General features: G+C 40.8%; 2 protein-coding genes across 2 annotated transcripts; both read left to right on the forward strand.

The window, feature by feature from the left end:
* Nucleotides 1-16,768: 16,768 nt before the first annotated feature.
* On the forward strand, nt 16,769-66,619 carry col8a2 (collagen, type VIII, alpha 2). Its single transcript, XM_006787582.3, has 3 exons — nt 16,769-17,614; nt 55,819-56,010; nt 61,559-66,619. The coding sequence occupies exons 2-3, from the start codon at nt 55,848-55,850 to the stop codon at nt 63,460-63,462; spliced, it is 2,067 nt and encodes a 688-aa protein (XP_006787645.2). The 5' UTR covers nt 16,769-17,614; nt 55,819-55,847; the 3' UTR covers nt 63,463-66,619.
* A 1,105-nt stretch (nt 66,620-67,724) lies between these two features.
* ptp4a2b (protein tyrosine phosphatase 4A2b) lies at nt 67,725-89,441 on the forward strand. The gene is made up of 7 exons (XM_087834581.1): nt 67,725-67,870; nt 84,571-84,864; nt 85,247-85,355; nt 85,437-85,529; nt 85,625-85,755; nt 87,180-87,254; nt 88,170-89,441. The coding sequence occupies exons 2-7, from the start codon at nt 84,860-84,862 to the stop codon at nt 88,279-88,281; spliced, it is 525 nt and encodes a 174-aa protein (XP_087690707.1). The 5' UTR covers nt 67,725-67,870; nt 84,571-84,859; the 3' UTR covers nt 88,282-89,441.
* The last annotated feature ends 54,738 nt before the right edge of the window (nt 89,442-144,179 follow it).

Raw genomic sequence — 144,179 nt, forward strand, 5'->3', positions numbered from 1 at the left:
GACAGAGGCAATCCTCTGCCGCCCCGTTTCTCATTGCCTCTCTCCAAGAGGAAGAACTAGGGCCAAGTGCAGCAGTGGAGAAACAGGAGGAGGAAACACAGGCAGAGACATCTGTAGGTTCCCCAAACTGAGCCAGAAAGACTGACGAAGACTTGTTGGAGCTTATTAGGGAGGGCACACAGTTCCAAGAAGACAGAGGAAGAGTGAGAAGAGCAGGGCAGAGATCAACTACTCATTTATCCTTTTTGGAAGAAATATAGATTTGTGCTTATTAGTTATACAAACTTGTGAGGAGAGAATTGATTTGTTACAATAAACAATAAAAAGCAGTATTTACAGCCACATCTTTATTTCATCATCAGTCATGCATTAGTGAATGTGGCTATGTTAAAAAGGCTTAACTGAGTTGGAACTCAAGTCAAGTAGTTTTTTTCTTTACTGACTTTGTTTATATTTGGAAAATATCTGGCTTTGGAGACCCCCAGTGGTAATACCCAAAATGATACTGTAATGCCAATGCTAACAATACCCCATGTTAAAATGGCCTGTATTTGTATAGCGCTTTACTTAGTCCCTATGGACCCCAAAGCGCTTTACACTACATTCAGTCATCCACCCATTCACACACTGGTAATGGCAAGCTACATTGTAGCCACAGCTGCCCTGGGGCGCACTGACAGAGGCGAGGCTGCCAGACACTGGTGCCACCGGGCCCTCTGACCACCACCAGTAGGCAACAGGTAAAGTGTCTTGCCCAAAGACACAACGACCGAGACTGTCCGAGCCTGGGCTCGAACCGGCAACCTTCCAATTACAAGTCAAACTGCCAGCTCTTGAGCCACGATCGCCCCAGTGCACATAGAGCACTGTGCAAAAGTCCCAAGCCACCATTCAGTTTTTTTAGATTTTGCTAAAATGCGAAAGAGGTGCAGTAGTTTATTGAAAAAGGTGTAAACAGACACAGAATTACAGTACAGCAGGCGAAAAAAGAGTTCGTCAACATAGCCTGAAATGTTTGGTAAAATCTTCAAGTAGTCTTCGGGAATAGTTCTCCAAGCGTCTTGAATGGCATTCAAAGCTTGTTTTTGGATTTTAACTGCCTTTTGTTCTTCTCTCTCCCAAGATGATCCTTCACTGCTTCAGTAATGTTTGAAGTCTGAGCAATGGGGAAGTGAATCCATGACTAATAATGTTCCAGTATGTGTATTTCTATCAAGCTATGCTTTTACTCCAATGGAAGTGTGTGGAGATATTACCCATCAGTTTCTTTCTAGTTGGTATTACATGGGAGATCAACACAGATCACTTTTCTGTGTTCTTAATTCCACCAATTTTATGGAAATGCAATCCTAAACTATGACAAAGCCGCCACGGTGTTTTACAGACAGCTGTAGACGCTCTCTATTGTATCTCTCTCCTAATCTCTTCCTCGCTAATGATTTCAAACAAAGATTTTATATTTGGATCCATCACTCCATGACACCTGTTGGTACCAATTTTCAGTCCAGCCTTTCTCATCCCTTTCTCCTCACATGTAAAGAATGACTTCTTAAGCCATTGAGACCATTTGATGAGGCATCAGTAAATAGAGCCATGTACGTCCTGTGTCTTTCAGGTCTTTTAATTTTTCCCTATTTCTTTAAAACATGACTTTCAGATACTGTCCATCTGCTGTATATAGTTTTTTAGGCTATGTCTCTTTAATTTCTTCAGTTTTTGTCTAATAGCTCTTTGGGAATCACATTTTCCATGCCAAAACACTATCTTATACCTGTGAAACTGTGTTATTTTTGGTATATTTTTTTAACTAATTTGAACTAAAGAAATGGGGAAAAATGTTCGTGTTACAGGCAACTGGTAACAAAGCTTACTCCTGGTATCTTTTTCATGTTTGGACAGGCCAAGAGGTGGACTTGAACTTGTGAAAAAAACACCACATACACCACCACAAAGTAAAACATTGAAAGACTTTCAGAAAACACGGAGAACTATTTCTCAAGACCGCTTTCACAATAACAGGAAAGTCTCATTCCTTGGAAGTGAAATGCAAAGAAATGAGGGTTGGCTCAAGACTTCTGCACAACACTCTATTTTCACTGGGTTTGTACTTGTAAGATGCTTTATATTGAGTTTAACAATGTTTCACAAGCACTTACTTGGAGCACACCAAACCTGATCCCACTATTCACATTATCTTTATGAGCCATTTTTCTATAAATGGTGTAGATGAGACCAAAATTGTTCTGATACCTTTGCTCCCGGCTTGATCCTTGCATGCCACAGTGTAATTAGTCTCCAGTTTCGAATGTGGTTTCATTGCATTACACAAAAAGAAACCTCAGCAACAGGTTAAATATACCATGGAACGAAGAAACTTTAAAGGAAGAATTCATGATGATGGAGAGGATGAGCGGTACAGGTTCAGGGAATGAGCAACAAACAAAGTTGAATAATGTAGAAAATAAACAGGGAACAAGAAATTAATAACCAGGAGATTAGTGATGGTGGTAAATTTGATCAGCTGGCGTGACACTCTGCTGTAAATGGTTGTTATGGTGCTAGACATTGTTGGGAATGCGCCACTGCACTGGGTTATTATCCTGTCTGCTGCATCTGACAGATCAGTGCCAAAAACTAAGGCTTGTTGATCACTTGAGTCTGGCTTCCAAAGTGAGTCAGTCCCAACAGACCTTCGTGTTAAAATGCCCGACTTTATAGTAGAAATAAACATGTTTACAGCCTGGTGCAAAAGCGGTTTTGGTTTGTATGGGAAATTTCTTTCTGCATGACAACTTTACCAGGTGATGTTTTCATAACTCACTACTCATTACGCTCTGAAGTTGGGTAAGGCCTAAAGTAAGACCTCCCAATTGTTTTGGAGCCTTTTTGACCATTTTATTCCAGATGATGAGAAACAGTAACTTGCATGACTAGCTAATTGTACCAACAGCCCATACAAGAGGTTTGTACTGTGTACTGTGTTTTTTTCTTTGTCTGTGAAATTCTAGTACAGTTTTCTTTAATGTTAGCAGTAATTAGCAAATATTTATATCTGTGCAGATCACCCACATGATCTTTGAATCCATTTTGCTAGCAAAGCTAGCTAGCATTGGACAATAATTAAACAATCCACCACAAATAGTTTTTTCCTTCTATCATTTTTTTCTTTGTATTGCTTTATTTACCCAAATACAAAATTCATCTTTCATGACTGGATACAACACATCAGATAAGTAGGAACATTTGCCAACCACCAGATTCAGATCACTATCCACAATTGATTTACACTCTTAGATTGCTAGGGAAAGGAAAAGATAGACTCAGCTAACGCTCCTGGTCTCCCAATCCAGTTCTTAATAACCACTCAGAGACGACGAGAGGAAGATGAAGGAGGAAAAGGGAGCTCAGAGAGGGTGAGAGTGCCACGGGATGTGATTAGGCTGGACCTCCCGTTTATGATTTCTGTATTACAGGCGCTTGGTGCCAGACATTCTCTCCATGGAAGGAATGTCTTCTTAACCAGTTCCATGTGAATGGTTTAGGAGGGAACCGCAACCCACTGGTTGGGTTGAAGGCTTTATAATAAACACACCAAAGGAAGAAATATGTAAAGGATGGAGGGCAAGAGGCTGCAACAAAGAGAACAAGAGCATTAGAAGGAGAAAGACGATGAACAAAAGATCAGAAGTAAGCCAAAGACTTTTCAAGTACAGCGCTGTATGTATAGGGTTTAATCCACTTGGAACCTATCATTTGTTTTCCCTACTACAACCCATGCCAGCTCTTAGTGAATTGCAGAATATTATGTTGAAGTGGTTATTCAAATACAGTTAGTGGCTTTCGGTTTCATATAAAACACAGACAAATATCTTTTCCAGGATAGCATGACTTAATCTCTATAAGGCAATAAGAGAGGAAGAAAGATCAACCTCATGCAAGAAAACAAATATTTATGTAAGACATAAGATGTAGGTTGGCTTTATGTGGATGAAATGATCTATATATATGTGTGTTAGCATAATATTGGTTGAGATGTATATAAATCAGATCCAGAGTTCATGAGGTACATGTGGAAATATCATTGCCATGTAGATATATATATTTTATACAGCTTTCTATCATGCCCCCAAATCCAGTACAAACACTTAAAACATACTCAGACATTAAACAACATCATAAAAGCCTTGCATGCTGTGTTAAAATTTGAGACTTCATGAATTACACCAACTGTGTTAGCAGCAATTTCACGCAATTTAACTGTAATTGCAACGCTAACAACCATTAATATGCTTTTGTTCAAAATGTTCTTATTCTATTCGGCTTCTCTTCCCACGAGAAATTGGCCGGGAGCGTGCGCAGGCTCAGCTCCGTCCTTTCGCAAGTTATTTGTATTTTACCATTCGAGAATAGCACGATATTGGATGCTGAGTGTAAACTTTTTTTTCCCCCCTGGAATTTCTTCTGGACTTGATTGTGCTGGATTTTAGCCACATTAACAACACGATAACTATGGTTTTGTTGAAAATGGCTGCAGTCTCTACTCATGCTGTGCATTAAAAGGTTGCAATTAGAAGCCCATTCAAACTGTTGTCAAGATTATTGATTGAATAAACAATTATCTACCGTTCGAATAACTCCTAATTCACAGCTTCACAGCCTCGCAGGTGCTTAAATGACTATATTTAATGCCTGTTTTTGGAATGTTTATCCCCTGTTGCTTATTTTCATTCTTCTATTTTCTGTTCTTTCCTGAGCACACACATGCACAGCTGACAAAAGTCACAACCTAGTTATTATACAAGCTGCTGGCCTTAGCTCCAACAATAATGTTTATTCATCTGTCTCAGGAAAGAAAAGACACGCCTGCCGGTAGCAGCTAGTCAAAGCAGGAAATCTATGAGAGAAAATGTAGATATCCTGCACATTTTCAAGCCAACAGCTGTCACCCATAAACACTTCTAGATGTGCAGACAGACAAGACACAAGCCTGAGGAGAGATAAGCTATATCCCTGAGTCTGCAATGAGCAGCGGTAACTAGAGAAGATTTTCTGTGACATTCTTGGCCCTGAGAATATGAAAGCATGTTATTAGACAAACTACATTCTGTTACAATCTTAGCGTTTTGTTTTCAGCACTCGGTGCCATTGTTTTACAGATTCTTTCTTCCTCTGCAAGATCAGGACGTAGAAAACATGGAGAAATTTAGGACATGATTGTGTTCCTGGCAGGTAACCTCTGGTTCTCCTTAAGAGGTAAATAAAACTGACCTCTTTAGACTGTCATCTTTCCAGTGTGTACTTATTACTGGTGGTTGCTAGGTGGCTAGATTCAGGCTACCTACACATGCATGAGGTATTTCTTATAAACATTATATGTATGTAATTGAGTGGTACTGTAATATTATAAGATAACATTTATAAGATAACCTTTATTAGTCCCACATGTGGGAAATTTGTTAAACTCTGTTATATTACCCAATGTCATCCTGTAATTGTTTAGTCCCATAACACCACATTACTGCTGAAATCCCAACATTTCCTAAGGCTACAGCATATACCTAGTAACACATTGTCTACTTTTGTGTAAAGCATACAAATCAAAAAGAATACACAGTACATGCAAAAGTCTTGAGCCACTCCTGATCTGCTCCAAAAGAGCCAGATTTGTATTGTATCATGTATGTTTTTTAAAGTGCTCTTGAGAAACAAGCTTTCTGAAGACCTTTCAAGGTTTTCTTTGGACGCTGGCTGCTTTTTCAATTAGTCCAGTCCTTGTACCTGACCGTTTTTAGAAATTTTGTTTGTCAAGCCACTTAACACTGATCTGCGACTCTTTCAAGCATGAAAAAGGAACCTAATTCAAGACATGGACACGACTTGAAGCCAGTGATTGAGCTCATAAACTCTGAGTGTTTGAGAATGTTTACTGACATCATGGCTCAAGAGAACCAGATGGTCCTTGTTTTGAAACCAAAGGAGTCACCCACTGCTGGCCATTAGAAAAATACAGGTATAAGCCATTTCCACATTGGCCTTACTTCAGATCTTTTACATCTAATCAATGACTTTGAACTCTTTTATCCATAATCTCCTGCTTATATTGAGATAACCAGGACATGTGGGGGTCCATGTGAAGAAGTATCTCCTTCAATAAAGACTCTTCTCGATGAATTTTAAGAGAACACTGGACTAAACTAAACTTCTTCAATGTCTCTGACAATATGCAGTTATACTGTTTGCAATTATACTGGATAGAGTATAATTGCTGGACACCCTCACACCCTTATTTTATGCATCACTACATAGTGGCACATTACTTTCAGTAGTTTCACTGAACGTTGACTATAAATTGTGAGGTGGAGAATACCCAAGGTTAACATAATTCCTGGAGATGCTGAACTGCATTATGGCAAAGCCACATGTCCATTTACTCCCCTCTCTGTGTTCCTCTTTATTACTGCAACTGTTTTGTGGCACATCTGTGTCTGCCTCTTTACCCATCCATGCATGTCATACTCTTTATCTAGTAGCACCCACATCCAAGAAACTGATTTAGGCCTTAGTGGCTCACTTGCCACCTTCATGGGTGGTCCTTGCTGCAGTTTTTCTACTGTGGTGTTTGTGCACTTCACGGGTCTTTTGTTTTTCTGGCGTGTCTTACCATGCTAACCAAAGCCGGAGGCACCGCTGCCTGTTTTCTTTTGCGTATCTACACATCTGCAGGCTTTCGAGGAGAAAGTGGGCAAAAGAGTGGAGAACAAAAGTAGGGCGGAGGATCAGTAAGGCAGAATAACAGAAATGCTTTGCATTTAAAGCTAACTTGCCACATTCTCCAGTAGGTGTGTATGTGAGAGTTACTGTAAGCCTTGTTCTTCTGACATAAACTGTGGTTTGCAGGCAAAGACCTGGCACTAATGTTGACAGCTTCATTATTTATCCTTCATTTTGACTGCTTGTTTTGTGTAATATACACACACATATTTCCATCCTTGCTCCGCCCTGTCTTCTCTGTTTCTCAGGAATAAGTCAACATTATGAATTTTGCGTGAAAAAAAGGGTCTCCCCAAAGAGTGCATTTCGCATGAAACAGTCACTCAGTCACTGGTGCTTTACAGCTAATTCACCCTGATCTGAACAAGGTCATATTGTTCGCTGTTTATTCTCCCACAATGATCAAAGTTGAAAAACAATCCCTTCCGACAGTTAATATTTCTTAATGTCCCACTGAGAACCAATTTTGTGTTATTCAAACTGCTTTCCCAGATGCATTTCTCGGGACATATCACCCACTCCGAATGCGAAATTCATGATGTGATATCCACAGACTGTGTGGGAATTGACCCGTGAGGCTGTAGTGCAATTTCTCTGTTTCCTTGTGTATATACGACATTGGGTGTTGGGACAGCTGTTTAGGGAGGAGGTTCCTGTAAGCGCCAAGGTCAGGACGCACTCACAAAGCCAGACAGGACGCCAGGTGAGACGGGGCACCAGCATACAGCCCATGAGCGTGAGCAAGTGTGCATGTGCAGATGAAAACTTATTTGGCTTCTCAGGCACTGAAACACAAAACAAACAACACTAGAAGCTCATCCAGGGTCAGCAAGTGGTCAAGTGAATAAATTAGTTTGTTATAATAGGACTAAACTTACAACAGCTTGTTTGAGGGGGCTGAGGAGACCTAAGGCATTTGCAGCAGGAGCACAGAATCTGCTTAGTGTGAGTACAGAGGCCAAAGGTCAGGGAAAAGGATTGCTGCCACTCAAGAGGTCACAACCCAGGGTGTTGTAATGCTTGGGAAAGCAACACTTGCAAACACAGTACTGGCTGTCAGCATTGTTGTCTTATCGCTGTATAAAGTTAATGTTTCTAGGTTTCTATTAGCTTCTATTTAAACAATTCTGCTAATCCAGTAGGGATGGGAGTTGATAAGAAGCTAGCAATTCTGAGTCCATTATCGATATCACCTATCGGTTTGATTCCTTATCGATTCTCTTATTGATTTTAATTGGGTTCTCACTGCTCCACATGTTTGTGCTTGTTGGAGTCATTACTCAAAAAAAGTAATGGGTTACACATATTACACAGAACACTTGTCCTAAAAGTAATGCAGTACATTACTTCACTACTGGGGAGATCGTGGCTCAAGAGTTGGGAGTTCGCCTTATAATCGGAAGGTTGCCGGTTCGAGCCCCGGCTCGGTCGTTGTGTCCTTGGGCAATCCCGTTGCCTACTGGTGGTGGTCAGTAGGCAGCCTCGCCTCTGTCAGTGGCGTCTCAGTCAGGTCCTTAGGGACAAGTAAAGCGCTATACAAATACAGGCCATTTTACTCTCAGGAGAGAGTAATTCTTTATACTACTCCTTATATCGGTTTAGTGTTTTCTGTAAAATGAGCTCAAATGCATTTTCTCACAATTACCATTTAACAATATACACTGATAGTCCACAGTCGCACACACCAACACAAATCCTTATCCTAATAAGAACACATGCATGATTTTTCTCAAAGTACTTGGGTACAAACACAAAGCCAGCAACGCAAAGTAAAGATGGATACTAGCACAAAGCAATCACCACAGTGATTCTACTTCAGATACATGAACGTGCACAGCATGACTGCTCCTCACTGCTTTTGTTACCTGTCAAGGTTCAGGCTGTGGGTAGACGATAAAACTCAGTTTTATCATCATTCTGGTTTCTTGACTAGCTTAGCATTAGCATGTTGTCTATGCAGGTGCTTGTAAAGAGCTGAAGTTGAATTAGTTAGATAATGCAGATGTTTCTGTTCTGGATGAACTTTACCATTGCACTCTTGTCCCTTTGCTCAGTAAAAATAAAAGTAATGTCGATATCCACCCTGTAGGCTGCACAACTATTTTCCTCTTCCCGCACACAAACTGAAATCAACTAATTGTTACGCAAGAGTAGGCGGAACCAATAAACACAATTGATCGGTAGGCAGATGATCAATTCAAAGGAATTGAACTACCAGGAACTGGTTCTCTACAAGAACTGGTTCTCGATTCCCATCACTAATATCCAGTATGGCTAAGAAGGGAGAGATAAAGATTTCAGCTCAATTTTCACCCTACAGGTACAGTGTACCAGTGAATCCCAGTTTTTAATCCCTAGTTTCCTTCGGGATTAATAAAGTATTCTGATTCTGATTCTGATTAATATACTGTTGTGTGAAAAAATAAGTACATCAAACACCTTATCAGACTTTCACATCATTGTGGATGAACTTTGACCCACGTGTCTTTACGACTTGGTCAAAAGGCTTTGAGTCCCTTGAGGTTTATTTTCATTCACTTATGCACAGTTCTCTTGAAGATCCACCACAGGTTTGAGTTAGGCTGAGGTCTGAACTTTGATCAGGCCAATGCGACATTTTGATTGTTGTTTTTTTAGCCATTTTGTTGTAAATGTTCTTGCTGAACTTGCTGATCATTGTCTACTCATGTTTGACAGCAAAAATGCAAAAAATGCAAATGCAAAGTGCCCTCCACCACCGTGCGTGACAGATGGTATCATGTGTTTGTGCTAAAATGCAATGTTTGGGTTTCACTAAACATGGTTCTGCACATTATGTTCAAACATCTTTCTTGTTCCAATCTTTGTTCAGTGGTTTGTTCAGAAGCAACTCTCTAAAGCTTTGTCGCGCTATTATGGTCATTTTATATAGTAGAGGCTTTCTACACTTTCAAACCAGCCATGCTTGTTCAGTCCTTTTCAAACTCCACTGTTATGGAGTTTAACACTTAACAAGCCAACTTAGCTACTACTTATCTTCTCAATCCTATGGAAACGGCAAGAATAGGCTTAGTTCTTCATAGGACTGCATAGAGACATTTTCTTTTTCGCATGACTACACATTTAGGTGAGGTGAAATGAGTATCTGAATTGATGAGTAATTTTGATAACTGAATAAGTTAGTTCAATATCTTTGCATTGCTGCTCAGACAAGTAGGCTCATAGACCAAGAAGTGTTACATAGACAGTGTTGGGGAGTAACGGAATACATGTACCGCCGTTACGTATTTAAAATACAAAATATGAGTAACTGTATTCTGTTACAGTTACCGTTTAAAAAGGTGGTATTTAGAATACAGTTACTTTGTTGAAATAAATGGATTACACTGCGGTACTTCCCTGTTTCATATTGTCGCGGGTCAGGACTGTTTGGGTTTTGTTTGATAGCTGTGTTCTGTTGTTCCAGGCGGCAGCGTTATGGTTGCCATGGTTGCAGGGTGACGCTCTCTCTCTGCGTGTTTCCTGGGTGAGAGAGCGCCTGTTGTTGTTGTGCTAAGCTAATAGGCAGAATGCTACAAGTATAGCTCTAAAGAATGTAGCCTCATGGGCAGTGTAGTCCGTGCTGCAGGGAGAATGGACTGCCATACCCGTTATGTGTCTGTGAGCGAGGGAGGGAGAAAAAGGAAAAGTACGAGCTGTCATCGAGCAAAAACGGGAGCTGGAAACATGTAAATATAATAATAACCACGTGCAGCCAAGAAGAGTGCCTGACAAGCCCACTTGTAAGTAAGCTGTTAAGACTCGACTGTACACCGTGTTCGTGTTTTCCTCCAAAAACAATAAGTTCTGTTGGAGCAGCCTTTCAAGGCCTCTCTCTGTCTCTCGCTAGCAAAGTTGACCCAGACAACAAAGTAAAGCTAGTTTTCGGCTACAAGCCCGACACAGAACCCACCGTATTAGTCAGAGGTCCGTTTACTACGGTTCGGAGCCGCAGACCTGCAGTAACAGTAATAAATCACAGCAATAGTACATTCACATAGTTGTAAACAGCATGATAATATATTAAGTAATCCAAAGTATTCAGAATACGTTACTCATATTGAGTAACGTAACGGAATACGTTACAGAATACATTTTGGGGCATGTATTCTGTAATCTGTAGTGGAATACATTTTAAAAGTAACCTTCCCAACACTGTACATAGACCAGTATTACAGCAGTTTTCACTGAACTGTATATTGTGTGACAGACCAAGAGCAACACTTCATCCGGGTTAAACTCTAACCCGTCTCACTGGGCCAATCCTGTTTTAGTTTTCAAAGCAGGAATTCTGTAATGGTTACTTATCATATTTGTTTAGCCTGTTATCGCAAGATCACAGCTTTTCTTCCATATTTTTCTGGCAAATTACTTATCTAATTATCTAGAAATAACAACTATGCATTGTGTCTTGCCAGTTATCCTGAGAAAGCAGTTTAGGTTGCTATCTTGACATATCAAACACATTTTTTCTTGTAATTACAGTCTGAGTGTATCATTATGTCAAAATAAACCGTTTATCGCACCAATAAATGGGCTCTGTGGACCCGACCCATTGGATATGGACAGTGGAAGAAGAGCAGCCGTGATTACTCAGTAACTACCAGGGCTGCCGAGCAGAAAATAACCAGACGGTACGTTCATTGTTTTGAAGTGTTTTCAATAAAGTCAAAACAAAAACATGCTCGAGTCAGATTGAATTATTTAAGTGATCACGAGAATACGTCTAGTCAGTGTGTTTGATACTGTGATTAAAATCATGTGTGCAAACGAATGCGATTAAGAGATGCAACAACTGGCGCCGCACAAGTGAAATCTTATATAACTACATAAAAAGATAATTTAGTCACAGCTGCGAAACAGCTTAATCAGAGACCGATTCAGATAATTCTGTTATTCTAGGAGGAAGAGGGATAACACATTCAGATTCAGCTGCCGCTTCCTCCAGTGGAAATCCTGTTTACACAGAAGACATTTGATTTTTTTTCTTATACAAATCAATCATACTTAGGATACCCTTCAGTGAACTTGGATGCTCATCCTTGACCCACAGCATTAGCGCCACATATCTAACTCGGGTGGAGTCTTTGGATGTTCTGCTGAAATCTCCAAACTCCGGCAGTCAGATTTATTTATTGTAACCTGATTGTTTGGGTTTCGTGATTCTGTTGCTCCCGCTGTAAAAAGGAAATAGCTGTCTTGCCCGATGGTTCAGAAACGGAACATGGGTTTAAAAAATGTAATAAAACAAAAGCTAAACAGTTCTGTCTCTGTTTGATCTCAGTTCCCTCTGCCCTCTCAGGGCCGGCTAGCTGAAACGAGGGGCTGTCAACAAGCGGTAGAAAGAAAATGGCATTCGAACAGCCGACTAGCTGATAGAGTGATGACCTTATCAGTCAAGCGCAGATCTCTGGGCGTCTTGTTTTTGCTGTTTGTGTGCAAGTATGTTGACAAAAAAGTTAGTGGGTAGGGAAATTGCCGTTTCAGAGTGTGTTTGTCTTTGGATGAACCTTTGAGATCAGTCAGTAAAAGACAAAGAATAATAATAAAGTTGGATTCTTGGACGTACAATAGCCCGATGATCTGGTCGGCTGGCTTTAACTCAAAGGGCTGCTCCTTTTGGGGGCATGCACGTATCCCATGACCCTAATGTGTGATGGATGGTGGATGTGTACAACAGCTCAGTGCGAGTTTTTTGAGATATAGCAGCACTGTTGCACTCTGGAAACAATTACCAGGCAATAATCTTCACATTCTTTCATCTCACCACCAGCTCAGCTGATTAGGATATCCACTGGTTTGCGAGGCAAACCTCAAACATGCACGTACACACTTGCTGTTTTTTTCTGCCTACCCTTCCTGCTCATACAGCACAGTACAGTACAGTACAGTACAGTAAATGGGCTCGCTCTTCTTTGGTTACTGACCAACTCTCTTTCCTTTCTCCCGCACACACTCACACACCTGACATCTGATTCCTGACTGATGATTAATGACCCCAGAAGTCTTTCAGCGGGGACCACCCAGGGTCAAAATAACCTGCCATAAATACAGAAGCAGTAAAATACCATTCAGTCGCCACTCTTCTATTTGCGCATGCTGCAGCATCGTGTGTGTGTGTGTTTGTGTGTGTATACGTGTGCATGTGCACATAGGTGTGCCAAAGCTAGAAATCTGGACTCGTGACTGTGGAAACACTTAAAAATGTGCACACACCTCTCTACCTCCAAACACCCCCTGCCTCTCCTCTTTCTGTCTCCAGTCATTTCAGTGCATGTGTGGCGCGTGTGAAGAAAGTGAGGGGAATTACTCCAACAACACCTTCCAAAATGCAGAACAATTCCTGCTATTCTCTCCTGAAACTCTTCTTGAATTTTTTTGTTCACTCTCTTCTCTTCTTTTCCCCCGGTCTTCCCTTTCCGCAGTCCAACAGACGGAAGAATTACCCCAGCTGTCCTCTAATCTCCATAGAGAGCTTTTTCCCAGGGTGGAAACACTGTCATCCTTTTTCTCTCCACTCTCTCCCCTTCCCCCTTTTTATCAGTGTCAAATGATTACCCCAGGGGGAAACTGAGCTCGGCAACAATATGCGTCAGGTGAGCCAAGAGGAGTCTAGCCACAAAAAAAAATAATTCTCCTCCTCTACCCGCTCTATCCATCCACCTATCCATTCTTCTCGCTTCTCTACTCTCTTGTGCCCTCCCATAACCCCACCCACACTCTCCACCCTCATGCCAACTAAGGGCAGAGCCCCAAGCCCATCTCAGAGGAATTTCCTTGTTGAAATTCACATAAATTTCAGAGGCTTCAAGTTTTATCCACAGTGTGTGAAACTACTGAACCTCCAATAACTCTAGCATTCACTTTCCATTCCTCCCTTGCTTCTGTATGGCACCTTCTTTAAAAGTTTCCGTCTTTTCCTTTTTGGTTATCCTCTTCGCGTCAGCTTTTTAATGTTTTTTGCATCTCTGTTGTGCTGCTTTATTATTTCCTTCTTGAAATTTCCTTTTCTTATGCCTTATCCCTTCCCTTCCTCCCTCACCAGCTTTTTTCACTCATCTTAAACTGCCTTGTGCAGGCACAGCCTGGTGAATGCCAGGCATTCCTTTGTAAGGTTAGAACAGACAAAGGTGGACCACATCACCTGAGAGAAAACGGCCCTTTTGAATTGTCGCACAAGGGAAAGAGAGGCTGATAGTGAATAAAAGAGGGACTATAGAAGCACAGGAGAAAAGAGCAGGATGGAAGAGAGGGACACCTGTCCTCTGCTGTCCTTGTGTGAACCTTCAACTCTGACCTTCGCTAATGGATATCAATGGCTTCTTTGAATAAAAGGGGCTTAGCTGAAGGAAAGTGCATTAGGTGTAGGTGCTCCTAGTCCTGCTATGAAAAGTGAATGAACGCTGTGAATCAGAATAATGTCTCCAAACACTCTTAACCGTTACCCATGTTAGCTTATGCTATCAACCCAGTCACTGCCATACAATACTTCACTCAGAGAGTGACCACTGAATCGAATAAACAAGGTCATATTACAACCCCAAACTTAATTTCAATCAAGCTCACAAGCAACTCCACCCTATAACACACTCCAGCCATTCACAGGACCCACACAAGGAACACACATGCTCAGTGCACCCCCAGACAAACTCCCTCCACCCTTAACACACCACCTTTGAGAACAGACCCCCATACGTTAGCACATAGGGAGTCTATGTTTGTGCACACTAGGTGTGGTGTAGGGCGTAGTTTATCTGTGACGCCAACCTGTCCCTGATGTCTTATTTTGGGGGTTTCTGACCAACATCAAGAGCAAAGCGGGTCCGTGTGATGCAATGCAACAATTTTCCAGCCACTGTTTGTTTTTGTTCTTACTAATGGAATGGAGTGGAGGGGAAAAAGTGGAGTGAAAAAAGGCAAACTTATGACGACCAGGTGTTTTTTCCCTCTCCTCGGGAATGTTTCACCTTGTAAAAGCAAAGCGAGTGGGAGGGGGCTTTCGTACCACGCTATAGTGGTGAGTGGTGTGGGGACTTTTCAGGGGGTTAGTGTAGGCTGACCAAATGAGTGAACATAAGCGTTTGTTTTGTGTCTGTGTGAGAGTATTAGAAGTTTAGCTGAGATTTGTTGATGAGCCCGAGGTGGAATTTTTCAGTGCAACTGTAGCATGGCCATAACTGGAAGAGGCGGAGGCTTTCTTGTGGTTGTGTGCGAGCCTCCGCCGACTGATTTTTTTTTGCCCCATTGAGCTACAAACAGTGATCACTTGTGCGGCGGGGCGTGATCAACAAGCATGCACGCAGAAACACACACACCTGGGGCGGGAGATGAATGGCAGGCCTAACTACTACACAGGGTTCCTATTGATGACATCATTACTGGGCATATGGTTACTCCACCCTTTATATGTTCAGAGGACCATTCAACTTGCACCATGGCTCTTTCACAGGAATGACGCCTGTTGCTTTTTTTTTTTTTTAATTATTCAATTTGGTCGGCTCCAGTCGTGAACGGGATACTTATTTTAGCTGATCACGATGGCACTTATGGCAGTTATCAGCAGTCACATCTATGACCATCCATCACTACAGATGTCTCCTTTTCAGCCCTCTCGTGCACGTCTAATCACTTTGCTATCTTGATATTTGCTCAAAAGAGTGCAAATAAAATGCCTAAAACCCCATCTGCACTATAAATTTTGCCATAATGGCACCCTTCAAAAAGCAGATCCCCATTAAATATTATAATAATGATCCAAATATGCCCTTTTGAGACGCTCTCATGCAAGGAAAAGCTGACTTCAGCCCGACTTTGCTTCTAAAAGTTGGTCGATTACACAGTCTGGGGACGTTTATTACTCCTCATGTGCAAAACATGAATGAGAGAAAGTGCCGTGGGGCTGCCAACTTTTGACAACTCTCTGTTACTTGCAGAGTGACTGAAGCAATGAATCAGTGGATGCTGCCGAAATGACGGAGCCTTAAATAAACCAGTAACTGGCACAACGTCATAATGAGGGGAAGAACTTGGGCAACTCTAAAATCCTCTTTATTGTTTCTCTCTCTCTCTCTTTCCTCTTGCTGCGGATCTGTTTGGAATCCCAGTCTCTATCTGATCTTTAAATCAGCCAATGGCTCTGTCCCAGTAGGTCTTTCAGGAAAAGGCTAGGCCAGCTTTCCTTCCAGTGCATCCAATCAGAAGCGTGGAACAGCATGCTCGTCAAGGTCCACTACCATAGCAAAGAGCCAGCTAGCACACTGCCAGTTAAATACTGAATGCTAAGTCTGTTTTGATCCTACTAAGTTGCTGCTGTGTGGGAAGTAACCTGTACTAAATGATAAGGGATGACTGTGGCTCGTCCAGGTTGTCAGCAAACATCCAAAACATTACCAGTTTTCATGAGAATTTGCTTATTTTCCCGGCAATCACCTGGCACGCTTCAAAGACGAGGAATAGTTGATACTTGTAATACGTGCCACGAATAGATGAGGCGGACTAAAGAAATGTAAAAAGATGCGATTAACCACACTATGGTGATCAAAACAAAGAAAGTGGCACCATGTGACAACTGCACACGACCTACAGCAGGTTTTAGGTGACGGTGCAATGCCCCTTTGAGCCTTACCGTTGTCCACTGTCATGTCATCCACAGACTTTATCAATAAAGCTGCAAAAGAAATAAAGCATAAGCTGGATCTCATTTGCAAGACTGATTTGTGATCATGTTTCAAAACAGTAAACAGGCTAAAAAGGCAGCGTGATTTCCTGGAGGTGAGTTTGGGAAGGCGAGGAGAACAGTGAGAAGCAGAACATGAGACGCCTCCGAATTCCCCTCTTCTCGTCTTTTTTTGTTCCCCTTCCCTCCTCTTCATCCTACCCCACCCCTCTCTGCGCGGCTGCTACCCCACCCCATCCTGCTCACTCCCCTCCTTCTTCACTGCAGCCAGCCACAGACACTTGCTTTTTGTATCAAGGGGGCTAACCCAATGAACAATCCTGTCTGTCTTTCCCAAAATAAGCTGGTGGGAGAGGGATCGCGTAGTAAGCCAGAGAGATTGGAGCAGCGAGGTGCACAGCCCCCCCCGCCCCACCTCGGGTTATAAGTCCTTGGAGTGGGAGCACAACCTGCTTGGACCCAGATACACTGCCTCGCTGCCTGCCTGCCTGACTGACCTGAGTGACTAACTGACTGAGTTCCACTTCACTGCTACTCACTCTCTCTCCCTCTGTGTCCTGCTCCCTTGCTCCTTCCCTCCTACTTTCCACCCTGGAGAGCAAGAGCGCACAGATTGGGAAGGTGTTCCTCAGACCTGCGTCTGGACAGCTCGAAGACGACACAGAGAGGACGTTTCCCCATTCTCACCCTTTCATCACCTCTGTCACTTTTGCCACCTCTTCCCCCCCAAAAAGTACATGGATAGAACTTTTTTTTTTTCTCCCTTCCTTCCTTTTTGTTTGTTTTTGTTTTTGCTGGAAGCAGAAAATTAAAAGTTTTGCAGACGGTTATCTCAACCTGCAGTTGAAGATTTTCAGTTTTTAACTTTTGCATTTTTTTTTTCTTTTCTTTTCCTTTTTATTGTTTGCTTGTTATTCTTGCACCTGCGAGCAGCTCTGGACCAATTCCGAGTGCCAGATCTTTGCCCAGGAGGACCCTACTTGTTCACTGAAAACCTGATGCCATCCCATCCCATGGGAGACACGAGTGGCTGAAGGAGGGAGGTAGAAGAGACCCTGAACCACCTGACGCACACACCTAACGCTGCCCTTGCCCAGCGATCCTCCCCCCACCCCTGCTCTCCTCCACCGAGTCTCTGAGGAAAGAAAGGTAAGCAGGTTTCCTCTGAATCCATTAGCATCCTCGTGGCCTGTCATCTCTTTTCTTTTTTGTGCCTGAGGTGGCTAAAAGCAATTAAGAGAGAGAGCGGGAAAGGAGGAAAAACAGATTCCATTTGTTAGTCATGGGACTTGCATAATTCTCCTCAGTCCTAAGCCAGCGCACAGAGTAACAACTTGCAGACTAAAAAGAACTGAGCACACCAAAAGCACACTCAAGTGTTCCACTCACACTGTGTGGACGCTGATTTTTATATAAAATTTGTAGCTGCGCACCGTCTGTTGATCTTTGAGTGTCCCGTGAGAGCGATGATCTGGACTGTTGCTTTGTGTATGCGAGTTTGAGATCTGGGCTAAGACACTGTTGATGCATCCATGCCCATACATCTGGGACTTTAGTTGATGATGTTGAAGGGGGCGTGGTGTGCATTGCAAGTGTGTATCGGGGGCTCGGCTGTGCAGCAGGATATGTTCAAGGTTACAGATGTAACAAGGGTGTCCTCCATGTGGATGGATCTGTGTTTTCTGTGTAATGCAATAGCTGCTCTTAATCATATAATGATTGGTATGTGCAAGTGCAAAGGAAGATTGCAAACGCACACAAAACGCACACATGCTCTTCTCTTCTCTGCTCTGTCCATCCACTGTGATACCTCTGGCAGGCGACACTGCATTCCTTTGTAACGGCATCCTTCCATCACAAACAGAGAGAGGACAGACAGTTGTGACTCCGAGCCTGTGACTCTTGGGTGTACTGCACGACAAACTAGCAGGGATAGATAGAGAAAAAATGCAAGCTCTGCTGAGGAGATACATTTTTGATCACATGTGTTTTAGTGCAGCAGCAGCGGCGGCAGTGGCTTGTGGTGGCAGCAGTAGTTTCTTTGCAAAGGAAGGAGGGGAGGTAGAAAAATATACAGAGTAAGAGAGGTGTAGAGAGAGAGTAAGAGACAAAAAAGTGGAGGGGGGGGGGGGGGGGGGGAGTCTGGAAAAGACAGCGGTCAGGAGATCTGAAATCCAAAAACATTTGGCACCATCCCTCTACTTCGCTGGCCTACGGCAAGAAAAGTCTACTAAACGTGTACCTGTGTGTATGTGTGAGTGTGTGTGCTGGTATGTGTGCACACATGCTTGCCCTTATGTGACTGGATCTCCACTAGAGTGTGTAAACAATCGTATGGGACACACACTGGAGTGTGAGCGCTCTTCTTTGTTGGTGAGCAACAACAGGAGTGTGCAGAGCTGCTGGTGTGCAGCAGTGAGCCAGCTTCCAGTCAGCTTTCCACACGTGCATGGCTTTGTTTCGATTAAAGAATTGATAGATTAAAAGATTTACATTCCTCTCAACTTCTTCAAGAATTAACGGTCTGTTTTGTGTTCTGCGCTTGACAAAACCTGGGCTAAATGACTTTCACCGATTTGCACCCTCCAGTGGGCGGCGACTGGTCAGTTAGTGGCTGACTTGTGGTTACAAGCAGCTCAAGTGTGTGTTTTGTGTGTAGTGCATTATATAACCACAGTTACCAGACTCCAACCAGCTGCCCATGCAGGCCTTTGATACAGAGTGCCAAAAGTGTGACCAAGCATACACAAGCAACAGTCACGCTGGATACACAGCGGCACACACGGCACACTTTATGCCCCGTGTAAAGCAAACACCTCCATGTGGATTTACACCTCAAACACACACACACACACACACACGTTTCCAACAGATGAACATACTCGACTGTCAGCGCTGCTGCCAGACTGCCTGCTCATATACTGCTGAGCTTCTCATCCCCCACTGCATTCAGTTTATAGGCTGTAACATGTGACGTTTTTACACTCCAAACTCAACACCAGCTCTTAATTTTTTTCCCCTCAGTAGTTTAAAGGGAATTTATTAATTTTCTTCCTTAAATGTTGCAGTAAAAGGATAAAGGACATCTTTGTGGATCTGTAAACTCTTGGGCGAGCTTTCATAGCCATTACAGCGGCGCAGACCAGAGACGGCCAGCAGAAAACCTGTACTCGGATGTCTCCCTCGTTACAAATACCCATCTGTTTTGCTAATGTCCTGTATTTGTGTGATCGAAGAGCAAAACAGAAGGATAAAAAAAATAGAAATGTTGCTGTGCTGATGAACTGTGTCACCCCCTTGTAAAACAGTCCAAAGCGTGTGACCACAAGGGGGCAGAATAGGAGGCAGTTTCAAAGACACCTGGCACTGTGTAATTAAAAGCATACCTATTGTTCTCTTTGCTAATTTTCAAATGAATCTTTATTGAAAGATTTTTAAGTAATCTTAAAAATATGATTCTTTTTATAAATTGCCTCACAACTCTGATAACATTCAAAGAGGTGTCCTAATTCTCTGTTACAGTACAGCTGATCATAATTCATTTTCGCTGACTTAGAGGAGGGGATATCTGCAGTCCATCACATCACTTACCAACTGTACTCAGTTTTCAGCCTCCCCTCTTGTGCTGTTAAATGATGCCAAACCACTTTTAGCAGACTGTATCAGTTTCATGTGCTAGATTGTGCTTCCTCGCAGTCCCTTTGTAGCCGTGGCTGTGTAAGCTTTTGCATGTGTGTTTGTGTTTGAGAGCGGGCAAGCACTTGTGGCTCTATTACTTTCAGCGCTAGCAGGAAATGAAGGAGAATGCCACTCATTTTCCAGCAAAAGTAAACACCCACCTTATTCCTACACACACACATACACAAAATAACATGAATGGACACACATACAAGTTCTCCCTGAGCCTTTTGAGTTGTGGTCTTTTTGTTTGTCAGTGGTTTTATTATATAATCCTTATTTTTACTTTGTTCTTATGTTACTGGGGATTTTTCTTCTTTCATATTTGTTCCTTCTGTGTTCCTAACATTTTTGTTTGTTTGTTTGTTTGTTTTTTACAAGTACTTCCTATTTTATTTTGAAACTTCTTCTACAATTTTAGTTTGCTCAAGTGGTGTGGAATACTGCAAATTCTGGTACTGCAGATACCAATACCAATGCCGATACTTTTATCTTATCTAGGCAGCTGATGCAGGGTAGAGCAATGTGTAATAACTTAAGAGATAATCATCAAGAGACCTGGAATGTAAGGTCTCTAAAGCACTTCGAGTCAGCTTCTGTTGTTTAAACGTGCTATAGGCTATAAATAAAACAGACGTGACAGTCAACACAAAAAGGTTCAGACATTTTCATAGTTTGAGATATTTTTTCATTTCCAAAAGAAAAATAAATTATTTAACACAAATCAGCGGGCTGCATACTGATCTCAGAGGATATTAGGCTACTATCAACTCTGATATCAATACTTAGATATTCGGATCCATCTGCCCACCTCTACTTGCCTCCTATCTTCCTGTTTCTGCCCTTGTTACTGTGTTGTTTGGGTTCACCTACGCCATATTATGCTTTTCTAACAGATGTGTGTATTTGTTAGGTTGTCTGCTTCCTTGCTCCCCTTCTGTTATTTTGTTGTCTCGTAAAGGTTAAAGATTTCCCTGCACCCTTGTGAGTTGGATTAAAGTTCTTTTGTTCAGTATGCCAGCTGTTAAGTCAGCCTTAAGAACTTTCCTCCATGATTTTCCTAACATGACTCTGTGGTACACAAACAGACACAAATACTGTGTGGCACCCATTATGGGGAATGCTAACTGGTGCTGCTGATATACTGAATGAAGAATTGCAGTGAAGGATGGGGGAAACACTATACAGGTCCTGGTCTTGATCAGAGCCAGGCCCATAACATTAAAGATTAATGGGCTGGATTTGTTTTTCAGCTAAAAGGGGAATTAGAAAAAGACACAGTGAAAGGCATGAAGTTGTTTCCCCGTGCCGACGCATGGAGATTTGCATCCTGCCTCCTTTTGCTTCCTTTGACCTCGTGTGTTTATACTGTCTAAGCTTATTTGAACATCAACAGTAGCCATCTTGGCCCGCACATGCGAGCTGATATATGTGGAAGTCAGTTAGCTAAATGGCAGATAGTGAATCTGCGCAAACATACGGCCCTCCAGAGTGGATGGAACAGCATGTTATTAATCAGGCCCTTGTTTTGAAGGACATTGTTTTGGCTCTCAGCTCAGAGCTAGAGGACAGAAAGACGAGGAGAGGGGGGAAAATGCAGTTTTCTCTCATTTGAGCTCTGTTTCATGTGGATTAGAATTTTGACAGCTTTGCTTATTTAGTTTTCTATTTGAATTATTCTCTGATTCATTTACCTGTTTCCCTTTATCTGTGTTTACCGATCTCCCACTCCTATTCCCTCATAACTGTGTCTGGACCAGAGGAAGTTTTCCACTGTGCTGGCAGCAACAAGGGGATGGAGAAAGAGAGACGGGGGGAGAGCAAGCAGTGGGGAGGCTTGGCAAATGTGTTATTTTCCCTCCGCCTCCCATTGACTCTGTCAGCAGTGGTTCAATCTTTTAAAAAAAGAAAGCGTGCAAGCTGAAAGTAGCTTGACAACATACCCTTTTCGGCTATCAGAAGAAACTTATCAGTCATACAGCAGCAGGAGGAAACTGGCGGTGGCATTACTACCCCACCCCCCAACAGCCCCCTTTCTCCTTGACTTTTATCCAGTTGTTTTAGCATCTCTCTGTTTTCCCCATTTCTTTCCATCTTATTTTACTGGTTTAGTCTACAAATCCTTTTGGACTGAACCCCAACTCTTTACTGGGCTCAAACTAAAACCCCTGTGGTAAAGCAGTGTTCTTCCCCAATGCCAAACATTGCTTTTAGTCAGTGAGGCCTGAACAAAGCGCAGTAAGGAAGCAAGCCGCGGACGGAATACGTATTGAGCAACAGCTTCCCGGAGTCACATCTATGTTTTTCCCGCCTGCCTCTGAGTTTTGTGGGATGACAGCTTGTGTTTCCAAAGGGAACCCAACAGGATCAAACAGGAATGAGAGCGTCGGTGCTCATCCAGCAACAGAGCTGTTTCTAGTTAATGAGATGTGACATCTGCTGTTCTGCTGATGAGGCTGAGTTTTCCTTGGTTTTAACTCTGGATGCAAGGATGCAAAAGATTCCCAGCATCTCCAGGGGATGTGTGGAGCGATGTCGCTGCTCAAAAGTCTCATAACACCGAGAGAAGCCAAAAGAAGACTGTTTGATGTTTGGGCGGCCGCGTAGCCCACGTGTTTGTACGTTCAGATAGTTAGTGAAAATCAACATGTGCGCGCAGTGCATGTGGGCAAGTCTATTTGTCTTACCTCTCATTCATTTCCCCCCTCTTGCCCCTCCAACCCCCCCACCCTTAACGTCTGGCGAGGGTTTTGTTTGGGGCTTCCAAAAGCAGGACTTTTGGCCAACTCTTAACAGGGGTCAGCTCCTCAGTATAAAACTTACATTATCCCTCTTTTCATCTTGTTTCAGACGTACTTCCCAGGCCAGCAGTTTATTTTTATTATTTCACTTCAGATGCGGGATGGATATATCTCTCTCTGACGGGTCAATAGTGAGTAAGGGTTTGGAAACAGCTCTTCTGAGACTATTTGAAAAGCTCCACTTTGTTTTTGTTCAGTCTGTGCTTGATTTAGATTTGTGCGTAGGTGTTTGTAAAAAAAGGAGAAAAGAGACTAGGGTTATTGTGGTGTTATGATCCCCTTGGAGCCGGATAATAAAAAGTATTTCAGAAAGCCAGATTCTCTGGAGTAGAAATGGGGATGCTTACTAAGTGACACATGTATCACATGCTAACACAGAGCAGAGTTTTCCCAGTGACCACTTGTAGACAACAACAACGTCTGCTATCAACAAACAACCACACTGCTAAATTTGGAGCTTCTAATTTCTTTATACCACAGAAATGTGTATTAACCACACCCCTGGAGCAACAAAAGTGTCATCTATTTGACCTACGCCATCTAGTGGTCACAGGTATAGTGGCCTCAAACACACCGCAACTTAAGAAAACACCAGAAAATAGAAAAATGGTGCAACAACAGGACAAAAAGCACCAAAAGCTCACCAAAACCCCTCACAAAACACAACAGAAGTATTTTTGGGACGGCAATAACGTGACGGAACAGCAGCGGAAGTGACAAGCTAACAGTAAATGGCTAGCAGCAAACATGTATGTGCAGTATTATACGAGTCATGTGATTAAAACACACATTACCTGCATCTTTTCCTCCCTCACAACACAAAGAATCCTCCATGTCTTTTGTCTCAGAGCGACCCTTCACATGTTTTGGTTTCTGTCACTTCCAGAACTGGTCGGTCACAGTAACGTCTCCGCATAAACACTTCCATTATGTTTTCTGAGATTTTGCTTTTCTGTACTTTCATTGTGTTCCATACACGTTCCAATATATTTCCATATTTGTACTTGCTAGTGTTTTCTTAAGTTGCAGTGCATTTAACCTTCAGGACCAACATACATAGAACTTACAGGTAATGAGGAAGAAAAGGAAGAACTCAAAATTTTATGTTTGTCTCTCTTCGTGTAGGTTCTTGTATATAAAGAGCCTACCTGTGCATGTACATGGAGTTCACTGGGAGATTTTTAAAAAATGTTTAAAAGAATTTAAAAAAAAAAATACACAAAAGCACAAGCTGTGCAAGAAACACATTTTATTGTTCTTAACTCTCAGTTTATTTTAGCTCTTTGTATTGTTACATTAGCTTTGCTTACTTTTCTGCAGCACGCTGAAGGACCAACAACAGCACAAGAAAGAGTACTTCACAGACTGGTTGTTTGTGACACTGCCCCCTGGTGCCATTAAACAGCTACAACATGTAGATGACAGTCTGCAAAGCTGTGTGTGAGCAAATGCAGACAAGAATGCAATATCAAAAAAGTCACCTTTGTGCTACTGAGAGTGATTGCTGGCATGATTAAGCTGCGCTTGTCCACTGTGAGGGAAGGGTTGCTGCAAGTCGGTATAAAGTTGTTATCAGATTTCTATCCTGATGGGAGCAGGATCCTCCAGGATGACAATGCCCCAGTCCATATGGTTTGAGATGTCACTGAGTGGTGTGATGAGTATAAAAACCATGGACTTTCACATGGACCAGTTTTAAACTCAATTGAACTCGCGTTTGAAAGTGTTCTCAGTCTTCACAAAAATGTCAATACTTCTTAGAGGAATGGTGCTTTGTCTCTCCAGAAGATCTCAACAACCTTGGAAAATTAAAATCAGGGCATATTGGAGACATACTGGAGTCTCTGATGACAAAACGCCTCACTAAGACATTTATGTTGATTTTTCATTTCATTTCTCACCTGTCTGTTAGGACTCAAGAGCTAAAGCTGAAATATTGTTGCTTTATTACTCTGTTCATACAAAGAAAGAAATCTGAAGAACTTTAAGTCAGTGTCTAGATGGCAGTGGTTGCGATACCTATATGGGCCAATCGTACATTGGGTTCACAACTTCTTTCCCTATTTCTAAATAACAATGGCTCCTTCTTGTATCCATACCAGATTTCTAACCTATATAGCAATTATAACTACACTTTATAGTAATTTTATCCCAAACCACAATGTTTACCTAACCATAATGAGGTACTAGTTTTAAAATAAACCAAGATTTCTCTGGAACCTTTGTGTATCCAGATTTTAGCATTAAGTTCGTCAGTATCTCTAAAGCCAATCATTTCATCTGCAGCACTTGTTGGTCTTAAATGCTTTCAAAATATTATATTTTTTATGCTCATAAGATGGGGGAGATTTATTAACTTAAGTAACTATATTGCAATGATGATCTGCTGCTCAGCATGATATAAAATGAAAACACATTAGACTGTCAGTATTCCTTATGTCCTTCCACTTACAGGTGACCGCAGGTACTCACCACATGGCCACAAACATATGTAACCCATCTTTTATCCAACCTTAAAAAAACTAGCAGGGTTTGCCAGTTTCTGCCCAGATAAACACCTGAAATTTAACTTGGCTCGCAGTGTTTCTTGAGGAAGTGGGTTTAAAACAACTTATCCCTGCAGCGGACCACCCCCTCGCTTTTGAGCTGTGTCTTTTGAAAATGCTCTTATACCATACTATATTGGCATCTCAGTAGCACGGATTACACCTCTGATGGTTCATACTGTCTTTGTGTACACTTATTTATATTTACCATGGCTCCATTCCCATATGAAGTGAAAAAAATAGAAGAAAAAGAAGAAAAACAAAGCTCTTACATTATTCCCTGATTGTTCAGTGCAGGGTGCTTTTTCTCTCAGACTTTATGTTTAAATGGCTTTGGCTTAGAGACCTAATCCTTTCTGTAAAGACTTTGAGGCCATTGAGCAACATGTGTTTCATAATGCAAATGCTCAAAGGCTTTAGGCAGCATACAACACAACCAGTCCTTCAAGGCTTTTGTCTTGATCATTTCCTGTAATCAGCAGCAAAGTAGTAAAACGACAAAATGAAAAAAAAAAAAGCTTTGTGCTCATTCCAGCTTGTCTGAGGTGCATGCAGTGCAAGCTTTGCTCTACTGTTCTTGTGTGTGTGTGTGTGCATGGTCCTAACTGCAGTTCTTTTGTGTTTATCCAAAAAATATATGTAATGCTTTCTGGAGTCAGACAGCAGAGGCGATGCTGTTTGGCAGGGCTTCTAAGTCCCTAAAGAAGCTGTTGTGGGAGAATTATTGTGTTTCATGCTCACAGGAAAGGTTCTGCCTATAGAAAACAATTTAGGACGGATACATGTGGAGTTGCATTTCATGGAAAACATTTGCGATGCTCCGCAGTGAAAACCAAGATAAACACCAGACTGACTGCACGACAGCCTTATCGGCTGCCTTTCCACTTTGCATACATTTACAATATGGAACTGCTGTTGGCTCTAAAGCAACGCAGACATGAACTATTTTATTAAAAACTGAGGAAGGTCAAAGATTTACATGATCTGATTAAAATCTGGATATTTTGCAGGTGATATATTACAGAATAAGCGAACGGAAATAAAACATGCCTAACCAGACATTAACCATGCAAGTCTGTGATTGTTTGGACAGTGAATGCTACAGAAGTACAACCACTTCTGGGAAGATGTTCTTTGGCCAACCAACATAATTCTTAATTAGGGAGGGCATTGAATCAATTGCCACTCACCTTCATGTGGTTTACAGATGGCTGTGCACTCTCTCTCTACACTTTTCCATCTATTTCATCTGCAGGCCCTTAGTTAAAAAAAAGCACCCAAAAAAAGAAAGAAAAAGAAAAAAAGACGTTGCCTCATTGCTAATTTGAACCAGAGGAGTGGTCATTTCCTAACAGTGGGCCCCGGCTGAACCGACAACCAGCCCAATGAGCCTCAGCTGGATTGCTCCCAAAACTGGGCAGAAACCACACAAACCCTAGTCTTCCTGACATGTGGTGAAAGTGTGATAGGGATATGGGAAACATCAGCACGAGTTAGGAAAGAGAGATGGAAACACATCTATTTGGAAGACTGAAGTTGGACAGAGTAAAACTGGGGAAGGAGAAAAGTTGAAGGGCCTGCTTTTGGAAGGAGGAGGTAGGAAGAGATGAAAGCACATGGACAGATGAAGGTAAAGAACATAATACTGAGAAAATAAGCTCGGTACGAGGGCACGTCACTTTGTAGCAACCATGTGCCGTCTTTGATCTGGTTGAGGTTTTGAATGAGGGTCAGCAGAAACATGCAGGGTCACCTGTTTACTCCCAGATGCACATTATTTCCTTTGAATTACTAAATATGAAGTTACCTTTTTTCTATTCCAACATGTGTTCACCCACTATGCCCATTCTTCAAATTTACAATCAACATGTCATCAGTCTCTATCAGTCTGAGTGTTTCTTTTAAGATTTAAAAGCCACAATTGATGAATCACAGTGCTGCCTTTACATTGTATTAGTATTTAATTTAGCAACATGGTCTCATTGTGTCCTGTCATACAGGATTGTTCTACTCCAATCACTGTAACTGGATATTCTGTATCTGTCATTGTCTGGAAGGAAGAGGCATGGATAACAAGGAGGAGGAGGAAGACGAGGATCCAGACATGTCTGCCAGATCAATATTGTGAGACAACGTGTCCTGAATGCTGCGTCCCTGCCATATGACAGCCCGCTGATTCAAACCTTATGCTGGAAGAAGAGAGACAATGAGCAGACTCCAGTGTTAGAGGCTTGTTCACGGTTAAATTGCAAAGAAAAATTTGAGGAGGGCTTTCGCTTGTACTGAAGCCTTGTTTTTCTGAACTTTTCGGTGTTACAGTCTGGAATTTGCAAAGGGCCACTTACATATAGGGACGGTGTTACAGTGAATTATTGCAGATACCCCTGGCATTGTGGACTTTTCTTTTAAGCATTGTTGGTTTTAACAACAAGGCTAACTCTTATCAGTGGTGTTATTAGGTGCTGCAGAAGATTCAAGCACAAAATCAGCTAAACTAATCACGCATATTTAGTCCAGCACCTTACAGTTGGCTCATAGAGTCAGGAGAAGACAACTGGTTTGAAAGAGAAGTGAACGAGTGAAAGAGCCAGCTCTTTTTCCTAATGCCACAACCCAGTGCGTCACGCAGTACTGCTAAAGAACACTTTGTGGGTAACTGACACACACTAGCAGTTTTGACAAGAACTGCATTATCTGACACACCAGAAATAGAAGTATAAAGTAGCATGGAAACCACACAAATCTAGAAGTGCATGGTTAATTTAACCTGGCAGAAAGCATCTTACCCCCATTTCCTTTTATTAAAACCAGTTTCTAATTGGTGTTGCCTCTTGCCGGGGTCACTGAGCTGCCGCAATGATGTAGGTTTGACGCAAATATTTTTTGGTTTCTTTTGGTCTAGAGACTGAACAGCAACACCTGGCAACCTCTGGTTGTGAGGGAAAAATCTGTATTCCCAGACTGGTTGCAGATGGGTGAAACTGGTCACCAGGAGAAAGCAGATGCTGCACAAAAATTCTTCTTGTGATTGCTTTGTTCACTACTTCACTAGCAGATTGCTGCAGTTGCTCATAGTTTGCATGGTGGACACAAACTACAGAAGACTTGTCTGCAGCCACTCACTATTTACTCTTTGAGATGTTGTGACACTTGAAAAATGTGACGCAAACAGGAAACAGAGAATGTTTGCTTTCAAAGTAAAAGTTTGACTTTTAATAAGCCACAGCTTTTAATTTTAAATGAATTTAAATGAATGTTTCGTGTTTCCAGTTTGTGTTGCATTTTTCACAGTTTCACTACAGCTTGGTCAGTATTGTTCATGGATAAGTCGGTGCAAACCACTGGTGACTACATCAACAGGTGACCAAAGGAATCGCAAGGAGGTTCTTGGGGCAGCATCGTCTACTTTTCTGCGACCAGTTACACGTAGCGACAACAGACGACTTGCAAACCAGTTAGGGAATACACATTTTCCTTAGCAGTGACTGCTGACAACATCGAGCAACCACTTGCCAACCAATCCCTGAATACACAGTTTTCACTACTCACTGCTAGTGACCACTGACTGGTCTCTATTCCTGCATGAATGGATTTTTAGCAATGGAGTTCACACCAACTGCCAGCAATCTTCAGCAGCCACACGCAGCCTGCGTATTCTTTGCGTGGTAGTCAAGTAGCCACAGACAAGTCTCTAGGCTAGTGTGACCGAGGCCTTAATGGTATGTTACACATTTCCTTGCTCTGATTGCTAATTCATTCTTGATTTTCATACCTCTGCAGGTGCGTCTGAGACATTCTAGACTAATAGATTTGCTCTTACTCGTTTATCTTTCAATTCCAGGCTTCTACACGAGTGACAAAACTCAAGACCTTTTAAAAAAGTCTTTTAGACATTGCCACAGGATAACAATTCCGTTAATTTGAATATAATATAACAATATGAAATAATAGGAGAATGTACAGTCCACTATATTGGTTGGTTTTTCTATCATTAGTTCTTCATGCTGAAACCATACCCAGGCTGCAAACATTTTCACTTGTTACAAAATATACATATTTCTGCCAGAATCTGTGTTTTAGCTTTGTCTTTTTTGTTTGCAGTCTGATGTCTTGTCTTGAGGTATGCTTAGGAAGCTTAGCTATGACAGACCAGGCCATTAGCTCTCACGTGGAGACAATGATAAATCCAGACCATGTCAACACTTGTTGGAAATATGCAGATGCCCTGTCAAAGGCAGGACAGTACACTCTTATAGTCCCCTAATGAATTGTAGGGGTTTCCTTTGGGGGTCTTTATATGGGTGCATGTGATCCAAAAAACAGCTTCTCTGACCTTTCTCTCTGTCTTGTGTCTCGTTTTGTTTCTGTGTATAATTCTGTTGATTGCAAATGTCTTGCTGTTTTCCCCAGAGTTTTGGTTGTTGAAAGGCGATCTCCCAGTGTGCACAAAGTGATGATGAGATTCAAATTCTTCCAGACTTCTTTCCTAAGGCAAATAATGCTTCTGTTGCAGAACACATTCTTGCTGCTATCTTCTTGCTGCTGTTAGTCACAATAATTTCACAGGTTTTTTCCACGATTCAGATGGGGATTTTTTGCTGGCATTTAAAGCTTTTGACTTGTGAAATTCAAAATGTATTAGTACATTGTGATAAGAACGTAAAAAATGCATAAGCTATGATTTGCGCCAATACTAGGGTGTTACATCATGTTTCGTTATTGAGTCTATCACTTTGGAGCAGCACTCAAACCCAATACAAAGCAAAATTTCATCTCACGTTACTTGTGTGAATGCAGTGGCATTGAAAGTACACACAAACACCCAGCTGCCTTCAAACGGCATGAGTAAGGATGTTATCAGTGTCTGATCATCAGGAGCATCAGGTGAGAAGAGCTGATGTGTCTTTGCAATCCAGTGTAAAGCAACTTTCTGCATAAGTTTAAACATTTTTAGTTGTGCAAATGCAGATTCCCCTGTCTTCCCATCACTTGTGCATTGCATAAACTTTGTATGTAACTCCTAAGGAAGAGGTGTAGGTTCAGTGTACTGAGGTGGATGGTAACTTCATGGAGGCTGAGGTGGAAGATGGGTGTGTAGCATTTAAATTTAAATTTGAATTAAACTTATACTAATGAGTGCATTTGCAGGTTTTTATGTAACAATAACATTGTTACTGTACAGAATCTGGCCTCTGTTAATATTCTTCTGTTGTCAAAAAAATTCATTGGCTGCCCTCTACCTGAAGGCCATCGCCAGATCCTCCTGTCTCAGGAAAACCCGTGCCATCACAGGTGTGCACCCCGCCCACCACCAGTTTGAGCAGCTGCCCCACACCCCACCCCTGCCCACTCACCTCACCAATCTGAGCCATGGTCTGAGTAACCCTCATCACTCAGGCCACTCAAATACAGACTCTGTACTCATGCTACATCTGTACTGAACTCAAACTCCTACACATACCACTACAGGCTAATTTTGCTTGTTTATTCACGAACTGGTGTGAAAGCTAAGGTAGTTAGAGCTCCACCAAGCAGAGGTTGGCATCAGTGGTTTTCTTACTGCTGCTATACTTCTTGACCAGTGACAAATATCAAACAAATGGTAGAAGACTCCACTGAGTCTGCGTCTGTTCATCTGCTAATCTACTCCACGTGACAAAATTCTCCTGTCTTTATCCCTATACATTAAACTGCTCGCAATACAGTTATTCAGAAGGGGGGGGGGGGGGGGGGGTATCTGTAAGCCAGTGTTCGAAATTGTCCAAATAGTTCTTAGGCCTGCCAGACACAACAGCATATTCACAGTTGCACATTTGTTGAGTCTTTTAGCAAAATTGGCATTTTGCTTTGCTTTCCATTTTTTGACACTTCCTACATATCTTGCTTGTCTATTGTCAGGAGACGCCACGGTGGCACCGTTGTCCTTGTCCATTTTCTGCAAAGTGCATGTGAGCAAGTTTCGGGTGCTCCTGAACACGTTCAGGTAAACGTCAGAGACGATATATGGCTGATCTGTAACCTTAGATCTGCTGCATCCTATGTACTCCCTGCAGCTTCTCTGTGTTTTCCCACTGGTGCATCACTCACTCCATAGAGGGCGTCTGGAATGCGTCTGCAACCACTTTCGTTGCATTTTTCAGATTCAAGAAGAGAATTCAGACAGTAACACAAAGCATCTCTGATGGGTGGGAGCATAGATACAGAGGATACAAAGTAATGGATCGTGTTGTTTGTTAGCTGAGAAAATGGTCTGATCCCCAGATATTGAAATTGAGACCGTCTAGAGCTTAACTGTTTGAAAAGTGTGTTAGAACAAAGAAACATCTTTGCTTTGCTTTCTTATAATTCTTTGGGAAACCCAGTTTTAAACGCACATGTTAAGGTTTTGTCTCCGCTATCAGTCTAGACTCCATTTATTTACACATCTGTGCTTGTACGATAAGCAAATTGTAGCCATTACCGTATGAGTGTGAGAAGGCAATTGTGTTTCTTTTTTTTTCGCCTCACAGTGGGGATAAATAAGCAGAGGCAGAACGGGTGTGGGGTGGGGGATGTGGGTCAGAAAAAAGTAAAAGTAAAAAACGTGCACAAACAAAAATGAGTGTGACCACTGTGGGAGATGTGGTGAACATCAAGATGGGGGGAGTGGGGTTGGGATGGGAGGGTGGGTGGTTGGGTGAAAGAAATTTGGCATCTTGGATGGAAACGAAGGCCTGGAGCCGGCACGCACTCGCACATAAACACGTGCGCACATACGCACACCAAGACAGTCCAGACACCGGCACTCATCATTCAAACGGCTTTTTAAGAGCCATTTAAGTAATTCCAATAAAAACCGCAGCCGTTATAATACCTTGTCCATGGGAGACAGAAAGAGACTAAGTTATGGCATGGGCAGGGGTAGGGGGTGAGAGGTGGTAGAAAGAAAATGCAGGAAAAGTAAGTCAGACAATGTTTGTTTTCAAGTCTGCACTTTGAATCCTTTTTTTTTTTCACGACATTCTTACTCTCTGCTTTTCTCTGCAAGCACGAGGAAAGTTTGGCAGTCTGGAAAAATAATTTGGAGATAGCAATAAGGTGCAAAGTTTTGGTATAACCGCCATGCTTATCAGCAATCATTTTAATACCTCCCTTAGACAACAGTGTGATTTTTCCCACCTGGTTTTCTTTGTGTTCTTGTAGGCAATTTCAAGTACTGATCCCATGTTGGCAACTTGTTGCTGGGAAACATTTGACCCTGTTGCGTTTTGCTTCCGTTTGCTACCTTTCTTATATCCCCTAATGTGTGACCCATGTGTCACCCGTGTGCTACTGTTTTTTTTTTTTATGACTGAGTCATCCCCATCTCTCTCACTGAGACCCAAGAGGACTCTCTGACAACAACCGCCTCAAATGTGAGACCAGATCAGCATGTAACAGGAAAGTAGGGGGAGTTTATCTGTCTGCTTCATGACCTTAAATCTCCATCCAAGGCCAACAACCACATATGCATCATTGCATTCCGACGACTGTTATTTTGGCATTACGTCTATTTGCACTGTTCTCAACTGAGGAGCTGTGAAAAGCCGTCTAAACACAGCTCCCTCATACCATACAAGTCTGGCCAGCGTTAGGAAAGCCGCGTGAGTGCAAATATGGTCCAGGGAAATGGAGATGTTGGATAAGCAATGCTCTGCAACTTCATGCCTTTAGCTCTTGGGTGTCTTGAACTTTTTTTTTTTTGCTCTACTTTTTCACTCTACTCCAGTCACATTCTGAGGCATGTCTATCTCTGTGAAATCTGTAAAAGCTCGTTTAACCCAAATTACGAAACATATTTTCTCAGGCAGATTTTTTTTTTTACTTGTCCATAATGTTTGTCTGGGTTTTCTGAAGTAAATGAAATTCCATAAATAGTGTTTAAAAAAGCACTTCATTACAAAGGATGTGCAATTTTGACTCTAGCCAAACTTTCCAAATTACAGACAGTTTTTAGTGCTTTGAAGTAATAATTTTAACTTACACAGTTAGTTATGTTACTTTTTATAATATCCCAATACTTAAGAAGATTACCGCCACACCTGGAAAGCATCCTTCATTTTCTTATGATTGTCCAATTCAGGGCTTTTGGCGGGTGCTGGAGCCTATCCTAGCTGCAATGGGGCAAGAGGTACACTTTGTACAATCAATTGCATGGCTAACATAGAAGGACAGACAACCATTCATGCTCATATTCCACCAATCACCACTGAACCCAACAACATGTCTTTGGACTGGAGGAGGCCAGGGTATATAGCATGTACCCTGGCATTCCCCAGGGTACATAGCTTTCATTGCATGTATTCATTGGTTGAAGTTATTTCAACCAATGAATGCTCATTGTTTGAAGTAACTTTGAGTTACCATTGATACGTTGATTATATTGTACAGAATGTATGTTTCCTGTTGTGTAGTTACCTCTAAACATACTGACTCAGGCTCATTTTAATGGCAATATTGCTAGCATGTCCTCCAACAAACAACAAGGTCATTAGTTTCCTTCAGAGTGACCGCTTTGTCAAAATTAATAGCTAGCTGATATTCTTATTGCACCTGTAGCTCCATTGTCACGCTCCTCTGTGGGCCACCAGGTGTTACGGTCCATGTTTAGTTAGCATGTGCTTTTTAAAATTAGCATTAGCATTTCACTTTGACTATGTTTTTGTACTTTTCTACCACGAATTAAAAATAACATAAAGTAAAGGCTTTCCTTGCTGCCATTTTGGTAGCTGAGCAAGACATGTGCACAGACACTCCTCCTCGACAGCGCCTTAGCTTCTTGACAGCAGAAGATAAAAATCAGAAACAAATCCACCTCAAATTTACAGGACATTACAAAAAGTACTGAGTACTCTGATGAGTGACTTTTTAATTGTAATGCAATCACTTCAACACTGTATAGTATACTATATAAAGAACCAATTATCAATGCAGGAAAACTCCTAGCATGCCTAGCCTTATGCTAACATGGTTGTGCTTTGCCTACCCACTGCTACCAATTTGCTTAATTAATAACAGACACTTAAGCCACCTAATCAAACAGCTGCAAAATTACGAAATGAATTTTTAGAGCTCAAAGTGGGAAGCAATATATGCTTGATTGATAATTCTAGCTAGCTGACTCCATAGTTAGAACTTGATCAGTATAAGATTTTTAAGACCGATACCATTACGAATATTTAGTGACTTAAAATTCTGACATATTGGCCTATATTTGTTTTCTTTCAAAAACATGAAATATAAATAGATTTCTTTACCAGCTGTTATTTGTATTTTTTGACTCCTTATTAAGATTATATTTTGTTTCCATTGAAAAAGTTTCATTTTTAAATTTATTTATTTTTATTCGTTTTTTTATTTATCACAACAAACCTTGGATTACTCATTTCTGGATTGTCACGACAACCACCTGACCCACAGCTGGTTGTCATGTTCAGAGTGCCCTCTTGTGGACAAACTATGCATTAACATGGTCATAACAAGGTTAAAGGGTACTTCTATCTCTCCTTTAAACTCTTTACATTTTAATTTATCAACCATTATACCAATATATTGACAAATAGCTATAAATCAGCTCCTCGGATAGACTGATACATCATTCAGACTATCCGTATACTAAGTAAACACTGATTTTCCGCCAAGACTAGCCAACCAATATTAGGTAACACCTGTGATTGGCAGTTGGTTTGCACTAATAGAATCTGAGTGACACTGCTATCTGAGAGTACAGGCATACATCATAGGAATCGTCATGGTCCACTGTTTACCAAATTCTGGTTTCTATTGCTGAAAAATTCCAAGACAAAATAATTAAAATCTAATACACATAAAACCAAAGCCAGCTATGTACAAACCACTATATGTAATTGAGGAAATATGTTTGTGTGTAATTTTGCTAAACAGACATATTCCAGCCTTGCCCACTTCCTAATTCTGGTCTTCTCTCCCATTACTTCCATTATAACGTCACATCGACGTTATAATGGAAATAATGGCGTGTGGCATGTGTATTGCTATACATATACACATACACATGAAACTGCTTTCCATGCACACCAACATAAAACATTTTCTAAAGCTCATTCCTAATAACACTTTTACAGACTGTTCAAAAACAATTACCAAGATCTACTGTACAGAGCTTGCTCTATCGACCAAGACAAACCGCACCCTGGAGATACATCACCTGTCACCTTCAGCCCACCTGATGTTCTCACAAACTTGAACATAGTCAGTGTCTCTTGTCCCTATCTCATGTTGTTATTGATAGAAATAAACACACACACACACACACACACACACATGCACACACACAAAGTGTTGCGGTTTTCACTCCTAACACTCCAAACCTAAGTAAACATGCTGGTTTCCAAACCATACACAGTTGCGCTAAAGAGACGCGTCAGATGGGGCCTGGGGTTATGCTTTCTCAGCAACAGATGAGTGATTGAAAGGAAGAAAGGGGATTTGTGGGCAATTTACATATACGAGACTTTGAGTCACTTTGGGGTCGATTGCGAGGCGCAAGCAGCCTTTTCTCTACCTCTGGATCGGCTATCATATCTCTGTTTGATCTCATTTTTTTTTCACTATTTTGCTCCCAAAAAGCTCTCGTCATGATGGAGAGTGAGATTTGGGATGAAAGGGGGGGAAGGGGGGGGGGGGGGGTTACAGTAAATGGGCAGACAGAGGGAAGATTTTTAGATTTGGTTGATGATGCGCATATCCACCTCCTTTGCCTCTTTGTTGCCTGCTAGTACAGTATTGCTCAACCGAAAAACAATAGCAGACGTTCTCCATCTGGTTGCAGTTTGGATCCTGTGCCAGTTTGAGTAGGAGTGATACAGAGACCTCCAAGAGGCTTAAAATAACAACAGCTCACAGTCAAGGGGACTGGTTGCATATTTCTAGCTACTGGAGCAATAAACATACTCTCTCTCAGATGCGCACAGACACATGTTCAAGCACATAAATCCATGGGTTCAACTCTTAAATTGATATAATTCGGAAGTCTGCTGAATTATTACATTCTGGAGAATCTCAAAATAAACAGCTATTCCGATGGCAATAAAATTAAGAATTGTGTGATGTGACAGGATGAGTATGATTGATAGAAAGTATAATATGTACCAAGCCTGTGGCAAGCTCAGTGGTAGAATGTCCGTAAGTGTGAGTTTGCATCTCCACACCTGTGGAACCAATAGTGAGCTACTGAAGTCAGATGTTCTGTGAAAATATTTGGTGGAATAAGTGAGGGATGGGGGGTGGGGGATCTGTTTGGAGGTTCATACCTAAAGACAGGCGTGTACTTTGGCTAAGGCGTAGGATTTCCATTAAACGTCAGGTTTGAGGAACAAGATAATATCTTCTCCAGAGTCTCTAGAAGCCCATCTTCACTTGTGTCCCTGTTACTCATAGACACACTCTGAACCGTGTGCTGGCAAATCTATCAGAAGGAAAAAGAAAAAGCATACGGTCATTCTCGCAGGATGTATGTTTGTGGAAACTGCGTCACTTGCTATTGAGAGCCATGGCCATCTGCATATTTTAAACAAAATGAAAAGTATAAATCTCTTTGTGGATTGAGAAACACATGTCTTCATTGCTTATGAAACCTGTTTTTTGTGGCAAATTGAATTGCTTAAAAAATGCTTGGCTTTCTCGCTAAAAGCAACTTTTTTTCTACTTTTTGCTTTTGCCCAACAACTGTGATATGCTTAAAGGTTTTATAAGGTCAGAGAGGATAAGCAGCCAGAATGTGGTATGGAAATGGGCCTGGTAGCATTAGGGGATTGGTTGAGGCTTTCCACTGATGAAAACACTCTCTCAGTTGCTCCCCACTTCTTTCTTTGAAGTCAGTGATGGTAACAGTTAACACAAATGATGATGTCCCCTTTGCCTTTGCAAGTATGGAGTAAATTGTAATGTTAAGGCTGTGAAGGTCTTTTGCAGTGCTAAGTTTGCACGTAAGCCATTAAAGTCAAATATTTCAGCAACAGTTGGATGGGTTGCATTGACATTTGGTCAAAGATTTCATTTATGCTTGAAAGATCCCCTCATCTACAGTTGCACAATAAAAGAAATGGAGCTGTTGAGATTTTCCTGTATATTTTTGCATATAAATATCATCAGATTTTTACACTAGTCCTGAAACTAGATAAAGAGAACCAAAACAAACAACCAAAACAAAGATACTTTGTCATCTATTTAAAGTCAAATTTGAAGTCATTTTACTATGAGAAAGATTATTCACAAGTGGAAAACACTGAAAGACTGAAAAAGTGTGGTTTGTTTGGAAAGATTGCCAAGAGAAAGTGCTTCTCTCTAAAAGAACATGGCAGCACAGCTTAGGTTTGCAAAGCTACTTCTGAACAAAAACCAAGAACAATGTTCTTTGTGGACATGTTTGGCCATAATGCATAATGCATGACTCACAGCACCACAAGACAGAATATCAGCACAAACACCTTATGCCAACTGTGAAGCACGGTGGTGGAGGTGTGATGATTTTGGCTTGTTTTGAAGCCATTGAGACCATCATGAAATCCTCTGTATACCAAAGTATTCTAGTCAAATGTGAGGGCATTTGTCTGACAGCTAAAACTTGGCTGAAAGTGGCTTGTGAAACAGGACAAAAATCCCAAGCACAGTAGGGTGGCAGAAAAATAAAAGAATCAAGGTGTTGCGATGGCCCAGTCAAAGTTCAGACCTCAACTAAACAGCTAAACTTGATTCTTCAAGCTATTGAATCTTGGAATGTATGGCTTTTTTTCTTCGTCTACACTTCTTCTACATCTTCTGCTTTTTTCATTAAATAAATAATGACACAGTGTGGCATGTTTTGTTGTTGTTCATCGAAGTTGCATTTACCTTAGTTTAAGACCTGTCAAGGAACAGATCATTTCTTGTTACGCCTTGAAAGCCTCAGAACCCAGTAGGGGTGAACTTTCTTTTTACCAAGACTTTATTTCTGTCAGAGATAAAAGTATTTGAACCTTAAGTATTAACATGTAATTGAAAGGTAAAATTAGAATCCAGTGCTTTTCATCAATGAGATGACAGATGTGAGTGTGCAGCCTTTATTATTTAAAGCACTGGCGGTTTATCAGTGCCTTGTTTACAACACACTAAGGAATTTCATCATGCCACAAGCAAAATTCTGACTGACTTCAGGAAAAGGGTTGTTGACGCTCATTAGACTGAAAAAGGTTACAAAACAATCTCTAAAGTATTTGTTCTGCATTAATCCACTGTGAGACTGTACTGTACATATAAAGAAGAAAATCCAAGACCAGTGTTACCCTCCCCAGGAGTGGTCAACCAACAAAGAGGCTAGCCTGGATTCCTGGTCACAAAGGAATCCAGGGTAACTAGCAGTGAAATTCCTCTCTCAAGTTGGCTAATTTTAAGGGTCATGAATCCGTCATCAGCAGTAAAACAAAAATGGGTGTGCATGGCAGGACAACAGCTACTGCTCTCCAGAATCAACACTGTTGACGGACGTCTACAGTTTGCTCAAGGTCCTGTAAACAAGCCTTTTTCTTGCAACTCTATGCAGACACTCATGTTTCCCAGACAGCGTGTCCTGAAATGTTTGATCCTCAGACTTTCTGTTGATCATCCACCTGAGGTTGATGTTTTTGTTCGTGACAAATGGCTCAGCTTTGGTGATATCACCACATGATCTGATTTACATTTGTTTAGTACTGTGCTTTTTTTTGTGATCAACATTTTATTGATTTACAACAGGGTTGTGGGAAGGGGGTTAGTTCCGTGCTTTATGGCTAAATGCTACTAATAGATAATATTATTCACACAAAGCTAATTAGAGTAACACTGTGCCTAAAAAAGTGTAAAATGCCAGCCAGAGGTGTGAGGCATATCTATTTGTCTTGTGGCTTGCAACTCGTCATTTCACACTGCATTCATTCAGCCTACCTGGGGCTTTTATTTCTTCTGAAAACTTGTATGTGGATCCACAAAGACTGTTTATTTTTTCTGTCTTAGCTGGAATGAGTCATACTTTTTGGACTGCTATAAAAACTGAAGATTTATTCAGTGTATCAGTAAATAAGACAGAAATATAACAGTCAACCACTAATGTTTAAGGTGATTTTAAGGAGTGATGCTATGCCTTCAAAAATACAAAATACATTAAAAGCACAACATACATGAAAATTTACACATTTACATTACATCAGTCACTTACATGTGTGTGCAAAGAGAAATTCCATTCTGCCTAAAGGGGGGTGTCTACAAAGTTTAGCTAAGTGACAAGGGTAACAAATGCGATCTGTAAAAGTTGCTGGCAGTGGCATGAGATTTGACCTTCTGAAGTGCTTCATAATTGGTTACATTTCCCAGGTCACGGTGGGTCACAGGGTACGCACAGTTGGAAGTGAGGAGGCAGTGATGGTCTGGTGGCTTTTGACTGACAGGTGCTTAGCTGGTGGGCAGATGGCGGCTGATAAATGTCAAGATGGAGAATGGTCTGAAGGTTCAAAGAGAAGCTTCGACTTTGCCTCCTTTTAGAATGCTAAAGCATGACATACTCCTCTCTGACGTAGACTTTTAAAGTCTTCCAGAGAAGTTAGAGCAGAAGGTATGAACAGAAAACGGCTACATCTCGACTACAACGCTAATGCTGAGCTGTCAATTCACGTTTAATGTGTCAGGCTCGGATTAGAGGTAACAAAAGCCCCTCTTTATTTCCCTGCCGTCTTCAGTCACTAGCACGGAGCCACCAGTGGGCAGAAAGAGGGCGAATAACTCAGTGGATCAAACCCCCGTCTAAAATTGTGGCAAAGTGCCGGGCTGCCCCATACCACATAACTCTTCCCCTCACCCAGACTTTAATCTTTATTTCACTTTGATACCAAAGACAGAATCGCTAATGTGGGAGGAATGGAAGAGGAAAGGGAAGGAGGTGGAAAGAGAGGGGGAAGGGGCAGTAATGGGGGAATAATTGAGTAATATGGTTTCCAAAGCTGTATTATTTTTTCATGAAGCTGAGAAACGTATTCAAGTCTGCAGATCAAAGGAAGTGAAGCTTTTTATGTTCTCAGACCACAGTGAACGAAGGAGCTGAGGTTTCCTGCAGCGGCCTGCTCTCTGTCATCCAAAGAACTAGAGCAGCTTTTCCCCGTCTGCCTCTCTTCTTTCTCCACTGTCTGTTCAGTCCTCGCGTTTAAGCCACTGTGTCAGTTGCTGGAAGTGGTTTCTTGGCGTGGCAGAAAGCAGTTAAAGTCCTCTAATCAGCACGTAGATGATATCTTGTGTTCTGACAGTTAAAATGGCACACTGTTAAACCTGTCAGCCCTGCAGACCTGCACTACTATCTTTTATTTCCACATGAGAAAGAATAACAAGACCGTCTTGAGAAAAGCTCCAAATAAATCACGGAAGAACTGACTCGCTCTCTTTCTGTGGCTGTTTAAGTGTCAGGTGTTTAACAGAACATAACTTCTGCTGTGTGTAAAATTTGACAGATCATTAACACGGGTGTATCCCAGAGGAAATGACACATTTTCTCATCTATGATCTCACTCACACACTTGCGCACATCAGATTTGAGGCATCTGCCCAGGCAGGGCAAGATCACCCTAATCTGACTCACAGAACAACGCTTGGCCACTTGGACCCTACTTCACTTTGCGTGTGTTTGCAAACCGACAACTTGTAAACAAACTGGGTTTAAGAGGGTTTTCAACATCCACTTCTTCCCTCAAATCCTCTTCTTGTCCTGCCGGTTCCTTATTTTGGCAGGTCGGTCATTTAGGTTTGTTTGGAGTGAAAACATTGCATCGAGAGGTTTGGTCCACTGGAAGCACTGAACATGACTTCATGAAGGTATACCTTTCACTCTCCTTGCTTTATTAATGTTCCACATTGCGTAGAATGTGTCATACTGAACAGAAGACTCTTTGTGTTGGAATGAATGTGTGGTAATGAACCTTTCTGGAACTTCTTTAACTATTTTTATCCACTTGAGGTCAGCAATCAAAGTTGTAAACACAATGCTGACACTTTTTTGCCTCTTTTGTATAGCTTACAGTTTAGAAAATTCCTTTTTTAAAGATTTTTTGGGGGGTTTAGCCTTTATAGTAGCATAACGATGAAGTCTGAACAGGAAGTCTAGGAAAAATTGTAGCGGAAGACACGCAGTACCAGAGTCAGATTCAAACATCAGCCTCTGCTTAGCAAAATTCCTGCCTATTCATGCATTATTTGAACCTTTCTTCCCCAAAGCAAGTCTCTGATTTTTCAGTTTAGTCGATAACTTTATGTGACTGCTGTTCGGCGCTGGCATGACAGTATGCAGGTAGCATTTTTAGAGCTATTTTCTGCAATGATCTGCTGACAGAACAACATGTTCATCATCCAAATACTTCAAAGGTATTTTCTCAAGACGTGCACCTTGCGCTGCCTGTAAAGCCCACAGCCCCAATCTCTGTCTGTTTTGATTTATTTGGTCTGGACAGGGTCTGTTTTAGGAGCCTGGCCTCCGCCGCCTCGCTGCATCGGGCTGTCCTCCCCCGCTGCTACTCTAGTATCCAAGGATGTGTCTCATTCTCATGTCTGTGGTGTAAGTTTTATTCCTCTCTAATTCTCATATTCCTCCCACCAATCCTCCCGTCCCCTCCAGCTGCCAAGTGCAGACAAAGAAGCTGCTTCAGCCCTCTTTTGGTCTGGTGATTATCTAACTGAGGGCCCATCAATCTAAACTAACTCCAGACTCGAAAGAATGTCCCCTTCTTCTTGCTGCCAGGTCTGAGATAAACACATATCTGATCTTGAGAATCAGCCCTTAATGAACCATTAATGCATGCGGGCCTTCGCCTGCCTTATCATAACCTTCCAAAACGGAGCTCCATTATTCCTCGATGCACTGATACAATCTGATTAAAAGCAGCAAGCACAGATCCTACTATTCAAAACCAGAGAAAACATGTGCCGAGTGTTGCTTTATTTCCTCCTAATTTCCAACCATTTGCTACACAATGCAAAACGAGACGGTTATTATTGCGTCTAGCCTCACGGTGGTTGAATGTGCTGTTTTATTGAGTCTTGGCAGCGCTGCAGGAATTCTATGAGGCAGGTGAACAAGGAAATGGAGCTCATTCAACACCACGCAATTATCTGAATGTTTGTTGTCAAATGCTTTCCCCCCCCCTTTCTTCCTGATGGGCAGTGCTCGAGATTGATTCTTGGGCTCAGACCAGGCACTTCATAGTCCATGTAACCATACATTTTTTGTGCTTGCAGCAGTAACAGATCCCTAAATTAAATCAAAGTTTGCACATACCACGGCTTTAACAGAGATATATAAAAGATTTTTTTTATCCATTCCCCTGAACTGGCTCTGACTGACAACGCCGTCTTTGATCTGCTCATTATATCTTGTCTCATCTGGAACATTCCTCTCTCCATGTGTCTGATCACCTCCTGATGATTAAGACTATGAGATAAGAGAGAAAGAATGAGGAAGGCTTGGTTTTAATATAAAAAGAAGCCCCAATGTAATCAATTGCAGGAAAGAGAACTAAACAGGGAGTCACCCTCATTGAGTTATCTGCCAAGAGAGTGGAGGGTTGTTGACAGAGCAAGGAGAAGCAGAGTACCAGAGTGAGTCTGAGTGATAAAGAGAGAGCCCGCCATCTTTTTCTCTTTTTAGGGAGGAAATATTGAGTTAACCCCTGTATACTTGAGACATGTTTTCCCCTGTCCTCCTTCAAGCTTGAGTTGATTTATTTCACCTCATCCCCCCGGTCTCACACTCCATCGTCCAGCATCTCCACGTTTTATTCTGTCCCTTGTTCACCTCAGTTCAGCTCAACAGACAGGAAAATGCACAAGACATGACAGATGTTAGAGAGCACGCCAGGAGAGTTTAACTGCAACTTTTGTTGAACGCAATCGGAGCAATCTGGTGCAGTAAAGGCAAGCGAGCAAGCTGCCATTTTCAGAGGAAGTTCATTTTCCCCCAAATGTTTGCCAGGGCGAGCTGAAATGCTGCCTTGTATCTTTTTTGTTTTTCGTCTTGGCCTGGCTGCGGATCTGCGCCACATGATTATTGAAGCAAGATGCGGTTCCGCTGCCAAACTGGCGTATCTCCGTCTGTTCTCAGGTCCTTGATATTTAACAAACGCATCTGCAGAGCTGCGCTTGATCACGAGGAAATTAGCAAGCAGCTCGTCTGAGCTATCTTCAGTGTGAAATCCACTATATGTCAGCTATATATAATCCAAAAATGATTTGAGATAAATAAAGGCGTTGGCTTTTTCTTTTCTTTTGGAAGTTTGTTGCCACAACATTGCCAGGTTTACATGTCGGGATATTTTGGATTGACTGAACTGGAGAGCAGTGCACATGTTCTCAGGGGAACGTCTTTAGTGTTCAAGTATGATTGAATCCGAGCCACACATCTCAAAATGCTGTATTATTTCTTTATTTAAATAAATGTATTACTGACATTTAAAAGGTGGCACACGAATATTAAAGGCTATTTTCCCAAATAAATTACATAAAACAGGAGAGAAAAGATCAAGGATGTAACATTTACTTTACATTGTGGGATATAGCCCACTTTGGTCTTAGGTGGGCTGGACCAGTGGAACTCCCCTTTCTTTTCCCATTCTCCTTCTTATTTCTTTTATACATGATAAAGAAATGCCAGCATGGTAAATGAAAAAAAAAGTGTCAGCATGACTTAAAGTCTAAGAAATAAATGTGTAAAAGTATAGAAAAAGAAAAAGATTAAGTTTCAGTTAACTGACAGAAACTTTATAGAGACTTTATACCCATCATAAAAAAATCTAAATAAAACAGAAATTTCTGTAGGAGATTGTAAAAAAAAACAGGATTTTTTCTGTCCTTTAATTGTTTATATATTACTTGATTACTTTGGTGTCACATGAACGGCCATGGGGGAAAAGCTGCAAAACATATTAAAACACAATTTAAAGTCCAAAATGTTTTGCCTCCCTTTTTTTTCCAAAGGCATCCAGTGGGACTGATCGGACTCTTTGCTGGGCCAATTCTGACCCCCAGGCCTTATGTTTGAAACCCCTGGAATAGATGATAATAAAAGCTGATCTATAGTAAAGTATGTATTGCATAGTATGTCTTTTCCCGTGCATTAAACGTGGCTTTCACTGTAAATTCACCAGAATGCCAGAACGTATTTGACGCTTTTTGTGGGACGACCAGACTTGGTTTAATGTGGACCCCCATTGTTCAAACTAAACACAGCTTTATGTATGTGTCGAGTACACAATGTAAAGTTTGTAGGCACCTCGAGGCTTTATCTCAGTGTGAAATCACAAACTAAAACAGACATCTAGTAATACGCAGTGGTGTGAAATAGGACTGGGCACAAACCCAGCTCTGCACTCTACTTGTCATCGTCTGACACTTCCCAGAGCTCCTAAAGCCGTCTAGTCTGACCCGGGCTTCTCCTGTGGCTCTTATAGCCTTCATAGGAGCTGGTGTGGGCCCACTGTACAATTACTCAAACGGGACATATCACTTGGTTTTCTTACAATTTTTACACGGCCCAGCGTGTGAGTTTCAGCGGCCAAATAACTCATTTTATGTCTTTCATACTCAAGAAGCACACTGATTATGACTGCACAGATGTAGCCGCACTAAAAATCCCACTTATCACATGCTTGCTCCGCTGACACTGATCACTCGAGTTAGAGACTGGCTGGAAAGTCTAAATTCTAGAGTGAAATGGGAATTATGGCAGGATTCTAAAGTCTTTCTTGCATCCCACCCTTTTAAATTTCTTTCAATTGAACTTTAATGTCATCTTTACAACGACATACATACTCCACCCACACAAACACAGATGTTTGAGCACACAAAGCTTTGTTTATACAATCCAGCAGTAGATTCGGGGAGGTGTGAGGCCAGAACTGGCAGGATCTTCTTACATAGCCAACAGTTATAGCCAGCAGCTAATAAAGACTTGCATTGATCCTGATGGGTGGGGTGGGCTTCAGCAAGGACCACAGTCAGAGGGGGCTCTGTGCTGTATGCTGGTGGTCTGGTTCATATGCATGTGTGTGTCTGGTGTGCTTTGTGGGCTCTTTTTAGCTGGTTATGTCTGAAGCCTGAAAGAACCAGCTGGAGTCAGCGGTGTTTAAAGTGAGTGATCAATCAAACGAGGGCCAGTGAATTGTTAATGGTCCTCAACTGGGATTCAAACCGTCTAATGAATATCGATTTAAAACATGTGGGTGGCTGAACGAACAAGTGATTCTGCACAGAGGGGGATTTAACAGATTTCTCTCTGCCCTTACATGTTTAGAGAAAAAAATGGAGGAAAAAAAAGAACCAATTTGGTTCCAGGCAGCAAAACTTTCATCTTTAGCATCTATCTATCCATCCATTTCTACTTATCTATTTAGTGCCGTGGTTGAGCTGGAGCCTATTGCAGCTGGCAAAGTACATGCTGGACAAGTCTCTAACACAGACAGCCAGAGAGCCATTCATACTCACATTCACACCTACAGCCAATTTACCAGTTAACCTAATGTGTTTAGATGTGTTTAGATCTCTGGACTGTGGGGGGAAACTGGAGTACCAAGAGAAAACCCACTCAGGCATGGGGAGAACATCTAAATTCATCCATCGATCCATTTTCTTCCGCTTATCTGCCGCTTGTTCGTGGGGGCGGCAGGCTAGGCAAGGATCTCCTGACCTCCCTCTCCCTAGCCACCTCCTTCAACTTAGGGGAAGGGTGAGGGGAAAACCAAGGTGTTTCAGATGAGATGCAATCTCTCCAGCGTGTCCACACCCACTGGGAATGAGTCCGACTTATTGCTGGCTATGCTTACCAGGCTCCTGCAATGGTTGTAAAGGGATTAAATGACTTGTAGCAACAGGTCAGATTGTTGTCACATGTAGATTTGTTGGGCAAACTTCCAGACACCCTCAAAATTCAGTTCAATTCAATTCATTTAAATTGATATTGCCAAATCACGAAACCTTTGCGACACCAGGAAGCAAAAAACTTCCTTTTAGCAGGAAGAAACTTCAGGCAGAACTAAGTTCACAGGAGAAACAGGAGGAAGAGTTTAATAATGCAAAGTGGTGTAAAAACAGCCCGAGTGTGAAAACAGGTAAAGAAAGATAAAAAGTCACAAGAGAAACTGTCAGTCAGGGATCTAAACCCACAATGACTCAATAATGCAGTTTGGGTTACACGTACATTCTGTCATGTTATAGACAAGAATTTACAAAGTACTTTGTGTTGTATCGTGAGAGTTTCACTTATATTAAGTTACTTCAAGATCACCTCTAAATAAAAGTGTTAACACCACTATCATGCTAACAGCATCAATGCTACGGTGAACAACAATTCCTTTAAGAGTTTACCGAGATATCACCTATTCCCATCATCTAACACCTCCTCACAGTGTGTTACACCTTTAGGAAAATGCAACAGTTTACTTTAAAGGTTATTTCCTGTTTTTCTGTTGACTATCAAGAGGAGTTTATGTCATTGTAATCTAGGCTTCAGTCTTCAGTTTAGTCCAGGAACGTCTAGGGAGCCTGCAGTTACTCAAATGCATGTAGTCGTTTTCTTTTTTCATTTAACTTAGGGTCCTGGGCTGCATTTATTTATTTAGTTAGTTAGTTGGTTAGGTTATGGTGCTATGTAGTATTGGCTTAGATTAGCAGAGCGGGAAAAGTTAAACTTGAGTACCAACCAACACTGAAAAATTCCAGTAGTTACAATCAACTACTGGTCTTGTTTACATGCATTTACATATACTTTACATATATTCAGGTCCTAAATAAATAAGAAATGATGAAGTTCATGCGGGCATGTGTATTTACAAACTGCAGATTCATTCTTCTATTTCTGTGTGACGCCAAACAGCAGAATTTCTTTCTCCCTGTCTATTGTCTGCTTTTCGGCTGTCTGTCCGCCTGCCTGCAGAGAAGCCCATTCAGATGGAGCTCAGTCAGTCTGTAGAGCAGTAGCCTCCAGCTTAGAGGCATTTCAACTCCTTCAGGGGGATTTGACCAAGATTTCCTGCCCCTTATTAAATTATAATCTCCCTTCTGCCTCCGTTTCTCTCTCTCCCTTGCTCCATTTTCCTCCATTTTGGACAGAAAAATAGGTCTCCCTCTTTGTTTCGCTGCCAACTGATTTGTGTATTTGTGTGCGCTTGACACGTGCGCGTACGTGTGAATCTGTTTCAGATGCAAGCAGAAGCAGTGTGCATCTGAAGTCGCTCAACAGGGAGCTCAAGAGCCAAACCTCTTCTTTTTTATTTCTCTTCTGCAGCTCCCTGTTTTTCAATCCGCCCCTCGTTTCTTAATGACTTCACGTCTCCTTCGCAGCTTCTTGTTTTCTTCTCCCCGTCTGTTGCTTGTATCTTGTTTACAGTCGAAAGACATATTACTCTTTTTCCTCGTCCCTCGACACAACCACAAGTTGTAGTCTTTAACAGTGTGATCTGTTATTGCTCTCTGTTTTCGTGGAGTGTCAACCTGTGGAATCCTTTGATAGAGACAGACTACCAGAGGATTTTTCTGGGCTTTTCCTTCCTGGAAGTTAGCCCCAGCTACGTGCAGCTTGGGATTTTTTCCAGTCTTGGCAAAAAAGAATGGAACAATTGATGGTTTGTGATTGTTACAGGTTTAGGCCCCTTATTTCAGGGCCCCAGAACATTTCTCACCTTCAGAGCCCCGAGTCTTAAATAGACCCATGTGCTTCTTCTCCACATGGGCTTTGAGCCCTTGCCACAGCCAGCTTTGACTCTGGATGAACTGCCACCGTGAATATTTTCTCACATAGCAATAACAAAGCTGTATAGCAAAAACCTCACTGAGAAACTCATTAAAGGGAAATTATGAATCATCTGCAATTATAAATCATTTGAAAGGTGGCTTATTTTGAGTTCTTTTATTGGTCCCGGCTTTGTCAGTTTTCTGTGCCTTCCCTGACCTCTGTCTGCTGAACATTTCAAAGGCGCCATTCTGGCAAAAGCAAAGCCACCCACCCAGTGAAGGGAACAAGGTAACAGCTACTTGGAGACACTGGCACAGAAGCAGGAGACATAACACAGACCAAACCCAGCCCATTACATTAAAGACATACAGATTACTGTGTCCAATCCTTGATCCTGAACTACACCATCCTGTCTGAACAAATACGTGTTCACTAAGCCCTTCCCCATCAGAATGATTAGACTATCCGAGTTAGCTTTTATTCACCTTTTAAAATGTACTGTATGGGCCTCTAATAAGACTAAGATTAAAACATTTTGCATGATGCTTTTTACAGCATTTTTACAGCTTCTAGAAAACCCAAACCACACATTGTGTAAGAGATCCTAAAACATGGATTTAACATATCTTTATCTGCTGGACTGTACGAAATTGCCTTGTTTTGTTTATTTATTTATTATTTTGTCAAGTTAGGTCATGTTGGGTTGGAGGGAAAAAAAATCAACCTAGGACTTGATAATCCACTTCTCTAAAGCCAGTACATGCAAAAGTACATCAGTCATTTTACTTTATACAACCCTGTGACAAAACTCTCACTTTCAACAGGTCAGATGGAATATGAGTTTTCCTCCTGCAGGAGAAAAAAACATAGTTTGTTTGTAAATGCTGTCATTAAAGCCTCAGTGACACAGTCCTAGAGGTCTGTTGGTGACTATATGGAAACCACCGGTTGCTAGGGAAGAATGAGTATTCCCTAACCAGCTGTAAATGATCATTCACAACTCTTGACTCTTGGTAACCTCTGCATTTGTGGACTTCCCTTACTTTGCATAGAACAAGCAATGCAAGTGGGCGCTGATGCAAAACCACAAACCTGCCTTAGATGGGGGGGGGAATTGAGCCTTGTAGCACAACTCTTACCCCCTTCGATGGCTACTTGGGGTAATCCTTGTTTTTCTTTTCTGAACTGAGTTTTTGTCATATCTCAGGCCCGTTTCCAGAACAAAATGACTGGCTGTGCATCAGAAGTTGGTGAATATGATCTCTCCTTATACACTTTCCCAGGGCTACCCTTGGAAAAACCCAGAACCTATTCAAATGGTCCGGAAACCACCCCTTTACTGCTATATACTGGGCTGACAGAATTCATTGAGGGTATGGGGGAGGTCATTTAAATTTTTCTTACCTTGTAAAAAAGTTTTTTGTTACCTAAGTTGTGTAAAAAAAAAAAAAAAAAATCTCTTAAAACCATAATTACTACTAACCAAAATACTTCCTGTGATAAACAGGAAGTGGAAATTTAAATAAAGACGAATAAAAGTAAAGGTAAACTGCAGTCTCAGATGAGACTCAAACATCAACCTTTTAGTTGAATGTTATACATGAAAATAACACATGACCAGTCTCCAGCCTTCTCATATTGCCTTCTTTCAGCCTTTAAAGTTGAATCACTTTTATAGCAACAATTAGTTTGGGTGTTTGTGGTAAGGCCGTTCAACCGATACAATTGTTTTGTTGGAGAAGTTCTCGCACTAACTTTGAAATTACTCATTTCTCCAAAGCCACAGCTAGTCTGTGTGTTCAGCCAACACACACCATGGTCCTCGACTAAAAAGGGAGAAACTGCTGTTTAAGTTTGGTTTATATTTAAAAGACATTGTAAAAAAAAAAAATCACAATAACACTTAATTGATAAAACTGCTGCACTTTCATTGTGGACTCCCTCTACTTTTTACTTTTACGCTCAAATAAACAGCAGGAAAAGTTCCGCCGTGCTTGCTTCTGGCAGCAAACAATATTCACACTAGCAATGAGCAGCACAGACGAGCGGCCGGAGGAAGCCGAGTTTATTCAATTGAGAGCTGCATGGCAGGGAGAGCCAGAATCATCATCCTCAATGTTTTACTTTTGAGGTGAGGTCACCTGCACAGTGCTCTTATAACACCAAACCCTTTGCAGTTGTTGCATTCCAAATGTGCAAATCTCTAACTTTATATCAACGTCAAATTTTTTTTCACATGATGAGAGGATTATAATGTAACGTCAGTTTTGGAGAGTTTTGAGGTGCAATTTCATTGAGCATTTACTGGTCTGGAGAGAGGGAATCAGATTGCTTTTTATAAGATTATTATTTTTACTATTTCCTGTTGATAACCTAATCAGGTACTCATATTGAGTTGAGGTGCATTGGCGGGGCAGACGGAAAGGTGTAGCTGTCGGTGTCTGTCCCCCACCGATTCCTCCGCATTCTGTAATCCACTTCTTGGCAGGTCTGGGGTAACTCTGGGTGTTTTGCAGACTTTCAAAATCCCTCTCTCTCTCTCTGCTTTATCCTGATTCCAAATACTACATATAAAGATGAGGTGATAGAGCATGAATTGCTAAAGCAGCATTGGGGTTAGTCTGGCTAATATGCTGGAATGGATTACTTTTCATGGGCCTGCAGCTGTTCCTGCTAGGAACTGAAGAGCATATAATGGTCCCTTGTAAAACTCCCATGCAATTGGACATGTGTGAGGTCCTGGAGCTTTATAATTCTGAGACTAATTAGCCTCACTTTCACTGCTTTAACCCTTTGTCCCTCACACAGAGACCTGTTCGTGAGTACAATACATCGACTTGCAGTTTTATGATTAGCGTGTCTGCTTCTGCACTCAGATTAAGTGCCCTGGGATATTAGACGTGTTCCTCTGAGTCAAGTCATCAAGAAAAGAAAACCCTCTGTGTGACCTCTTCACTCTCCCCACAGCTCCCCACAATTTACTCGGCCTTCATTTCCTTTTATTCTCACATGTTCTCCCTCTTTAACAACGGCGTCAACATAAACTCATTCCCCTTTGGACATCTCACGGCTCTTGTAAATGTAAAGGGATATAAAGGGTATTTCATCCTGTAAGGTGTATATCATTGGATGATGTCTGTGAGTGAGCGCCTTCCTGAGAGCTGTTTGATTTGGTGTGCCTGCGTATTTGTAAATGTGTGGTCATGTACATATCATGTGGATCAGTATAAATAGTCTACCTCATGTCTCGACATTAGAAAGAACTATTTACTTTGTTTCCTATGGCTGCTTTATACTTAACTTATGATTCAGTGGAAACACAAATAAGAGGGCATTGGGGCTTTTATTGTGGCGGGTCAAGGGGGACTTTTTTTTTCCTTTTCTTTTTTCTCCTGAGAAACAACCAAACAAAACTTTTCATACATTTTTCCAGCTGCTGGTAACTAAAATAACAGATGTTAATGTCTCATTATATATGCATTAGCTTAGTGGCCACTTTTATACACACGCAGCCATGTTATGTGAACAGCCGTGCTGTTTCCCTGATGCTTATTTGCACAATATTGAGTTATTCAAAGCCAGCAAAAATTGTGACCGCAGCTCAAATATTACGCTCGGAGCTGACACCTTAACGTGCCACCGAGGCTGTTGGAGGGATTACCTCATACTAAAGAAGGTGGTTCTTGAAGAAAAACATGCTCACTTTTCTCGCCCCCTCATACACAAGCCCTTAGACTCACTACAAACTGTGTTTCGTAACTGCTGTGCAGACCTTCTCTTCTGTCTTTAAATAGACTTTGTCCATTTGTTGTCTTGACATCTCCAGGTGCATGTATTTCAACTACAAATCTGCTAAGGACATTAACACTCACTTGTCTAGACTGCAGATTGATTAATAAACCACAAATGTATAAACTGAATTTGAAAAATCTTTTCCCTTTTCTCTCTATTCTAGGGTTGCAATGGCTGTTGTGCCCATTTTCATCTCCTTTCTTACTCTAAGGGAGCCAATCTTTCATCTCATTGACTTCCCCTCACAAGCAGAGGACTTGAACATGATTTGGGCTCTAGCTGTGTGCCTGAGATGATTATTTTAAGGATATCCACTCTTAAATGACATCACACAGAGCCAAAAGTGTAAAGAAGCGCCTTGATAGTATCAGAATGTCTCCTCTTTCCAACATTTGCTTGTTAAATTCACAATAAAACTGGGCTGATAATGGAAGAGAGCTTGGGAATAGGAGCTGGGTAAGACTTGTGGGTTCATGGTTGGAGTTAGGAACGGTTATGGTAATGGCTGTGGCTACGGTTTTTCAGAATGGGATGAATCAGCTAAAATATTTGGTCAGGTTTTAAGTGCCATTCTCCCTGCGAGGCTTGTGGTTTTAACCAAACTATTTAACCGCTATAGGCCTTGGTTGTTCTTGAACCATTTGGTGTATTTTCTTTCTTTCTTTCTTTCTTTTTTATGAAAGCCGGCATAATGCCCTATATGATGTTAAGGTGATGAGTTCTCCACTCAGGGAGCAGCTCAAATGTTCACCACAAAAACAATCACCTCCTCTTCCCCCCATGACACAGAACCCTCACACTCAGTGTACCTACTGTAATCTGTCTGTGCCGCATGGTTTAGGAAATGTCTGGTGGTCTGGTCTTGCACATCCACAGCTTAGGGGAAATAGAAGCAGAGTACCTTGGAGCTCACCTCCTCAGCGCTGATTATATTAGAAGGCAGACGCAGCAGTAAGGGAATTGTGTCTCCTCGCCTGTCTGAGCAAGCCACTTGAGATGCTTCTGAATTTGGGTTTGGAAGATGCCGAGTCTGCTTTGGCGGCTCAGAGTCTGCTTTGGCGGCTTAGAGTCTGCTTTGGCGGCTCAGAGTCTGCTTTGGCGGCTCAGAGCCTGCGTGGATTAAGGTTTTTGGCTCGTTTTAAGTGATGTCCAATGCATGTTCAAGAAAGGTGATTACCTAAGGGAAATCTATGCTCCATTTGCAAAGCTGCGGTGAAAGAGATGCAAACAAAATGATCTTGTAATTATGACTCCATATGCTATCATCATAATCATCTGATAATATTAACACAGCTAATAATCCTCTCGTTCATACAGTTATGTGGAGAATGCGAGTACGCCCCACAGGTACTCTTGGTTTTTCTCAGAAATGATATGATGATGAGAGATGAAGTGCCCTTCCATAGAAAACCATCAGAGCATGGCTTAAAACGGCCACAGGGAGGTGCAAAGCTGCAAAATATAGATATAAAGCAGAAGTGATGATCACTTCTGTAACAAAATGAATGAGTGGTGCCCTTTCACCATTCATTGCGGCACTCTCTTTTATTTCTTCGTTAATGTTCCTTTTGTGCTCTGTCCTTGTGTGTTTTTGGCTCTGTTGCTGTATTCTGTCTTTTTTCAGTCAGATCTGTTTTGTATAATATGTCACTCGTCCTGCCAGACGAAGCTTTCGCGCTGTAACTTTGGATCCCGCTCGTTGTTTAATGGTCGAAAGAGGCTTTCATTCATCACGAGCCCCCTCCACTCCACGTTCAGACTTGGGGTTTGTTATGATGTGTTTTGAATGGAATGATTTCATGTGAAAGTGGGTGAAACTTAACAGGTTTTCAAGTATTTTTAAGCCACCCTGTATAACTGCTTTCTAGAAGTCTTCTGCTTTCTCATGCGTACCAAGAGTGTGTGTTCTGTTACGTGGGTGTTCTTGTGTGAGAGAGAGCTCGTATGAGTCCAGCGGTGGCTCATGGTGGCCAGACAGACGGAATTGCATTTTTTAACATCCACTGCAGAGCTTTTCTACAAATTAAATACTTGATAAACAGATTGCAAAGGTCTCCCAAGTGCCTGTCTGTGACGTGTCCCTGTTCGTGCACAGTTTCTGTGATGCCTTGCAGAATGGTGGGCATCCACAGCTGCCTGTTAAATTGCATCTGCACCAAAAACCGCAGTCCCCCATACCAGACGAGCTCCCCTGCCAGCCAGCCAGAAAGTCGGCCAACGACCAAACGGCGTCTTACCAACACGGCTCTCTTTTTCTCCTGTTTATTTCTCTTAACATCTTTTTCTGCGCTTTCGTGATTTCCCATAGATTACATTTTGATTTGAACACTTATCGAGAGATCGTTGATTCTTCCTTACAGCATAAGCAAGCATAAACCACAGACTAATCATAATTTGTAAAAGGAACCCCAAAAATCCCCAAATTCTTTGATAAATTGCTCTAAAAAGGTTTTGAACAATCTAGTTATGCAATTATTAAACAGTCACAAAAACAAAAAACCACACAGCAGGAGAAAAGCTGTAAAGGAGACCTGGAGTCAGCACATATGGTGGCAATAAACACACCTTTTTTTTCTGAGCATCTGTGATTTAAAAACCACTGTAAATACCCCCAATTACTCCTAATGATGCTGCCAATTAACAGCAATGTGCAATTTTCAGATTAGCAAATGTCAGTTAGTGTTGGCATGTGCTTTCAGAGTGATCGCTCTTCTTGCTGTTGAATGCAGACTCTAACAAGCTTCAAACTCACAAAATGAACATGACAAGACAGGTATTCGTAATAGAAGAAGAGATTTGTGGATGCTATTATTATTATTTTTTTTATGTAACTACACAGGATGCTGCTATAACACACTGACCGGGAGCCTTATATGATTCATAGTGACTGAGACCTGCTATAGCATGGCTACAGTGGTTCTGAATTCTGCTTGTGCTTAAAATAATGACCCAAAGTTATCAAAGTAACTGTCAGAAATCAAACCAGCCTCCAATCCCTATTATTATTCTGTTCCCTAAATGGATGATGAGCCAGTTTAAAGAAAGCAATTCAAGGCACATCGTTTTTTATGGCTGTGCGGTGCATTGTCTTGTTCTTTCTGAGTTTTTAAGCGCGACATGGTTGGCATTTAAAAATAAGCAGCGTGAGCCTGAAATGACATTTTGCATGTCACAGCATCACAAAATAACTCCTGACAGTCATCTGTACAAAGACAGCTGATTAAAAGAGCTCACGGGAGAGTTGCAGTGGAAACAGGAGTCTTTAACACGCTGCTTGAAGCCAGCACACCTACAGTCGCTGCTGGTCAGCTGTCTGATTGTGGTTGTGAAAATGAAAAAATGAAATTTACGCAGTTGCCAAGTGCCATCTAAACCAAACACAGCCTTAGACTATGCTGAACAAATACTATACCATAATAACTGTATGTTATTTTTGTGCCTAAATAATGTGTTTGCTCATATAAATTTTAAAGTATCGTTTTTTCATAAATACCCAGTGTCTGTCTTTAACATACCTGAAAAAGCAAGACACTTATATGCTTCAATTTCTCATAGAGGACATAAGGAAAAAGATGCCACTGCATTACTTCAGAAACCTGAAGTAAGTTCATTTAACAGCCATTACCAATAAATGCACACTCACGGAGCTAAATTCTCGCATCACTTAAGGGAATTTCTGAATGTCTGGCATTGTAAAATGTTCAGTAAGATGAACCAAAGAGTGAAAGTGAGTTTTATTTTTCTGTGTCCTCTCTCTGTTCCCTTCAGTTCTTTGTGTGTGACACCTAAAGCCTGGGATGCTGTTGACCATGCTGCTGGCTCCTGTCTCTGTGCTACTGATGCTTGTGGTGCCTGCTTTTGCCGGAGGGTACGCCCCCATACCCCACATGAAGTACATTCAGCCAATGATGAAGGGGCCTATTGGACCTCCGTTTCGTGAGGGCAAAGGACATTATGTTGGTGAGTAGTTCCTGTGAGTGTGGCTTAAGTAGCCCTGTTATGTCTCATTTGGTCCTGTAAAAGCAGTCTAATAGGTCCCCTCACACTTTACTGATTGGTCATTTAGGTCATTGGAAAACGCTGATAACCTCTTAAGCCCCAACGCCCCCTGATACGGGGGCAAAAGGCAGGAGATCAGTTAGGCTTGGGGCTTAAGAGGTTAACTGTCATTTTACAACCTCAGTTCCAAAAAAGTTGCAACACTGTATAAAATGTAAATCAAACAAACAGATTGTAGAGATTTGTAAAACTCATAAACCCACATTTTATTCACAATAGAACATAGAAAACATATGAAATGTTTATATTGAGAAAATGGACCATTTTAAGAGCAATGCTGGCTTGTTTTGAATTTGATGATAGCAACATGTTTTTAAAAAGTTGGAATGAGGGAACAAAAGGCTGGAAAGGTCATCGGTACTAAAATAAAAGGCTAAAATTGGTTTATTTTGCAGTAACATGAAAAACCACTTAAAATGTGTGAAGACTTTGCATATCTTATTATCTACAGCACATAACATCATCAAAAGCTTTACAAAACCTGAGGAAATCTCTGTGGACAAGGGACAAAGCCAAAATCAATATTGGACTCCTGTGATCTTTGGAACCTCAGGCATTAAAAACAGAAAAATTACTGTATGGGGAATACTTCATTAACACATCCAGAAATTATATATAAATTATGAACACAATTCACTACGCCATCTTCAAATGCAGATTAATGCTCATCGTGCAAAGAACTCAACATGGTCCAGAAATGCTGCCGACTTCTCTGTACCAAAGCTCAATTAAAAGGGACTGAGGCAAAGTGGGAAATGTTTTTTTGTTAAAACAAATCAAAAAATTAATGTGTTTTTAGAAAACATGCATCCTCTGCACTAAAGAGGAGAGGGACTATCCTGCTTGTTATCAGTGATCAGTTTAATGGCCTGCATCTCTGTTGGTATGGGGGTGCATTAACACCTATGGAACTAGCATCTTGCACGCTGCTCGATGCTGAAAGTAAAATACAGGTTTTAGAGAAACACACAGTATGCGCCTGTCTTGATGACGTCTTTTTCAGGGAAGGCCTTGAATATTTGAGAAAGACAATGTTGAACTGAATACTGCATCTGTTACAACAGCGCAGCTTTGTAGTAGAAGAGTGCGTATTCTGAACTGGCCTGCCTTCTGTCCAGACCACCTTAAAAAAAAACACAACAAAGACCCAGGACTGTTAAACAGCTAGAATCCTCTATCAGGCAAGAATGGGACAACATTCCTTTCCCAAAGTCCAGCGGCTGGTCTCCTCAGTTCTAACTCATTTATAGACGTTTGTTTAAAGAAGAGAGGATGCTATACAATGTGAAACATTGTGCTGTCCCAGCATTTATGAGATGTTTTGCTGACATCAAATTCAAAATATGACCTTAGTATTTTCTTTAAATGGTACATTTTCTTGGCTTATACATTTGATGTTTTCTAAAAGTTTGTTTTTTTTAAAAAAAATGTGAATAAAATATGGGGTTTTGAGATTTGCATATGATTGCATTCAGTGTTTTATAAAACACACATTTTACATTTTACACAGCATCCCACCCGTTTTTGAAACTGGGGTTATGAACTACCTCCATAAAATGTAATCTTATGTCTAAAGCACCAAATCACATGAAGCTCTGACTGCACATTGTGTGCTGAAATTGCTCCTCTTACCAACTGGATATCACAATTTATTATCCCCCAGGAGAGAATGTAAAAAAAAAAAATCTAGAAAAGATTAAATAAATTCTAATCTAACTCTAACTACACCATTCGCAAGGCCAGTGGCACCATAATTAAAAGATATAGGGCATAATAGAGCATAAAATTGGAATATGTCATTGGTCTTTGCTGGAATTAACCTTTCAGTAGGTGTCACCAGAACCACATTTTTGCACTTGGTCTGACAGACATACAGACAGGCTAATAAGATGACAACTGTCCCAGTCATGGCAGACAAAAAAAATCAAAGACCGATACAAGGAGTGTATCTCAGCTAAAGGCATGCTTTGTATAAATAGAATTGAAAAGAATGTGGCAGAAGTTGGATTTCTGATATATGTGGTACATTGAATATGAGTTTGCTGCCACTCTGTGGTAATGTGTCCACACTGCATTACTAATGAAATTATTCAGTCCTCTAATGGAGCAGCTGACTGCCTCTTTCCCACAGCCGGCTAAGACAGCCTGACTTTTTGGGTTGGCTTAGCATCTCAAAAAATAATGCCATATCATTATCTCTGGTTTGAGGCACCTAATTTTTCTTCTGTGTGTGCTATATTAAAGGTGCTGTAAAATGTTATATGTTCAAGTTTTTCCTAACAACCTAATCTTCTGACTGCTTATGCTCCCCATCCTATCAGAGGGACTGCATTTATTTAAATGTAAACATTCATAAATGTACAATACTACAGTGTGCATAGTGCATAGCATGCTTTTACTACTTTTACTAGTTTTAGATTTTATAGCTTTTCTCAGTTTTGTTGGCTCACTTCTCAAACAAACAACAGTTGAAGTTAGCAAAAAATAATTAGAGAAAGTCTTGAATGAATGAAATGAAAGAGAAACAGTGAGAGCATTTAGCATTCTCAGCACAGCTCCCTACAGTGTGAACAGTTTTTGGCTGTTTAACACTTTTTGAAGTAGGTCATGTCTTCTCAGTTGAACTGTTTTATTCTCCAGAATTATTTCTGTGAGTCATCTGATGTTGTGTAATAAATTTAGTTGTTTTTTTTTTTTAACTCTGCGATCCCACAGTTGATTAGTGAGAAGTGACTTGAGCATATCAGAGTTATGAAAATATGTCAACATGAAGGACCAGGTACTCAGGTAAACATTTTATAGAGGAAAGAGGATGCCCATAGATAAGACATATGGAGGGATAAGCCCCTGTGTGAGGTTACTGAGAAGCTGTGGCACTGTGGACTAGTTCTGTTCTGTGCACTGCTCTATAAATTGTCTGTGCTTTTTTCTCTTTACTTTGTTGTGTGACCACTGCAGGAAAAATAAAATCGCTCTCTAAAAGTACATGCAAATGTAAGTGCTCTTTTGCATTACAAAGCAGCATGTAAAGCCTCTTGTGCTCTTTATATCAGCGTAGTATAGCATTCACTTTGATACACAACAGAAGTCAGTTACCTCAGAAAATAATAGTCTGGTACGGTGCATTTCTTCTGAATTATTTTGGCATATTTGTCTTAACATTTTTTAAATTTCTTTTTTTTTTTTCATTTCACATAACAGCTCATACATGTAGCAAAACAACCCACAAACAGCTGCATCTCATCCCACACATAAATAATAAATTATGTGTCAAAATTAGGGAGCTGTCAGTAAGTAAGTTTTAGCCACTATGTAAATTATAGTGGTCAAAATGTTTACAGACTTTGTCAGATTCTGAAATGCTGAAATCCTCATCTTCTAATTTCCTAAAAGTCTTTTCATGCAAGCTGTCACAACAAATTCTTACTTAAACCATTTCCTCCTATGGTCACACAATACACTAAACTACATTAAAAAACAAAAAACAAACAAACAAAAACCCTTAATATACACGACACTGTACAGAACAAAATATGTAGCATAACAATAGCAAAAAAGAAAATATTAGCCTGCTATGTGCAGGAAGAAAACAGCTCTGTGGATCACTATGCAGCCTGTCAGTCCTTTTTCTTTGGCCTCATATTTTCACCGACCTCACACATTATGCTATCCCTTGCAGTATAACAGAAGAAGAAGAAGCAGTGTCCTGGCAGTCTTCTGCCATCCTCTTAACTAGTTTTACACCCTCACACATCCTTGTCCGCCTTCCTGGCCAGGTTGTAGCCCTGTAAAATGTGTATCTAAGCAGGTTCCTGTATCTTTAGAAAATGCTGTAACTCTTTTGCTCTGAGTTTCTATGAATATGTTTTCTAATATTCATATAAGTGACTTGGACCTGTGGGCTTGGCTGATTTTGATGACTGGATGAACTGTTCTCCATGTGAAGACATACACAAGAAAATATTGGTATTATATTTTGGAAGTCTGAAGTATTCAACAGAATACTATACAGTTGTAATAGAATACTATACAGTTGTATAGTCATCTGTATTGCTCACAAAGCAATGCTTGTTCAAAATGTCAGCAATTGTGCTAAGTCATTTGCAAACACTAGCAATGATCTTTCTGGTGTGCTCAATAGCAAACTGCTTGAAAATTTCAGCTGTCTGTAGGGGGCGATATTGGTCCATGGTTCCATTAGGAATGCCATGAACGATTTCTGGAAAGTGTTCAAAGGGCTGGCAAGGGTGACATTCTAGGGATGAACAGGATGCAGCAAACAGGAAGCCACATCAACCTTAAACCAAGGTTTAAGAATAACAATTCACATGACTAAAGGACATAGTCAGATAGGGCAGGCTCATCAAGTAATAGAAGTTGTGCAATCAACCTCAGTTCTATTTGACAAAGATCTCCTTGTTATTAGCTAACATTCACCATTTAATCAGACTTGGAGTGCAATAGGCAGGAACTGTGTAGCTAAGTAACTGTGTTATTTGTTTTTTTCCTCCTGTTTAAGCCTGGCTGTGTTGCACTCCACTGTTATAGGAAAGATTAATGACAGAGTTTACAACCTGTGGCACACTTTTCATGCTGTTTTCCTCTATGGTTCAAAATCAAAAGTAAACTCCAATAACTTTAACAGGAACTCCAACTGAGTCAGTTAGGACAACATCAAAGGTAACTCAGTGACAAGTGTTTGTCACTTGTGATTACATAACAAGTGATAGACTGGTGACCTTTCTAGAATTTAGTCTAATAGAGTACCTTCAGACTGGGTTATATCCAGCCACTCACAGCACTGATAAAGTAAAAGAAAAATGAAATGGAAATGAATTATGCCACTGATTAAGCTATGACTTTTCAGTCTCTAAACTCATACTGAAGTATGCAAAGTATTAATTTCTTAGATAATAATCATGTAATATATTTTGTCTATTTCTCGAATTTTCAGTGTTTCTTGTATGTAGATAATTAATTATTTGATTTCACAACAGAAGAACACAACCAGCCTGGTTTTATGCCTTCTCTTTGTAGTACTAGTTAAACTCTTATTTAAAAAATCACCCTGTATTTTTACAAATGAAAAATTTCTTCAATAAAAAATATCTTTTGATTCAAACAGTTCTTTAATGATAAACTCACAGACACTTGTTGATTGAAAAGATGGATAGTCTGTCAGTTTCCATAACAGCTAAGTACAAAGTAGTATAAAGTAGTCTAGAGAATCTTATCTATTCTTCTCAAAGAATTCAACTAATTGTATTAGAGATAGTTATTAAAATCCAGTCACCATAGTAGTGTGGATTGAGATGACATCTTTTCTCTCGGACATCAGCAAAAAAATACTTACTTAAAGTACTTAATAATAATGATGATGATGATGATGATGATGATGATAATAATACCTGTAACAGTAGTCCTAACAACCTGTACACATTTTTTCTAGATATGCCACCCATGATGGAAGTGAAGGGGGAACCCGGCCCCCAAGGGAAACCAGGACCAAGAGGCCCCCCTGGACCACCAGGCGTTCCAGGGAAACCTGGACTGGGAAAACCTGGTTCCCAAGGCCCACCAGGTCCTCAGGGACCTTCAGGCTTTACGGGAATTGGTAAGCCTGGACTTCCGGGACTCCCAGGAAAGATTGGGCCAAAGGGGATGCCTGGGGTTAATGGTGAGGGAGGCCCTCGTGGTGAACCAGGTCTCCGTGGTCCTCCCGGGCATCCTGGGCTTCCTGGCCCAGCTGGACTGTCCTTGAATGGGAAACCTGGGCTTCCAGGTATGAGAGGCCCCCCTGGGGTCCATGGCGAGCCAGGAATAAAGGGTATAGCTGGCTCACCAGGTGATCGTGGTCCTAAGGGCGAGAATGGAAATGGGAATCCAGGGCTTCCAGGTCTAAGGGGTTCTCCTGGCCCAAAAGGGAGTATTGGATCACCTGGTCCTTCAGGTATTGGCACACCAGGACTAAAAGGTTTGCCTGGAGTACCTGGTCCTAAAGGTGATAATGGACTCCCAGGTAATCAAGGACTCCCAGGAGAGGCAGGGCCCCCGGGACTACAAGGTTTGCCAGGGTCAGTTGGGTTGGGGAAGCCTGGGCTAGATGGACTTCCTGGAGCACCAGGTCCACAAGGTCCAAAAGGTGAATCTGGGGCCAGGGGTACCCCTGGAATGCCTGGAACTAATGGCTATGGAAAACCTGGTCCAAATGGACTAAAAGGAGAAAAGGGACATGGTGGATTTCCAGGTCTCCCGGGGGATAAAGGAGAACAAGGACCAACTGGACCAGTTGGGAAGCCAGGACTTGATGGACAACCAGGACCATCAGGACTTCAAGGTCCAATGGGATTGCCAGGAAAACATGGAATACCAGGACAGAAGGGAGAGCTCGGACCCCGGGGTCCTCCTGGACTGCCTGGCCTTCGAGGTGACCAAGGCCCCAATGGACACTCTGGAAAACCTGGTATGCCTGGGGAAAAGGGCATCCCTGGGCCCAATGGTCCTATCGGAAAACCTGGACCTAAAGGTGAGGCTGGGCATATTGGCCCCCCTGGGAATCCCGGTATAACAGGTGCCCCGGGGCCTAAAGGGGAGTCAGGGTTTATGGGAATTCCAGGCCCCAGGGGCCAGTCGGGCATTCCTGGTCTTCAGGGGCCCATGGGTCCCATGGGTCCACAGGGTCCCCCTGGCCTAAAGGGTGAACAAGGACTTCCAGGGCCTCCAGGGCTGGGCAAGTTGGGTGAGAAAGGTCCTATAGGTCCCCAGGGTCCTCCAGGGAAACAAGGCTCCCCTGGACTTAATGGCATACCTGGGCCTCCTGGCCCTCCAGGACCCCCCGGGCCTCCAGGAAATGGCCATACAGTTGTTGCAGGGCCAGAGAGTTCAAAGTTAGATGGGGGAGAAATTCCAGATGACAGAAAAGGCCCTGCATATAGTCAAGTTCCATTGTCCGCCTCTGTGGCACCAGCCTTCACAGCTGTCCTTACCACACCATTCCCTCCTTCAGGCATGCCAATCAAATTTGACAGGACCCTCTACAATGGGCAAAATGCCTACAGCTCTTCTACTGGCATATTCACTGCTCCTTTATCTGGTATATACTACTTTGCATACCACATGCACGTAAAGGGAACTAGCCTGTGGGTAGCATTGTATAAGAACAATGTACCAGCCACTTACACATATGATGAATACAAGAAAGGCTACATGGACCAGGCATCTGGTAGTGCAGTCTTAGAGCTGAAGGAGGGTGACCAGGTATGGGTCCAGATGCCTTCAGATCAGGCAAATGGCCTATATTCTACAGAGTACATCCATTCTTCCTTCTCAGGATTCTTGCTCTGTCCCACATAACCCTATGTTTTCCTTAAAAGATGTTGCTAGATTGGCACCTCAGTGCAGCCCTTAACCTAAAATACCTGCAGCCATTATAGAAACACAAAACCCATAAAATACTCAATATTATTGCCATAGTCTTTATCTGTCTCGCCCTCAACAGCACAAGTGAAACAAAAACTTTGTGAATGAAGTGAGTTTTTAAAGGCAGGGGAAGGAATTTCATACTGTGTTCTTTATTTCAGTGTCCTTCAAATGTGTGTTTTAGTTGTGTTTTATGTTTGTGTTTTTTTTTTAAGCTTTTAGCTTATTTTAATTATTATATTGTCATAATTTTATTGTTATTATTTGGTCCATGTCATCATTGTTGTTGTTGTTGTTTATTGGATTCAGACTATTTAGTGCCTTACTTTGTAATGTGCTAGAAACCTTCCCGTGTGACTGCACAACCTGCCCACATGCTCTGACACAAGGACGACATCACCAAACTCTGATGGGGGGGAGGTCATCGCTGCAGTCATGTTGCCCTGGTGTGTTATTTAAATCATGAATTGCTAGAATTATATTGAAAAGCCAAAATACAACACAATAAATATAGGCACACATTACAATACCAAATCTAAGTATTTGGTGTGCTGTGTTACTATTTACTTTTACTGAAATTGTTGGGATTCTAAATTGTTGCTACATAAAAAAAAAGTTGTGATTGAACTCAGCAACAGTTGGTTTTAGAGTGAGATATATTTAATGATAGTGAACATACGCACCTGTTCAGGGAGTTTCTCTGCTTCATTATGCATTTAATAACCTACAAATTTCAAATAATAGGTCTTCCTCTTTCTTGTAATTTAGTTTACATGCAGTTCAGAACAATTAATTCTACAAATAAACATGACCTCACATTTAACAAGGTAGACGCCTTTAAATTGCCCTTGATGAGATCAGCATCATCAAGCAAGACCCCCGCATCACCCCCCACCATCATTCTTTAGGACATTGTTAAAAATGTACACAGTCAGTGTTCACAGGCCAGAAAATAGATAGTGTCCATGGACAAATGGACAGTAAGGACACACATACTGCTGATTCAATGGCCTGTTTCCTTCTGTTGATCTGATTTTTTTTCCCATCACTATCCCAGGCATCCTGTTCACACATTCTAACCATCACATCACTGATTTCTAATATCATTAAAAACCCTTTCCCTGATTCCAAGGGAGCTGTCTGCACTGCCACATTAGAAAAAAAAATATAATCCTTTAACAACATGATGCAAAATCCACAAAGATTTTGAAAACCTGAATCTGCTGAGAAAACAAGGAGGCAAAAGGATAAGTAAACAACAACAACAATTCAATTACGTCCTTCACTGCCAGTTCCTGTGTTGTTTGTGATAGATGTCAGGCAAATAAGAGCAATTTTTAATCATTTGTAGCTCTGAATGACAGGATTTTCTAGTTATTTCTAAATCAAATGTGTCAAAAATTGCTTAACTGCTGAGCTTAGTGTAACATCTGTGGCCAGGATGTTTCAGAACCGGATAATGTCAAAGTGCACGGCTGGAAATGAGAATCAATTTGCCTTTAGTCCATAAACAAGAAAAAGGGTCTGACTGGGGCCTGAAGATTGTGAAATGCAGGTTGTGTAACATTTTAACAAAACCACGCCAGATTTCTGGGAGAGGTGGTAGGTCAGAGGTGTGTTTATTCATTTCTGTTGGATGAAGTATTAAAGATCCACTCTGTGCATGCGTGCACTTGTATGCTTAGTAGGTATACCCTTGAGCACGTCACTGTGTCACTGCGTGCGTTTGTGTGTGCGGATTTGTCACAATGTTCCCTTGGCGTTCAGGTCACGAAAACGTTAGCGAGGATAATAATAAACTAAAATTAAGTTACAAAACTGTAGGAACGGCTTACAGTCCCATCAATGTTCCACCAGAAGGTTTTGAGTTTTTCTTTTGTTTTAGAGAGAATCTTGTAGAAGATTTACTTTACAACACTAAAAAGATGAAAGATGAAAGATGTAAAGGCGTGCAATAACTACTTTGTGCCAAGTCACGAACCAACAAAATTTTTTTAAAAAAGACATAAAAAAGACATACTATGAAATGTACAAAATGTTTATTCACTAGTTGTAGTTACGAATCACAAAAGATAATAAGATCTAGGCAAAACAAAACAAAGGTTGGTGCTTCTATCTAACTTGTGCCGCCCTGACGCTCGTAAACACTGAATTATGACTACCTTACATCATGATGGAAGAATGTCAATGTACACGAGCATGGTGCCAAACATTTAGCCTTCACATTAGAATGAATGTATAATGTTTGACTGTTTTATGGTGGGTCACAGTGCATAAACAGTAACTCTTCACGTCGCTTTGGAAAATTAGTGTGAGGATAAGGCTTAATCAGTATTTCTATTTCTATGTAATGCACTTACTCTTAGCCCTTTCTGTCTCATAACATGAACACATTGACAACTGCTATGTATCATTGTTGCTATGTGAGTCTACAAAGCAGTCTCGTTATGTACTGTATGTTGCCTTTTATTTTTTTGAATCACCTCCTCTTTTTCGACACATGGTGAAACGGTGGTGTCCTCATATTTTCTTAGACAATGTCACTTGCTTGCTGAGTTTGCTCTGTGTGCAAATCATTTAACAAGTGTCACTGAGATCCATGTACCGCAAATGTTTTGTTTTTCTTTATTAGAAAAAAAAAGAAAAAAAATCACAAAAGCCTTGCTTCGGTTCTTAAGGGATATATGTTTGTTTTAGTTTCAGTATACAAACGGCCATTCCCATTTGCACATGAAATTAATGAAGATGTATTTATACATTTATGATAATTTAATAGGGATGCCAAAACTGACCACCGAAGCCTGGGACATATAAATGGTATTTAACAGCATCAATGAGTTAAGAGCATTTACAACTTGTAGTTAGCATTCTAGAGTTGTTTGTGAAGGATTATTTGTATTATTTTCTATTTGTGTAATGTACAATGTATCAACGTATAGGTTTTTTTTTTTTTGTCTTACAAGGCTATTGTGTGCACTATGCAATAGAATTTGGGTATAAAATGCACTCCTTTTTGATTGAAAATGTTTGTCTGCTTATACAAAATCTACAGTACTTGATTGTATTGATACCACGTCAATAAAAACAAAGAAAAAAATGCCTTGGATGCTGGCGTGAAACTTCATTGACTTTCTGTTGTATGGTTATGTAACAAAGAAAATATATATTAACTGGAATACAGAGGCTACTACTACATCTTTAAAATCAGTAACACTACAAAATTCAGTAGCTCGTGTGCGGAGCAGTCTGTTGCACGTAAAAGAACTGACACTAGAGGGAGATATACAATTATAAACAGCGTTTCAGGCCTCAGAGAGATGGGTGATTGCATAGTAAGTCTAGGACTGAAAAGAGGAACAGGTAGACTTTTCCTTTTCAGGTCAGCTCGCTGGATGTAGATGGAAGCAACACATATCTTTGCATAAATATTTTGCATGTTGAATATGTGGGTTATCATCATGTAAGCAGAAGAGTATAAATGGATGGATAGATAACTACATTAAATGTGGATAAACAAACATATGAATGAGCTGGCTTTTAATTAAAACAACTAAACTAACTCTGATGCGTGACTGGAGGCGATTCAACAGTCTATACTTTTCGAAACAAAACGGTTCTTGTAGCCAATCCAAAATGTGCTTAGATAATAATAAAATCTATTTTTAAAAAACAGCCCATGAGTACAGAGATAATATGGTGCTATTACTTGCTGGAACTGTCGTCACCATGGTGAGCTGTCATCAGTCAACCGGATTCTTCATACGTCGTACTGACGTCAGACCATCCATGCTGCATTCGAGAGATCCCGGTAATTCTGGCGCAGTGATCGCAGATACAACCTGATGCACATACATGTGCTGTTATAGAGAGAAGTAATAGAAGATATGAAAAGTTACCTACACTAAAGCAAAGTGAGGAACGATCTTGAAGCTAATCCCTTCAGATGTTGCCATGCATGTCACTTAAAATTTATTCCAGTTTCCGCTTCCTGATAGTTAAATTGGTGACTAGGAAACACTCAAACAAACAAGAAAAATAAGCTAAGATGATCTGGGATACACGCGTCTGTCGTTTAAAGTTTCCCGAGGTTTGCAGATTTCTCAGGTGGCCCTCATTTTGTTGACTATTAACTGGCACTGCCTGGTCTACATATTTCCGACGGTCCCTGAAGGTCTTGTACAAACTGAGGAGGAGGCTCCTCCCCGACAACAGTTCCCGACCTCCGACGAGATCTCAGGCTGCCACACTAAAGAGGAACAAAAAGGCGATCTGACAGCGCTTTCTGCACTCCCTCCACTTTCTCCGGGGTAGTCACGGGATTTCAATGTTCAGCTTGCTCTTTGTAAGTACTCAATGACTAAAAGATCTAAGCAAACCTCTGGGAATTTCTTTCTGCCTCGATTGAATGTAATTGTAGTGCTATAGATCCGCTAGAGCCCACTGAAAAGTTGAGTTCCATATGTTAGGTGATCGCCACACTGCCGGGCAGCCAAAGTAAGTTGCATGATGGGTCGTCCGAGAATAGTGTCCAGTATGTAGCCACGTTAATGGTAGCTCGCAGAGTAAAGCTTAAGACGGTTTAATTGTGTGCTACAATCGGTGTTGAAAATCCCGTTAAAGGTATGAATATTCATTCTCACTGCCTCGGATATCCGTGATATCCACACTTGAGTTAATCACCTTTGTCTTGATTGTTGCAGTGCTGCTGGTCTAAAAGATTGCTGCTAAAAGCAAAGTGCGTTAGCTAGCCCGCTAGCTAACATAGCTGCGCTAGCTTGCTATAGCGGGTATGGCTATTTCCCTAAAGAAGAAAATCGCTGACTAGCATTAGGACTACTAACACGACTATGTCATAGCTTGTGTTTTTCTTTTAGAACAGGATAGGTTTATTTGTATTCATAACGTGGTGTTTTCTAAACTGACCGTCGTTCGGAATACCACAAGTGCTAGCGCTACCTTAGCGCTACACGGTGCAAGGGTGTACAGGTTACCGTAGAATTTCTTCTGAACAACGCGTATCATATTGGCAATAAATACTTGTGTTAACGTTAACAATTGTTCTGGCTACTAGTGCTACTGTTATGTGTATAAGATGCTTAAGTTATTTGTAGTTGTGAAAAGCTGCGTGGTAACTATATGGCGACTAAGCTAGCCAGCTGCCTTCCGCCCTTTGTGACAAAATCTTGACCTGCAGTATAGTTCACCCATATGCTAAAGGCCAATTGCCAGGCTGACGGGTTGATTTTTTTTTCTTAAACCAACAAACGATATGTCATGTATGTTTATGTTTGTCGTCGCGGCTACTGGACTGGACTGTCGTGCTCCTTGTCTTTATTGTTGGCTGTCTGGTTGGAGTCGGAAAATTTGCTCGGCTTCAACGAAAAAAGGAGAGAAAAAAATGGCCAACACTGGAGTTAGGTGGGTCTATAATTTAGCCTCGTCTGGTTTCCTAAAACAGAAAGCGCCCAACCATTTAGCCATGTGGGTTGAAGTGAAATGAGGAAATGCATTTCGGGAGGAAGTTGACTAGAGCAGCTGTGACACTAAAGGCCGCGGCACATTCCCATGCCTCTCAGTTTTCAATTTATGACCTTCCACTGATTTGAGGCTCCCCTCTGGTAGTAAATTCTAGTGGGCGGCTAATACAAGCGAATAGCCATCCTACCAACAGGGCGGATGAGTCAATCAGTAACTGGTGTAACAGGTAAGCTAATTATATACTCCCGATTATGAGTCACTGCAAGGTGACCTGGTTTGCCTGTTGATAGGATGAGGTGAGTGATTGCATTCAGGAAAACAAACTAAGGGAATATTGGGACACTACAACAGAAATAATAGAAAGTTGCAGTGAGTAATGTAATCGTACTATCACATTGAGGTAATCAATAAGGTCTATACTCTTGCTTCATAAAAGGTTAGACTTACACAACTTCAGTATTGTAGTGCTTTGCAGTCTTTAGACTCCACTGGCATTTTATTCTTTGTGGAAGTAGGTCATTTGAACAGATGACCCGCTTTATTTTGTAGCTAATTGACATATGATGCTCTGGCCAATCTAGAAATAGCAACTCTCACTCAATCTGCTTATATAGCACATCCCTCAGCTAAAGTCAGCCCTATACTGCTGGGGTGGGCACTCATTTTTGTGATCCGACTCTGCAAGGCAAACGTCTATTACCTGTAACCTTTGTAAGCCAAACTTGAATTATCCTTATTTGAGTTTTGCTATTTTCTCAGCTAAATCAAACTTGTTGTTTAAAGACTGAATATGCTGGTTGGTTGCTAATTTATGCCTACTAGGAGCAAAGAAAATGCCCTGTGACAAGATGGGAAGTTCTCAGCCTTGGTTACTGTAACTGTGAAAGGTGAACCCAGTGTGCAGTAACTTGATATCAGCCTACAAAGGAGTGTTACTGGGGGAGAAGAACACCTATGTTGTAGCCTGCTGGCTTTCAGCCCATCAAGCCACAGGGGGGTGACTGAGTGTTGAAAGGTAGAGCAGAGGAGGCCATTCCATACTGACTGCTTTAACAGATTTTAAAATTTAGCTACTCTCCCTATCTGTGGTGGGAATGGAACACGAAGTTTTTGGTTTTACAATGGGCTCACTCCTATCTTTGGCTGCAGTAGAAGTTGTTTTGAAATTGGTATAAAGTGGCAAGCTAAGATTAGTTGGCCACTGTTTATGCTACCTCTTTTCAAAGCGATTAAGTGAAGCCCATATGTAGTTACGCATTAGTGGGCACCTTTTTGTGAGTAGCTCGTTTATTGCAAAGTGTGTGGATTAATGAATCATGCAGTGATCGGCACAGTGTTTACTGTTGTTGGCACAGTGTTTACTGTTGTTGCCACAGTGTTGGGATAAAGCAAAGGCGCAAGCTCAGTTGCACTGGCAGCGTTTCACAGATTGACACCTCTCCTAGATTGCTGTTGCAGGGGGTTCCCGCTGAAACTATAGCAACAGGTAGGAATAGGATCCTCCTTTGTTTTTTGTGTTTACACCTGCCTTGTTTAGCTACAGCTGTCAGAGCTGCAGTTAACAGGGGAAGACGGAGTTCTGTGCCAGAACATGCAATAGTAATATGTGTTATTGTTGTTTGAGCAGCTGTGTGTAGGTGCTTGCTTTCTCAGATTTTAAAAACTGTGCTATTTTTGAAGCAGTGGTGTTCTAGACAACAAACCCTCTGTGTTTGCCCATTGCCTAGGTGGTTTTGTTTTGTTTTGTTTTTGTGTGTGTGTTACTTGCACCCCCCCACCCCGTGAGTGCCTCTCGCAAACTAGTGTGTTCATTGTGGCTATAATCTCAAAAAGATGGATTTGCTACCATGAGCTAAATTGAGATCATAAGGTGTTTTATGGTTCTGTTAAGGGCTGTTGGTTTTTAGGTTTAAAAAAAAAAGTTCCTTGATGACAGCATATAAACAAGCGTTAATTCTCATTATTGCTGCACTCTTAGGTCTTCTTTAGCTTTACTTTGTGAGCATTTACTAAGCACCATTGCTCCTTTTTGATTTCTTATCAAGAGACACCATATTCCCCGCAGGAGCGCTTGTTGCTACCACAGGGATAATTGTTGATATGGCAACAGGCATCCCCTGATGCTGCTGTCAGAAGGCAGTTGGTTTCCAAATGTCAGAAGAATTGATGTTGTGGTGGGATCAGCACCTCCCGACATTCTCTTTACTGGCTCGGTCTGTTGCTGAGCGTTGGTCTCGGCACAGAAACTGACTTCTAGACAGTCCTGGAAGTTTACTTTTCTTAATGTTGGGTTATTTTCTATTTTTATTTTTTAAAATTGTAAATCTGTCATGAATTGACTCTTGCACATATCAATTATAGCTAAATGAACCCATAAGCCTGGCACACCCGTAAACAAGAACCATTGTGCCTTTAAACAACAAGGCAGTTAACTTCTACAGGAGCAGCTGTCAGTTATTTGCTAGAGTGGAAGTAATTGTTAGCTGGAATGTTGAAGGAACACCTTGTATTTTAACCTGCCTGTTCTTAAGGATGCACCAATTGTGAAAGTCTGTTATTTGTTTACCCATATTTGCTAGAGGGGGGAAAAAATCATCACAGTCAAAATGAAATAAAGATTTTTTTTTTTTTTTTATCTGTATTTTTCCGTGTCTGTATTAGCTCTTATTTTGGAACTCTGTATAATGAATTGACCGAAACTAGAAGCTTTCACTGTTCTTGGCAGTCTTAGAGTTATACTTACTGTTGGTTATTCTATTGTTTTTAATCGGTCTTTGGTTACTGTCACATTAAGCAATAAAATTAATAAGAAATGCATTATTGTGAATATTTAAGGCCTTCCCCATTTCCAGAAAAGGAAGTAAAAAGTGTGCATATATATATTTGTAGATTTAGAAATGGTCAGCACAAAACAGCCTCACTATTTGTGGACCAACAATTGGGGAGGCCAGTGGCGGCTTACACTTATCAATAGCTACATGTTCTGCATACTAGCTGTGTGGCCAGTATGCAGAAGATGTGACCACAGCAAATGTTCAGAACTTTGTTCAGCAAGAGGGGTAGAGGTTTTTAATCATTAAAAAAAAGTCACTATAGCAATAATTTGGTATTGATTGTTGTAATTGCTGATATATATATATTTATTTTGGGGCACCCTCCGGTGATCCCTCAGAGAAAATGAGTCAACATTATGCTTCTGATACACGGCAAAAAAAAATTTGCCAAATCGAGTGACAGTGTTGCTCAGTTAGGAACAGTGAGGTAAATGAGACTGTTTACTGCGTCACGATTCTAAATTAAAGGAATATGAGATTAGGTTTCTGTGTATTTAAAAGAAAGAGGGGGAAAAAAAAAAGGTGAACAATTGAATTCCAGAATTGGAAACCGGACAAATATTTATAAAATAATTCCATGAATAGTTGACTCTTTGGCTACAGCACTTTAGATTTCTTGTTAAAATGCGTCTTTAATGCTGACTTTCCGTGTGTAATTCACATGTTAGCTTGCAGGTCAAGGTGTGTCTCGTTGCTGCTTTGTGTTCTGTCTGTGTTGAGAAATGTCATCCTGGAGCAGATTTAGGATTGTGAGATGAGATTATAACTTATCAAAGGCGCTCAGATGGCTCAATATAGTCCGGCGACCCATATTCCTGATCAAGCCAGAAAACTACTGCCTTGTCTTTGGAGACTGCAGTCATATTTGGTAATGGCAACTATGACACATTATTATATACTATGTAAATAGAACCGTAAAGGTACTGAAGGTTTAGAGTTTTCTTGTAAACAAATGTGATTTTTGTATTTGGAATTGGTTATTGCTCCTCAAGTTTTCTGCAACCAAGACTCCAGTTTAACTTTAAAATGCAGGAGTCAAAGTGCAGATGGTAACATCAGCCTGATGAATGCTGAACTTTGTAATCAGCATCTGAGTTGTTCTGAATGGATGAGTTTTAAAAGTCTTCCAGTGGTCATTTAAAACTTCGGGAAAATGTGTAAAGAATTTGGGTACAAACGGTTTAAAGTTTTCTGATCTGTAACTGGAACTCCCCACTAACGTTTTTGCTAGTTCATCTCTGTATGCACGCCATTAAAATTTGTTGTATTTTCTAGATCCAATGCTTGGATACCTGCAGCATCCAAGCATTGGAGATTTTGTAAGTAGAAATCTCTGCGGTACCTCATTGTTGTTATTTACTATTTTTCAAACCATGGATTTTTCAGTTGGTGACCTGGTCCACAATCTCAGTTGTAGATTTGGTGCTCCTGCCATTTGTATCTCAATCTTGTATCATTTGGTAACTTGCCCAGCCTTTGACACACACGATTGGCACAAACACTTTATATTACCACCTTTTGTCTCTTTTATTAGTTTCCTTTGTGTATTTGCACTTTCGATTCTCATTGAAATTGCAGGGAAAAAGTGTTTTTTGTTTAACATATAATTGGGCAGTCTTTTTTTTTCCTGTTTTGTGAAAACTGTGATTAAAAGTGGACCTAGGCCAATTATGTGAGGGCAGAACAGACCTTTGTTTAAATGCTTTCAACCTTTTCATTCCCATTTCTAAGGTGCTGAGCCCTGGTCTCTTTCAGTGTATTCCAGAGATGGATCAGTCTTTGCCCTCCCCCTCTAAGCTCTATCAGAAGCCTTTGATCGTTACACTGTTTATCTGTGCTCACTCAGAGGCAGCAAAGCAGTGTGATAAGTGGGCTTTGCCATGTGCAAGTGCATGTGTTGTGGGTGTTCGTCTGTTCATGGACATAGAGGGTGGGGGGTTACATGTTCCCATACCTCCCTCTCTCGAACCCAGTTTACACAGACAAAAAAAGGCAGTACAGCAAGTTCCCTGCAGGAAGATTACCTCCTGTGCTTTAGGGCTACAGAGAGCTAACCTGCTGTTCTGAATAGGGATTGGAAAGAGACTGCCCATTTATGACAATGTCTGCAAAATAAGCTTGGCATTTAAAAGCAACACTGACAATTACACTTATATTTTTATTCAAATATCTTAAAACTCTTATACTTTCAGAAATATAAATGAGGAAATGCTCTTGTAGAAACAATTCATATAGACTTGTACACCACAAGCTCTAAGGGCTATTGCACAGCAGTTATAATAAGCTCTGTTAAAAGTTACACCCGCTCACAACATAACATACTTGGCTGCCAGTAAGTAGATCTAATCAAGATGCAAAATAAGTAGACATGGCAGCTGCATTTGACATCCTCTTTTTTTTTCTTTTTTTTTTAACTTTTGCTGTCACGGTTCTGAAAAATCACGAGTGTATTCTTTGTGTGATTTGCAAGTTTTAAGAAGTAAAAATGCTTGTCCGCTTTTTTAAGGTCAGCAGTATTAGTATTAACTCTATACTAGAGTACCAAGGTTTACCAAGGTCCATGGTTTGTCAAGAGACACTTAATAAATGTGCTTAAGTTACTCCCAGCCATTAAAAATGTTTTAGTCAGTATTTGTGAGGATTAGATCAGAGTTGCTTTGGAAACCAGTCCATTTGACCAGATAAGCAAATTTGTCGCTTGCCAGTTTAATCTGTTATAGCTTATCAGTAGCGATTTTTGTGATATAATTACAAAGAGGAATTAGCTGATGTCTTGGTACTGTGAGTAAACAATGCAGCTTCTGTTCTACAGTATGTACGTCTAACCAGGTGTTTCTAAAGAAGACTGCTCTACGATTGGAAATATTACAGGATCACGGATTGTTTATGGTTCAGACAGACCAGCAGAATCGTGAGTTGTTCTTATGGAAATGATCTAGCTGTTAACCTGCAACCAGCCATCTTTCAGTTAACCAGTTCAGGGTCGCAGGGGGTGGGGGCATGCATTAAAGCCATAAAATGGTTGGACAGCATCAGAGTGTCTGTCTGGTCTACTTTCAGTGGTTATTGTTGGGATAAATAGAAAAGTGCTGCCACAGTTTGAATGAGGTTAGATGGGCAGTTCTTGGAAAATGTGTAGTGACTGGTGATTATGATGTGAAGTCCCATGACTTGCCTACATCAGTGTTGTTGTTCTTATTGTTTTCTAAATTATTTAAACCTAACAATGCATTTGTCTTTAAACATTACTTACTGGAGAATGCCTTGCCTAACCAGTATATCACCTTTCCCTAAAGGCTTAAATAAGAAACATACCAACGCCCTTTTAACCATCCTGTTTACCACCTTAGCATGAGAATTATTTACAAACAAAGCAAAAGCACTTTTTAAAAATGTATTTTCTAGATGTTTGTCACAATCATTTAAATACGTACTGCTGCACTACTGCTATTATGCTAATGTTGCATCATGTCACCCAGTTATGGTGTATGATTTTTTTTCTGTTTTTATTTTACTGTAAGGACTGTGTGTGAATGAGGAAAATATCCCAATCCTGAGTCATTTTCATCTCCCCAGAGTATTTGTCAGCGTTTATATTAACTACCCATTAGTCCAGTGATGAAATGAATCCATGCCATAACCATTTTATATGTATGCTTGAATAAAACTACTGATTCTACAGTTAAGAAGCATTGCTATAGAGTGATTAAATCAGTGTGTGTCACAGTCATCTTTTTTAATTTGAGGTCCAGTATGGGCAGCTTTTGATGAATAGACTCTATTAATATTATAACAGTGCCTTAGCAATTGCATGATGATTAGCTACAGTACTAAAATATTAAGACAGATCTCTGATATTTAATTTTTTGTCTAAATGGGTTTTATTGAGTAATTAAAAATACAATTAAGCAATCGATCCTAGACTTGAGTTATACAAGTTATACGTGGAGCCATATCAACCGCTATACAACTTAAATGCCTAGTTAGCACGTGCTAATGGGGCGAAAGCTGTAATATTTGAAGCATGCTCAGATAAGGAAATGCAAATGTATCAGAGTAACTGAGCTTCAAATATTTATGGCGATCAAGTGGCCTCTGATTTTAAAAAAGAGGGGTAGGGGGGAGAAACTCAAGTATGAACCTAACCATGGTTTTGGAGTCTTTTTACACCCCTTAGGATGATCGATGAAAGCAGCCATATCAAAGGCGAACCAGTTAGAATGGGTGCATCCTGAATGGGCACAGAACTAGTTTTTATATAATGATCATCTATACCGGAGATCTGCATTTTTTTTTTTTTTTTTTTTTTTCTTTTCTTTTCTTTTCTGGGACAGTTGCTACACAGGTGCTAGACCTTTTGGCATTTCATGTATTTTCAATACTGTTTGAAAATTAAAAGCATGTAAGCAAGTTTAGGTGAGATGAGATGTTTCAGTGAGTCTATAAACCCTTTAAAGAGGGTCTGCTGTGGCTTGAGGAGTCCAGCTGCTGGGCAGTCCTGAGGATATATGTGTATCTGCTGGCTGACGGATTCATAGAGGGTCATTCTTTAACCCAACCTATTTGTAGCCTGATGAAACCGTGGCAATCCACACACAGGTTTTAACAACAGGAATGTTTTCCTTTCCACTTGCTGTTAGCACTTTTACTTTTTGATGGAGAGAGGGGGAGCATGTGCCTTTCCCTGAGGTTTAGTCGGGTTTTTAAAATACCTATCTTTGCTTCTTTTTTTTTTTTCCCTTCAAACTAGACACACCACAGGTCTTTGTCACAATGTCTGTGCAGTCCCACCTTGACACAAGTAAACACAGACATGACCGACTATGATTCACATCCTGATTATAAGGATTTAACAAGGTTATGATATTCAAGGGAGGGCAATGTCTCAATCAGCCTGAAATCATCAAATGTTTTGTCCTGTTATTCTATCAATTCTCATGACGTATAATAACTCAAAGTGTTTTATTTACATCATTGTATTGTGTTATTACTTTTCAGTTGGTCAATTCAATTGATTAGATTTCTAATTCACTTTCCCATTGATTTCACCAAGTTGGTTAACTTTAACACCAGAATATCCTTAAGTGTTTTTCAACTAATGACACGTATTGTCATATCAATATTTTGCTCTGCACTTGTGCTGGTAGTACTAGGAAAAATGGCTTACGCATTGCTGTATAATCCAGCTTTGATACTCCAGCCTCAACCCGCATGGCAAGTAAAGAAATGTTTTACTGTTCTCAGAAACGTTTTGAATGGGCACACACCAGTTGTTCCCACCTCCAGCCTGAGCCTCCTCTTTCTAAATCCCCAGGAGTGTGCAGCTCATGGGAGGCACAACAACAGTTTGGAATCACTATTGGAGTTCCCAGTGGAGCTTTTGCATACGGGCCGCCCTCCCTTTAATACAGTCTTGTTCAAGCATGTCTGGGGATTTTGGTTTGTTTGTCACACTATGAAGGGGGAAAAAAGGGAACCGTGAGGCAAAAAGGGGGGTAGAAGCTGAACTAGAGTAGGGTTTTGGGGGGGGGGTGTTTTTTTTTTTTTTTGCTTTTTTTTTTTTTTTTTTTTTGTAGTTTTGTGCACATGTTTGCTTGCATGCTTGCTTGCCTGTATGTCTTTGCTTTTTCAAGCGTGACTGATGACAAGGGCGTGTTGTGCTGCCCATTTCTTTTTAATGTTTGTACTGTTTGTTGAATACTTTGGTGACCTGTCACCATAACCTGTACTGACATGGGTATTGCATTGTCCTTGGAATTATTAGAAAATGTTTCTTTTTTTGTTTGTTTGTTCCTCCTCCCCCATTGTAGCACAAATTCTCAATCCACTGGATTAGTTAGACACCATCATAAAATGCCAATGAAGCATTTTTTTTGAACACGTACGTACATATGGAACAATTTCGGCATATCATTTGGGTCCTGCATGCTGGGGCTTCTTGTGTAATGGGCTTTATCTGGCACCTGCTGTGGCCCTTCAATTGAATTGGGATTTTAGGAGTTGGGGGAACCTGAGAAATTTTTGCAGCGTGGTGGAGCACATTGTTCTGCTAGAGGAAAAGGACCTGAGGTTTTCTGGTAGAATGTTTCATTGTAACAAGATGAACAAGCTTTAGTCTCGTTTAAATGGGGAAAAAAACACTTTAACTACTTTTTTTCCGCCCCCCTCTCCCGGTCCAGCTGGCAGAGTTATTTAAAAAAACAAAGTAACAGGAAAAAACAGTCGTCATGCAGCTGCACCTGAAGGCTAGACCCTTGTTTTTCATGATTGGTTTTTACCCAGCATGTGACATGTAAAATAAATGGAAGGGTGATTATGATATGATATAATATAATATTGGGGGAGCATATTTTGTTACAGTGTTAAATAAGTGGTCCATACAGTAAACATTTTTCATCTTGGAAAACGGACACTCATCAAAGCTCGCTATGAATAACCATTACCTACTCTTGCTCCACATATGAGTTTGACACCCACCCACCCACAAGTAAACCAAAGGTCTGCAGGTAATTTGTAATTGGCCTAAGTGTATTTTTTTGTATTTTATTATTATTTATTTATTTATTTATTTTAAGTTCTAAAAGTTGGGGTGTGTGTGCTAGTACAGCTGTTTGTATCAACTCTTTTCTCTCCCACTAAAGCATTAAGTTCTTGCTTTTTCATTCTTTATCTCTTTTTTTCCTTCTTAGCACTGACTTACAGTAACAGTAGTGCTGTAGTTAGTGTAGTGCTTTCTTCTTCATCTTGGGTTTTTGGTATGAACACTTTTAGGGCTGCTCCAGTTTGAGGTGACATACACCCACCCAGCCTATCGGTTGTATTGACGTCACTACTAGGAACCAGCTGGACCATTGGGCAGGCGTGATCCTCTGATTTATCTCAGCTAGTTTTTACCCATTGACTTTTTGTTTCTCTTCTGTACTCTTTTTGCTCTTTTCCCCTCTTGTTCTAATCTTGCTAATCTCTTGTTATGTCCTTACAGGATGTCTCTTCCAAATGACATCTTGCTGGCTTTCTTGGTACTATTTCTTTGTCTCTGTCCTCTTTGACATTTCCTAGTATATTAGTTATCTTTTATTTGGCTCTCATGAAGGCCACAGGAATGAAGGCAGGTCTCTATGATACTTGGCTCCGGTTGTTCTCCTCCTGGTTTGTGGTTTCTCTGCGTTTGTTTGCAGCTGTCAGCGCTTCTCAATCTTCTCGAGTTTCACATCAGTGCCTGTCATATCAGAGAGGTAAAGGGAGAATTTAGTACTTTGCTGTCAATACAAAGTGTCAGTATTGTATTTATATTTGTGAAGGCATTCTAAGAATGAGGTGGGTGCAGCAAGCATGTAGGTGAGTGTGTCAGAGCTTTTTTTCCATTATCATTGCATGTTGCTGTCATGTCAGTAAACATGGTTTCCTCCAGCCTGCCCTCTCACCCTTTCCTCCTCACATGACAGGTGTGCTCCTGTGCTTTTCGACTTGGATCTCATGGCAAAAAATTAGGCCTCAAGCTGCTTCAAGGCAGTACAGTCTGGTTATGCCCAGTCTGGCTCCAGACAAAGCGTCAGTAAAAGACGGAGAACCTAAGCTAACCTCAAACCACCAGACTGGGATGCATGTAAAACTAATATTTTTCACTATGGGGGGAGGATGTACTCAGACATTTTGTATAAAAAAGTCTGTTTCGTCATTTGGTATTCCACTCGGTGTATTCCATGTCTCACTTCTGTGTGTTGATGTATTTGTCTTTCTAATTTTAGAGCAGCTCGCCTCACCCACTCCCTAAGCTTGTGGCTATCTACACTATGTGAACAGCGTGTGTGTGTGTGTGTGTGTGTGTGTGTGTGTGTGTGTGTGTATAGTAGTCCTGGTGGGAGAGTCATGGAGACGGGCCACCTGATAGCTATCAAGTGCCAACAAGAGCTTCTCACAGCTTTAGCTTTGCAGTTATGGAGTCTTGTTGCAGTAAAATCCTTAACATGGCGAAAGCCTTTTAATTAGCACTCCCACTGTAGCACTTTACTCTTCATGCACTTAAGCTGTGATAACTTCACAGCTGCCACCTGCAGCGTTTTATTGTTGATATTCTGAGCTTAGTTACCACTTATCTTGCACTACAGGATAATGCCATATTCATTTAGTTTGTTTTATGTCTGACTTGACTTCGTATTTCACCAGACAGTTTGATGAATCAAGCAGAAAAAAGAAAATGAGTTAACAGCTGCAGGATACCCACACCCCGGTTCCCATTCTTTTGCCATTTTTATCACCTGTTTAGGTTTGCGTGTCCTTTTCTGTTCTGAGATACTGCAGTCCTTATCAGCTAATACTTGAACTCCTCGCTCTCTCGTCCTCACAGTCTTACTCGCTGTCTACCGTTGCTTTGCCTTAGTTACTCTTAAGAGGGTTCTGGTGAGGACCAACCAATTTGGGAAGTTCTTCCCATCCAGCCTCAGTCCTTTCCCCCTGTTTCTTGCTCCAACAGCCTTGTTCCAACAGTGAACACGTGATGTTGAACAGGGCACCAAGGGAGCTTTCTCTGAGCCAATGTGTGGGCCTCTGCCTTTACTCAGTGACCTTTCTCCCAATTTAGAATATATGTTTATACATGGACACGCATGTGCAAAATGCCAGCTGTAAGCCCAAGTTCTTTATAATACTGTTTCTAGTATTCATAAAATAATCCAACATTTAGATAATTTAGTAATTTTTGCAATCTTACTTTTTAAAAATTGTATTTAACTAATGTTTGTTGATCATTTTGAATATGGTTCTCACATTTAGTAGGTGTTTTGGTCTGGTTTAAAAATGGCAATGAAATTTTATTTGCTTCATTTGCTGCCAATTTATACAAACAAAATGGTATTGGTTAAGTTCGTATTTGTAAATAAAATTGGGGTTAACCAGACAGGAAAAGCTTAGCATCATGAGCTCTGATGATTTCAGGCTGTCTTCACCTTCTAGAACTTTCTTTTTCTATTTTTTTTATTACATATATCTATTTTGTGAAATTGTGTATGCTGCACTGTTTTGTGGCAGTGCAGCTGCAGAAAACGTTTAGCCTGTATTTAGCAAAATACAGGCTAAACATTTTTAGCCTGTTTTTTAATTAGTAGTTTGTCCTAGCATTCTTACAACATTTCCATTAAGTTATACCAGCCATTCATGTCGAAGTGACTAGAGAGATCGCTAACACGCTTTCGGTCTACAGTTTGAAGGTTTTTCTGTCGACTGCTGCTCGTTTCCTGTGTGGTTAAACATACTTGGCTTGTACAAACACATTTGGTGTGTATCTCTGTGCATTTTTTTTTCTTCTTCTGTCTTCCTTGATCTAAGCAGTGCATAACTGCAGAACCAGTTTGCAAATTTCAACAGTAATTTGCATGCATTCCCGACAATGTTGTGATGGCAGACTGGGCAGCAGCTGGGCAGGCCCAGTGTTACCACAGTTTGCTTACTTCCTCTGAAAGACTTAGTCAGAACTGGTGGCCAAAACATTTCTTCATCTTTCCGACTTTCCTGTTTATCTTCTGTTATGTAAGGCCATTTATGAATAGGTGACAAATAGCCAGGTATGGCTATTGGGTTTGAGTTGAAAGTTTGCGCGTTTGCTGTCATTTGTTTTCACCTCAAAGTTTAGAAGATTCAATACGGGACCCTTGCCCTTTTCACTTTTTTCTTTTTTTTTTTTTTTTTCCATTTATTTATTTATTTTGCTTTATGTACCTTATGTCAGAGACTTTCTGTGGTCTCAGGCCTGGAATTGCTTCCTGTGCCGACATCCCCTATAACGATGACGTTGGAACTCACCTTACGCTGCTCATTGTATTGTTGTTGTTTATTGATCACAAAGTTTCTTTCGTAATAAAATATTCACAGAGGAAGAACTTATGAATGATGACTTAATAATTCATTTAAAAAGCACATGCACTGGTCTTATTTGCACAAACAAAGCTGCCTGTGTGTACTATTGACCGTACGGCACAAATAGAATCTAAATCAAATAGAAACGTACAAACAGAATAGCAGAAGCGTAATAGATTTCTGTCAATCAACAAGTGAATTATGTAATCATTACAGCTGTAGGTAGTAAGTACGGTGAGAAGGGATTGCAACAAAAACATGAAGCGCCTGTCTTTAGCTCGACTGAGACTGAATTTAGCGTAATGCTTGCTGCTTAGCCACACCTCATGTTCTGCACCTGGCCCCGAGGAGCTTTAGTTCACATACACTTGTGTTAATTCTACAATGGGGTTTCCCATCTGCCCCCCCACCTCTAACCCTTCTTGTGGCAGCATTTGGAGCACAGACTGTATGAAGTCACTTGGTCCATCTGGGCAGCTATCCACAATCCAGTTGCTTTTCATCTTTTTAGCATAAGCTGTCATTGTGGTGTCCTTGGTGTGTATTTGTGTGCGTGTCTGGTTCTTTTGTTCTTTGGTGTTTTTTTTTTTTTTTTTTTTTTTTTTTTTCTTATTTGTTTTCAGTCTCTTAGTCTGCTCTCCTCCTTTTCAGTCAGGTTTCACAGGTGAAAAGCACATGCTAGCTGCCCCGTCTCTCCACTTATCTGTCCTTTTCATTTCTGGAGGATTAGGAGCTGATGGGGGGAAAAAACCTTAGAAGCCTGCCCGACTTTTGTCCAGGCTTCAGTTGTCAGATTGTAGCCATGCCACTCTCTTTTCTGTCGGACTCAGTGGTGGTAATTAAAGGTATCACAGATAATCTTGGCCATCACACACCAACACACAGGCGCAAACAAAGTCCAGGCTGCTTTGAGTGCCATTGCAGCTGTTCCATGGGTTGACACACTTGTTGTGTAGTGGCGGTGTGGTTGATAGTACATATCAGGCTGGTTGACTTGAGACAGGCTGAAGATGGAAAAAGCTGTCACTCAATTTATTTAATATTTGAATGTATTATATAAAGCAGCTGAGAGTACAGAGTCTTGTTTCATTCAAAATAAGTTTTCTATAAAAGGGGGAGCGTGGGATTGAAATGCTGGGGCTGTTTGAAGCTTTGCCCACCCGTTAATCCGCACCTTGTGACTACTGCCTGTGACATGGTGCTAAAGTCCGAGCCCTTTTTTCTGTAGCTAACGCCCACTCACACACACACACACTGGTGTGTGGTAGGTGTAGAGATAGTCAGCTCTTGCCTTTTTTGTTTTGTTTTTAAATGCTACCTCCCCACCTCTCTCTCATATTGCTCTGAGACGGTTCCAGCCAGTTTGTGGCGGCTGGGTTTAGACTGTCAAGGACTTGGCACAGTTCAGCTGACTGCTCCGTGGCCAGTTACAGGCCAGACATTACCTGTTCTGAAAGACACTCTTATGAAGTGTCTGCACTCCATGCTGTGAATGTTATTAGTTTTCCATTTCGGTGACGGGTGGTGAATTGACAGTGATGTAATCCAAAGGTGCGTTCATTTCACTGCAGGATTAACTGGCTGGAAGGTAGAAACAGTCATGATGGGGATTTTTGAGTGTCTATACACTGTTGTTGTGCTTTGTTTCTTTTAAAGCTACTTTTTAGCTGCTTTGTTATTCACAGGGGGTCGTGCCAGCAAGTAGCTCCACATGTTTGAGTTTTTAGCACCAGGTGACCTTCCTGATGCAGCCCCAGGGGATTTGTCTACCCCTGGAATCAAAAATAGGATCTTTTGCTTCTGTGGATGTGTAAACCTCTACAGCATGAAACAACTTTTATGTTGCAAATTCCAGAAGCTGATATTTGAGAAGTGAAAACACTGACAACAACTACAAGCAGACCGCAGATCATGTTTCAGTTAATCAAGACTGAAATGTATGCCTTTAATTATTAGGGAAGTGAGCTTGTTGGCTAGACACTTCAGTAATGGTGGTGGTGTTGTTGGTTAGATTCAGAAATACTTGTTGGATTAACTAATGGTTTGTATGTATGAGTCTGGGCTCCTGGGTAGTCACCTGCCACCTGTGACTCTGCTATTGGGATTTGTAAATGAGTAATGTGGAAGAACAGATGCACAAACTAGTACACTGGCGTGTTATTTTGATCTAAATTGTTGTATGTAGTTTAATCTGGCATAGCCCAACTTCAACAGAAGTGTGTGGCAGCTAACCTGCAAGGAAAGAGGCATGCTGATGCTAGCACGGTTCACTTAACCACACTTGGTGAACTAATCTGACATTGTGCGTGTGAACAGTGTTGTGCAAGGCTGCAAAGTGCCACACATTTCAGCAGCTTTTAAAATGCTGTTGGAGGCACTGAAGAATGTGATCAGCAGTTTTGGTGGTTTCCGTAAAACATTTAACAATGTTTGAAGATGTTTAACTTTGACCTTTTTAGTTTGTTGTTAATTAAAATCACTTGTTTAATGTAGTCATATATCCCTAGTTATTATAGAAAACCTGTTTGATGGGGAGGAAAAATAATCTTGTATAAACTGAAATTCCAGATTTATATCTGGTTTATTAAAGGCTCCTTTAATCTGTACTGTTGTCCACCCAGTGCTCAAAAGTCAACATATGTGGTATATTTAATCTCCGGACTAATAGTCAAATATAATCATGATATGCAAAATGTATTGTGGTTATTACTATTAATCAGCTGCTGATGTGCAAATTTAACAAGTATCATATTCTGTAACGACCTGAATCGGTGGCCTCCTGCTTGTGCAGACACTGGTTATCTGTTTGAAATAAATGGGTGCTGTTTATGTGCGATTTCGTTACATTTAAGTCTCCCTTTCTGTGTTCTCTTCACAGGGTTTCTGTGTTGACTTGAGCCGTACCTATATGGCGTGTGTGAGCGGAGAGTTCTGCCAGGCACAGCACCTCACCTCTGTGGAGAAGTGAATCGGCCGCCCCCCGAGGGACTACGCTACCCAGAAACCCCCCTGACTGCCAGCGCACTAGGAACTGCTGACTTTTCCCAAAGGCCCTCTGGGATATTGCGTAGCCCTTGGCCTGATTGCTCTGCCCTGTCCCAACCGATACGAAAAACCTTTGCTTTCTACTTTCTTCTTGAACAGCCAATCACAAACAGCTCTCCTGAATGGGGTAAACTGATTGGATGACTCCTGGATAGTCTCCTCATCTTCTTCTGTGTTATTATTTTTTTGTTAACTTTTTTTGGTTTTGTATTTTTTTTTTTTTTTTTTTTTTTTTTTAAACATCCCAAAGTATTGTGGACTAGTTTGTTTGGTTTTTTTTCTTTTCTTTTGTGTTATCCTTCTGTGTACATCATCCCATAGTGAATACCTGTTGTCCTCCTGAGCGACCCCCCTCCACGTGTTGTCATTTTTATTTATTCTACCCTACATGAAAACATACGTTTCCTAGCAATTTTTTGAGGGTTTTCTTTTCTTTTTTTTCGCTGACTTCTGAGCCAAAAGTCGCTTTTGTTTTGTAAGAGTTTTGTATTGTAATTGTTTTTTTAAAGCCGTCTCGCCAACATGAACCGCCCCGCTGCAGTTGAGATTGTCTACGAGTGCATGAGGTTCCTCATCACCCACAACCCCACCAATGCCACACTTAACAAGTTCACTGAGGTATGCTTACGTTTATGTTATTGCTGTTTATCAGATTCCCAGGGCTCTGTCTCAAATGCACCCTTTCACTTTTTCTGCCAGGAACTGAAAAAATTTGAGGTGAACACTCTGGTTAGAGTTTGTGATGCCACCTATGATAAGGCTCCAGTAGAGAAAGAGGGGATACAGGTCTTGGTAAGTGTTGACATACATTTTTGCGGCAGCCTCTTACTGGATGTTTGTGCTGTTCAACTAGGTTATTTGATGATGACTTATGTTTTCTGCTTTAGGACTGGCCTTTTGATGATGGTGCCCCTCCTCCCACCCAGATCGTGGATAACTGGCTCAAGTTGCTCAACACCAAATTTCGAGAGCAACCCGGCTGCTGCATTGCCGTACACTGTGTGGCAGGCCTCGGACGGTATGTATGGTGTACAGTTGGCCTCCTTTTCTCCAAAACCCTTTTTTCTTACGTGCCCAAATAACAGTCCTGCGTGCAATAAATGAGAAATGTAGTGGTATGTTTTAAGTTAGAGGGTTAGAAGGTGGTTATTTGGGTCCATATCAAAGTGGCGGAAGAGATAACTGAGACATCTGTTCTCAAAGTTAGATGTGCCATTTCCAAGGCAGCAACACAGCCTGTGCCTTGTGTAACGCAGCCCATTTGACCCAGTATCTCATCCTTTTGTTTTTTCCCGCCCTGACCAGGGACCATTTCATTGCTGCGGTATTAACAGTAGCTCCAGAGCATTCACTTGTTGTTTCTTCACTATTGATCACACAGCATTGGCTGGTCTTGCCTCTCACCTACACCTCCACAATTGAATCCTCAATACTCATTAGTGATTCATTTAGTAACTCAAATGATTGTCTCCATTTTCTACTCCTGTTAGAGATCATTTAAGCTGCTGATTGTCTTTTTACTGAGCACTATCATTAGTTACAACAGCCGGGCATTGGTTCTTGGGGGGGAAGCTCTAGCTTTCGAATACATTCTATCTAGTTATGATCTTTCAGAGACGAAAATATGCACACTTCTTAGTCAGAAACCAGTGTGACAGTGAATTACAAACAAGTTATGCTGAATAACAACACAAAGTGTGAAAACAAATAAGGCATAAGCACATGACATGGGGGATGTTTGTGTGAAAATGTCTTTCCTGACCACAAGTGCAGAGTTAGCCAATCTGCTCTCAATGGCTTCTAGCGTTTTGCATTGCTGTGGCATTCCAGAGACTTTCTAATTCCCAATATTGGTTAGACTGGCATTTTCTGACTGCGTCTCCTCTCCTTCTTTCCTGTACTTTGTTTACTGCAGTCATATGAGTTTTCTGCCTTGCAGTGTGATCTGCTTTACACAGGCTAACACTTAAGCCTTTAGTGTAGGAGGCAGCAGTTATGTGCCGCCTTTTAACAGAGTCCACACAACATTCTCACATTCTGTCTGTCTTGAATTGTATGTGAGAAAAAAGCCACTAAAACAACTGCTGTCAGCACTGAGCTCTAACCTGCCGAGTGGTGTGGAAAGTGTTTATGTTTGTCTTTTCTCACCCTATCTCCTGTTGTGAGAAAGGAGAAGCCTTTTACTGTAACTCATCAGTTATTTTTGTGTTTGAGGCTCAGGGTGTGAGCACAGTGCCCCAGCAGGGCAACAGTGAACTTGTGCACCCCTGTTGAGTTCCCAGGCCTCTTTTTCAGGTTTAAACGCCCCTTTCTCATTCCTTCACCGCCGTATTACTGTGGAACCATGTGACTCTTGGCATTTAATCTTCTCTTCTCCTTCTTTCTTCCTTGGATGCTCTGTCTGCTTGAACTGGTGGTCCACTGGATTTCTTCACCTCACAGAGCTCCAGTCTTGGTGGCCTTAGCCCTCATTGAGTGTGGGATGAAGTATGAGGATGCTGTGCAGTTCATAAGACAGTAAGTATACTCTTTGCTTTTGTACTAGAACCATAAAAGGAGGCCAAGTCTTATTGGCTTTTTAAGAGACTTGCAGTGTAAATCAGACACAAGGTGTGCTGATACTGAAAACTCAGACCTCATAAAAACATAAGAAATGATTAAATGCATTTAAGTTGGAGGGATTTTTTTTTTGTTTTTCCTTCCCTGGTTGGAAAGCTAATGCACTGTATTAGTAAGTTGGTTGACAGCATAGCAACATTTGGGCTATCAACAAAAAGTTGAAGGATGCTGTGAACAGAGCTATGGACTCATGATAATCAGAGTTAAGAGAGACCAATTTTATGCTGTTTTAATTTAGATAACCTGGCAAGTGAGGTGTACTGAAATGCCTGATTAATATGTGCTTTTCATCCACATTACCAGCATGTGCTGTTCTGTGCCCAAAGATAGCATCCAGTAAACTATAACAATTCACCTGTAATCTTGCTTAATCTTAATTACTTTTTTGTGTTTGGATGGCCCAAGCAGTTGAAAGGAAATGCTAGCATGTTTTGTTTTATCCTTTTTTTTTTTTTAATTAAGAGCTATTTGACATTAGCTGTGTAAATGACAGTCCTTCTTTAATGTATGCTGTTTACATAGGTGTGTTGTGTTTGCTTTAAAAATGCCAGTTGCAGTGTGCTGCACCAAAACATCATGTGATCCCATCTAGACCAATGACAGTACACTTGAGTCACTGAGAAATTCCCACTTTTAGCCCTTACACCGAAGTAGAAGATGGAGTTCTAGGAATTCAGAAGTACTAGTTCTGACTCGCTTGAAAATGCTTGTCAATCTTTTATAACGCCTGTAATCACCGTCATGTTTTAATGTGCTGCATTCTTTGTAGTCACGTTATTTAAAGAGCCTCTCCTTCTTTTCTGGTTTTCACAGGAAGAGACGTGGAGCCTTCAACTCCAAACAGCTTCTTTACCTCGAGAAATACAGACCCAAAATGCGTCTGCGGTTCAAGGATACCAATGGCCACAACTGCTGCGTGCAGTAGGCTGCCTGTCAGTGCGTCTTTCTTATGCACATCTAGTGGGGAATCTTCCGATAACGGGAGAGATTTAAAAAGAAAAAACAAAACACGGAGAGTGCTATCAGTAATTATTGTGATGATTTGTTAACACTGAGTCATGGTTAATTGAGAAGGAAGCGAGTGATCAAATGAATGAGTCCAGATCTGGGGATCCACCAGCCGAACCAATGAATGGAAGGTTAAAGCACACAGATAGGCCCGCCACTCGGTTTATACTGTTCAACCACGGGCCAGAATTTTTCAACTTGAGTCCATCCTGTCTCTTATGGGGTTTTTAATTTTACTTTTTTTTTTTTTTTTTGTTCCAGTTTTAATCATGGGATAACAGTTTCCATTTTTTGTGAATGTTTATTTTTACACAAATGTGGTGATGAAATTATATATTCTCATTTTGATTTCCACTATTGATATTTTATAATTGGGCCAGAACGACATACTTTCTTTTTCTTTTTTTTAAACACACATTGTGACTGTCTTTTTTGCACAAAACTCAAAGGTTCACCTGAAAAATGCAGTAATGTTTTTTTCTTTTTACCCTTCACTTGCTTTAATGTCACTTTCAGTTTAGGGGGTCACTGAGTTTGAATATGTCTGTAATATTTATTCACAAGATATATGTGTGGCAGTTAAGAGTTTGGCAGGGGCAAGGACACTTTCTCATCCAATAGTTTTAGTTTTATCCGTTTGAGAGCCATGTCTTTTTTCTTTTCTTCTTCTTTTTTTTTTTCTTTTCTTTAAATCTTGTTGGAGTGCAATAATCAGTCCACCTCAGATATGTCCGCCAAACCCTGCTGAGTGTCCTACGCACACATACACGCAAACTTCAGATTATCATCCAGGCCGTTTAAAAAAAACAAACAAACAAAAAAATTAAAAAAAAATACAACAACAAAAATGTAACTACAACAGGTACTTGTAATTTCATTCTCTCTCCCTTCTGGGGCTACAATAGGACTTTTTACAGGTATGCATATTTAAACTCTTACATAGAGCCTAAGATTCAATCTGAAAGTCAAGCTGGAGAAGAATGAAAGTGGTCAGTTTTTTATCATTGTACCCATTTTGAAAACATCCCCAATTCATATTGGTTCTTTAAAGATAAATAAATTCAAATAAAAAGCAAACTTGTCTCCTTTTTTTCCCCCCCCCCTGAGGTTGTCAGTTGTCACAGTCTGAGTGGGCACGGGCGTGATGTGTAGTGAAATGGGTGTTTCATATGGTGCTTGGGGCAGATAAGAAGTCCCTGCCTAAATGCCACTGTCCTAAAAGTTCACTTCAACCAGAGGAGCTTGTAAGAGATCCATCTAAAAGGAAACCATGGGAATGCATGGTTTCCTTTGTTTGGAGCAGTAAAGTCTAACTAATTTCATTTCCTGGGCCACATGCAACGTACTTTGGGTTTAAATGGGAAGTCAGTGTAAAGACGTTTCACCTACACAATCCCTGAGATATCTTTATATAATATGCATTTAAAAAGAAATCTTAATTTCTTTATTAGTAAATTACTTTGTTCTTTAGAAGTAGGAAAAGGTGAAAAATTCCACACTTTTTTCAAAACAATTCAGTGGCTGAATCAGAGACTTAGCTGCACCAGTTCTGGCCCCCGGGCCTTGTGTTTGACGGCTTAGAATAACGTTCGGGGGGGTTGTACATCCTGTTGGATTGTGCGGTTGTCTTATTGGGTTTGCAAGGCTGCAGCCTGACCCTTCTCCCTCTGGGGGCAGTGGCCAGTGTTTCTGGTCTTCCTGTGTATCTGGCTGATATCAGGGGAAGGGTCCAGCTGCAGTCCCGACAAACCCCCGATCCCTCTTTACCCATACTTGATTCCTTACCCATGCTTTGTGAAATACCTGCTTCATTATGCTAAAGTATGACACACTTGGATACAGCAGGATATCACAGGATATCTAAACCAAAACTTCCTACTTCCTGTGCCAGTCATTGTTAAAAGTTCTGGTATGAAGATGGTGTGCATTTAAAATCAACACAAAACAGTCAGTGGGTTTGAAATGTAATGTCAGACAGTGTCATCCAGGATGAGTCAGTACTTCCAGAGGCATATATGAGACACATCACATTCCAAGGATCCTGCATTGAAATCTTTGGAACAATTCTGTAACAGTAGAGGTGGTGGAAGTTCTCCCAGGGCTGCGGAAAGCTTTTTAAAAGCTTTTTTTCTTTGTCTTTTCTCTGATCTGATTGGTGATTCTATACATGTATTTTCATGTTTTTACTTGAAATGACAAGTGCCCAGAGGTGTTACAAACATAGGTGCTGAGGTGAGACTTGCTTTTAGAATGGCTTTGATGCACACTTTGCCTACCCACACATTCTCCATATTCTTTCATATGTGGGTATCTGTTTAGTCATGTGGTAAAAAATTACATTTTATTTGGAAAATTCAGATGTTTAAAGCAAAATGTCATCTTTGTCGTCCCCCCCCCCCCCTTTTTTTTTTTTTTAAAAACAAAACAAAAACTGAACAACAACGCCGGCTCTCACCTTGCACTTAGTGATAAACACAATCAGTGCTTCCTAGACAGTATGTTCTCATTAGACATGTCTGTCAAAGGAACTCCTCCGTGTCCTTTCCCCATCTGAGAGTGAGTCACCACCACGTGGAAAGCACAGGACACCGAGGTACCGAGAGATGACTCACAATCTCAAGTGGTAATCACGACTCCTGCCAAAACCTCAAACAATTGAAAGTGCCCCCTCTGCTGCTGAAACGGTGTCACGGCGTGAGCAGTGAAGTCGTTCCACTCACGCTGAGAGCGATGACAGTTCATTGGTAGTTGCAATGAGTCTCTTCCTCCTTTTTACTTTTGCAACAACACAAATTGGATGAGATTAAAACACTCTACATGGGCATGTTGGGCATGTTGCCAAAAATCATTTACTATTACCTAAAAATGGCGAGTGCTGGAAGTTTCCATTCCTTAGAAGAAAGAGCACTAAACACAATGAAAACACCTCAGTACACATAAAACTGTATTACTGGAAAACTAAGCAAAAGATGGCAAAAGTAAAAACAATTATTCTGGAGAAAAATGTTCCCCATCAGTGTTAAATGGATTCATATAACTATTACACGCTGAAGCTTGAGCTCATTTTGAATACTTTATATAATATATATATTTATAACCATGTCACACAGGCTTAAGCAATGTGTGACATGGTTAACTGTCAACAGCTATCTTCAGGGAGGTTTAAAAATATGAAAGAAAAATTAATATCTAGTGTTGGCAAAGCAGCTGATTAAACATATTACATTCAGACATTCTCATCGGTGCTAATATGAAAATGCTGCTGAGCCTGCACCTGCTCAACTTGCCTGTTTTATTAGACTGGACATGGTCAGAGCTGCTTCCCCCTCTCCATCATCATCCTGAGAGCGTTCTTTGTTAATGTATTAAAGAAGTTATTAACAACTTTTTCACACGCCATCTCTTCTACATCGCACGTTACCCAAGATAGTTACCAAGAGGAAACTCATCTGTCACCATGATAAGTCACTGAAGCTGGTTTACTTGCTAATGTTATATAATCTTTTCCTGTATAATATGTTTTTCCTCACCACATACATAATAGTTCTCTCTGCAAACATGATTCTGTTTATATTTAAACACTTATTTAACAGTACTCAGTGAGGAAATTGGAATAATGAAGTGATCTGACATTGATGTTCTGCTGACACTGACATCAATGTCAGCGACTGCCTACAGCCAGCTAATTAGACTGTATTGCCAGTTCCTTGTTCCGTGCATAGCTTGCTTTGAATAATATGGACGTCATTTACTTCCAAATCTATGATAAGAGCACAGGAAAATGTCGTGCAAGAGGCTGATTGTTACACACAAGGAAAAAGGTTGCAACCACTTGATAAATGACTCAGAATGTCGTCATTGCTGGGTACAAAGGCACAATCCTGTTGCCCTGTGCTTCTTCCTCAGCACCAGAAACACTCATGTAGTTTTGTCTGAGTCTGACGTCATCACACCATCATCACAATTTGGGGCCACTTGTCTTAAAATACCCTAAAGGTTAGTTTCACAGGCTGATCAGAAACTGGAGTGGACCAGTGAGAATGTGCAATAAAGGCCCAAACGCTTTGTGCTCAAACAGCCACAAAGACAATCTGAGGACAGTTGGCACGGGCCACCCAGAGGCCTGATATCAACATTCTGATTATCAGAAAGCCAAAGATCCACCAATGAAGAAGATGGTGATACTTCGAGCAACACCCACTTGCCTTGTTCTTTGAAATCTGGGTAAGTTTAGATCAGATGTTATTTTCTCAAAGTGCACTCTGTATGAAGGTAATTGATACAAAACGCCACCCTCACTTCACTTTTTATTTAGCACTGCTCAAAAACACCTCACCCTTTCACACTCTTTTGACACGGAGTACCGAATGACGTCGCAGTGTTTGTTGCTATGGATAACACGGAGCGCTGAAAGCTTTAAAAAGCATCAAGCTGACAGGTGGCGAGATACCAAACCCCACAGTGCCTCTGGATCTGAGGCAAAGATCGAGCTGCTGTGAGGCAAACAAATGAGTTACGTTTTTATGTAAATCTGATTACAATTGATTGATTAAACTATTTAGTTTGGGTAAATGTGAGACTTAAAATTAAAATCACTCTTGATTTTCACACGCATTTGAAAATGGCCCAGGAGCGAAAAGAAAAGCCAAAACAAAACGGGTGTTATAGTAATTAATCAGCAGCGATTGCATTTCATTTAGCTGCTTGGTTTTAAGTAATTTGTTGATTGTTACCTTCAACTGCTTTGTAACAGCATGACTTTGATGAACCCTGCAGGATGTTGGAAAACACCTATGCCAACCCCTTACTTTATTATTTCTCCAACTTGGAATATTTTTTCCCTTTTAAAAAAAAAAAAAAAAACGACAATCACGCCAGCAGGTATGTACATTTCTCTGCTCGTTGTATGATTCAGGGGAAATGTGAACTGGTTACGCTAAAGCAGTAGACCAGAATTTGAAAATAGAAAGCCCCTGCCCCCCTCTTTGTTCTACTGCGTCCCCTTTCCACCAAAGGAGATCAGGCATGTTACATGTGCCTATGAGATCCTTGAAACACTGAGGGGAGGGATTAAAACCCCAGTCTCATAGCCTAACCTATTCCATCACCCTGTCTTAGGCCATGTATGGATTATTTTTCTTGTGCTTTTTATACTACCTCATACCTGATTGGGCTAAAAAAAACCCAAAAAAACTGCTATTGACCAAAGTCCTCCATCACAGCCTGGCCTGTCCAAGGCCTGAAAATAGAACCAGAAGAGGTGAATTCCCTCTTTGCCCCCTTGAACTACATTACTGTACTACTACTTCCTGCTATAGCTTTTGCAGGGCTGTCATAGATCGCCAATCTATTGTAGGACTAACACAGAAAGACAATCAGTCGCATTGACATTAGAATTGGCAGTTGACCCCAACCCATGCACACATAGTCTGAAAGCCACCACAGAAAACCCCGAACAAAGTAGGGCACCCTACTTCTTCCGGGGTTTAACCTCCAACCGACGTAGGGTTGGAGGTTCAATGTGCATGCCAAAGTGTCCTTGGGCATTGCTCTTAAATCACTGTTAAAAGGGCTTTTAAAGCAGAGTAAGGAGTCCATTTAGTGTTTTATGTCTTGCAGCATGAATGACGTGTCATTCAGGAAAAGTTAAATAAACAAAACTTTGCAGCTTTCTGTTGTCTGGTCTTGGTTTATTTAAAAAAAAAATCAGTATTTTTGCTTGTGTTTGCTTCTGTTTATCATGTGCTGGCCAAATGGGCTTGTGTGAGCGCCAACATCTGGACTGGGGGTTGTTACGGCCCTCGCTTTAAGGTCTATGTTAAGCACAAGGCACATTCATCAGTTTTTTCTACATCATCTGCCATTGCCTCCATATTTTCTTTTTTTGTTGTTGTTGTTATCTGTTTCTTGTTGTATGAAACAGCAATGGGAAAGAGTTGGAACTCTAACAGCCTTGTCTGTATAAGTTTACTTTATTCACTCTGTTTCATACTTGGCTGCCATATTTCAAACCTTTCTGTTCCTTTGTGAAGTTTGTAAGTGGACTTTTGTTGAAGTTGTTAAATGAGTGCTGAGTCAAGTCAGTGTCATCTTGGGGATTGCGGATTTCATTGCTGTGCTCCTGAATTGCGCCGGGTTAATCTGAGAGGTGTGTAAAGGCTTAAAATAAAAGGAGAATATTCTAACCTCGGCGAAAGGCGGGGCTGTTGCAATTAATTTGACCAAAGTGAATCTAATAAAGAAGCAACTGTTGCTTCACGGTCCACATTATACACAATCCTCTGTGCTCGCGTGTAGAAGAAAGTAGCCTATAGCGAACTCATTGATGGAAGCTGAATTGAATTGCTTTAAACTGGACATCAAAAGCCCAGTCACTACTTTTATGATAGCTTCAAAAAGTGCAAGAGAAAAATGCCAAAAGGTTTAGGTCCTTCCATGAGAAGACCTTGATGTCTCGGAGCACTCTGCCCAATCTAGGCCACACTACTGAGCAGGCAGCTCTGGAGAGTACGCCATTGTGAATCGCGGCCCTTTAAAAATGCATGTTCGCTCTCGGCTCTGTATCTTTAATGAAGTGTGTCTGAAATATTTGATAGCCTTGTGCTCATTTGTAAAACAAATACGTTTATTTTCATTAATATTTGATACGGAAATGAATATATGTAAAACACATACATTAATTAGTCTGTTTTGATCAATTGTCTCTGTCGAATGCAGAACGTGTGTTTCCGCGCAGTAACTCCCCACAGGCTACTCGGCTGCATATCATTCTCTGGTGCTTCAGAGCGAAACCATTTAATTTTCAAAGTGGGATTTAGCATCTTTTAAGACTATGCACACTCAAAAAAAAAAAAAAAAAAAAAAAAGTCATGCATTTTCACTCGGCAGTTTGCAAAATGGATGTTTGTCACTTTGAAATGTGTTTTTTGAAGGATGAAAGAACAGGAATACAAAGATGACTAATGTGCCATCGCAGATAATGACTATGATAATGGAGTACTGATTTTGCCTTCAAGGCTTACAATTGGGTTTGAACCTGTATTTGAGGTTTTGGCAGCCAAAGGGAAATTCATATGTTACATTTTTTTAAATTATCGGAAACTCTATATTTACATATTTGAGGACTTTAGGCCAAGCCGACAATTACAAATAACAAATAACAATATAAACGTCTGGTGGATCAAAATATGAAACAGTAGCATTCAAAACAAACAGAGTCTGTATTTATGGGACTTGGACTCATGATGTCACCATATTATAATATACTGCTTGTGGCTGTGACCACACACACACACCCATCACTTTGTTAGGTAGTGCTGCTTGCTCAAATATCTAATTAGCCAATCGCACGGTAGCAGCTCAGTGCACTTGAGCACGTAGACATAGACAACACGACCTGCTGAAATTCAAAGTGAGAATCAGAGTGGAGAAGAAAGGTGATTTAAGTGACTTTTAAATGCGGCGTAGTTGTTGGTGCCAGATGTGCACCAACAACTACGCCGCTGATCTTCTGGGATTTTCCCTGGGGTTTTCTCTAGGGTTTACAGAGAAAGAGCTGAAAAAGAGAAAATATCCAGTGAGCAGCAGTTTTCTGGGATAAATCATCTTGTTGATGACAGAAGTCAGAGGAGAATGGCTAGGTGGCTTCCAGCTGATTGTAAGGCAACAGTAAAACAAATAACCCATCATAATTTGAGTTACAAAGATGACAATTTGCTTTCAAATTCAAGTGGTATGCAGAAGAGCACCTCTATGGCAGATGACCACACCAAGTGCCACACCTGGCAGCTAAGAACTGAAGCTACAGATGGTAGGGTCTGAATCTGGTGTAAAAAACAAGAAAGCATAGATCCACCCCACCTTGTTTCTATGGTTCAGGCTGCTGCTGGCAGTGTAGTGGTGTGTGGGATATTTTCTTCACACACGTGGAGGTCCATGCTGACTTTGTGCATTTATACACCACAGCCTGCCTGAGTATTGCGGCTAACCATGTGCATCCCCTTTGTGATCAAAGTGCAACCATCTCAAACTGGTTTCCTGAGCATAAAATGAGTTTAGTGTAGTCAAATCTCCTCCTCCACAGTCACCAGATCTCAATCTATTAGAGCACCTCTGTAATGTGCAGTGACTGTATGATGCTATCCTCACAAAATGGACCAATCTCTGAGGATTATTTCCATCACCTTGCTGAATCCACGCCAAAATAGAATTAAGGCACTTCTGAAAGCAAAAGGGGGTCTCACCCAGTACTACCCAGTATACAGTACAACCAGACATGCTCACTCTCGCAGCCTGAGGTCATCTAATCGAAGGCTGCTGGTAGTCCCTCGAACACATTTTAAGACCAGAGCAGATAGATCTTGTAGAGCGGTGGGATGCCTTGCCTCCATCATTATGTTGTCTTGATTGCATTTATTCTTTTAAACAGCAGCTTAAGACTCATTTGTGCTGTTTTATGTATATCTGTTTTATATTATTGTGAAGCACTTTGTGGTTCTTACTGTGTGAAGAGTCCTATATAAATAAATATAGTAAGGTACAATTTTGGTCCTCAGTAGATTTGACTTTGTCTAAAACTGCATATGCATAAATCTACCTCTCTGATATCCATTCCTTCAGGTGTTTATCAACAAAGTCTTCTTAAATGCTTTATCTCAAGGCACACATACACACAGCACCTCTTCTTCTTTTTAACAGTAATGTACAGAACGGCTAAAAGTGAAAGAATGTAAATGCATTCTGTCCTTTGGCCACCAGATGGTGATGTAGACCTATATGATTGACAAAGTAATACGTGAAATGACCACGAGAGTGCAATGCCATCACACCAACCTCTCATCTGCCAGTTTTGGGCTGCAGTGTTGAGAAGCGTGATGTATTCTCTCTGGCAGCACCTTGGACAGCGGCAATCTGGTGAGTCATTCTGCCACTGTATTCAGGATGTTTGAATCCAGCAGCAGAGGCCATGCAGTAATTAATAACCACATATTTACATTTGGGACACAGCAAGATGTGGGGTGGGTGGGGGGCAGCATGTTTATCTCCTCTGTGACTCAGCTACCTCAGTGAGCAGCAACTGAAACAAGGAAAACCTTTTTTTTCCCCCTGACTGCACCAGCAATATTTTTTCTTCTTCTTTTCCCCATGACATAAAAAATGTACTATGTTGCTTTTTAACCCCTTCGCTGATAGGACGGTGACTTTAATGCTGTTTGTTTTATATCAGAAGTGCTTAACGCAGCGCTCAGATGTCTTGCCAAGAAGAACGCAGATGCCTATTGAAGCAGAACTGTGAGCCAGGTATGTTGTGTTTTAAAAGGCTTCTTTTTCAAGTGGCGCAGTGGTTTGGCATACAAAAGCTTCGTGTGGGTGAATCTCATTGTGCATCGCTAGCTTTCTGCCCTTGGCTCCATTGCAGGGAGCCAAGCCAGTGTTGATGAATATGAGAAGATGGTGAAAGACAGGCGGAGACGCTGCCAGTCAATCAGCAGGGTTGTCTGGCCCCTCTCCTTCACTCTCTGGGGGATAAGATATGTGTCATTCTCCCATGAGGCATCTCACCACGGCGCTGCCTCCATCCGCCCTTTACTGTGCCAAGTCCTCTCCACCTTACTCTGTTTCTGCATGTTAGTCTGCATAATTCTACCTCTCTTCTCTTCTCTTCCTGTTTCCTTATCAGCCCATCCTTCATCAGCTCAACCTGCTGCTTCCCATCTTCCCATCTATTCCTGTGGATTTGCAGCTCTGCAGTGCCTGACAGCGACACCCTGTAACCCTGCTGATCTCTCATTCGCTGGTTTATTTCTCTTTCTCAAGCATGATCGCCACTCCCTCCTTCACCTCTTTGTTCTCACCCTCTCTCAAAAAAGCTGGTCAAAGACAACAAGCAAAACAGGACAACAGCAAAAAAAAAAAAAAAAAACCTAAAAAAGAAGCACCGAAGCATTAGATTACTTACGGTTTAACCAGCGGAGCCTAGTTCGTTTGCCGCCTGAAACAAAAGTACTACGGGAAAGAAGTGGGACTGGTTAGCCCCAAAGCATTTTCCCTTTTTATTGCACTTGTCAGCAGCCATATCAATATCCCCAAAGCAGCCATGAAAGGCCAATCTATCCTGACACAGCAAGTGTAAAAGTGGCTGTTTTAACAAGCTCCACAACTAATTGGCTGTGTTTGAGCTCTCTATTCATTAGTAGTTGAGGTCACGCTATTCCAGCAGACAGGTGTGTCCACCTCCTTGTCGTATCGTTCTCTCTCTCTCTCTCTACCTATCTTACTTTATTTCTGCCGTGCTCTGTGATTTGCAGGAGGCGTCCTGCGTCTTGTAAGCGTGCCCTCCACTTCAGCACGGATCTGATTATCTTTGAAAAAACAATGTGCAAAAAGTGTCATGCAGCACGCGCACGCTGCACATTACACGTTCTAATTAGGAGCCATCCTTCATTCCTTCACAGCTCGTGGAGACATGAAGACATGGAGAAATTACACCTGAACTTTTTAAATGAAATAAATTAATTAATACATGGTCACATTCACACATGTAGTATACAGACTAAATATGTGTCTTTTTAATGTAAATCATATCTCTCAAATAACCTCTTTATTGGTAAAAAAAAAGAAAAAAAGAAGAAGATAAAGAATATCAGTGACTCTGTCATAGAGTGCATAGAGACCTTTTTAAATCTCTTGTTTTCCTGACAATTTTTGTTTGTACAATATTTGTACAGCCCAGTATCATATATGGCAGTTCAAATGGCCTCACAGGCATAAAAGCACATACATCCACACAGATATATACAAAAATTGTCTGTAACTAAAGTATAAGGCCAATTTGACAATGATGCATATGGTCTGTATCTTCCAGATTAGCAAATGTGGCTGAACTTGGCAGGCATGACTCTGCAGTTATATTAGTATTATTAAAAAGTGGCTGCAAAAGCTAAATAGCCAGATTCAAAGGGTCATTTTCTTGAAATTGTCTGTAGAGTTTGTTTCCTTAATATTTTGAGTAGGCTGTTTCAGAGTTTGGGGTCATGAACTGGGAAAGCTGCTGTCCCTAAGGCAATTTAGGATTTCACACACTGTACAAGTAATACATTGAAATGCAGTGTGTACAAGCAGTAGAAAATATCAAATTTACTCAAATGCCATCAAATCTTTGGCATCTGTATTTAAGTTGACTTAAATAACTCAGTGATTATGAGAATCACTGCTGTTCAATTGGCTTTCGAGCAAATGCTTGATTACTTGAGCAATCAGAACTTTCATATGTATAGCGGATTGAGTTCTTGTGTGAACACAACCCATCCATCCTTATTTGAAGAGCTTGCAACTCATATTCTAAAACTAAAGAAATTTAGATCATACTGAGGTAAAACGATATGATTAGTTAATGTAAAATACACAACGGTTGTGTAGGTCAGTCCATTGGCAAAAAGTCTTTAAAGCAGTATACACTTGGTGTTATATGGCCATAAATTGCTTTTTTATATAGTCATGTTTTATGAGGTGATGCAATAGGCTATATGTCCTTGAAGGTTGGTGGTCCAGTGGTGGTGGTCCAGTCTGCATGTCAAAGTATCTTTTGGCAAGACACAGGACCCCAAGTTGTCCCCAATGCATCAGTTGGGTTATATGCAAATTTCTCCTTACATGCAAGAAGCTTGAATCCTTTCTCTCTGAAGTGACCTGTCCAGGGTGTAGCCTATCTTTTACCCTAGGAAAGCTGGAATAAGCTCCAGCCCTCCTGTGACCCTGAATTAGATAGGTGGAGCAAGATGGATGAACATCCTGTCTGCCTCTTTGTTTTGTTTTCCATGCCCCATCCTCATTCACCCTAGTAGGCACCAAAAGAACTGCCCGAGCCTTTGAGTGAACAGATACCTGCCTCTTCTCCATGACACTGGTCCTGATCTATCCCCCATCTGTCAAGACACAGCTGCGCATATGGTTGGAGGTCGTGGTTCTTGTTTGCGAATGCTCTTTAGAGCCATGTGCAGTCCTCATACCTCAGCCAGTGTTAAAACTTATATGAACTAACTCTGCTTCCCTGTGATACACTGGTGTTTCCATGAGACATCACCCTTTTGGAGTCAGCTGTCAAAACACTCTCTGGAGACGGCGTCAGTATCCCCGGTGTAATCTGTTTTGGCAGACAGCTGATCCTTGCTGAGTGAAGCGGCTGCCAAGGAATCTGGTCTGAATGCCAACGCTCCCCTCTAGTCTCTCACTTACAACAAGTGAGCCGAGTCCATCTCGGGGGTCAAACTGCTAATCAAAACAAAGGCATTAGCTATTCTTTAGGAGCGTACAGAAAATGCTTTTCCTGCTGTCTTACACCCTTGCTTACAGTCAGCATTGAAGCGCACAATCCAAGCAATGCTAATCTGACAGTAATGGTCAAACCATTGACTCAATAATGCTTTCTTTTCAGTGCTGCCCCTTTTCACTATTGACTCTGGGTACAACGCTTTGCTCATTGACGCTTGCTAGTGATATTCCAGAAAGTAGATGAGAGGGGGTTGGAGAGGTGATCTCACTATTATCCCCTAGACACTCCTCTATTGTGGGCAGATCAAAGTGGTATTTATGCTAGGCCTCTGGATATGTGCATGCCACACTGCTGTACAGAAGGATACTCAAATGCAATATGAAAGCCTCCCCATTAATGGATGAAAGGTTGTTGGCCTAAATCATCAGATGGAAGCCTGATTGCTTGGGGCTAATCAGGCAATCCAGTGTTATTATTCCAAACCATCAGCAACATGCAAAAGGCTGCCTCCTTTTTTAATAGTCAAAAAATAAAATTACTCACTTTGTTTTTCTTTTTTTTGCTGAGGATTAGATGGTCCTGATAGCATCTATCAGCTATCTGGGCACAAAGGATTGGAAACTTAGAAAAACACCTAGCTTGGGGCTGTCCAAAGTTAAGAAAATCAGGTCTCTTAAGCTCACAGTTTGTTACTATTTCTATTACTATCTTCTATTTTCTACTACTATTTATGGGCTCAGAGTCTCCACTTTAGACTGCACATAAAAGACAAAGAGTTCTAAGCTGATGGTAGCGAGTGCCATCCATAAACTATACAGATTCAATTCACAGATGGATGAATATAATTAGTCATAACTAACAGACTAATACATTTCACGCAGCAAAATTGAATGGGCTGTACCACACAGCAATGTCCGTTATTTGTCAGACATCTGGATTAAAAATGCTTAGAAAAGGGCACCGACACCACAAACGCAGCCATGAGCTCCACTTCGGTGACTTAAATTAACTAAGGTGAAGCCTACTAGACCACTATGGGCTACAGCTTCTTCTGATGGCATTTTGATCAAAGCCTTGCAGATATCCTAATGGATGACAACATATAGGTTTTATAGGTTTTATGAAACTATCTACAGAGGACAAAAACATTTTGTACCAGATTTAACCATGAGCAATTTAACATGAAGGTCAGTTGGAACCAGTTTCAAGAAGCCACTAGAGCAGGGGTATCAAACTCAAATACACAGTGGGCCAAAATTCAAAACTGGAACAAAGTCGCGGGCTAACGTTAACATTTATTGAAATATATTTATTCCTCCAGATATAAGAATGAATCTTTTCTTATGGGCTCAAACACGTTTTGCTGAAAAACCGAATATGGAACAAGCAAAGCTTAATACTAAACAATATATATATTAGCTGTATAATACCAGTAGGCCAGCTCTAATAGTAATTTGGTATGGCTTCGCGGGCCAAATGTAATTAGGCTGCGGGCCAAATTTGGCCCGCGGGCCAGAGTTTGACACCTATGCACTAGAGGAACTGCTACATTTGGCACTTTAAAAATGTTACTTTTTGAAAGCATTTTTACATTTGCTTTGTTTTGTCCAGTCATTGGAGATGCTGCTCGGTCTGCACTTCCCATCACCGCCCAGCAGTAATCTTGGCTATGCCCTTATGGCAGTTATTTCAGGCAGTTATTTATTCCACTATACATGGGCTTGCTCCAGTGTAACAACATGATTTGCTGGGTAGGTTTCCCAGTTTGGCTGCTATAAACATGGTACCTGGCTTTTGGGGTGTTAGGAGTGGGCTTATTTTAGCCAGTGGATGAAATCAGGGGCTGCACCAAAGCCCAGCATATGAAAAATGTGGGCTATTTTTGGGAGTGCAAAGCAAAGCAACTCTAATGCAGCCAGTTAAAAAAAAGGAAAAGAAATTGGAAATAAACATGAAAGCTTAATTTTTTTGTTTCACATCACAAACAAAGAGAACAAGACAACAACAAGATATTTTTATTCTTAAAGTAGTTTAAAAATCTACAATGTTCACTTGTAATCAGTCATGAAGTTAAAGGCACGCCTTTGCTTGGAGACCTTTCATACTGTGTGTTCTGCTTTAGAGAAACACTGAATGATTGACTGAACGATTCATGTTAGAACAAACTGCTCTCATCTGCTAAACTGTGAAACTTTGAAACAAAGTTTTTTTTTTTTTTAAAAAGGCTCACCTGTAGCTACCACAGTTGGAGGTGCACATTGAATTTATCACTTTGCATGTAGGAGCTCATGGCTTCTTTCAGTCTGTAGTTATGATCATAAGTGACGTCTGCCTGTGTTCCAGATGAAAGTACAGGCGTTGATGTTTTCATTAGGTCACAGACGCTGTGCATCAGTCTGGAAAAAAAATGCCTTTAATCTTTGCAAACTGCCAAAGTCTCTCAGGCTGCTTTCCTTCTCCTTAAGGGATTTAGACATCAACCTTCTGAACCTGTCAAGTACCACACATGCATCTTTGTAGTCAAGCGATGCATGTTGAGGAAATGTCCAAAAAGCCTCTTAAATGTTAAATTATTAATCACTGTTGCAAAAATGTGCAAGCCACTTTTGGCGATATCAAACTCAGACAACCTGTAGCTTCAGAGGTGACAGTTTAAGGTTTAGGAAGCTGCTGCCGATGGCTTAAATGTTCCTAACGTATTTATTCCTTCATCACCCCCCCTCATCAGTGTGAACTTTTTCCTCTGTTTGCGCATGTTCATTTTACTTTTACTTTTTTTTCTTACTCTGTCTATAGGAAAAAATTTGTAAGAGACGGTGGCATTTGCTGATTGCTGATAGTGAACGCACTGCATGAGGCAAGGCTTGCATACTTAATGCCGGAAGGCTGGAACTCCGATTGCAATCAGAGGGTCTGAGTGAGGGAGATGGTGGGAGGGAACAAACAATAATACATCCAAATTCAACAAGTGCTGTTGCCAGAGGGCACCAGAGACAGGGAGAAGAGTGGCTGAATAGGAGACCAGCACAATTTACAGCTGATTCTACATAGACCTTTGCCCGCTTTGTTTTTCTCTCCCCCTATTTTCCCACTCCACACACACACACACACACACACACACACTTCTAAATCTATGTATTATAATTCAGTCCTATTTCTGCAGCGGCGCCTGTATAGAAGCATCCCATAAACTCATTTAATATTCAAGCCATTTACTGCATGGCAAACACCCACCCCTGTAGATGTATGGAGGATGTATAGCCATTTTCCTGTTTCTTCAGGTAATAGGAGTGGCTGGGCAGGAAATCAGAGGGGGTCGGGAGAGGTTGAGGAACTGATTAACTTGTCTTCATACAAATGCAACAGTGCGCTATTGTGCTATTGTGTATATGTGCTTCTGTGAAAGTGTTTGTGGAGCACCAACTTGATGGTAATATGAACTGGCCATGCTGGGACTTGGAGGCAATTTTCCTAGCTCGTAAACAGCAGGATGTTGAAATAAAGTCAAGAGGGAGGGCAAATCAGGAATTGCAGGAAGGGCTGTGTGTTTGCATAATATATATGTATGGAAAAATATCATGCAAAGTCTTTGCTAAATAAATTCACGCTGTCGTGCAGTGTTTACTCGTGGGTTACAATTCTACCTTTTGAGGCACGCACCTAAGGCTCTCTCCTTCAGTGACACTTGGAGGAAGATTCTTGGGAGAGGTTTGCCAAGGTTTTGGCCTCTTGTATCTAATCAAGTCTCTCTCCAGGCTGCTTGCCCATTCAAGGCCTTTGCCTCTGTCAGACTACAGACAAAGACTTGTTAAGGATGTAAACTCCTGGTGACAAACTGTGCTGTTACTCTAGGGGGGCTTGCGCATATCTTGCATGCAGTACACTCAGTCACGGAGAAAGGCGACAGCATAATCATGCAAATTTTTCTTCTTACCTATCCTCATAGCATGCTGAATTCTCACTGCAAAAGACTCGATTCTCCATTCTCCTTAGCTGTTGTTCTCCCCACGGCACGCAGTTTATTCATTACTCCATCACCAGCGAACCCAGAGTGGCATGGGTTAATCTCAAGTGACAGGATTCAGAGGCCTTACATCCTTTGGCGAACGCTCACAAACGGGTGGCGCATGGATGTTGACTTGATCGAGTGCGGCTCTGACAACTGTAATTATCCGCTGACAAGTTGCAAATCAGTGGCTTTAAGGAACAGAGTTCTGAGCAGGAATGTTCAATCCAAGCTTCAAATGGGCTCAACGTGTTTTGCGATGAAATTCGATACCGGCACCCATTGTGTTGCGGGGCATCTCATGCATGTTAACGTCGTTCCATCAGATTGTGTGCAAGAAGTCCAATCCAATCCAAGTTTGGAACCGTGGAAACACAAAGCACAGAAGTTTCCTTTTCAGCTTGCAGCACCAAACACTACTTGCACAAGCAGTCAATAAATATCTGAGACAATCTCCCCTTTTTCACCCTTATATCAGTCAGACTCTAAATCCAGTCTGGGATGCATTCACTGCTATCTGATCCATGTTGTCACATTCCTTACACACACTCACACATACATACACACACACACACACGTGTATATATATATATACACACATCTTGGTGCCAACAAAACTACGCCAGTTTGCATGGTTGCCTCTATATTTCATAATGTGTCATGTAGCAGTGTGAGATATGGTCCCTGATTTCATTTATGTGGAGCAATGGTGGCTCTCTTATCAGTGCCGCAGTGAAATAGCTGTGGATCAGTACCATTAATATGTCAGTCTCGAACTGATGGAGTGTTTACATGCTGTAGGGAGTTACAGAGGAGCATTTGGTAACTGTAGCAATTCAGGAAAGTTCACATAAATGTAGGCATTCCTTCATTTTACACTGACGTGAATCTGATTTTCACTCCAGTAAGCTGCCACTATTGGGCGTGACTTTCTTGTGTTTAAGCCAAGATTTGTGGAAGGGCTTTGTGAGTGATTATTTTCACATATGTGATGGATAATTGCTTGTGCAGTTCCATTTACTTCTATCACTATCTACTACTTGACCTTTATACAGTGTTGACTGATGAGTTTGTCAAGCACATTACTGGAAGTGTGATAAAAGGAACGCTCTGAATCACACCGAATGCATTTAATGTTTTCACAGATATGGGTGCTCTAATACTTATTCCATTAAACCGAAAACAAAAATAGTGACTTAAATCAGGGGAAAAAAACTGATATGTGTCTATTAAATATTTTGTGCTAGTTTTATCTTTTTACCCCAAATCACCTCAAAAACCTCATATTCAGCTGTACTCACCAAGTTTACCCAGAGTCTTTCGATACCTGGGTAGGCTCTCAGTCCACTGTTTAACTCAGCTGTCAATATGCCAGATGAGGATCATCCACATCTATTTACTTTGGAGGAGTTTTTTTAAGCTTTGTGAAAGGAGTCTGACATAAGCCAATGTGTCAGTGAAGCTCTGTCTGATGACAAAGATACTGAAGATACTGAATGATACTTTTCCGTTGGTAAGCACGGCTGTTTTTGCCGCTGTTAGCTTCTGATTAGCCGCTGTTCACTGGCGTTGGTGAAATTTTCTTTGAAGTGAGCCTAACACAGTTGGACTGTAAAATCTTGTTTAATGCGAGAATGTTATCAATCTGTTTATCAGAGGGAAAGTGCATTTTTATGATACTGAGCCTAACATTAGCTGATACGATGTTAGCTACCTACCTAGCTGTTGTCGAATAGCTAGCTTGCTGTTAGTTCCAACTGCAGCAATATCATGAGTAAATAAGTATTTATGCACATTTTTGTGTGTTAGACTCCTGACTTCAGTTTAGGAGGTTTGAGGTGAGCGGAAAGAGCACAACGTTTTATTAACATGCTGGTGGTGTTGTCTCTTTCCTTCGGGTTTTTGCTTCTTTGGTGAAGGTGACCCCTTCTCAGATGATGAAACATGGGTATGATCTTTCATATCTTCAGTCTGAAGGTGCAGAGAGGAATTTAAATGTCCCTTCATGGCAAGCGGACAACTGCGAGTTCTTTACTCCTTCACTTTGGCGTACTATGTATGTGGCCAGTCTCTAGCCATATACATAAAACCCGATTAGTCAGAAGGGAGATGTTTTTCCAGGCCTTTCAAACTGCTGCAAATGATGTGAAAAAATGAAATGGGATGGAAAAATAATAGACAGGAAACAATCAGTGGGTATTTTTAATCAAAATACCTCATGAACCAATTCCACTATCTTTGAATTCTCTATTCTTTTTTTAAAGATATTGAATCATATTGTTAATTTCCATCAGTCAGTGAAAGCTGTGGGTTTTGTGTGGTTGTGTGCTTTGTGCTCAGTAATTGAATCTGATGCTCAGGTCCAGATGGAAACTTTGTGTTCTGAGGAACAGCAAGCTGAGCTGTTGGCTTACTGAGATAGCGAAGTTAAAAAACAAAAAAAACAAAAACAAAAAAAACCCATCTAGCCATCCGGACCCCACGAGCATGACTAATCATTGCAAAGCTTACTGCGTTTTATCAAAGCAACAGAAACACGAGGGGACTTTTTTTAAATTTAAGATTTCACTGTATTTGAAGTTTAACTGTGTGAGACGTACAGGCACCGGTATGCATGCCCAAATATAGACCATCGCTGCGTTTACCTGCACAGAATCAATCAGCTAAAATTTTCTGCCTGAGCTGGATCATCTCGCTATGAATACGAACATCTGGGCATGTGCTATCTGTCAGGAACAGCTCACAGCAACTGGATCCAAATCCTTCACGGCATTTGAAATATGACAAACTGTCAATGTGCAAACTTCCTTTTGCTTCACACAGCCTCTGGAACACATAATTGTATTGTAGTTTAACTTGAAAAACCCCTTCTTGGCATTATAAACTGCACTCCAGTCACTAGTTGCCGTTCTTGTTCTACATAAGCAGTCCACTCATTCCCTAAGGTTCAAGCAAACTGTATAATAATGCCTCTGAATACCAGATATGGAGTTTTAACATTTGAAATTATTCAATAATTTCTGACTAATGCGTGTCTAATAGCTTTCTTGCTCTTTCCGTCTTATAGCCTATCTCCCCTCTCACTTTGGCTCTCAGTTTCTAAAAGCCTGATTTTACAGCTTCTTTCCCGCAGTTTGTTCGGAAATGCGACAAAAAAAGAAAGAAAGAAAGAAAAAAAAAACATTGGGAAAGCGAGGGATAAAAAGCTGCCACTTTGCCAAAGGAAGTTTTAATTGGGGCCCATGGGAAAAGAGCTCCTCCCGTTTTTGCAAATTCTCTCTGCTCTTTATGGAAGCGATGAGCAGCAATCTGATGCCCAATAGGGAAATCGGATGCAGTTACGCTGACTTAAAAAAAAAAGGACAGAACGTGATTTCATAATACGCCTGCTTGTGTTTATATTTTTAAACTGGAGGGTCTTCTGTTTCTGCCAAAATGACACAGCGCTTTTGTAATCAGCCGTTGGTGTTTCGCTGTCACTCAAGATTTCATCACACAGTCCGGGATGTCTCCGAGGACTTGGATGTGGCTAACTGTGAATAATATGTTATGCATGTAAATAGAAATTAAAAGATTCTGGCATGCATAAATTATAGCTTTATTTCACTAAAACCCCACAACAAAGGCTATTCAAGTCTTTGGGGGTCATGTTTATTTTAAGTCTATCTCTCCCTCTTTGCCACTTCTAAAGCTGTTGTCTCACTCCCTCGACCTCCCTCACGTTCTCTCCTCCTCCCTCCATCTTTATCTCCAAGTTCATTCATACTTGGACTGGCCACATATCGAGTTTCTGTCCAGACACACCCACAAACTGCCAGCAACGCTTGGCCCGAACTCTAAAGAAATGTCTATCAAAAGTCAAGCAAACGGGTGGAGCCGCGCGCAACAACAATGGCGGCAGGAGTGACCTCTTGACAGACTTACATCGCCAAGAGTAATTGCCTGTCATGTGCCGTACTGTTTCACATTTCACATAAAAGTCGTCTCTGTTATTCATTTAAAGTTAAGCCGGGGTGGCCAAGGTCGCCACACTTGTCCTGTAAAGAGAGGGATAATTGAACACCACACCTTCTCTCCGGACTGCCACGGGATGGAGTGACAGCCGAGTCAAGAATGAGCGGAGGTTAAGAAGATAGGCATTTGAATTTGAATGTGGCTTGTAAGATGTGTTGGTGGTGTTTGAGTGTTTACATAGTTGTGCGTGGGCTCAGGGTGACTCTTTATCCTGCTTGTCATTTTCCCTAGCGTTAGTTCTCTGTCCCTCCTCTTCCTCCTCCTACCATCTAACACTGGAGGAAAACAGAGGAGAAATGCCATCCTTTTCGTCTTTAAAGCAGTGCCTATTTTTTTTCTTTTTTTGATAAGCCTTGGCCCAAGCAGCATAAAAGGCTCATAACAGGCAGCTATTGTTGGGGTTTGATGTTTTGCCCAACAGTTATTGCATGCAGTGCACAGTATGTGAATTCACAGCTGCAATTTCTTACTCTGTAATTCAAAATGTGATCGACATGCCTATTTCAGCTACAAGACTAAGTGAATAAAAATGAAATCATTAAGGGATATGTGTATTTTATATTCTGCATTGATATATGATACCTTCAAGCCATCCATTAATAGATGTTTCAAGCAGATGTGTTTTATTAAAGTCTGTGCTCATGAAAAATGTCATCATTAAGTTCCCCCCCATAACAGAACTTGTTCAATGCTCATAACAGCTCCAACTTTGCAGTGATACTGCTGTTAGGGAAAGAAGTTGTGTTTAAAAGATTTACATAGCCACTGTGACGCCACCTGTTGGTTTGAGGCCTGTGGCTGTCTACATTTTGAGTTTTTTGGAACCAGAAGTGCTACAGTAACTTATTGGCTAGTATTAAAGTATTACAGTTCTGTGCAAAGGTCCAGAACCACACTCATTTCTTTATATTTTTGCTTCCAATAGCCAGACTTTCTTGATATTATTTAAAAATGGTTTTAAGCAATAGTATATCTTGGTTTCTGAGATGTTGTACTTCATTTTTCAGCATGACAGTGACTCTGAAAGAACTGGAATACACACTACGTTGATGGGCATTTAAAGTTAAACACACAGCTGGCATTTGCATGACAGATAATTGCATTAAAATGCCTGAAAATCCACAAACACCATGAATGAATGACCAATTTAATGACGTGAGTTAGTTGAGGTGACACTAAGCAAACTGCAAGGTGCTAAGCCTGCCTGTGCTGGCAGCCATTCAAAGTACCACACCCCTATTAATGCATAACTTAGAGCCTTAATACAGTCTAAAAGGGTGAGACATAAAAATATTTACCCCTTGTACATTTTTTAAGTGATAAATTGGCAATAAAAGACCAGAAATTGTTATTTTTTTACAAGGCTGTTGTTTTGCTCTAAAGTTGGGTATTCTGAAGTTTTAACCCTAACACCGATATTTTGAAGAAAGGCAAAATGGGAACAGTTTTTTTAAGTGTATCACTTACAGTGATTATTGTCTTTGTTCCCTGACAACCAGGACTCGGGAGAACAAGTGTAAAACACACAAAATTACATATTCGGATCACCTGGAGTTAGAATCAGGTTTAGGGTTGGGGCTGTCACCGATGACTTAAACCTCTGAGTGGAACAGTAGAGTTTGTAGGGTTTGACTTTCTCTAGGAAAAGGCCTCGAGTGACTTGTAGGAGAACTTGTTTTTGGCTTTTCTATTCCTGTTTCATTTTTCAGCTCTTGAGGTTGTCACTTGCTGTTAAATCAAAGTTTGAATTAAAGGCATTAATACAGGAACTGAAAAAGCTGCAGCTCAAAAACATCCCTGGGTCTTTACCCTTGTGAATTTAAGGTTCTGTAATAAATTCAAACTAAATACTAGTGCTGTGTAATACTGCAAACTTTGGCATCAACTAATACTAAGTAAATAAAGGACCCGTATTTGTTGATACCAATACAGATAGCAATATTTTAAACGTATAAAGGCAGCTTATGTAGGGCAGAGCAGTATGTCATGACTTCTGAAATGAATCACCATCAGTTTGCAGATTCTGAACACATTTTAATGAACACTAAATTACTGTGATTTTTTTCTTTCCACAGTAATTAGTTAACACAACAAAATACACCTTTGAGCTTTTCATGTATTTTGAAACTGGGCTATTTTGGAAACCTGGAATATAAATGTGCCTGTCTCTAAAGCACTTTGGCTTAACTTATGTTGTTATAATGTGCTATAGGCTATAAATAAAATAGACATGCCAGTCAACACCAAAAAGGTTCAGACATTTTTTTAGTGTATATTTGAGGTGTGTTTTCATTTTCCCAAAAATTAACTCAATTAAATGGGCTACATGTTGAACTTAAAAAAAAGTATCAATCCTATCGCACTAGAATCGATCAAGTACCAATATTGGCATTGATTGATTGATTGGTATTGATAGACCGATACCAACGATAGATACGATCAGTGTTTGGATTTATCTGCCTATATCTACTTAATATTGTAGTATTAGACTTAAGAACAAAAGAAACCAAAATTGATGAAAGAAAAATGTAATGCTTGCAAAATAGGGGGCTACATGTTTAGCACAGCTGAAGTACTGAATTGTAGTAACTGTAGTCATTTTAGTGTATACAGTAAGGAATCTATGTGCTAATGCTAATAAAAGTTGATCAAATAAAAAAACCCAAGACTGACAAACAGAATTAAAGCCGAATGATACGGAAAAAAAACTGGGGGGAGGCAAACTGGTCAGATTAGCAGTTGGTAAACCACTAGACGTACATCTAACAAGAAGAGCACAGGGTTATATATCAACAAGAAGCAAACAGCAGGTGTAACTAGTGAGGCCAAGGCAGACAGTCTCATTGGAGGGAAACAGACAAAGACAGGAAGTAAAACCAGCAGAACCTCACAAAAAAAGCGACTGACAAAATAAAACAGGAAATGACTGAACAGACGCAGACACTGGGTACACACTAAGAACAGATTTTACACATTTTAAAGACCAAAAGAGTAAACCAAATGATTTCTATCATTTCTATACTTTTAATTTGTGCTTACATTTTGTGCACCTTTTCCACACACTTTGCACCACCGGCATTGACACTTTCACAAGCTGATTACATTCACAATATGAAAGGAAGTCCTGCGACAAGCAGCGTCTGCAGCTTGCTAGCTACCGTCAGTAGTGGTTTTAGATACGGGCGACACCGGTGGTTGCCCGGGGCGGCATAGTGGTGCGGGGCTGCATCATGGGTATCGGCCAAAAAAAAATAAAAAAAAATGCTCGTACTTATGCTGCATGTCAGCCAGCATGTCATGGCATATGGCAATGGCATAGGCATTGCTGGGAGTAAGGGCGCCCTTCGTTTGCGAGGTGCGCCTGCTGCTTGCGGCGCAGAGAGGAGAGGGCGGGGCGGCGGGGGATTCTCTGACCAGCTGGAGCAGCATCTAATAACCAACTCGCAAAATCAAACAAAATAAAAACAAACCAACAAACACAAAAACACCAGACATTATAATACAGATGTTTTTTCGAAATTCTATACATGAAAAGTGAGCGCGAGAGCCCTCGGTGCGCCTGCTTGCTGCTGAAGTCAAAGTAAACTTTATTGTCATCTCCGCTACATCCAGTCCAGTATATAGAGAGACGAGAGGACAAGGCTCCATTTACAGCAGTGCAAGTAAACAAACAATATATATAAGAAGAGTAAGAAAATAAATATACACTTTAGAACTTGGGGTAAAGGGATCAATAACAATTTAAAATGTACAGTTTGATGATTTAAAGTCTCACACACAAGCCGTCGAAAGGGGGGGGGGGGGGGGGGGGGGGGCTGCTGCTTCCAAATAGAGCGCATTTCATTTATAATGTTGTAAATCCAAGCCCATTATGAATTCATGTTTTGAATTCTGGGTTGTGTGAAATCCCAGAAATAAACTCTAGACAAAGTGAATCTGTGAACTAAGGTGTAGGTGTGTTAGGTTATGTTGTGGTGATCCTTGTGTTGGGGGATTTGTGTTCATACTGGAGTGCAAAATTCAAACCAATGGAAGATGGACAAGAAAAGGTCAAAGCCATCAGGTGCTCAGTTTATAAAAATGAGAAAAGAAGAGGAGGAGAAACGAGCAAAGGATACAGGTAAGCAGATGTGTGATTGGATGATGGCAGGTCATCCTGAAACAATCAGAATCAGAATACTTTATTAATCCCTTAGGAAATTATGTGCGTTACAGTTGCTCCAAGAAGAAATGGTAAAAATAGCAACAGTAACAGACTAAACTCCAAACAATACATTATGTTACAGATTTTAATATTAATTAGTAATTGTTAATTGTTGATTTGTCCTGTTCTCATTGTATGATGAATTATGATGGCTGTTTGGTAGCCGTTTGCATACTATGTATTCTCTCTCTCTCTTCATATCTGTGTGTGTGTACAACAGCTTTATATTAATGTGCAATCCTTAATATGTTGTGTGTGTGTGTGTGTGTGTGTGTGTGTGTGGGGGGGGGGGTGTTCGCCCAGGGTGCCAAACAGACTAGGAACGCCACTGGCTACCATCTTCTGGGGAAAAAAAGCCATTTACAAAAATGAATTTTCATATTAAGATTCGATCATAAATCGGGCAGAAACAAGGTAACACAAAGGTGCTCGCGAGGCTGATGGAGGGCGGCGATCTTCTGGAAATGACACAAACGGCCGATGATTACTATGGTAATGATTTATTTAAAATGCTCTCTAAAAAGTGCGCAACCTGTTTATATGGGTGTTTCTGCGGTTTGATGATGAAGAGGAAGCAGAGAGGCAGAGAAGGCGGGGAGGGCGGAGTGAAGAGAGCAACTGTTGCAGAGGTGATGTGATAAAAGATTCATAGTGCAGCGGAGCCTGGGTCAGCTGGGGCCTCTGCAGCCTCTCTATATCACTGGCAGCAGCTTACTCGATGCAGAGGCAGGGAATTTGAGCACGCATGTGTGTGTGTCAGAGAAACATAGACACAGGGAGAGATACAGACACAAGTATAAAAATACAGATTCTCTGACGAGAGTAGCTATCTTTATAGATAGCTGAGCGGCTCAGCTTTAATACTTTTTAATGTCTACTTAAATTAAAAAAAACATAAAAAAACTTTTTAGTTAAAAAAAATACTTACATATCAGGTTATACACAAGGTAAATTCACCTGCACTAAGATCTATATTGCAGTTTGCATTTGCTGTATTGAGATGCCAAAAGTTGCATGTGGGTTTATACAGATAAGAGCAGGTGGCAACACGCCCCACCTTTAGCCTATAACGCAGTGTGTCTGACAGTACCAATGAATATGTTACCGGCTCTGTGAGATTAAGAGGGACAGGCAGAGTGTTCCATATCAAATCAGGTGGAAGTCATTTCCACCTCTGCCATGCATTTATCATTCCACGTCACTCAGCATCCACCGTACCCCCACCCACCGCCCCGTTCATTCTTGTTCCCCCTCGCACTGTCAAAACAACACCTTTGACATCTACAGGATTCCATATATATTACTCTTCCCCTCACTCTCACGGGGAGGAGCTGAGAATTAGAGTGTGGAGAGAAATGAACGATCCGATGATGAGTTAGGTGTGATTTATAATAAGGTTCCTGTGCAAAGTGCAAAAAAGAAGTTTCATTATTTGAACTATTTTTTTTCCCTAGAGATTCTGTAATGATGATGTATCGCCAGCATTACCTCCTGCTCTGATTTGACGCCAGCACCAGCAACTATATTGAATTTTGTTTCCAGGTTCTTTTCCTGGTGCTCGAGACGGAGGGCGAAGGGTGGGGTAGGAATGTGCATTACCGACGGTGAATTCTCCGCAGCCAGGCGTTATTTTTAGGGCGACAAAGGCTTGATGGCTTGCAGGTGAAGATGTCATAAGATTTTTTTTTGCTGCTATTTTCCAGCAGGAAGAATACAAACACAGGCTCTCCGCACCACAGCGGAGCATTAAGAGGAGTTAAGTTTGACATATTTTGATTAGAGGGAGATGGAATACTGCTGACACTGTGTAAAAATGCAAATCAAAATGTTTCAAAATGTGCCTGGAGTTTTCCTTCCAGCCCTCACTTTTTTTCCTCTCTCTCTCTCTCTTTATGTCATATTTTTGAGGTTGCTGGTGAATACACAGAAATATAATTTATGGTAAATCAACACTTTTTGAAGTGCACAGAAGAAAAGTTAACAGTGGAAACGTGGACGTGCATGAACGCCTGCATGGATTTGAATACTTGCATATTGCATCTCCGGCCATGATTAAATATCCACAATGCCGCTGTTGTTCCGTCACTTTTGATGACACTGAACGCCCCTAACGTTGCCCGAAGCCTGGTTTATTTTCACCATCGCTCCCGTTATTCTGCTCCCACTCATTGTCTTTCTCTTCATCGCTTTGCAAATGCTAAGCATTTCTCGGTGGATCTGACATTGCTCATATTATTACACGCTGTGGAGAAAATGAAGGGAAAAAGAATGGGTAAGAAGCAGGAGTGAGGAGGAAGGGTTTAATGTTCAGGATGAGGGATACAAGGGGAACATGGACACACACATTAACACACAAACCCAGGCAGGCAGACAGCGTTTAATCATCTCTGCTACATTGGCTGTGTGTACTGTAGTTCTTATAGAGGCTTTTAAAAGGATTGCTTCTGTAGACACCAGACGGCTAGACGGCCAGATGAAAGACGGACTCTCAGAGATTCTCAAAAACAATGTTATTGCGATGAAGCTCTGGGCATAGCACTGACAGAAATGCACTGACTGAGAGTGAGACTGAAGCACTGCTGAAGGCATTTGAACTTGGCATTTCAAGTAAAAAAAACAAACAAAAAAAAAAAAACCCTAGATTTTATTGTTGTTTTGTTTTTATCATTTGATTTTTGAATTGTATTATTGCATAGAAAGAAGAGAAATCCAAGAAAGAAATTGGTTTATATCCTCAAAGATAGCTACTTCTTATTCAGTTAAACTGAAGACAATACTTATTATCATATTTCTTTTTTATCTTTTTTCTTTTTTACCCATTTGCACAACCCTTTGTTTTTGGAAGAACGTGTGTGTGTGTGTGTGTGTGTGTGTGTGTGTGTGTGTGTGTGTGGGGGGGGGGGGGGGTGCATTATCTAAAATAAGATGGCATTTATCTTTTAACTTACATGTTGGAAAACAATTAAAAAACTAGAAAAATTTGCATTTCCTGCGAAAATGCTGTGTGGATGCCTTAACGCTGAAGATGTCTGCTGAAAAAAGGTGAAAAAGTTGAAAAAAAAAAAAAAAAAAAAGATCACCCTGAGGAGGATTAGAACCTGGCCCTTCTGGTGTCAAGGCGACTACTCATCTCACTGAGCCAAACTCATTCTCACAAAGAAGAGGTGGAGAGAGTGACAATTCTGATGAAATGAGAAGAAGCTGCTGAGAAATGTGCTGATAAGAGGTGAAAAGGCTGAAAACTTTGCAGAAAAGAGGTGAATCAGAAGAATTTCTGCTGAAAAGAGATAAAGAAGCAGAAAGTTGCGCTGAAAAGAGATGAATCAGCAGAATTCCTGCTCAAAAGAGTTTTTTCTGAAAACAGCTGAGATTTGTGCTGATAAGAGGTGAAAAGGCTGAAAATTTTGCTGAAAAGATTTGAATGAGCAGAATTTCTGCAGAAAAGATAGAAAGAAGTAGAAAATTGCGCTGAAAAGAGGTGGATGAGCATAATTTCTGCTGAAAACAGCTTAAAAAGCTGGGATTTGTGCTGAAAAGTGGTGAAAAAATTTAAAATTCTGCTGAAAAGAGTTCAATCAGCAGAATTTCTGCTGAAAAGAGTTCAATCAGCAGAATTTCTGCTGAAAAGGATTTTTTGCTGAAAACAGCTTAAAAAGCTGGGATTTGTGCTGAAAAGTGGTGAAAAAATTCAAAATTCTGCTGAAAAGAGTTCAGTGAGCAGAATTTCTGCTGAAAAGAGTTCAATGAGCAGAATTTCTGCTGAAAAAAGTTCAATGAGCAGAATTCTGCTGAAAAGAGGTTTTTGCTGAAAACAGCTGAGATTTGTGCTGATAAGAGGTGAAAAGGGTGAAAATTTTGCTGAAAAGAGTAGAATGAGCAGAATTTCTGCAGAAAGGATGGAAAGAAGCAGAAAGTTGCGCTGAAAAGAGATGAATCAGCATAATTTCTGCTCAAAAGAGTTTTTTCTGAAAACAGCTGAGATTTGTGCTGATAAGAGGTGAAAAGGCTGAAAATTTTGCTGAAAAGAGTTCAATCAGCAGAATTTCTGCTGAAAAAAGCTGAATGATTAGAATTTCTACTGAAAAGAGGTGAATGAGCAGAATTCTGCTGACAAGAGGTTTTTGCTGAAAACAGCTGAAAAAGCTGGGATTTGTGCTAAAAAGTAGTGAAAAAATTTAAAATTCTGCTGAAAAGAGTTCAATCAGCAGAATTTCTGCTGAAAAGAGTTCAATCAGCAGAATTCTGCTGAAAAGAGGTTTTTGCTGAAAACAGCTGAAAAAGCTGGGATTTGTGCTAAAAAGTAGTGAAAAAATTTAAAATTCTGCTGAAAAGAGTTCAATCAGCAGAATTCTGCTGAAAAGAGGTTTTTGGTGAAAACAGCTGAAAAAGCTGGGATTTGTGCTGAAAAGTAGTGAAAAAATTTAAAATTCTGCTCAAAAGAGTTCAATCAGCAGAATTTCTGCTGAAAAGAGTTCAATCAGCAGAATTCTGCTGAAAAGAGGTTTTTGCTGAAAACAGCTGAAAAAGCTGGGATTTGTGCTGAAAAGTGGTGAAAAAATTTAAAATTTTGCTGAAAAGAGTTCAATCAGCAGAATTTCTGCTGAAAAGAGTTCAATGAGCAGTATTTCTGCTGAAAAGAGTTTAAAAAGTTTAACTGTTAACTGAAAGAAATGTTGCCATAAGCGGGATTTGAACCCGGGCCTCCCAGTCTGAGAACGGATGCTCATCTCACTGAGCTAAAACACAGGTCAACCCGGCAAGGAAAATCAGTGAGGCCACTGATAATGTGGCAGAAAAGGGCAAAAAATATTGCAAAAAAAATTCAATATCTCAAAAAGTATAGAAGTTATGAGCACCAAAAGTCATAGCCGGCATTAGCAGAAAGAGCAGAATTTTTTAAGATTTGAACGGTGCAAATAGCACAAAAACTGAGGGAGTAGTTAAGCGCCAAAAAGTGTACGGAAGCAACCAGAATAATAAAGGATAAAGAATAAAGAGAAACAGGAACTCAATGGTGTGGATGCCCTTTCAGGCATCCACACAAAAATAGTTTCCTACTATAAAAAGGGTAATACTGTCCTGTCTTAAATTCCTCTTTATAGTTTGCTTCCGAGGAGTTGGACTTTCTTGTCATTTTTAAAAGGGTTTTGAGGAATAGTTTCCCAGGCTTTCTGAATGCCTTTCAAAGCTGTTCTGTGGACATTGGCTGCTTTTTTCTTCATTTTCATTCCAGTAGTACTTCAAGGGAAACAAGGAGAAAAGGCTGAGGTCTGGAAATTACAGAAAAAACTGAATGGAAATAAATGGCACCAGGTGTGATGGACTGATGAATCCAAATTTCAGCATTTTTGGTTCAAATCATCGTCAGTCTGTACAGAGGAGGTCAGGAGAGAGGTATCCAGTCTTCAAGTCAGCCGTTTCCAGGTCCAAATGCTGCTTCAGGTCCCAAAGTCAAACGCACACTGCGGCATCACTGAAAGTTAAAAAATGTCTAAATTCTTTCATCTTTAATAAAATGATCAGTGTGGCTGCTCTACCAGGTGTAACAATTAAGTTTAACATCCAGGCATCTATGAAAAAAGGATTTATGAAATTTAACGGAGTTAGAAGTTAGCAGAAAGTTAGCTCGCTGGTTTCCACCTACACATGATATGCCATATTGTGACTGAGGGTTTTCACTTCTGACATAAGTGAAGACAGGAAACAAAACAGCAGTGTAGGGTTAGTGAAGTTTGGCTAGCTGGTACATTATGATGTGCTACATGGTGGCCAGCTACACAGGTATAAACACATAATATAAACACATTAGCACAGTGAAGCTGGAGGATGAACGCTAACTGTTTTCCACTCGATAAAACGTGAGGGTTCCTGATGGTTAGGGACAAATGCAATCACATGGCAGGATGCTGTAAACAGACCAAACTTCAGTCAGGAGAACAACTGAGATAATCTATACACGATATGAGGTTAGTCATTAATATACTGCTGCATGGGCTGGGCTGTAGTTACATTGTAAGGCTTTAAAAACTGATCTTTAAAATAAATAGCAGCAATAAAAACCGAGAGAGACTGGCATTGATCACTGCCTTTTTTAGGGGTTGTACAGGTTAAATAGAGCATTAAAATATGTTAAAACCACAACAGCCTTGATAAACGCATAGTAGTTTGTACCCAGAAGCAGGATTCATCACATCATCACTTAAAGACCGGATAACAGTGAGTGTCTACAGTCATCTGTAAAACACAATGGAGGCTCTGTCATGGTAATTGACTGATTCTTATATAGCGCTTTTCTACTCTCTCGGAGCACTCAAAGCGCTCTATACAACATGCCACATTCACCCAATCACACCCATTCTCACAAGCACTTTATCTATACTTAGTGCTATCTAACTACATTCACACACATTCATACTCCGATGGACGCATCGGAGAGCAACTTGGGGTTAGTATCTTGCTCAAGGATACTTGACATGCAGACTGGAGGAGCCAAGGATCGAACCACCAACCTTCCGATCAGTAGGTGACCTGCTCTACCTCCTGAGCTACACCCACCCCCATGGTGTGGGCTTGCATTTCAACCAGTGGTGTTAAAGATCTAGTCAGTGAAAGCATACCGGCATATAAAAACAGACAGTGGAACACTATGAGTTATAGACTGACCTCCCAAGAGCCTGGATCTCAACATTACAGAAGCATCATCTTCATAGCCAGCGTCCAACCCAGTTTTCAACCTGATATCACAGCAAAACGTCTAATAGACATGCTGGTCCACCATGTCCATTTCTTTGCTACTCCAAAGAAATGGACATGGTGTATTGCGGTGTCTATGACATGTTTGCCATGATACTAGGTTGATATTTTCTCTTGTTTTAATGATCGCTGCATTGTCCATTTTCCTAGCAAGCAATAAAGAAAGGAGGGGTGGGGAAATACTTTTTTACAATACTATGATTAACAACAAAAGCAAAAATATTGCTATTGGTGTTGCAACTTAGCCAGATATATATATATATATATTAGGGGTGCAACGATACTCGTATCGATATTGAACCGTTCGATACAGTGCTTTCGGTTCGGTACGCATATGTATCGAACGATACAACATTTTTAATTTATTTTATCAACTTTCCTTCTGACGATGCTGTCTGTGTTGAGCGCTCAGTGGATCTGCGCTCGACAGTGCAGCCTAGGCGGAGTAGTCGAACACAGATTCACTGAGCGCAGGGCAAGCTAGCGAGACAGAAGCTAGGCTAGTTGCAACATGGCAAATTTAACCTCCCCCACCCTCATTCAGATCTGGCGTTTGGAACTATTTTGGTTTTCATGTGATGTATGACCCTGAAGGTAAGCGCGTCATGGACAAAAGTAAAACAGTATGTTGGATGTGCCAGCAATGCTCAATTGGTGGGAACTAGTGTGTTAGCGCAGTTAGCTCGTTAATGTGTTGACGTCTTCCAGCCCCACTCATGAGGTGATCCGCGGTAGCTCGTTAACGGAGATTTGCCGTGTTGTGACGTTAATGTCATTTCAGATTAACGCTGACAGCACTAGTGGGAACACAACGAATATGACTGCACATTTACTCCGACATCATCCTAGTGCAAAGACAAGTGGAAGCAGACAAAAACAAGCAGGCATGCTACAAACTTTACCCGAGTCATTTAGACAGCCGTTAGCACATGATTCTCCTTATGGGGACCTGATATGTTTAATATGCTGCTGAGAATATAGCCCAGAAGAAGCGTATAGTATAGCTTTTATTTTGGAAAGAGACATTTCTCCATAATAAACTCTCTTTTCCAAAGATGAGTGATTCCTCAATCAGATACAGGGCTCGCAAAATCGCTAGCCCGACGTCCTGGGGCTTTTTTCCAGTCGGGCTACCAAAATCTATCTCTGCCCTGCCCGTCGGCCTATCGTAGGAAGGAAAAATATATGTCAATGCTTTTGCATTCTTTCGGAAATGTAGCTGGGTAATTATGTCATTGGCATCGGCCACTGTCAATATGTGACATACTGAAATCGCGTTTGAATTTGCGCTTGTTTTTTGCTTTCACTTTGCAATCGCGTGAACTGTGTATAGAGAGTGACAGCACTGATTGGTGAGTGATGATAATTTGCGCACCAATTCCTCTGACATCGTCTTATCAATCGTTAGCTTACTATGCAAACATGACAAGTGAAATCTCCCGCAGCTCAAACATGTGAGAGGTTGATCGCGCAGAGAATCGCTGAGCGTTATGTGAGTGCGTGTGTAAAAGCAGCAGGATATATATTTTAGTTCTGCTGAGCCAAATAAGACAGGTCAGGGTGAAGAAGTGACAGCCAAAGAAAAGCTTACCACAAAACGGAAAGGTTATGACAAATCAGACTATAAGGAAAAAAGAAAGTGCAGCTTTATGGTTTCATGGACAAAAGAATTTCTGTGGCTGCAATATGACGAGCTAAATAACCAGGGCTGCACATAAGTGGTCCGCAGGTGCGCATTCGCTGTCAAAATAAAAACCCGCACAAGATAAGAAGTTGCAACGCGTGTTTGCGTACATAAGATTTTCAGGAGGAGGACAGACATTTATTTAGAACTCTTAAAGATGTCGAAGAAGCTCCTTTAAGCAATTACTGTGATGTTCCTCCACCTCCAAAGAAATGTCAGAAGGAGTCCGAACCACAAAAGAAGCGCGTATTCTCGGAAAAGTGGTTGCAGGAGGTGAGCTGGCTTCAAACAAATGATGAACGCACAGAGATGTGGTGCAGAATGTGCCGTGAAAATTTAATAAATGACAAATTAATAAAAAGGCATGAACATTTTTTTTGTATCGAAAAAATATCGAACCGTGACACCAAAGTATCGAACCGAACCGAACCGTGAATTTTGTGTATCGTTGCACCCCTAATATATATATATATATATATATATATATATATATATATATATATGGTGGTGCTATATCCCAATAAGGGTTGTTACAGAAGGGTTAAGTGTCCAGTCCCTGATCAACTTGAAAAAATCAGGTTCAGTCACGGTACACAAAACTGCTCCAAGCATGAAACTTAAGTAATTCATAAACCTATTGGGCATATTATAGGACAGTGTGTCACTGCTTCCAGAAACAAACCCAATTAAACTACAGAATGCACAAACTCAAGATTCTCATTGTGCTCTGCATGACTGCTTTGCAAAAGTTGGGGGTGTGCAACGGTGAGCGAGAGACAGAGGGAGAGAGAAAAGTTGAGTTGCTGAGATAAAATGAAGCTCACAGATCGTTAAGCACAGTGTTCAGTGTGTAGTCCAGTGGTGGTGGTGGGGGGGCAATGATGCCAGAGTGCAGTGCAAGGAACTGTGCATGGTCTGACCCTAAATTGCTTGTTTTATATGAGCAACAGTCCAAAACTCAATTGAAACCAGATAATTTCCCAAGACGTAAAACTATTCCTTGATGATTTAGAGCTTCAGCTCACAGTCTTTCAATATGCAGAAATTGGCCACAATTTCTCTTGATTAATCTATTAATCATTTAATCAATACATAAAGAGCTTGCCAAAAACCCTAAGCAAATTCAGTTTATGATCACGTAAAATGCTGGGTCTAAGAAAAATTATAGATATAAAATGATTATATTAAAAAAACAAACTTGTATGATTAATTTTAAATCAGCTTTTCATTAACTATCCAGCTTTAAGTATAAATTCTAAAAGGATCATTTAATAATTAAAATTGTTAAATGGCTGTCAGCTGGCTAATAAGCATTTAAGTGTTTACATTTACACATCTGAGGAAACCCTGATGTTCTGCAGAATGCAATTTAAATGGTTTCTGCTTCACTTGAAGAAATAAGCATCAACTAAAGTTCAAGTTCTGTTGTGTTACTCAGCGATCAAAGAAAATTCAATATTTTATATAAAATTGTATATAATGCAACAAATCCAGGCAGCATGTACATTTTTGTACATTCTCCTGAAGGGTCTGCTTAATGCGGACATGTTAAAAACAAGTTAAGATCAAATATTCATATGAGTACTGATTCATTAGCCTCACTACTGAGGTATAAAAACCATTTTTATAGGTAAGTGTGACAGTGAATAGAGCCATTAACAACTACAGCATGCTTCCCCAGTAATAAAAATCACACTCTTATCTAGATGTGGCTATGGTAATTACTCTTCACGAGACAGAAAAAAACACTTTGATATTGATTACTCTCATATTTCATTTTCACCTTATGAGACATCTCTAGAGGGGGAGAGTAAAATATGCTGGCAGATGAGCAGTGCGTCTTCAGCAGAATGTTTTCCCCAGCAGGCTTTGAGGTAATAGATCTGCGCTGCAATGATTAGTGGGAAGGAATGATGAGTCTTCACAGTAATCTAACACAAATTTGGACGTCACCTTTGAAAAAAAAAAAAAAGGATTTCAGTAGTGCTAGAAGCAAAAATGAAAACATTTTCAGTCTCAGCATGTCCTGATATGTTAGTGTGGGCTGTCAAGGAACCATTTTTAAGAAGGTAAACATGGAGAAAAGGCTGGGGTATTCTAAATTACACTAGAAGCAGACTCATAATGGAGAGATGAATCCAAAATATGTCAGTATGATAGGAGAGAGGTTCAACAAAGAGTGTTTACAGCAGCCTGTAAAGCACGGTAAGGGCTGTGTCATGGTTGGAGACTGTTTTTAAGTCACTGGTGCCAGATTGCCAACATGCTGTCAAAATTGATGGAGTTATGAATACAGGAGCAAGTACCTACAGATTTTGATTCACCATAACCATCTCATGGGCAAAGGCTTCATTCTTCAGCATGACAATAACCCCCGAAAACATATCCAATACGATAAGGCCATATCTGGATATTTCTCGGTGTGACTTTGTCAGCCATACAAAGAAATTCTTTTGATTGACATAAATTTAAAGCAAGCTTGCTTATTTACCTAAAAGTACATTAAAAGTAAATTTATGCCCAAAATGTTAACTTTAAGTAATCTAATTAAATGTGAAATATTCATGTAAATTTGTTACCTAAGTCTAATGCAAGCACTTTATATTTAATGGAATTTAAAATCTAAAAGATCTCAAAATGTAACAGCACGCCACAACAAAAAAACAGCTAAGAAAGTCATTGACATGTGGAAAGAGTTACAAGGCCATTTCTAAAGCTTTGGGACTATAATAAATCATGGTGACAGTCATTATCCACAAATAAAGAAAACTTGGAAAAGTGGTGAAGCTTCCCAGGAGTGGCCGGCCAACCAAAATTACTCCACATCCATTAGGTCACTAAAGAACCCAGAGTGTCATCTCACATTTTCCAAAAAACAAATATGCTAAGTAAATATCCTTGTTGACTTTAAGGTTTAAGACATGATGACAGGGACCCAGGTTATGAAGGAGGTATACAAAGTGTAACTTTGGTAAGTATGAATCTCTAAAATTTTTTGTTTTACTTTTATTGAGGAAATTTTGTTGTTAACATCACTGAAAAAGTGGATATGTATGAATAAGTTAAAAAAATAAGTCTCTCCTTTTTTTTTATTTCTTACTGGTATCTTTTATCAGCAACAGTATAAAAGAAAAAGAAAAATCGCAACCCTAGGGTGTGAATTCCTTTCACTTGAATCAGTGACACGTGTGATCCTCAAACTCAAATCTCCGCTGTATTACCAACACAAGTGACCTTTACCACATGTACTTTCTTATTAGTTGTGTTATAACTGGAGTTTAAACCATGTACACCAAATGACATTCTTTAAATGTCACCTCACTTGAGATTTTTGAGACTTTATTTTATTAGGGGTGTATAGCATGCATGTTCTGAAGCCAGCTGCAAACTCCAGAATCTAACAAATGGATTTAACTACAAATCACATCTCATTTCTTCTTCTGAATGTTTTTCTTTCTTTTTTTTCTTTCCCCAGCGTTGTCTTTCTCAGTAACAGCACTTGGCGTGTCGACATCACACGACGGTGACAACAACGTGTTATATTCCCAGCGAACGCATAAAGTCAAAGAGCTGAGTAATATGTGAGGAACCTGAGGATGTTTTAATGTAAGAAATGAATTGTACTTGTATTAAAAGAGGAAATTGCTTAAAATTGCTGAGAGACAGTCGTACTTCAAAAGTAAAACAAAGATCAGGCACTCTCTGGAGACCGATGATTTAGCCTTCATCTTTTTCTCATTTTCCCAGAGTAGCCGGAGGAACAATAAGGAGGACAATACAGAGAAGTTGTGAGTTTTTATGGAAATGAGTTTATTAGGGTATTAAGAGCGTCTTTCAATTGCTGCATATTTTATTGAACAGTTTTTTCTAGTATAGTGACCATCTCAGAGACAATGCAGTGTAGTACAGTGTTTCCCACCTTTTGGATCCACTGCACATATTTCACATTAGAAAAATCACAAAAAGCATATTGATAATTTTTCCCTGCCCATCACGTATAGCGGAATTGGTTCAGTTTGTCCTCAGTATACCTTTTTTGCTTTATTCTGACCACTACTCATCCAGGGCCTTCCTCTGGGTCGGAATTTTCTCCAGGACCCAGGTCAGATTGAGTATTTTTTCTTTTCAAATATTTATCTATTGCTATTACACACTGCGTCCTCTCACCTTATGACTATGTAATTTCTTCTTTGTCTTCTTCTGTTTTACTGACAATTGGCAACCCATTTAATTAGAGCAGGTAGTTGTACTGCCCTCTAGTGAAAGAGAATGTAATTTTTCTGCCCGTTACTCATGCTGATCTCTTCGAGTACTAATCAGGTAGAACCAGATAATCTTCCACTGCACACCTATGTGCCGCAGCACAGTGATTGGGAACACTGGTGTAGTATATGCATGAAAGATAAACCATATGGATTTGTGACCTTTCTTTAACAAGCTACTGAAACAGTATTCTAAATTTTCAAGTACTGTTTTGACCTCACACTGTGAAAGCTGCTTTTCTTAAATTCCTTGAAAGTCCTTACAGAGTGTTTGGCAGTATTTAACTGCTAGTTAATCATTTAACTTGCAAAACATACTACAAGAAATGTCCATGTGTGTCCATGGGTACATCATGGCAACATGGTTAACCTGCGCCAAGAATTCTCACATAATAATTGTTTATATCAAACGTTGAACTGTCCATCAGTTTAAAATGTAGAAATCACTTTTCTGATATTAATAAATGTGTGATTTATCCTTCACAAATATTTAAACGAGAGTCTGTTTTTAAAGTTTTACAACACTACTTTTCAGAGAAAGAGAAAGGAAAGAAATTTTATTTCTAAAGAATATGATAAGATGACAAAACTTGAGATTACATTAGGATCACTTTCAACCTGCTAACTAACACTGCCTAATGTCTCTGAGGTCTAAACCATGAGAAGCACTCGCCTGAACCCTAATCCAGATGTTGCAAATTTAATAATACAAATATAAACTCATATATAAGGTTTGATAAACACTCCACTTTCCAAAAAAAGGGGGAAAACACTGATACTTTCTAACCATTATTTCAAGGTGGTAAAACAATTTAATAAAAAAATGTTAATTTCATATTCTAATTATCTATGGATAGAGTGAGAACTAGTAATTGGGTAAAGTAAATTTAATCTACCACCACCTCAACTGGCAAAATCCACAACATGAAAATATTATCATATATATAATTATCTAACGTTTGCTACATGGATATCCACATGGACAGGCTGTCTTTTGTGGGTATAATATTTGCTAATCAGCACTAAACACAATCGCAGGGCTCAGTGAGTGATGACTCTTTGAGTACTACAAAACAAATAGACATTGTGACTTGGTGATGCCACCAGTTAAACAGCCACAAGATTGTCAGCTATTGAAATTCACAGTTTCAAATTTAATAGCAGTTTCCTAACACTCACTAAAACATTTCACTCCGTACCACAAATATCAGTCTTGTGCAGACTACAATATATCTGGTCCCAACGGCGGCGCCAGATGAAAAGTCAGCATTCCCAGTCATCAGTGTCCAACCTCTTGGATGTTTTACTCCAATTGAATTTTCCCTCTAGCAGCAGTTGAGCTATTTCAGTCTAAACCGTAAATGGTGGCGACACACAAGAGACGCACCAACTGGCAGCCTCACACAGACTTGCCAGAACTGGCTAAAAAAAACTCCAAAAGCTCGATCCGTTTTCTCGAACGCACTCCAAAAAGGACGAAATCGCCAGGAAGTGCGAGACTGCGGTGCTATACGTCAAGTGGGAGAGGAAGTTAGTTCTCATTACAAACCTCAGTTACCAAATGCCATGCAGTTGTGATTGAAGCATTTGGCTGCACACTCATGAAAAGCCATGTTTTTCAATGAGACACTTGTAATCAAATGAGTTCCATGATTATCCTGCCACGAAACAACAAGGGAAGATAAGACCATGTGCCTAATCTACAGAGAGGCCGCTCCCTCTCTTTTCCTCGCTATCTACCCACTCCCTCCCCCCTCCTCCCTGCACAGTCTCATTCTCTTTTCAATCCTTTTTCTCATTTTGCCTCTCAAAATGAGCCTCCTCTAATGTCTCGGACTAATCTCGGACTCCGTTTCTCTTTCCTGTCCATCTCTCTCTGCCTTTGCTCTGCAGCTCCCTGCTTTCTTTCTCTCTCCTCCTCCTCCTCTTCCTCCCTCCATCTCTCCCTTCTTCCATTCATCATTAATTCATGCGATGCAGCGCAGCAGAGCCTCCGTGAGTGATACACTTCAGCCATAACAAACAAGCCCAAATATCTACACTCAGCAGGAATGATCTGCATCAACAAGGGCTGGAAAAGAGGGAGAGTGGGCTGAGGAAGAAATATGTTTACCAATTTATTTTATTTTTTATCAAATTCTTTTATTTTTGACAGCTAAAAAGCAACTTTTTCCTGTTTTTGTCCGAACTTGTTTAGCTATTTGCATTAACCAGCAGTTTGATGAGAGGAATTTTTTATTAGATGAGATTTTTTTCTGAGCTTAAAGAGACTACTGAAATATTTCAAAGAAGCTTTGCAGTCTTTTGAAAGCAGATCTACAGGATTGTTTTCCCTATTTGCCCCAGTAACTTCAACCATAACATAACCCATGCAAGACAAATTCTGTGCAAATAACAATATGAGCGCATTGAGCAGAAAACAAACTGGCTAAAATATTTAAATCCACTTATGTAACTATCAAATTCATCCAGAAGTTTCAATTAAGGGACGGTATAAGATATTTGTTACATCTGTAGCTACTGATGCTGCCGCGCAGTCACAATAATGGAACGCTCACATCATCTGAGTTGGACAAGAGTCTGCAAAAAACACCGCAGTCTTCCCACATTCGTGATTAGCCCTTCATGTAAAATCACAGTTCCGCCAAATAGCCCTAATTCGAGTCTATTTTCTGATAACTGCCTCATCAGCTTATCACGCCCTCCACCCGTCAGAAAACTCTAATTTTGGGCCACAGTCCGGCTTGACAGGAGCGGCTCAAGTGCTCATTGTGCTCATTGTGCTTGTCCTTGAAACTGTGCAGCCTTCCAGGACATTGTGCAGATTTCATCCCCAGAGAGTGGCGCTGCCTCTGAGTACTTTTTGCTGGCTCATGTCCCTCCTCTATGGACAGAGCAGCTCTGGCAGGCTGTTTGTCAAAATGCCACAGTATTGTGCTCCTATAAGAATGTGCTCACCCAAACCGAGGGCCTTGTCACGGCCGCGCTTCTCGTGGATTAGTCTGTTGGATTTGTGACTTTGTCTTGACGCTCCTGTTCTATTAAGTTCGAGTGCTGCGTGTGTCTGTGTCACGCTCGCACACGCTGTAGACATCTGCATCCTGCTTTCGATATCGGCCACTCTCATTCTCTCTCGTTCGACCGCACACTCACACAAACCAGGCGCGGGGGGCTCACAGACTTGTGCCTCTTTGACTTCTTAGCATCTACAGCCACTTTAGACATAACAAATCCCACCGCCTGCACCCATCAATATTGCATGACATTTTTATAACATTACCCCACCTTACCACAGGCTCGTGCTCTGGATAATACAGAGGCCAGCACCCAGAATAGCCCACAAGCCTTTAGAGACAGACGGGGTGAGAGCGTGATCACAAAAGAATGGCCTTTTAAAGTGGCTGCACCTTTTCTCTGTTATTGTTTTCAACATGGACTTGTATAAAATAATTGGGGGCAAGTGGGTGTTCCTCCTGTACTCCGGTACTGCACTGTGTCTTTCAGGCTCTTATTTTTACCATTTCAGACACTTTCAGTTGGGCTTTTTTTGTGGTATATTGTACAGGAATAGTACGAAGAGCTACATGAAGAGCTATTTTTCTGTTACCCTGAAACCAATGAGAAGATTCATACGTTTCTTTTGCATGCAGTAAATGTAAATGTATCTTAGCTTAAAGACCGGAAGAAACAGCAGTACTTCAGGGAAGAAAAGGCTAATTCTTTCTCTTATCCTCTTATCTCCACCCTTTCTTTCTCATGGTGGCCTAACATGAATAAGTTCACCACAACCTCAATAAATACAACACCATGCATCCTTCGAGTTCTTTCTGTCCCTGCACAGCTGCAGCCGAAGTTTGAGCAGGAGGGAAACATACATCCTATTATTGAGACCCAAGGTAACGCAGCGGACGTCATAATTCTTTTGAAAATGCTGAATGATTGCTTTATGTTCTTGAGCCATGAGCATGTCCTTCTATGATCACAGGGACTATTTCTAGGCATCGTCTCTGGGCTTGAGCTGTGTTTTTTTTTCCACTGGCATTTGTTTGAAGTATCATCAAACATGACTCGCAGTCTGATGAGAGAAACCGTTGAAACCTGAGCTCACCTTCAGAAAGAATACTTTTCTTATCTGCTCTAAATCCATTTCGTTTTCATAAGACAGATTTAAATATAGTCCGTGCAATGTATGCAAATGAACTGTCCTGTTAGGTACATAATTAGGCGCAATTACAAGTTCCTGTCCAGTTCCCCGGAGTGCTACCAGCACCTGACATCAGAGATTTCCCAGAGAGGAATTCAGCTATGCAAACTAAGTGACCCTACATGATTAATTTGTTCACTGCTCTTAAGGCTTGTGTTAAAACTTTGTTGGAAACTTTGTCTAGGGTTTTATTTCTTTCTGACCTTTGTTTTTTTTTTAAACTAACACCAAACTTTTTTTTTTCATTTCTATTAAGTTACAGGTGTGCATGGTCACAAGGAAAGCATCTTTGCTAAGCCCAAGTTCAGGAAGTTACCTCCGAAATGCGTGAAATTAATAACCAGCAACTTGAATTCTTTATTTCTTTTTGTACACATCAATCCTGAATCAGCTCACTGAATGGTCATAATCACCCTTAACTCCATCTCCTCTACCTCCTAGCAGCAGAAGCAGTAGGCCATTTTCCTACAGTTTAATTAGACATAAAGAGCAAGGACTATGAAGACATCAACTACAGTTAAATGCTTTTGTAAGATAGCAAATGTAGCTATGTACCCTGTGCTATGCATTGTAAGCAGGTACATTTTAGTCCAAACCATTTTTACTAGCCATCTAAACTTGAACAATAGCTTGAAAACAATTAAAGAAATAATCGTGATGTGATGTAATGAAAGTCCCAAAGACAGCTAGTAAACTCTGATTAGATACAATTCTCGACCGTGTCACATTGGCGAATCGAGTGGATTTTGCTACTGCCACCCTTCTTAATCTATTAAGTAGGCAGATGTTAACTTAGTTGAGGCCACCTACTGATTGCTTTCAGAACTGCCTCCATTCTTCATGGCACAGATTCAACAAGATGTTGGGAACCTTCCTCTGAGATTTCTGGGTGAAGTGAAACATGAAATTCATTCCTCTGACTGTCAAAGTCTTCATTTAAACAATATTGATCACTAAACTAATTAACATGTGCTGTTATACACGTTCGCTAACTCTACCCACAATGCCACAGGCTTACAATTGAGATTGAGATGCATTTGCCAGTTAGAGGCTTTGAGTGTCTTAATTACAATAGTTGGTGTATGATTTAGGGAAATTTTTATCAGGGCGAATGTGTTGACCTTCCACATGGAGGTGAGGACCTTTTTGCAGTGATGCCCAGCCAATGGAAATGATTTCATTCCTGCCCTGTAGCCCTCTACCCATTAAGTATAAGTAGCTTCTCCCAGTGAAACAGCCTCCAGGCGAAAGAGGGAAGCTCATTTGAACTTTGCTTTAAATAATGCTCACCTCATCATTAACTAAATGCTGCAAAGAAAGATGTGGAAATCAGGGTTGTGGGATGACCCGTTATCTTTAAAACATTAGTCTTCAGGTCCATTTAATACTCTTAGGATCGTTAATGGGAACTTGCCGCTGGAAAGTGCGCCCTAACTACTTCATTAGTCTTCTTTCCTTTTTTATTTGTTCCTAAACAAACATATTTTTAGTTAGCGATTTGCCTAATTGTGCATAAACAATCATTGTCCTGTCCCTTAGGAAGGTTGGACGCTGTTCAGTATGTTTGAACAGTTATTGTTATGGTGTACCTCCAAAAAGAAACTGCAGAATTATCCAATCAGTGCTGCACCCCCACCCACCCACCGTTCTATCCCTTTTTTAATATCCTTTTTCAAACGCCACGCACGAGACATCACTCCCATCTCTTCCTCTTACTCCCCAGTAACCACGATGTATTCACTGCCGCATTACTTGTTGTAAATAATCAGATTATCAACCAAAGATGGCCCCTGATAAACAGAGCACGTGTGCATGTTGGTGACTTGCTGCTTACGCAGTGCGTTATCATTTTAATGAAGATCTGTCACTGTGTGTCCATTTTTTTTTTTTTTTTTTGCAAACTGCCTTTAATTTGCCACAACACTGCCACTGGGGCCAGTGAGAGAATAATTGAATGAGATACAAATAACAAATTAATATAAATGCATTAAAAAGATTCTTCTGTAGGGGGAAACACAGGCACACACACTTTAACAGCTTGATTGTCGGGACTAATTTGATTGAAGGCAACCCGTGGCTTGTTGCAATTAATATCAACAGTCAAAACAACTTTCAGAGAACTATTTATTTAAAGATTTTTGCAGCTGTGTGCAAAGCCAGCGATGCACCAGATTAATCAGCCGTCACGGGGCCGCTATGCTAATGAGCAGCAAGCTGGATGAATCAAATTTTGACTTCAGTCATGTTCAAAAGTTTGGCCAGTGACAACTGAAAAGGAAGGACATGCGATGGGTGGTGAAATGCTGGGATAGAATCGTAAACAAATTGCAACAACTAATTAGCCGGTAATTATGCTGAACTAGATGTGTTTCACATTGTGTGTGTGTCTACACGACTTTCCATAGTGCAACACAAGCCAGCAATTGACACATTTGTTCTGATTTGATTTTGGCCACAACTCCATGTCATGACTGGAAATGCAGATAAAGAACAATATAAACCCTGTCAGAATAAATACTTTCATATTACATCAAATAATGTATTTCTGCTCACTGTGGTTTCATGCATTGATTTTGAAAGATAAGTCCTCCAAACGCTCATCTGGCTGTCACACATATTTTAATGTGAGGGGTTTGTTAGAAGTTAAAATTGCCTTGTCGTGTGCACTGCAGCCAAAGCGGCTATATCTGATGAAACTTTAATATAATGTTCTTCTTAATGTTTATTTTCTTACGCTTTCATAATCCCTTACAACTCTTGTTTTCCATTCTTTTAAAAGTATAGTTCACATTTAAGCATTCACGTCACCGAGTTCCCAGGTACTTTTGAAAACAATTAAATTATGCATAAAGTATTTTATTTATTATTAAGTAACCCAGACCATTAACACAAACCATAACCCGCCTTTTTATGAACTTAAGCTTTCGGCTCTTTTGTCAATGTGTTATTGGCACAGTTTCACAGTCTCATAATTTTAGATTTATATGCTACGTCAGACACGGTTAGCTGTCAGCCGTTAAGGATAATCATGTAGCTGCATTCAAAACTGATGAAAAAAAAACAAAACAAAACACAACAATAAAACCATCCAAAGTTGAGCTGTTTTATCTTTTGTTAAGCAGGATTAACAGAAAGATGCTTGTTGTTCACTGATCATGTCGGTCCTGTGTTTTTCTCTTTGTTCTGTTGCTAAGAGATCAGATCTTCACCTTTCTAAACACTAGCAAATGCATGTGACTTTTACTACTAAGTGGGTACACAGCAGCAAGAAGATAATAAAAACTGCCCAGCCTGTGCCACAGTTAAAATCGTTGATGCAACAGTTGAAAAAGGAGTGAGAATTTTACAATGTCGCTGTAAGTTGTGTAGGTTCACTAAAATAAGCATGCTTGTAATATGACAAAGAACTGAGGGCTGTTTCCAGTTTTATGGATAAAATAAAACAAAGACGTTTGATTTACGGAAAAGAGAGGGGAAGAAAAGAGAGGCTCACAAATAAAACGCTATGAGATGGAGAGAGCAGGGAGAGAAACACAGTGTTTTTGCAACATAAACCAAAACATCTAAATTCCCAAATTATCATCCCAGTTTGTGCTGCTGCTTCAATCTTAGAGCGTATTTTCTGCTTCGCTTCTTGTGATTTTTTTTTTGCTGTTTTCCAATATATTCAGAGTACGGCATGACAGGGTACGATATTGAGTCTATGTCTGCATGAGCGACTGTGCATATATACTGATTGTGTGTGTGTGACCTGTCAATGTGGCCACTTAGATGGTTGGAAAGAGGGTTGGGAACACAGAGGGGGAGCAGTGAGTGAGTATTTGTATCTCAGGTGCACTGCAGGAAATGAAAAATGAAAATGAAAAAGAAAAAAATCAAATGTGAGAAGCACTTGTCAGAGATGGTTGCTGCCATTTCTGACAAAAAATTAATAATATATTTTTGCAAATTTGCTATGTTATTCTGGAGGCTTGGACTAGTGTCCTGTCTGGTGGACTACAAAAGGGGAAGAACGCTGATTTTGGGAGAGAAATCCATCTATGTATCTATCTTGCAGAATGTCTATGTGTAATCTATTGAGATGTGTAAATGTTTTCTATGCAGGCAAAGAGAGCTCAGTACAGATGTTAAAAGAGCACATTGAAAGAAACACAGAGGGGAGTAGCATCTAAAATATAGATCTTTAATCCTGGCAGGGGTCATACACTTAAAGAGGAGAGCAAAAGAAAAACAAAAACAAAATATTGAAACCAAGACCAAAGTTCTCAAAGTGAGCATCGGAATGATGGAGAAAGGTGATTAAAAGGGATTTTGAATGCGGCGTGGTGGTTGGTGCCAGATAACGCATGTTACAAAACATGACTGGACTGAGTCTGATAGTCATCAGAACTCAGAGGTTTTAGCAGAACAGGAGATTCACATCATGATGAGTAGCTGACAAATCTGTAGCATCTGTGTAATGCTATCATGTCTATTCATAATCATCAAGACCAAAGGGAGTCCAGCTCAGTACTAGTAACTCGTACTTAATAAAGTGCCTGGTAAGTGCATATACAGATGTACTAGGCCACATTCAGTGACAATGCTACAGGTGCATAAAGTCAAACACACAACCATGCAGTCTGTCTTTGCAAACGTTTGTGAAATAATGGGTTTTGACTTTATAGTATCATCTTAGAAATTATGTCTTTGGAGATCAACCATCTCTCCCATTTACACCGATGATCAGTAAAAATATACATTTAGTCTTCATTAACCCCCCCCCCCCAAACAAAGAAACGTGTCTGCATGCAGGCTGCAGTAAACCTCAGCCAAATTACTCATACAACAGATGCATGAATAAAAAGGATTCTGTATGTAAGCTAAACAGCAGTTATTACTCAGGCTGTGGATTTACATCCTGTTGGTTGGATATTGCTTTCCCGAGCGTGGAAGGTCAGCTCTCATTGCTTTACTAATATCCTCAGGTCCTCCTTTCATTTTCTAAGGCATCCTTTTGTTGCTCTGACTGCATTTGTGTGTGTGCGCAGGAGCAGCTGAGGTGTGTGTGAGGGCTCTTAAGGCCTCTGTGTTCAGATCAATTTTATGGCTGGCTTCATCGCAGCTCCCCGTCTCTTGCATACATCAGCTACGCTACTGTATGGTCATATGTACACTCAGTAGGCACTATAGACATCAGTGCACTGACATCAATTTTTGGACCCTCCAAGTGTATGATTGTACAGTTTTCCACCCTTTTTTTGCCAGCTTCTCTCGGCTTTCAGTTCTTAGTTCTTTTTCTGTTACCCTTCCCATTTCGGTTTGATGTGATCTGTCTTTCAGATGACTGACAGCGTGTTAAATATTGAGTCTTACTGTCAGATGCTGGTTGCTTTTAGGCACAGCAAGTCACACCTCCCTCTTAGCCTCCAGCTTCTAACAAAACAGATAGCTGTGATTTAAAGAAAAGCAGCAGGAGCGAGAAACACAGAAAGAGAAAACAGGGCAGATGAAAAGGATTACAACATCTTATCACTCTTCCAGCAAATGGACACATCCATTAATTATTGACTCCGAATCCATGTCCTGCCATTTTATAGTGGCCCACGAGCCGTAAGGGATGACTCAATCTGCTAGTCGGGAGGAGAGATCAAGGACGGGGCAAAGGATGACTCTCGCTTTGACATCTGCATCAAAACATTCACACGCAGAACTCATCAGTTTCAGTGAGAGCTTTTCTATCTTATGGTATGTAGCCACTCTGCATGAATTAGGTTGGCTTGAAGAAAAATATTAGATTTTTTGTGTGTGCAAAATGCAGTGATAATAAAGCTTGCTTAAATCCCTTTATTTTTAAGGCCTATGGCAGAACTCACAAAGTATTCATGTTTGAATAATTGTGATTATTTCATAACTAGACACTTCAATACCGCAGGCATGTCCTTTGTGATAATCAGGTCGAGTTTTTGCACTAGTTTGTGTAGTAAAGACAGCGTTTGCTTCTGTCCAAGGGCCTCAGCTCTCATAACTAAAATTATCTTGTATTAAAAAGCCCAAAAAACAGATTGTGAGATCCGATCTTAATCTTTATACACAATTCCTCCTCTAGACGCAGTCTCTACTTTTGCTTTTAAATAGTCATAGCAGTAAGAAGTAAATACTTTTCCTGCTCTTAGCCTAATAACGGACTATAGTATATTTTTGCATTGTACAGATGGTCACTTTGTCAGATTAGGGCCATTACAGAGTAAATACTTGGCTGACAATGAGTCATGGAGGACTGCATGATGGACCAGTCCGGTCATGGTTTGCCCTCCTTCACAACACGAGGAGCCAGGGCCTGACGTCAATGTTCCACCCGATAGAAGCGACATATGAGATGAACATATGAAACCACATTTTCCAAATGAATATGAATTTGGGGCAATTTATCATCATTTGATGAGCTGTCTCTTTCCTCCTCATTTGGTTGAAATCGAGTGAATTTGCGCACTTTCGCTGTGCAGAAGGTGATGTTACACCGGTGTAGAATTAATTTGGTGTAATGCCCCCGACTCGAGGGTCATCTCGACATCTTTCTGAAGAGATAGGATAAAAGAAGCCTTTGTCGTGCCCAGTGCTTTTAAGAAAATCTTTTGGGTTCTGGGCATCTCACGCCTGACGTGGAGGTCAAACGTTGGGCAGAATTTGCATTAAAGTCCTATTATTCTTCATCACATGGACTGAGATAATTCATTGCATTAATTATATAATCTATAGGAAGCCTGGTTAAAATGTCTGTGTTACCCAAAATAAACCAGGACTAGCACCAGTGGAGATAAAAGGTGTCAAACTAAAGGCCAGCTGTATTAATGCTACTTCTCCAGGAATCTTCCTGCTGGCTCCATTAGTCTGCAACCCATTGATTTAATTTCACCTTGCATGCATTGAGTGCATTCCAAGGTCACATTTGTCATTTGCCCTTGAAATATGTAACCAATTTTACGGATGGGTCATGCCGAGAAGGTTTGTCCCTCCATCTGCATGTGTTTCCTGAAAAAAAAGGAATGGAGGAGAAAGAAAGAAGTAGTCATGGGTGATTGGTTTGGTAATTTACAGCAAGGACTGCTATATGGAACAAAGTGAGTTTGAAATGTCATCTGTCATTTTCTGTGATTGCATGGCTGGAGTCGCTTTTGCTTTTCCACGCATATTCAGAACCTCTCTTCCTTTTTCTTTTGTCACTCTCCCACACAAGCAGATCCACATACTCACTTTCAAATAATTGTTTAAAAGTCAAGGGAAGGTTTTGTGGAGTGCGTCACAGATCTTTTTAAAGGCTGCTATCCGCATAAACCTTGCAGCTGAAATCTTCTCAGAATAATCCGTTGCATCAGTAAAAGCTAAGCTAAGAATCATGTATGCGGAGCGTGGCTTCTAAAAGGAAGCTCACAAACAGTGGCACAAGCTTTCTCTTTGCTAATTTTCTCCTCGGATCTGAACGGAGTCTGTTTTCGGCAAAGCCAGAGGTCAAACGAAATGAGCACAGACATCTTCAGCTCGAGTATTAATTGTATTTAAGAAAGAGAATGAGCAAGTGTGCAGATCTCTTGGTAATTAAAAGCATGTTTAGCCTTGTAGTGGTCTGTGTAATGTCTGAGTGAGTTCATTTTTAAGCAGGGCAGGTATTTCCAACAATTCATAGTCTGCAAGTGAGTGTCGTGTATTTTCAGTTGTGACAACCGACTTGATATTACGGAATAGCATATTCAGGTAAATAGCACACCACTTATCATTCACATTTCCATGTCACATTGAGTTCTTTTAAGAATTTTGAGAAGGTTAAAGTTAGCGTGTTGTTCACCAAGGGTCATCTATTTTCTCTTCGATTTAAATAGATGTGAGCCACACGAATGGAAATGTGGCTTGAAAGAATTGTAATCATACATTCAAAGACGATTCAGAGTGACAGCCAAACATAATTAGATGGATCAAAACATTTTTTTTCTTTGAGAAACGTCTATTAATTTTTCTGTGCCTTTCACTGATTCATTGCCAGCCTAACGATTGAAGATACAGAGCGGAAGCATCTGAGGCAATTAAACCGTTAATGTTCATGCTTGCATGTTTTCAGCAAACCTTATGACGCTCTCAGTGAAGGAAAGCGAGACTGTAGATGTAGCCGATCGGCACAACTGTGTTTGATCACAGATCTACAGATGGCTTCCTAAAGCATAGCCTATAGTCAGTCTTTCAAGCACATTACCCCAGCTAATATCATTTCTGTTATTAATATCAGCATCTTATTTAGCTCCAGCTGTGAGCAGTAATTTGTTATCATAAGATTCTCTGCATGTTCTAATCTACGCAAGTCTTCCGTCTAAATTTTAACTCAACCCACTGCTATTTGATACAGTTGACAGTAATGTCCACCTTAAATTAGATCTACATTGTGTAGATAAAGAAAAAAAAGCGATATAAAAGTACATTTAAAACTGTATAACAGCAGGTCATCATTTTGTGCTTTCACTTGACATCAGATTTAATATTATTACTTTTTGGTCTGACCATGACTGCAGCGATTCTCAGCTCCTTTGAAGCTAAACTTCAAAGCGTTCCTGAACTCTCAGACAGGACCTCAGATCGCTGTCATTCTATTCATCATTCAAAACACTGTCTTTTCTTCTAAGACTTAAATTCAAATGCTTTTGCAGAATTTGTTTGGCTTGAAATACCGCATTGCAATTCCACCCAAACGATGTCAAACTCGATTTACCCAAACCGTACACAAAGGATAAATCCTTAATGCCGAAACATCCCATAATCCAGTTTGTTGACAACAACTCCGGCTGTCATGCGAGGACAACTCTCTCAACTTTTCTCAACTTTCCTAACCTCCAAAAAAAAAAGAAAAAAGAAGAAGAAGAAAAAAGCCTGTCCGTTATGTTCATACACATAAGCCAGAGGCATAACTGTCAGGTATTGAACACCAGTAGCCGTGATAAAAGGATCGTGTTTTGACGATCTCCATGATTTTAATTTTGGAAGCAGGTCCAGCAAAATGACCCTCTCTCCCTGCCCTGTGTACAGGGATTTAAAAACTTCTCTGTTTCATGACAATCTCTTCATTTGCCTCTTACTGTTACTGAAAGTCTTCATAAAAAAGCTGCTGAGCTAAATTGTGACAAACAAGAAGGTGACATGATTTGCATTGTATGTATTCGCATGCATCCTAACTCGTTATCAACACAAGCACTCTCAATGAAGGCACCGAGTGGAGCAGGATGACATTACAATGATAAAAGAAGACATTATAACTAATACGACTGTGTAGGATCACAGCTGGAATTACTCTCAAATTGCTGGATCAAAACTGCACACTGAGCTGCTCCCCTTTCAGATCCTTTTTAAATACCAAGGGAACGTCAAGGGTCTTGCTGAGTTATTAGAAGTGCAGCACTTGAGTCAGCTCAAAAGCAAGAGAGTGTCACAGACTGGCTTTTTCGATCACTGTCTCAGCCCTCTTATGACTGTGCTAAAAGTCGATTTTTTTTGTCACAGCTTGTGAGGGTTGTTCAGAAATAATGGAATCCTGCTTGATAGTTCATTAGCAAGTTCAGTTTAGCTTTTTTGTCTTATTATTATTACAGGTGACTGCATATATGCATATTACCAACCATCAATCCTCAGAGTCCCTGGGGCTGCGTGGTGCCTATCCCAGCTGTCGTATAGGGTGGAAGGCAGGGTAGATTCTGGACAGGTCGCCAGCCTGTCATATTCACACCTATGGTCAATTTAAAATAGCTAATTAGCCCAAATCTATGTATGTCTTTGGACTGTGGGAAGAAGCTGGAGAGAGCCCACTGCCACACAGAAAGGTACCAGCCAGCCATCAGATCCAAACCCAGGATCCTGTTGCTTTAAGGCAACAGTGTCACCATCATGCTACCCTTCATATTACCATATTACCAACATCATCATTAAAGCTACAAAGCTGTGAGAGCACATACTAAGTTTTGAAATAAGAATGTTAATCCTGCTACAAAGAAAAACATCAAGAATCAAGGTTTAACCCTTGTTAACATATTAATTTTTATATATACATTAGTGAGCTAGGAGGTACACTCATATGAACTTGAGTGGCATCCCATTCTTAATCCATAGGATTTATTTATTTTCAATCCACCCTTTGAGGCTATAACAGCTTCAAGGTTTTCCGTGAGGTTTAGGAGTGTGTTTATGGGAATGTTTGGGGCATTTTTTCGGTGTGGCATGTGGTCGATTCTTCACTCATAATTTTTAACCACTCTTCCAGAAGCACATTTGTGAGGTCAGACACTGACGAGAAAGCCTGACTTACAGTTTCTGCGCTAATTCATCCCAAAGGTGTTCTATCAGGTAGAGATCTGGACTCTGTGCAGGCCAGTCAAGTTCTTCCATACCAAACTTGGTCATCAATGTCTTTATGGATCTTGGTTTGTGCACTGCTGCACAAGGACGTGGCCTTAAACAAACTGTTACCACAAAGCTGGGAGCATGAAATTGTCCAAAATGTCTTGGCATGGTGAAGGATTAAGAATTTATTCCCAAGTGTCGTCTTCATGGCAAATTCCAAATCCAGACTCATCCATCGAATTATCCCCACTTCAGAGAACAGAGTCTCCACCGCCCTAAAGTCCTGTGGCGACGTGCTTTACACCACTGCATTGGATACTTTGTATTGTGCTCGGTGATATAAGGCTTGGATGCAGCCGCTTGGCCATGGAAACACATTCTATGAAGCTCTCTGTTCTTGAGCTGATCTGAAGGCCACATGAAGATTGGAGGTCTGTAGTGTTTGTATGTAGACAGTTGGTGACTTCTGCACACTAACCACATAAAATCACCACATTGTGGCTGATTACTGTCGCTCCCAATCACTTTCATAAGTGTTTGTAGAAGCTGTCTCCATGCCTAGGTGCTTGACTTTATACACCTGTGGCCATGGAAGTGATTGGAACACCTGAATTCAATGATTTAGATGGGTGAGTGAATACTTCTGGTGGTATAATGAATGTCATGAGCAGTAGGAGCAGTCACAATGATGTCTGAGCATTTTTGCTACAGAATTGGAGCTCACTAATAACAGTGCTTCCTGTGTAACAAACTTAAGGAAGAAATCCCATCCCAAGTCAGGTCATATTTCCTATGCATGCTTTTTTTTTTTTTATTTCAGCACAACATGTAATCTCTCCTTCGGTTTTCTTGTTCTCCTCTGTCCTTTTTTCACTGTGCATGTATGTGTGTGTTCTGCTGTTCCACTGATTTGCTCGGTGTGTGTCACAATTAAACAGACACACACACACAGCACAAGAGAGAAAGGTGAAGTGAAGATAACATTACTTGGGTTGACACCATATTAAGATACTTTAAGTACGATGACAATTTTGCCTAAATGCTGCACCCAGGTGTTGTTTAATGTGCTGCAGACACTGTGTTTTCTCCCATCACCTTTTTTATTTTTTGTCTCTCCTTTTTTTTTTTTTTTCTTTCTGCCTGTCCCATTTGGTTCTTTAGCCGTCAGAATTGTTGTCTGAAGACCAACAAGGATACCCAATGGATTTATTTTGCCAAATGGATTATCATGGCATTGCCGTATTGGTCCATTTGATCGACCTTTGTTTTTATTATTTATTTTATTTTATTTTCAGTTGTTACAGACGGGACAGACATGAGTGAGGGATAGGAAAGGGAGAAAGAAAGAGGAAGGAAAAGAAAAACAGAAGGGGAGAAGGACAGTGAGAAAGGAGGACAAAAATATCTCCTGGATCACCTGTTGAGAGAAAAAGAATAGAAAACAAGCAAAAAAACCCAACAAAGCAACATACTAAACACAACACCATCGCATTAATCTAGCTAAGTGTAAACAGCAGTAAATACTAAATATTGAATGTTGTTGTGCAGCACGCAGGACAGACAGCGCACAATGTTCTTTGAAGTAGCAGCCAAGAAAGGTGTGATTTAAGTCTATGAACAGTGAACACCCGTGTGCACACCTGTGTGGATCGGCGCGCTTGTATTCAAATGGTTTCCCCATGTAATGGTCTGCAAGAGGATGTAGAGAGCCATAGCCCTGTCCCCCAGGGCATGAAGCAGGCATGGAGGAGATCCAGGCCCCAGACATCCAGAGGCCCCAGAGTCCAAGAGCCCAAGGAGGACCACCAGAGGGGCATCCGTGCCACCTTCATGGGAAGGGCTGAGGATCCCCAGACGAGGGGTCACCCAGTAGCCACCGGGCAGAAGCTAGAGGGGGCTGCACCGGCGTGCCCGCCGGCTCCGCCGGCAGCCAGCTGTGCCAGAGTGAACTGAACCGCAGGCACAGAGGCTGGAGGCCCGAGGGCCCCCTGCGCCCCGGAAGAGGCCTGACCGAGCAACAGGCGCCAGGCCCCGCCAAGTAGCCACCGGGAGTGAGCTGGTACATACCTGAGCGCCCAGCCCCGGACACCAAGAACCACCAATGCACCGACCCCTGAGGGCATCAGTCACCGGCAGGGAGTGTGGTGAGGGGAGATAGGCCTCCACACTTTGGAGGGCCTGGGAGTTCCCAGAGAGGTGGAGTCTAAGACCCGACCTGACATATAGACACAGACAAACAGGCACACACAGACACAGACATGCATTCCCACCCTCATGCACACATATACAAACACTCAGCACTCACCCAACTTAGGAATAAACGTAAATGGACATGTACACACAATCTCACTCCATAAACATACTCTATACCCCGGGTCCAGGTACCCTCGCCCCCAGAGGGGGAAACAGCACCCAGACCCAAGAGATGTTACCCTTCCCTCCGGGGTGGAGGCAAGCAGACCGTCCCAGGCTCCGCAGCAGCAGGAGCCTGGGACTCTCCTTTTTTGTCTCTCCTGACGTGCTGCGTCTTCCTTCCTTTATCCCAGTTGTAGTGATTTATTAATCACTGGGTTTTCCTCTTCCTCTTAATAAAACACACACTTTGGGAGTGTGGACTGGCGCTGTGTCTTCCCCCATGTAGCAGGAATTCTTGCAGCTAAAGTAGAAGGCATCTTCTGAGGGAGGAGGTGGGAACTGATTTGCATATACAGAGATCTGTAGATACTAAATAAGGGAAAGGTGTAAAGCAGCAGAGGTGTAGTGAATGATGCCATGCAGTCTGAAGCAGGTTAACATTTACTTCTTTCTATTGATTCACCTCACTAAAGAATTTGTATTGATTTGGCCTGTGGACCTCCTGGAGTCGGTGACTTTTTTTGTAAACAGATCTACGATATGTGTGCACATGTACACCTGAGTAGAATCCAGTGTGATTTTTTGTGTGTGTGTGTATTTGATTATTTTTCATAGGAAATGAGGAGGCGTTTTTTTTCCTTTCTTTTTTCTGACACCTCGCATTAGCCCTTTATGGAAGGGAAGAGAGTGTGAATGAGATGCTGTGTATCCTGTGGGAGGTGAGATGTGCGATGCAACCATGTGTTTTGATGCTGACATGAGATTGACAGTGCGAGCGGTTGCCAGTGCTGCTGGGTGTCAGGCTTTCACATTTCTTGGCCTGATGCAACTTGTATCTCATTATTTACACAAAATTAGAAAATAATAAAATGAAATAAAGAAAAAAATAACTTGAAAACCAGTAAAACTACTATGTTACCAGTATCTGAGGTGAGGACCAGGAAGAAGGACCTGGAGACTTTTGCCTTTAAAATAAAACTGCAAAAACAAACTGTATAAAAGTTGGTGAAGCAAACACAGAAGTCCCTTAAATGGCCACCAGGGGGCAATACGTTTTGTTGTAAAAAATACTTTCCTGCTAAGTTTATGATAATTTATTTTTTTAAAAAAATAAAAAATTTCAATATTTTAAACCAGAGATACAAGGTTTCTTCGACTCAGGTTTTTGAGTTTGCATAAACCTTTTGTTCATTTCTTGCAGGCTATCAATATGCTAATATTCAGTTTTGTTACTTAAGTTTCTTATTCTTAGTTCTTGTTTGATTTTGTTTCCTTTGATGTCCTGTCTGTCTTAGTCTCTCCTTGGTGTGTCCTCCCACCCTGTGTGTGGTCATGTCTGTAACATAAAGAAAAAAGAAGGAAAGACTAATTTCATTAGTAATTTCATCACTTACCGTATTTTTCAGACCATAAGGCGCACCGGATTATAAGGCGGACTGTCGATGAACGTGTCTATTTTCATACATAAGGCACACCAGATTATAGGGCGCATTAAGCGAAACAAAACAGTCAGATAATTCAAACTTAATGTTGAATTCTCTTGCAGCTGCTCTATTCCCATGTTGTTGCAGTATAATAATGACTAACCTCGTATTGTGGATAGATTACCTCAGTTGTTCTCCTGACTAAAGTTTGGTCCATTTACAGCATCCTGTCATGCGATTGCATTTGTCCCTAACCATCGGGAACTTTTATCTAGTGGAAAAAAG

Source organism: Neolamprologus brichardi, chromosome 22 (genome assembly GCF_056152115.1).
Source record: "Neolamprologus brichardi isolate AB-2024 chromosome 22, ASM5615211v1, whole genome shotgun sequence".
Taxonomy (NCBI): Eukaryota; Metazoa; Chordata; class Actinopteri; order Cichliformes; family Cichlidae; genus Neolamprologus; species Neolamprologus brichardi.

Bases quoted from the DNA above. Each gene is read 5' to 3' on its own strand.
- col8a2 (XM_006787582.3), top strand. From the start codon at position 55,848: ATGCTGTTGACCATGCTGCTGGCTCCTGTCTCTGTGCTACTGATGCTT. The intron at 56,011-61,558 runs GTGAGTAGTTCC...CATTTTTTCTAG, and splicing joins GGGCAAAGGACATTATGTTG to ATATGCCACCCATGATGGAA.
- ptp4a2b (XM_087834581.1), top strand. The intron at 85,356-85,436 runs GTATGCTTACGT...TTTTTCTGCCAG, and splicing joins CACTTAACAAGTTCACTGAG to GAACTGAAAAAATTTGAGGT. The intron at 85,530-85,624 runs GTAAGTGTTGAC...TTTCTGCTTTAG, and splicing joins AAGAGGGGATACAGGTCTTG to GACTGGCCTTTTGATGATGG.